Source organism: Aphelocoma coerulescens, chromosome 22 (genome assembly GCF_041296385.1).
Source record: "Aphelocoma coerulescens isolate FSJ_1873_10779 chromosome 22, UR_Acoe_1.0, whole genome shotgun sequence".
Classification (NCBI taxonomy): Eukaryota; Metazoa; Chordata; class Aves; order Passeriformes; family Corvidae; genus Aphelocoma; species Aphelocoma coerulescens.
In genome coordinates this window covers 4,896,430-5,032,043 of record NC_091035.1, presented here as the reverse complement: position 1 = coordinate 5,032,043, position 135,614 = coordinate 4,896,430, and the positions used below count along the sequence as shown (strand labels likewise).

General features: G+C 49.8%; 2 protein-coding genes and 2 long non-coding RNA genes across 14 annotated transcripts; 3 read left to right on the top strand and 1 right to left on the bottom strand.

Annotated features, from left to right (window-relative positions):
- Positions 1-13,356: 13,356 nt before the first annotated feature.
- SFRP1 (secreted frizzled related protein 1) lies at positions 13,357-29,194 on the top strand. Its single transcript, XM_069035497.1, has 3 exons — positions 13,357-14,031; positions 19,133-19,210; positions 25,370-29,194. The coding sequence occupies exons 1-3, from the start codon at positions 13,497-13,499 to the stop codon at positions 25,690-25,692; spliced, it is 936 nt and encodes a 311-aa protein (XP_068891598.1). The 5' UTR covers positions 13,357-13,496; the 3' UTR covers positions 25,693-29,194.
- A 12,605-nt stretch (positions 29,195-41,799) lies between these two features.
- On the top strand, positions 41,800-101,072 carry ZMAT4 (zinc finger matrin-type 4). Of its 4 annotated transcripts, XM_069035499.1 has the most exons (8): positions 52,961-53,110; positions 54,243-54,288; positions 68,949-69,050; positions 79,983-80,072; positions 84,674-84,830; positions 90,187-90,414; positions 95,816-95,912; positions 100,618-101,072. In XM_069035499.1, exons 3-8 carry the CDS (start codon positions 68,949-68,951, stop codon positions 100,631-100,633), a joined length of 690 nt encoding a protein of 229 aa, XP_068891600.1. In that variant the 5' UTR covers positions 52,961-53,110; positions 54,243-54,288; the 3' UTR covers positions 100,634-101,072. The 4 variants fall into 4 exon arrangements, with proteins under 4 accessions (XP_068891602.1, XP_068891601.1, XP_068891600.1 ...); XM_069035501.1 differs by lacking the exons at positions 52,961-53,110; positions 54,243-54,288 and adding an exon at positions 41,800-41,808; XM_069035500.1 differs by lacking the exons at positions 52,961-53,110; positions 54,243-54,288 and adding an exon at positions 47,948-48,010.
- LOC138121721 (uncharacterized) lies at positions 100,866-108,411 on the bottom strand. Its single transcript, XR_011156236.1, has 4 exons — positions 108,347-108,411; positions 108,042-108,215; positions 101,423-101,539; positions 100,866-101,159 (listed from the first exon to the last, which is right to left on the bottom strand). It is a non-coding gene; the product is annotated as an uncharacterized lncRNA (long non-coding RNA).
- An 8,922-nt stretch (positions 108,412-117,333) lies between these two features.
- On the top strand, positions 117,334-132,739 carry LOC138121720 (uncharacterized). Of its 8 annotated transcripts, XR_011156234.1 has the most exons (6): positions 117,334-117,438; positions 120,418-121,505; positions 121,691-121,804; positions 125,206-125,433; positions 125,738-125,901; positions 126,008-132,739. It is a non-coding gene; the product is annotated as an uncharacterized lncRNA (long non-coding RNA). The 8 variants fall into 8 exon arrangements; XR_011156233.1 differs by having other exon boundaries at positions 125,738-132,739; XR_011156231.1 differs by lacking the exons at positions 125,738-125,901; positions 126,008-132,739 and having other exon boundaries at positions 120,418-121,313; positions 121,425-121,505; positions 125,206-125,723.
- Positions 132,740-135,614: the final 2,875 nt, after the last annotated feature.

The following is a 135,614-nucleotide window of genomic DNA, read 5'->3' as shown; positions in this document are numbered from 1 at the left end:
TCCCATTAACCTTTGCCCGGGAGCTCCAAGCTGCCGAGCGTCGGCAAGGGCACAGGTCACTCCGGTTAAGGAAAACCTGGAAACTGCAGTGCGGGCAAGCAGCAGAGAGCTCAGGGGCAGTCTCACACCAGAACAATGTGTCCTGGGGCCGCAGTGCGGGATGGCAGAGGTGCGGCCCTGCTGTGCCCCGCGGCCGCCGTGCTGGTCCGTGCCGGCAGAGCAGCCTCTGCTGGGGTGCCAGTCAGAGGCCTGGTTGTTTAAACGGTTGACAAAACCCATCACTTGGTAAACAAAAAACAAAGGGATGAAAGCGTTTGGGACTTCAGTTTCATTATTTGCTGCTGCAGCTGCTGCTCCTCAATCCGCTGGAGCTTCCGCTCAGGAGATGATAAACATGAAAAAACTTCCCACGCATCCCAAGGGGGAATGAACTCCAGTACAGATCTGCTGGCTTGGGTCACGCTCAGTCTCGGCTGGGTCAGTGTCCAGGCAATGATGCAGGGCTGCATGTGCGTCCTATGAAGCTGGGCTCCGGGGCTGCGCTGGCACTGGCGGCATCCCCCGGGCCCTGCTGAGGCTTATGAAGGAGGGTGTGCTGCCGGGCTACGGCTGTGGGACCCACGGGGAAGGGAGGGAGCTCCTGGGGGGGAGTCCCAGGCTGCTTGGACATCGCCCTGCCACGTCTGGACACAGACCCCTGCCCCTGTGGTAGTTTGGTTTCAGGGCAGACTTCCTACCGACAAGACTTCCCCGTGTAGTAACTGGAAAATGCAAATGTCTGGTGCCCTCCCTCCGGGGAATCCCTCAGTGGGGCTGCAGCACTGACGCCCCTGGGGAAGCTGCAGCTCCACAGGGGAATCATCCTCCTACTAAAGACAGCCAGGGTATCTTTTAAGTGGAAATGACTGTTTTTTCACAATTAGGTGAAGCAGAAATAATCAAACAGGGCCACAGCCATAGTTACCTTGTATCTGATTGCAAGGGTTCAGTCCTGCAGGGATTACTTCATTGCGCTCTTCTGCTAGTAGCTCCTTTTCTTCTGCTCAAGTGCTGATAATGTTCGCACCTCCTACCACAGGGGATATAAAAATCTGTTTTCAAGAGGAGCCGCTCTTGCACCCCGAGTCAGTCTGTGGACTTTGTGGGCAAACAAATCCCAGGAGTGGCTGCTAGACTGAACAGCGAATATGCAGAGGTGACAGACTGTGTGTGGAGAGGAAGCAGCACACCACCGGTTTAAAGACACCTTTTCCCATTTGCTTTTAGTCTTTCTACTCTTAAAGTGGAAACTGCATTTACTTGTCTGGAAGGCTCAGCAGGTGTTGGGAGGGGACCGTGTTGTCTTCCCACTTGTTCATATGTTGGGCACAGCTTGAGGGAACCAGCGGACCCTGCCCAGAGTTCCTGAGACTTCCTGTGAACCCTCGCATTTGCAATTTCCACTTCATTCCCATCATACCAGAGTCTGGTGCAGTGTTGTCCTTGCTATGCAAGAGGATTTTTGATGGCCAAGAGGAATTCAGTGACAGTGGAGCAGCAAGAAACATTAACCCTTAATTCTCAGCTGGGGGGGCCACCAAGCAGTGAGAGACCCTGGTTGGAGTGGCAGGACCCCCTGCTGCCAGCGAGGGGTCTGCAGCTTCCCCCTTGGCTATCCAGGTGTGAGGACAGGAACAACCCAGGCTGTCTGATCCCTGGCTCAGGGACAGAGGCTAAGTGCTGGGCTGCCCCAGGAACCTGGATATTTGGCAGCGGGATCTTGCCTCACCCTCCTGCTCCCCATCCCTCCTACAGGAGCAGCCTGAATTAATTAACCCTCTAGCACTCCATAATGAAGGCTAATAAACTCCTAATGGGTAACACAGGGCTGGGGCTGCTCCCAGCTCTTCCCTCCTGCACCCCTGAGCTGAGACCCCCAGGCCAGTACCTGTATGCATCTTGATGCCATCAGGTATTGTTCCTTCTTTGGGGACCTGGGACATGAGTGTGTCAAAGCAAGGTGGGCTCATTCTTCCTGTGGACACCACGATTGGTGTCGTGACCTGTGTGTGCCAGGCGTCCACAGTCTGTCATTGCTGGGCTCGTTTATGAGCCCCAGTGCGAAGGAAACGCGCTCAGAAATATTCTGCTTAGAATACTCTCCCAGATGGATTGTGTCTTCCTAACCTTTAACTGGTTCCAATGTGCAAAGAGTTAAGATCATAATGTTAACATTTTCTCAGATATTTTATGTGCATTTAAAATATTTTCGAAGAATCAGCTTTGGAATACAAGGTTTTATCAGATTAGAATTTTACTGGAGTTTATAAAAACATAAAAATATATTTTCAGGATGTCTGAGATGCTGCTGGCCTTTGTTGTAAACTTTAAAGCCCTTGCAGTGGAATATTATCATTATTACATGGAAGATGTCTCTGGAATTTGTGTGATTAGGTAAATGTGCTAATTTCACAGTCCCATATTGAATCACCTCTGCAGTCGCTTAACACAGGAAAAGTTAATAAGAAATGTGTTCCTTCTCTGCACCAGACCCTTCTTTTGCTTTCTGTTGGGGTCAAAGGTTTGGCTTCTGCAGACATAAATGGATTTGAAACATACACTAAAAGTACAACTTAAATGTTTGGGGCAACTCTTCAATGGACTCAGTTGCTTTGCTTATCTCTCAGCAAGTGTAAGAACAGATCTCTCTGCCCCTGCATGGCAACTGCAGCACCTTCCAGCCAGCTTCCAGAGGGGTTAAGTGAGAATGCACTTCTTCCCTGTCTTAACTGGAAACCTGAATCAAGAAAGGAGATAAGTAGAATTTAATAGATGTTCTTTTTAAGACATCTACTGTTGTGCTTTTGGAACAGAAGGCATGGCAAACACTATAATCCCTGGCAATCTTCAGGTTTGCCATGTGAACAGGAAGGCCAAGCATGGAAATGGTGATCCTCCAATCTGTCCATTTCTGACAGATCCATGTATTGTGCTGCAGTACTTTATGATTCCATGCCTAAGTTGTTCATAATTTTAACAGGTTTATTCTGGTTCAAACCAGTGAATTAGCATAAGCCTGTTAAAATTATACAGCGAGTGTCCCTGAAATCATAAAGCAAGGTAGTAAATTACTGTGTTCAAGAGAGAACGAGGCTCTGTCTCCAGGCTGCACACCCTCAGCTGACCTGGAGTGGCTCAGGCACTTCCCACAAAAACAGGGTGCTATCAAGGGCTGTGTCTTTGGGAGCTCATCTTTGGGATCCCATCCTTCAGGAGGGGCATTTGGGGTGCTTGTGCTGAAGGTGCCATGGGGCTGCACAGTCCCACTCTGCTCCTGCCAAGATCCACGGGCAAATCCAAGGTGTTGAACAGTCACGGACTCCTCGCTGTTCATGGGCACAGAGTTTTCCAGCCTGACCAAGCACAGACATTTGTGGCTCATGGAGGAGACAAACACACTTCAAAACAAGGAGTCTTTCAGGCCATTTAATGCAGTATAGATGCAAGAGGATAAATCAAATTTACAGGCATGGCTCAGATTGGGAGATATATTTGCAAAGCCAATTTGTTTCATTTTATGGGCTTGAAAAATTCTAAGTCAGAGGTCCCTGTATGGTTTGAATTAGGTTGGGATAGGGGTATTCTGGAAAGCCAGATCTGGAGAAGTTTTCATTCAGGGCATTTGTAATTGAGTAGAGGCCATCCAGTATTTCTGTAATGCTCTCAAATAAAATACTCCATGTCTGCCCAGAATTTAAGCTTCCACATGACAAAGAAAATTATAAATACCTGAAAATGGAGATACCTATCTTGTATTAAATACTCAGGAACAAGATTTCATATGTGTATCAACAGAGAAAGTGAGAATTTCAAAGGGTGCTGCTTTCAAATGAAAAAAATTTTAAAAAGCAGAAGGAAGCTCTAAATAGCACTAAAAATTGAAATGTTTTTTTTTCTACCAGTTCGTGCTGTCAACAGGGTTATCAGTTTTGTTGTCTGAACAGGAGCATGACTGCAGGGCTTGGAACTGGCAGGTCCATGTCCTGGGAGCTCTGGTGACCCCACTGGGATGTTCCCAGCACCCTGCCGTGCACACACTCCGGCTTGTGCTGGCCGGATGTGCGAATCGGGCAGCCAGCAGCTTCCTCCTGGGCTGACAGGAATCCTGACACCCTTTCTCCAACACAAGGAGCCACTGAGACTCCCAAGCCCGTGGGCTCTGCAATGCATTTTGTGCCCTGCAAGCCAAAATCAGCATGAAGACCTTGGCAGCACTGAGTTAGTTAATGGTTGGACTCAGTGATCCTAGAGGTCTTTTCCAACCTCAGTGATTGTGTGATTCTAAGACAATTTCGGCAGAGGGATAAGCCCCTGGCTCCCACTGCTGAGCTCAGCTGCCAGAAAAGTTCCCCGGGAAGCAGCACAATCTTTGTTTGGTCATTAAAGCAGAAAAAGAGAGAGGGAATCTTAGGAAATGCTTGAAACGATTAGGTGATCTTAACTCTAAGGAGCTAAACAAATGCAAAGCAATTCCCCCCTCAGCCCCTCGTGCTGCTGTAGAATGTAATCTCATTTCTAAACACACAATTACAGAAAATAAAAAGAAAAGAAAAGAATAATTAATTTCTGCTTCCTCATGCAAATCCTCTGACCAATCATTTAGGGATCAGGGGCAATTCAGCTTCTTGTGCAAATTCCAAACTGAAGGCCTGAAAAAAACAAGTGAATGGATTTACTTTTCTAAGAACCAGAATTAACAAAGGTTCCATTTTCCATGGTTATGTGCCTGGCCAGACAGCCCTTGCTGACAAGCTCTCAAAAAACATGTGTTGGCCTGTTGAAAAGGCCCCAGTGTTGACTGACAGACAATTGAAGTGACAAATTGTTTCATTGTACTTGGCAGGGAGAGCGCTGTATTAGATAATTATGGCGAGGAGGGAAGCGACAGGTCACAGGTCAGAAGACACGTCTGACCCTGTTTTCTGAAAGCCCTGAAAGGAGCCCATGCCCGGGAGAGCAGCGTGATGCTGCTAGCAGCTTCTCCTTCCACTGTGGTGATTAAGAGCTAACGAGGATGGAGTGGGGATGAGCTCGCCCCAGCCCTGGCTCCCTGGAGGTGGGTGTGTGGCCCCCCAGCAGCACCCACCACCCCCCGCTGGCTCCAGCGGGCCCGGAGCATCGTCAGCTGCCTTCAGCAGCACGTTGGGACACTACCACCTTTCGAGCAGCACCAGACTCCTCTGAGCTGCTCGTCAGGTCCATGTTCTGAACTGGCAGGAAAAAGCACCGTGTCCGGCCCTGAGTCCTGTCCCAGGCACTTGGGCACAGATACCTTCCTTTGCCAGCCTGCAAACACCAGCAGGAGCAACCCCTCCCCGCTGGGGCCTGGTTTTTTGCTGGCTACAACAGAGTACAACTAATAGTTATTGAAGCTTCTCTCCTGCCATAGAAATAAAATATGGCATGGAATCACAGCACAGCTACTCCATTGAGAGCAATGCTACACTGAGTAATACCAATAATTCAAAACAGATGAGCCAAAGGCTCAAGCACTATGGGCTCAGTATCCCAGTCTGCCCTGACCCCTGGAATTCGCTGAAAGTTACCTTGAGACTCGCCAGAACTCTTTTGTAACTTCTGTGAGGGTTATTTATTGCAAAGTCATAAATATTTGCTATGGATTTTCTCCATCAATCTACAAAATGAATTAGGTTAGAAAAAAATGTATGTACTTGGATTTTGGGCATGTGTTTCCCAGGCAGGGGAGAAGGGGTTGGATCTCCATTGTGCAGAAGACAGGCTGCTGCAGAGCTTTGGGCTCTGCTGCCTGTGCTAATTAATTCCCTTCCACAAACAGTTTAAAATGCACAGTACAGTTGAGGAAGGGGGAAGGGAGGGAAGAGATTCTTCTTTAAATCTATTTTAAAATCTTTCACAGAATTATTTATGGTGCAAGGAAAATTCTGTTTCCCTCTCCTTCCTCACAGATGCCCTGCCAGTCCCTTAAAACCCTGAAATTCAGAGGCAACCCAGGGAATCAGCCTTAAGTCAGCATCTCGCAGTCTACCTCAGAAGCCAGCTCTGGGACCAGCTGGATGTGGGGATGGAAGTAGAGTGCCCAGGCTCCTCTCTTTCCATCCCAAGGCAAAGCTGCCTTGGGGCAAAGCCACCCCATTTTCCCACTGTTGAAAAGAGGAGGGAGAGCAGAACTGGCCTTGCCTTGCAGGCATTTCTCTTAAGTTTTTATTCAGGAAAATGCTTAAGCAAGACCTTAACTTTGAGGCTACTACAGTAGGATTTGAGCACAGCTAGATGCTGTACCTGGTGGCGAGGGGGTGACAATGAGAAGTGGGGCAAGTTCTTCCCCCAGTGGGTGGCCAGGCACTGAACAGGCTCCCCAGAGCAGTGGTCACGGCCCCAAGCTTCCCAGAGCTCAAGAAATGTTTAGACAATGATGTCAGGCACAGGGTGTGATTCTCAAGCACATGGGCAGGACTTCGATGATCTTCGTGGGTCCCTTCTAATTAAGCCTCCAGGATCCTGTACCTTTGCAACCACTGCCAAGTGACTGCATGGGAGCTGGCAGTCTGTGTGTCCCAATGGCAATTCACACACAGACAGTGAGTCCTGCACTCCCATGACTGGTTGTCCTGCCACCAAAAGCTCCTGAAAAGGTTTGCATGAATGAGCTGATCTAGCTTTGTTTCTGCTCCCATGGTTTGTCCTTTACCCTTTGGCCTTTGCCCAGCTCTGTGGCCGCAAGAGCGAGGGTCTGGCCACAGATGACTGCCCAGCTGGCCAGATGCTTATTGTGCATGGCACAATGAGCCATGGTGGGGGCCCGTAGCTCCCGCTGCTCCTCAGCCCCAGCCACTGGTATGCTTGGTAAAACACCAAACCCAGCATTTTCCTCCTGCTGCAAGGAAGGCTCCAGTGCAGTCCGGCGTGTGGGCTGTGTGCAATGCTTCCTGGTGCCAGAGAAAAGGGATGCTGTTTCCTGTGTACTTGGAGCTGCACCCTGTTTCCATCCTGCTTTTCTTCCACTGTACCGCTGCAGCAAACCCAAGCCCTGCCAGCCCTGGCTTTCCCTCCTTGGTGAGAGCCCTTGGTGCCAGGGCGACCCAGCCTGCAGCCAGCCAGGGCTCTGGCCAGCGCTGAGGAGCAGCGTGTGGCCCATGCCAGCCAGCTGGCCCACTGGAAGGCAGATGACAGGTTGGCAAAGGCTCCCAATTTCCTTCTCTTGTCTCATGAGTATCCCAGGAAGGAACAGCTGCCTCTCTTGTCCATTGCATACCCACCTGGGACTCTGCCCTGTGCAGGTGATTGGTCTGGCCAGGTTCAAAAGCAACGTGGCCAAGAGCACTAAGGGATTTGAACACGTGCTAGCAAGAATACCTTTCACTGCATGTAGGTAAGGTCAGATCAGGTGACCTTCATGCTGAGGATCTGCATGGCCCTTTTGGTGTAGCTGCATGTCCAACAGCATCTAGATGTCAGTGACAACCCAGGCTACATGTGCAGCTGTGGGTACATGTGTCTGTCTGCTTGGGCACCGCATGCACACCTGCCTGCAGCTGGACACTGCCACTGGCCACGGGCTCTGGGCTGGGTACCAGAGTAGTAGGAAAAGTTGAGAGAGGAAGCATGACAGGAGGAGCTATTTGTGCAATCAATGATTTACCAGATGTGTACACTGTACTAAAGACTTGTAAACATACTTTAATGGCCAGCTGTAAATCCAGGCAGTAGCAGTGCCAGCTTCATCTCCATCAGATGTGTCTTAAGAACAGCAGAGGAAGGGCTCTGAATCACTTTGTTATAGGCTCTGTCAGCTCTGCAATTATGCATGTAAATCAAAGAACCAGTGTCCTCAGGTCAAAATTATTTGAGTGTCAGGAAAGGTTTTATGACCAGCAGCTTCTCCTTTGCTGGGTTCCCTGCAGTTCCTTGTCTTCCACAGATGGCATCTCCAGAACGTTGGGTTTCCATCCCAGTGCCCCAAGTGCGTGGCTGTGTTTTCACTGACTATGCTGGAAGTCTCTTTTGTTAATCACTGAAGCACAGCGTCATTAGTGAGAAGTGCAGAGTGTACACAAAGAGGAACTTGCCAAATTACTAATAAGCAGAAACTCCATCCATCTTAATGAAACAGGGTTAAGAAAATAGCAACCTAGAATATACACAATGGAGCCTTTCCAATCTGCTTATTTACTCCTGTTAGAAAGTAGTTCTGAATTCCATCTCTGGTCCTGCTTGGAGATTATCACATGGTTTCCAAACCACAGGCATCTTATGCTCTTGCAAATCATTTAGCACGAGAAGAATAAATAAATAAGTGGACAGATGGCTCAAAAATTTTTAGAGGGGAGAGGGCAGATAGGATTGCCGCAAAGCAAGAAGCATGAGGAGATGTTTCCTCATGGTGGGCTAGTCTCCTGCTCCCTTCCTTTGGGGTCCTCACAAAAGCAGACGAGGGTCCCCATGTCCTCAGGCAGCATGGGGTCACTCTTGGGCCAAGACTCCTATCACACCAGCCCAGCAGTGTGATTTTATAGCTCCCCAGTGACTTGCAGCATTTCCCCAGGTTAGTCTGGCAACCCTGTAGGGGTTTGCACCCACACCAGAGTGCCTGCACACCTGTGCTCCCCAGCCACATTTTTCTTCTGTTGGGTAAGGAATGACTTGCAGTGCCTTTCACGCATGCAGCTTGGCTGCTGCTGTTTTATTGAATGCCAGCGCTTGCTGTGTGTTATTCAGGCAAACTTTATATATGCCACAGACCCTCTCAGCAGCCTGCACCTGGCCCAGGGCAAAGCTGAGCCTTGTGAAGAAGAATATGCTGTAATGCAGCAAATTATTACAGGATAAATATTTATAAGCCCCTGTAAACATTTGCCATCGGTTCTCTCCTGGGACTAGGGGCAGACGGTCAAGAGTTTCAGCAGTGCTGAAGGCATTAGCTCTCCTAGTCCTTTATATGTTAGCTAGTAAACCCGTTGTTGATCGCGTATAGTTATAGCATTTATTGGCGCTAATTTCACACAAACAGAAGACATTGGCTGGAATTGTTGCATGCCTTGATCCTGGCCCTGCTGCCGGCCAGCTTTTGGTGAAGGTGTCTCCTGCAGCCCCGGGGCACTGGGCACCTGGCTGAGGCATCAGAGCGGGTCCCCACAGCTGCAGAACCTCCCTGTGCAGATTCCCTTATCATGGGATGAGGGAGTGTTCCTGGCTGCATCAGTGTTATTGGAGTCTTGGAGCAATCTGCTGAGAAAAACAGAAAACAAACATGGCAAAACCAACATCCTCCCTGGGGACTGATCCTGGCAGGGGCTATCAGCACTCAGTGGGCTGAGGGGGGTCTAATCTAAAGGAAACATTCCCTGGGGGTGTCCAGGAGCTGTCCTGCTGCAGGGGTGGCATGGTGGGCTCTCCATGTAGGGACATGGCAGGTGGGCTGCCTCTGCTGGTGCATCCCATCTGCCCCCCAAAGAGGGGGCATGGGCACCAAGGGACAGTGTGAGCCCTGGGACAGGGACTGCAGGGACCCGTGGCCAGCTTGTCTCATCTCCCCCATCACTGCTGCCTCTGCTGGGGCTGAGACGGGGCTAATGCAGGGGTGGGAAACTGGAGAAGAAATGCCAGGGCAGGCAAGGCCGTGACTCCTCCATGCCCTCAAGTGCAGGAGTAAAACAATGAGCCCTGGGCAATAGGACTTGTTGCATGGGAGTACTTGGGGGCTCCACTTTGCTGCTCATGCACGAAAGCCAGTCATTTGGCAAAAATCAGCTCAGTTAGCAGGCTTTGTTCATAAAGAGCCAGGGCCTGAATGGAGTCAGGGCTAATATATTCTATTATCCCATGCCTGCCTGTTTCCCCAGGGCAGCATGCAGGGAAAGGCACATTCCAGCACCAGGTGGCCAGGGCAGAGTGTGCCCAGTGTGGGCAGGGAGGACGGGACAGGCGGGAGAACACCACTGCCAGCAGCACGGGGACATGTCCCCTGCCACCTGCCCTGTCACCACTGAGCACCCACCACAGGTGAACATGGAGCAGAGGGGGATGCCGAGCTGCAGATGAGGGCAGAGCGCCTGGTCCTGCAGCCTCCCGGGATGAACAATGGAGCCAGGAATAGGCACGGTTAATTGGACTGGGCTTTTCACAGGGCAGGAGAGGTCTCAGGACAGCCAGAATGATGTGTGATGCAAAGCTTCTCGTTATTCAATAAGAAAATATTAGTCCCTGTGGGAAAGGCAGCAATAAATGGCTATGACATTAGAGACAAGGCAGATATTTAAGAAGCAGTGGGCTACATAATTATGAAGGGAAATGGCTGCGCAGGCTTCGCGCAGAAAAGTTCACGCCCAGTCTGGAAGAGGTTTGTTGGAAGAGCAGCCCTTCTTGGGCAGCTGCTTTCTAAGAGGTCTTATATTGTGTATTAAAGAATTTAGTGGCCTAGGCCAGAGTTGTTGGCGTTTTCATTTGGTTTGGGTTCTTTCCTCCTTCTCCCTAGTTTCTTATATTTTTTAAATGAAAAATGGTTTGCCAGCAATTGTATTTGCTGGTCAATTGTATTTCAGTTTACAATTTACTCTTAGATTCCCATTCAGGCGCTGTTGTCATGAATGTGGATATCTGCCACAGAGGAGAGAAGGGAGCCAGAAAAGACCTTCCCTGAGCCAAGCTGAGGAACTGTCCAGGCCATGCATGTGGTCAGATTTAGCAGCCAAGGCATGCTGAACTGTAGCTTTTCTGTTTGGATCAAGAGCCTTGAACTGTGGCAGGCTCAGCAGCTACTGTTCAGTGTGTCAGGACTGCAGCAAAACCCACTAATCAGTGTGGGATGCTCCAGGGCACATATCCCTGGAGTGACCATGACAGGACATTTACCTGCTGGCACGTGGTATTTGCTGACCCGCAGATAACCGGAACCCTGACTGTAGTTTTATTGTGGTGTTACTGCTGTTGCCTTTGGAGAGCTCTCCAACTTTTGAACAAGAGTTTCCCAAGTCCCCACCTTGCCTGCCTACCTATAATATTCCTATTGCATGCCTCAGCCTGGAACAGAAGGATCGTAGCACTGCCAAAGTCAAACACACCCATTTGCTGCTCTGCAAATAGAAAGGCTCTGAGACTTTCCTGTGATCTTGCCATGGAAAATGGAGAGGCACTGGCACAGTTTAGTTCCCAGCCAGAGACTTGTACCCATGGATGTAACACCTGGGTGCAAATAAAGATGCTTGAGTAAATCTTGATTGAGCAGATCAGTGCCCTGTTCCACATTACCCCTATTTCCTGGGACACAGCTCTATCTTCTAAATTCTCAAAAGATGTTTCAGTGTTTCTTAACTGGTTTTGGTAAAAGCAAATTCTATACTGTCAGAATTTTTCAAGGAATGAGAAGTCCATTTTGCAGCTGTTTCTTGGTAGAAACAGTGATCAGTGCTTTGCCACCATTTCCTGAGCCCAAGTAGCAGGAGAGGGCCTGCTCCATCCAACTGCCTCTTTCATTCTGCGGGTCCCTTGTTTACTGCTAAATTCTTCACTTCATTTGTGGTGCTAACTGGCTGCTCTCTTCTGCTGGCCCTCACGTGAAAGTAGCTCTTTCAGGCTTCCAACTGCAGAGCTTCTTCCATTTACCTCTCACTGAGGTGTAGTTCCTGTTTTAAATAGTACAAGTTGTTTGAGCCAAAGGCAGCAGCAGGAAGGGGAGCTTTGGAGGATTGCAGAGGAGGGAGCTCAGGAGAGCTCAGGAGAGCTCCCTGGGACAGGGACCTGTGGGCACACAGGAGGCAGAGCTGCTTGATGGCCAGAGCTTGCGCACAAGGACGGAGCCAGCTTCTCCTGTCAGGCTTGCACCAAGGGCCTGTGCTGACACACCTGGTTAGCCTCACAGCCTGTCCTCCATGTACCCAGCTCCTGGCTTTGGAGGGCAGCGAGCTGTTATAAACATGTATTATAATATTGGCTTCTCGCAAAGTATAAAGGTAGATGTTATATAATGTTAGAAATGCTTTTTGCTGTGTGGATGTAGTTTTCTCTCTTTTTAGCAAGAATGTTAGCAAGTGTGACAAGGAAGATAACCTCCAAGCGAACAGAGGATGAGGCCCGAGGAGCTGCTAATCAACACTTTGTCCAGGGAACAAAAGGGCCCAAAGGCTGCTCCGCCTGGAGAACGGGCGGCCAGGAGAGTCCAGAGCCGCTCTCACCACTCTGCCCGGAGAGACGAAGAGGCCCAAAGCTGCAATCAGCCCTGACTGGAGATATTAAGAGATCCACCCTACCATCGACTCTTGCCTAGCGGGCCCAACCCCAAGAATCAAGAGAAATAAAACCACAAGGCAGAAGACTATGCATGCCCTAAAAAGGCGGAACCAAGGAGTGGCCATGCAGAACAGCTCCAGGAAAAGTTTTAATATGAATAAAGAACAGACAGTAAAAATGGTATAAAAAGGACTCACCTCTAGCATCAGGTGTGCTCTTGGCAGAGCGCCAAGGCACCCGGCCGTTACCCCTTTGCTTTATTTGATGTGTCTCTTATTGTCTTTATATTAAACCCTTTAAATTCTCACAGGAGAGTGAACCTCGTTTTTCACAGAGCCTTTGCAAGCCCTGAGAAGTACAGCAAGGTAAGGGTGACAAGGGGCTGGTGCTGCTGTGGAGGAACAGGGAGTGCAGCTCCTGCTCCTCCTCCGGCACATCTGGAGCCCCGTACCCAGATGCGATACCACTTTACAGAACAGACCCCCTTTCTCTCTCCTGTTTTTTGTTTGGTTTTGTTTTGTTGTTGGTGTTTTTTTTTTTCTTTTTTTAAAAAATTTTCTTTCCAATACCATAGTTCCTGTTAGAATTTGTCTACTGGGAAACGAGTTCTACACGGTCCAGTCCAGGTTCACAGAAATACCTGCAACCTTGGAACAGCCGCTCAGGAGCGCCGGGACCTCCCAGAGCCGCCCCGGCTTCAGAGACCGGGAACGGCTCCGGGGGGTTCGGGCCGCCCACCGGCACACCGGGGATGCAGCCGAGCGGTGCTACGGGGTGAGCGCACGCGCCCCGGTCTCTCGGTGCTCCGAGCCGCCGCCGGCCGGGCCGGGCCCCGGGCCCGCTGCCGCTGCAGGTGGCGCCGGGCCGGGCCGGGCCGGGCTGCGGGGCCGTCGGGGCCGCCCCGGGCAGGGCGGGGCGGGGCGGGGCGGGATTGGCTCCCGCGGCCGCTGATTGACAGCGGCGGGCGAGCGCGCGGCGGGCGGCGCGGCGCTGATTGGCTGCCGCGGGCTCACAAACCCGCGGCGCGGCCGGCGCGCGGCCAGAGCGGGGCCGGGGCCGGGGCGGCGGGAGGGCGGCGGGAGGGCGGCGTCCGGCGGGGTCCGGCGGGCAGCGAGCGGGGGGCGCCGGTAGGGCCAGCGGAGGGGCCGCCGGCGGGGGTGCGAGGAGAGTCCCCGGGGGCGGCCGCCGGCAGCGGGCGCCCGGCGGGGAGCGGCGTCCGGTGCTGTCGGGGCCACCGTCGGCGGGTCGCGGCGATGGGCAGCGTGGGGGGGCCCGGTCGGGCCGCCCTGCGGGCGCTGGTGTCGGTGGCCGCCGGGCTGCTGGCGTGTGGCGTGGCCAGCGAGTACGACTATGTCAGCTACCAGTCAGACCTGGGCCCTTACCCTGGCGGGCGCTTCTACGCCAAACCCCACCAGTGTGTGGCCATCCCTGCCGACCTGCGGCTTTGCCACAGCGTGGGCTACGACAAGATGGTGCTGCCCAACCTGCTGGACCACGAGACCATGGCCGAGGTGAAGCACCAGGCGAGCAGCTGGGTGCCACTGCTCAACAAGAATTGCCATGTGGGCACCCAGGTCTTCCTCTGCTCCCTCTTTGCCCCCGTCTGCCTGGACCGGCCGGTCTACCCCTGCCGCTGGCTCTGCGAGGCCGTGCGTGACTCCTGTGAGCCTGTCATGCAGTTCTTTGGCTTCTTCTGGCCAGAGATGCTCAAGTGTGACCAGTTTCCCCAGGATGACGTCTGCATTGCTATGACAGCTCCCAATGCCACCGAGGTCTCCAGGCCCAAAGGTAAGGCATGGCTTGTGCAGCAGCCTTGCTCCTGGCACTCCTTTCTGAGCTGACGGGGCAAGTGTTAGCCCAGGAGGGGCCACATGGGACTGAAGGGGCTCTTGTGGCTGGAGGAAGCGCGTCTGAACTCTTCTTTGCAGCAGCCCTCCTCTAGTCTCTGAGCACTCTGTGCTCTCCTGTCCCAAGGAAGGTGGGATTCCCTGCCAGCTCCTCATCCCTATCCTGGAGCCTTGGGACAGGCTGTTTGGGACATGGTGGGGTTGTGCCTGTTCTGATCCCTGCACAGGCACTGGGGCTGGGCTCCAGCCCTGATGGACCAGGGTGTGACCTTCCATCCTCAGTTACCGCACTGCCCTGGTTCTGCTCCCGAGCCTGACTCCTGCAGGGCAGCTCTGGGCAGCAGGAGAATGCATGGTCCTCATGACACAGAAAGTGCTGGCTGACTGGAGTCAACAGTGACAGTAGTCCTGGCAAGATCCCCCACGTCCAGTGCAGTTCTAGGGCAAGAGGCTGGACGGCTTGGTGGCTGGGCGTGCAGTGGAGATCCAACCCTGCCCTCGGGTGGGCTGTGGGCTGGAGAGGGAGGAAGAGTCTGCCCAAAAACGACTAGGGAAAGTGAACGTGGTTCATGTTTGTTTCCATTGCATGCAGCACGTTTCTGTGGTGCCAGACTGGCTTGTTCAAGTTGCAGTGAGTCTGGCTTGTTCCTGGAAACTTGAAAATAAATAAATATCCTGGTGTCACTTCGGCGTTTGCTATTGGAGCACTGTGAGAGGCTGGCAGGAGGGATGTTTGTAGAGGGAGATGGCAGAGGGCTCTAAGAGAGTACAGTGCTTTTTGGCGAGCAGAGCCTCATTGAAAGGAATTGTCACTCCTGATTCCACAGGGGGAAAAGTGCCGGCACTGGGGAGGAGCTCGGGGACAGGCGAGGAGTGGGGCTGAGTGGTTTCCGTGGCTTCTGCGCTGTGTCTGGAGGGTCGTCTGCCCTTTGCAGTTACCTGTATGGACAAAGGCTGTATGGGGTGCTCGACTGGGAGGACTAACCCAGCCGGCAGGGTCTGTGCAATGTCGTCCTGCCCATCCTGAAAGGACTCATACTTGAGGGAGCCCTTCTGATACAGGACAGGAACAGAGTGCATCCTGCAGCAGAGGGGTGGCACCCTGAGGTGTCTCTGGGAGCTGTGCAGGGGCATGCGGAGGGCAGTGAAGCAGTGGCATAGTGGCTGTGGGTGGCAGGCACGGGGGGGACACCCAAGCTCAGTACCCAGAGGAGCTGTACACAGGAGCCCATGTCACATCTCGGCAATGACATCCAGAGGCAGGTGGAATGTGAAGCTTGTGCCAGTGCCGGGGGAGGGGCGGGGGGGCAGGAGACTGAGCTCATTGCCGGGGACCCAGCCTCTCCTCACAGTGATGGCAGCACAGCCATACTGGCTTCCTTGGCATGGCTTGTCCTTACTGATGCGATTGCTGGAGAAACCTCGTTGTTTTCCAGGAATACTCTAAATTAATATGTCCTATGTGAACCTGGACCCTTGGTCAAGACTGCAGCTATGTCCTGTGTTGTAGGTACAAAGGTTGCTTTTATTTCCCCAGGGACTTGCAGCCAAGCGTGCTCCTGGGGCAGCTGGGTCTGAGCTGCCCCTTCCAGGGTCTGAAATAGAGTCTGAGCTGTGTGCAGCTCATTCATTTTACAGACATTAATGAGCCAAGACCTGGGAACAGTTTTCTAAATGAGCAGCATCTGCCAGGTTTTCTGTTGTGTAGTTTAACAACTTTCTCTTAACCTTTTGGACCTGTCTTGAAGGCAGCACTGGGGTGGGACACTGCTGCTTTCTTTTGGTGCCTCAAACAGTTTGGAGTGAAAAAAGAAAACTCCAAGTCAATTGCAAGCACTGCTGTGATGTGAACCAGCACTGCCGGATCTCCTGCATGCCACAGAGGATCTGCTGATGGCCCATAAGGTACCCGTTACTTTGGCTCTGGTACTGCCACCTCCTGCAGACGCAGAGTTATTCTGGGTGACCTGCAGCTCAGTCCTTGTCCCTGGGCTGGCTGGGTACTTTCTTCCACCTGGGTTCTGCTGTGTGTACCCTGTCCATGGTTTGCCCACATTTTCTGTCAGCACCAAGTCCTGGAGCCCCTTTGCTCTTGGGCACAGGGTGTTTCCTGTTGATTCAAAGAGGGTCAGAACTAAGCAGTGTCTCCCCCTTTTCTCTTGGTACTAATAAGAACAAACCCTTTCAGTATTTTTCCCCATTAACACCTTGAAATTGGAATTTGTTTCTGCCTCTCAAAGAGCTGACCTGCTGAATTCCTTTCTCCTTAAGCACAGGCGGTAAAGCCTGCAGGCCCGCAGGATGCATCAGGGGAGTTGCAGATTAATACAGCATTACACATTCCTTCTCTTGCCCCTGGAGTAAGCTGGCTCTACAGCCAGGCATTGGAAAATGGTCAGCAGGGAACAAGTGAGCTGGAGGCAGGCTGAGGTTGTGCTTGGAGTTGAGCCGTCAGCTGCAGCAGATGGGCCCCAGCCAACCTGCAGTGGGCCCCGAGGATGGGCTGGAGATGTCTGCTGTAGTGCCTCAGGAGGGATGGGAGGGCTTGCAGTTTTCAGGTAGCTGTGGCTCCACAGAACAGCAGTTTCCTTGGGGCACAGAGCTGTGCAGGAGCTGGCTGGCCCCCAGCATTTGTGTTCCTGACTGTAGTGTGATGTGGTTACCCAGAGCGGAGGACAATTTCTCATCCCACTGACAGGGGACAGTGCTTCCTGCAGTCCTGTTGTGCTGTGAAAGGGCTGGCAGGAGGCAGGACTGAAGGATGGGTTGATTTAGATTGGATATAAGGAAGAAGTTTTTTGCAGTGAGAGTTGTAAAACACTGGCACAGATTACCTAGAAATGTGGTGGATGCCCTGTCCTTGGAAACATTCATGGTCAGGTTTGGTGAGACTCTGAGCAACCTGATCAAGTTAGGGCAGGGGGATTGTGCATGGGCAAAGCTGCTGCCTGTGGAAGGGGCTCCCAGGTCCAGCCCACAGGATGGCTGCTGGCTCTGGGCCCTGGCACAGCAAGGCAGGGGTCCCTGCCACCTTGGGTGTGTTACAGCCTGTTCAGGGGCTGCTGGAGCATAGCTAGAACAAAGCCTGTATTTGCACCAGGGAACAATGAGTATTATTTTCCATTTTTGTTTGCTTTTTTTTTATTTTTTAATTGGCTGCCTGGAAAGCTCATAGAATGGATGCAGCGGTGGCTTTTGTGTTTGTCTGGCTGGTGCAGGCCTGGTCAGCCTCCTCATGTGCACTCCAGCTGTTGAGGCAGATTGAAGTGCTTGGCACGGCAGGTACCCCCCGCTTGTTCCTGATGGTGGTCCCCAGCACAGTGATGAACTGCTGGCTCTGCAACAGATGGAAGGCTGGGTCTGTGTCACCTTCCTATGAGCACCCTCTCTCCCTTGTCATGAGCTCATTAAATGGGCAGCCTGGAAAGAAATATTCTGACTGCTGATTTTAAAAATAAAGTGTTAGGGATGTCATCATATCTCCAGAGGCTGGCTTCTCCCTGTGTCACTCTGAATTAGATGGTGATAGTGGCAGTTGCATGTTAGGGTTCTGGAAGAAGAGGTTATCCAGATGATAGGCAGCTCTCAGAGGTACAGAGTGGGACTGTGGAGGTGGATGTTGGTGCTGTGAAGGCTGACTTGTGACTTGCACAAAGGAGCGAGTGGAAGGCCAGTTGCACTGCATGTGTGATTAATAAAGTCATGGTGCATGTCCCTGGGAATTAGCATTTGGCACAGAACAGATTTGGGGGTGGCGAAAGGGGAAGAACAAGCCACAGAAAACAAATGTCTCGCCTGAATCCCGATGGGGCATCTGTGGCTGAGGAGACATGATGCTATGGTCGTGGCTGTGCCTCCCTCGCCAGCCTTGCTGGCTCTGCACCCCTCTTTCTGGGACACCTCTCTGCCTTTTTGGTCCAGCAATGCTGTGGGTTTGCTGGCCTGGCTGAGGGCTGGAAGGCCATGAGTGCTCAGTTTACATGCAGGGACTGGCAGATGTTTTGCTGTAGTGTTGTCCCTGAGAATAACTCCCTTGTGTGGGAAGAACCCTCCGTCTTGCTGGACCAGGAACAAGCAGCATCTCCCAGCTCAATAAATTAATCTGCCAGTAGCTCAAGTCTATGTCTGTGCTGCTGGGTGGTCTCTGCTCCAGCTGCAGATGGGAACCTGGAAACAGATTCTTACTCTCTGGGTGAAGTGAGCTTTCCTCCCAGGACAGATCCCAGTGAAATCCCCTGGGCTGGCGTTTCCTGAGAGACAGAGGTTGGCCACTGCCAGCGACTGGCAAGCAGAGATGGCTCTGCTCTGCTGGAGCCATGAGGCTGCCCTGGGCTCAAAACAAAAGAGAGGATGACCAGTCCTGGTGGTGGTGGCATCCGCAAGAGCTGTGCGGGTCCGTCCCCAGCCAGTGCTGCTCTGGGGCAAAGCAGGAGAGAGGGTGGTGAGGGGCTTCCTGAGCACTGCCTGGGCAGTCTGTGGGATGATCTCTAGTACCGAGGGGAACACTGCACTGAACTGGGCTGTCCCAGTCCTGAACCCCCTTGCCTGGCACCAGGGTAGTCCCTTGGCACTTGAGCCATCTCTGGACAGCATCCTCCTGCTGTGCCAGGGTTTGGGCATTGTGTGCCTGCCTTGGCATGACATGGGGAGGGAACGTCAGCAGGCTATGGGCCATGCCCCTTGGCAAGCGGCTCCCCTCAGCTGAGTGCCTGGCCCTGAAAACTCCTCTCTTTGCCAGTGCTGTCCTTTTGCTCTTAGCAGCTGCCTACCCCTGCCTGTGGCTGGCCTTGGGGTCACTGACGGCATTGGAGTGGGGCTGGCAAAAGGCTACCTGTGGCCAGTGCTGCCATGTAAGCCAGTGGATGATTCCTTACACCCAGTAGGGCGTTGTCCCACAGAGCTGGGAGCCTGTGGGAGGGTGCATGGGCACGTGTCCCCCTTGAGGGTGGCAGTCTGACAGCATGGGCAGTCTGGCTCTGTGGTACTACTTGTGCTGGCTTCTCGCCACCTCTCAATTGTCTTAATTTCTTTCCTCTTGCCAGGAACAACTGTGTGTCCACCTTGTGACAACGAGATGAAGTCAGAGGCCATTGTGGAGCACCTCTGTGCCAGTGAGTTTGGTAAGAAGGAGCACTCTAGGCACGCGAAGGCTTCCCAGGTGGGCACGGGGCAGCGTGGCTCCTGTGTGGGCTGGATTGGGACTGCCACGTTTCCCTGCCTGTGGCACTGCTGGTGTGGCCTGCGATCTGTCCCCAAGGCCAGGCACGTGTCCTCTAGATGTCAGTGTGGGTATGCAGAGGTGGGCATTGGGAGGGGTCTGGACTGGATGGGTCTGGGATGTGTCCAGCTCCTGCAGCTGTGCACACCCAGGAACAGAGATGGCAAGTTCTGGTGGCAGTGCCCACACCCTCCATGGCCCGAGTGGCAGTGCAGGGCATCTCTCCTGCCCCTCCTGGGCACATTGGGCTGGGGATGGGGCAAAAGTTGTAGTGTTGGTTCTTTAGTGATCTTGGGGTGGGGAGAGGTTTTTAACTCAACCCTGGTGTTCCAGCTCTTGTGTGCTTGCAGAAATGATGCATAGCATGGACCAGTATTCTGCTTGCAAGCATGAAGAAGCAAACCAGCCTCCTTCTTCCCCAGATTGCTTAAACTGTTGTGTTTCTTTTGAGCAAAGTGATGCTGCTCTTGTCAAATCTAGGTGTAAAAATCCAAAGCCAATCCTTATCTAGCTAGGGCCAAGCAGCGAGTTAAAAAATGCAAAGCTGCTTGAAAGCTTTGTCCTAAATATGAGTGAGTGAGTCAGACAATCAGAGGTAAACTGAACTTCATTTTAAAAAAAAAGATTATCACAAGGAAATATATTAGCTTTCTCAGATCAAACCCAGAATTAACTGGTTTTGACATCCTTGCTGGTGTATGTAACTTTCCCGGAAGATTATTAAAGGCATATTGAACAAGGTGTGCATTCCTGGGGGATTAGCACTTGAATGTGCCCTGTACCGGAGCGTGCTTATGCAAACCCAAACCTGCTCTGCATGCTGGTGTGTTACCCTTTCTGCTGGAAATGAATTCTCAACTCTCCTGCAGGTTTGGTATGCCAGAAGTTCTAAGTTCAGCTCAGGCTTTTTCTAACAGGGAAAAGCATCAACAGGAACACCCATGTAATAGTTTCCCAGGAATGTGCATACTTCTGGCTTGGCTGGGGAATGGAAGCAGACATTCAGTGCGTGGCCTGGTTGGGGAGTGGGAGGTGCTGAGCGCTCAGAGTTGGGGTGCTCAGAGCTCTGTTCTGGGCGGGCATGTGATGGGAGCTGAATCAGAGCTGCCCCTTCCCCACTGCACACACAGGGAGGGACTGCAGGGAGTTTCCCAGCTGGTGGGGAGGGAGAAACAGCCTCTGGGATCATACCTGGTTTGGATAGGAGCTGCCTGCCTGGGCTTGCAGTGATGCAGAGGCATTGCCCCGGTCCAGGGGCTGTAGCCTGGGGACCTCCATCCCAGAGAAGGAGCAAGGGGCACTGGCTGGTGGCAGCAGTGGATCTGGTGCTGGTGGGCCATTGCAATACCTGTCCCCTTGCCAGAGGCGTGCAAGGAGTGAGCCAAGGTGATGTCCTGCTGGTAGGCAAGTGCTGGGAAGGGAAATACAAACTTAACCGCATGGTTGTCATCATCTTCTGCTGCTAAATATCCTCCCGTGCTCTGGGACAGTTAAACAACGGGGAGCAGAGGCCAAAGCAGAAGAATTCCCTACCTTGGCAGAGCAGCTTGGGACAGTGACTTGCCCACAGTGTAAGTTGTTATTGGGAAGGAAGGTGGTGACAGTGTCCAAAGGATGGAAATATTTCTTGGCAGATGTGGCCCATCTGTAGCCAGCTGGAGAGCAGGAGCACGGGATAGGATGCAATGCAGGTCCTACCTGTGCCCTGTAAGGGAAGGCAGTGTGGGGGTGAGAAGGACATCTCAGCAGAGGGTATGGCTAGTGGAGAAGGCATTGGCTTCAGGAAGTTTTTGCCAAACCACAGTGCATGGCCCTTGGATCTTTGTTTAGTCTTGGGGGGTTACTGTCATGGGGTGATTTCTCAAGGAAAGCTGTTTATCTGGCACTATTATAAACTCCCAGACCTTCAGACTGAGGTTTCTCATGCACGTCCACCAAGGTAAACACTGGCAGCTGACAGGTTACAGATCCTCATCAAAGCCAGACATGTACAATAAATGTTTAAACTAACATGTGCTGCATGGGGCAGCTGTTGGTAGGTCTTGCACTGATTCCTGCTGTGTTGTTACTGCAGGTTTCTCTTGCATGCCAGCAGCTTATTACAGACAAGAGCTGAGGAGCACTCTGCCCACTGTGGATATGTGGCTGTGCCAGTGTTGGAGGTGGCTGTGTAGCAGCCCTGGTGTCCATCTAGAGTACAGTGCAGGAAGAGAGCTGTGGTGAGCTGTGAACACAAACAAGGCAGGAGAGGATCTTGGACAAGATGCTGGGGGTTGGAGGGGTGCTAGGAGACTGCCAGCCTCATGGTCCAACAGAACTCTGAGTTTGCCTTTGTTTGAACAAGGATGAACATGGGCTCTAGGGTGCTGGTTTGAGGCAGCTTGGCCACTTCTCTGAGAGTAAGACAACTTTGGGGTGGATGTCAGCAAGGGGTGCCAGAACCCTGGCCTGAGCACAGAGCAGCACGGGGGCTGTAGGTAGGTATGTAGGGGTAACTGTGGTGTAAATTTTAGTGTAGTGCTGGTGTGCTGGGGCAGCGATGGATGTGAGAGGAAGCATGAGATTGGTCTCCAGTGCCCCCAGAGCCGCCTCCCCCAGCTGCCCTGGGCTGCAGCCAGCGCTCGTTTCTTATTCCAGGAGTTCATTCCACGCTCTGTTTCTCTTAGTGATTTTATTTATTGTTTCTGCCCTTTCTCTGGGGTCTGAGGGGATCCTGCTGAACGGGCTCTGTGGCACTGGGGACTGCAGAACAATCAATACATGCTGTTTATTTTTTCTCTGTGACTGACAGGTCCTTGCCTGCAGCCTTCTCCTGTTACAGCCCTAATGTGTCTTCTGGCAGGTTTCTTCCTTCTCAGCGATTTCTAAAGGAAGGAAAAATGAGGCTGAAGGAACAGTGGAGCTTTCCCTTCTCTCACGTTCCCTTTCCTGCACATGAGGTGCTGCAGTGGGGCCCCTGCCCGTGCAGGCAGGAGAACAGCAGAGATAGCATTCTGGTCCCAGGCTGTCCTGTGCTGAAAAAGAGGGGTGGAGGTGCCGGTGGGGAACAGGAAGGGTGCGTGGTAGTGGGTTGTGAACAGAGCACAGGGGCTCCTGCTTTCAGCTGGCGACTACCCCAGTACAGTGCCATCCTTGGAGAAGGTTGTGCTGGAACATGTGTGTGTCCCATGAAAGTAAATGGTAAGAAGGCTTGTGGGTGGCATGTTGATCCTGCAGCCCTCTTGAGCCGTTGTGGCATGCAGAGTGGCAGGGGCTGGTGCTGCCGCCAGTGCCACAGCTGATGCCGAAGCAGCCTGTGGTTGCAGTGCAGCTGCTGGACTGGAAAGGTGGCACATGCTCCTGCTGAGGATAACTCCCCTGGGGTCAGCTCCTGCCTGGCAGCCACAGCTGAAGATTTAGTCTGTCTGAGCAAGCGTGTCCTGGGATCTCAGAGGCGATTCTGGCCCTTCTCCCACTTGGTGCTGAGACAGATTTGGTGTGGCATGAGGGGAGTGGAAAGGCCAAGGTTCCCAGTGAGGAAGCTGTTTGCTCTGGCAGCTCAGCTGGGTCTTGGAGCCAAGACTCAAAGCATCCTGCTCAAGCCTTTTGCCTGCTGCAGCGGCATTCCCAGGGTTGGGGAGATGCCAGGCAAGCTGCTGCAGCACCATGGTCTCCCCTGCCCAATGCCGTGTTCTAGGAAAGCCATAAGTTGGAGGCTGCCTCCCACTGCGTGGTGGTGAGCTCTCAGAGTGGGATGTGCATCAGAACGAACGTACCCTCAGGCACCGCTTTCCTGGTGTGCATGGGATGTGCCAAAGCTGTGTGTCCAGCCTGCCACCATGGAACACAGCTTTCATACCTGGGAATCTCACCTGGAATGTGGGTTGGAGCTTAGGGAATATGGCCCAAGTAAAGTGAACAAAGGAAATTTGGGGAGCCAGGTCACAGCAGAGGAATGAGGGCTGAGCAAAGATCATCATGCTTGTGTGGCTGCTCAGCCTGCAACACCAAAGGCAGATGAAGCTTGGTGTCCCTGAGCCAGGCTGTGTTTACCTGGGCAGCACCACAGGCTCTTGCTGGTGACAAGGACATTGCTGCTGGGAGGAACAGAGCCTGACACAAACTGTTTGCACTCTGGTCAGCCTCCTCCTTCATCCCCCTTGGTGTTGTCCCATCTTGGCTCTGTGTGCTGCTCTGCACGAGCAAGGTTTGGATGAGGTTTTGGTTTACATCTGGATTTATGGTTCCCCTGGGCAGCTCCCATGAACCTGCATTGCTGGCTCACAAACTGCTGTGTGCAGGGAAGGGAGGAGCTGCGAGCTCCCACAGCACAGGATTACCAGGCCTTCTTTGTCTTCCATGGTGTATGATACTTGGAGTAGATCAGCACCTCCACCAGCTGGCTGATCCTTCTCTTCCTCGAGCTATGAGGATAAAGCTTTGCAGTGATCTCAGCAAAGCAGTTTGCAAACAAGCCATTTTGCAAGTCTTTTATTGTGCCATTGTAATGGTTGTGTCACCATCCCTCCTGCCCCAGCCACCTGTGTGCTTAGTGCAAGGGCTCTAAGTCAGCATGGATAAAGGAAGTGGGGCTCGCATTGAGGGGCTGCCCAGTTGATGTCATGGAGCTTAGAGCTGCTTGAAAACTACTTACCTCATTTTCCAGATTTGTTGCAAACTGATCTGTTTCAGCATCTTTAGCTCCTTAAAGCTGGAGTCTCTTTAGCTCCTGAATTTGGAAAACAGATGGAATGAAAATTTCACTTAGGTTTCCAGTCCTAGATTACTTTCCTGTACAATGACAGTGTAACATGACAGGGCTCTTGGCAAACCCAAGCGATGTTTTTGGCACAGGGACAGACAAACACCATTGCTCCTGTTGCCAAGGTAGTGGCTGGGAGCTCGAGGGTGATACTGAGTCTCTGCTGCCTGCTTGGGATTGTCATCGTGCTGTCCTGCTGCCATCTGCATCTGGAGCAGTGAGCAGTGCTCCCATCCAGGAAGCAACATGTGTTTGCTGCTACGTGTTCCAGCAGAGCAGGACTTCAAGGAATGATGCTGTGGGGACCCTTCTCCCTGCCAGAGCCAGAGGTTCTTGTGGACTGCCTGCAACCACCCTGAGACTCTAATGAGAAGGGACAGCAGCCAACAAATCACCTCTCTGAGCACTAGTTATCTGCAGCTCTGAAGTTAAACTCCCAAACGATGAAAATATGTTAGCAATTTTTGGCCGTATGTGCTTTTCCCCAAAAACAAGGCAGAGCCAAATGGCACAGAAATGATGTTTTAATGTACAACACATTTTCATCATTTTTCCCATGTATGCAAAATTCCTCTTCATGGTCATGGCAAAAAACCTTTTTATTTTGGGGGGGGAGGAGGGAGGGCGGGGAGGAGGGTACTGCAATTAGCTCAGGAAACTGCTGAACCCAAAGAGGGAGAGTATTTCCCATGGAAGTTGCATCAGACCAACTCCCCTTCTCCCAGGGAAGGTGCAGGCACATGACTGCATGCTGGGGTCTCCACAGGTCTGATGCAGAGACATCCAGTGCTTGGAAAGTTGTTTCACAGGCACCTGAGGGCTGTCGTGACTGCAAACAAATGCTTGAGAAGCCAAATTGACCTTTTAAATGATCCTTTCAAGAGTCTCTCCATGCCTCTAGAGCAGGGGAGTCACCTAATTTACTCAGCTAACATTTGTGCTTGGCAGCTGAACAAGTCCCCTCTCAAATGGAAAGTACTGGGTGCTTTGCTGGAGGAAGGGGAACAAAGATGTCAGTGTTCTACCTTGGTGCTCTCCTGGGTATGGGGCAGCTCCACCTCGGGTGCAAGGGTATGAGTGTCATAGTGGGCCAAATCATGGCCAGGGTGATGCCATAGAGCAGGAGGATTCAGGAGCAGAACAGGGAGAAGGGGAATGCAGGAGTGGAGTGGGGCACTGTGTGTCTGCAGTGGGACAGGGCCTTGCTGCTGTCCTGGGGCCATGGCACTGCTGCCCTCTCAGCCTCACTCAGCAGAGGCTTTTTGCCAGTGGAGGCTGCTTAGAAGTTTTGTTTTTCCCCTCTCCTGTCTTGTTTTGCAGCTCTTAAGATGACCATAAAGGAAGTGAAAAAGGAGAATGGGGACAAGATGATCATTCCACGGAAGAGGAAGGCACTGAAGCTGGGGCCCATTCGGAAGAAGAACCTGAAGAAGCTGGTGCTGTTCCTAAAAAATGGGGCAGACTGTCCCTGCCATCAGCTGGACAACCTCAGCCACTACTTCCTCATCATGGGCCGCCAGGTGAAGACCCAGTACCTGTTGACAGCCATCTACAAGTGGGACAAGAAGAACAAAGAGTTCAAGAAGTTCATGAAGAAGATGAAATCACCCGACTGCCCGACGTTTCCATCCGTTTTCAAGTGAGGTGCTGGGTGGCGGGAGAGCCGCTGTCTGGACCTGGCAGTCGGGTACAGCGGCTCGGTCTCGCTACTCTGCAGCAGGGATGCTGGAGCCAACCCTCCTGCTCCTCCATCCTGCTCCTCAGAGCTCCCTCACTGATCTCAGCCCTCCCACATCCCCGCTGCCGGCGTTTGCCTGATCGCCTGAGCATGTGATGCATATGCACCAAACAGTGGCTGAGGTCACACACGATTTATGTCTGCAATGTCTAAAGACCTGTTATTGTACAGATATGCACAACCATTGAAATAGCAGCTAAAATAGCAGGTAAAGAGGGCAAGCAGAGGGGTGTGAGGTGATGTTAAGAGCTTGCATGCTTGCAGAAAAGACCCTTGTGACCATGTCACTCCTATCTTCATGGCTGCAGGATTGCCCTGAATTCCTGTATGAACCAGAGCTGGCTGATTAGACAGAGATCCCATCCTCATGATCAAAGTTAATAAATGAGTAGTGGAGAACCCGTTACAAACTCTGATAAGAATTCCTAGTAGCTAATTGCCCTCACTCTAAAAAAACCCCATTATAGTCTTAACCTGCTTAGTTTAAGCCTTAACCCTGTTTCCTTGTGGTGCCTTGATGGGCTGGAGCCCTCCCTCATCAGCATCTCTTGTAATGTCACACTGGGTGCCTGCCTTGGCATTGCTGTGCCAACTGAGCCCTTTTTGCCCAGTGCTGTGCTGCACCCAGGTAGCCTTTGAGTCTCTGCACTGTGCCCGGTGTGTTGCTGCACTGGGCATGGGGACCAGGGGCAGAGGGGGCTCTCTGCCCACACCTGTGCCTTTGGCCTTGTGCAGGCCCCTGTCCACAGCAGCGTCCAGCTGAGATCCCCTATCCTCAGCCTGCTGTGGCAGTTCCCATGCACAGCTGGCCTGAGCTGCTGCTGCCCAGACCTATCATTCCATTTTAAGCCCGTGCAAAGCTTCAGTTGCTGGCCTGCCCAGGGCTTTGGCTGGGGGGAGCTCATGGCCAGCTCCTCCAGCTTGTGTTACTCCCTCACTTTACCAGTGATGTTTTTATAGCTCCTTTAGGCTGCTGGCAAAGAGTGCAGAAGTGCAGAAGGCCAAGGACTTGTCCCTCCGGAGCGCCGCAGGGAATGTATCGTCTCTGTCTTTCCCTCTTTGCCCTTGCTGTGGGACCCGTCAGTCTGGGGTTTTGTCTCTTTGATCTATGACAACTTGGCTCCCTATCATTATATGTCTTTTTTGCCCTAATCGAAATGTCATGTTTGTATGATTTCAAATAGTTTATGAAAGACAAATAATATCTCACCCAAATGATTGCATTTATTGACCAAGCTGAAATTCATTATTCTGTTAATTGAACTAGTTCTCTTTTTCATAGACCTATACCACTCTGCATTCATTATCTTTCCTCCTTCCATTTTTAGTATTCTCATCCATCACCAATACTCTAAGAGAATGAATATCTGAGGTCTGAGATAATCCTGTTATATCACAGTTACGTGAAATAACAAATCCTCATTTTTGAGGTTTGAACCAAGCCCACTCAAAACTGGTAAATTAATTATTCCTTAGCTTGGGAGTGGTGCTTGCTCCCCACATGGGGACAGAGCCACAGACTTAGTTGTAGAATTCCATGAACAAGCCAAGTACTCTGAGGAATGATGTTTCACAGCTAACAGAGAGGTGGATTTAGGATGTGAACTTTGTAGAGTCCCCCTAGGTTGTCTTAGACCACCATTTGTAGTAGTGTTGTTTCTTTATTGCAAAATTAATCATTGTAGATAATGTGCTTTATTAGTGAAGTAAAGAAATAAATAAACCATGGGCTTTAACATCACAGATTGATGAGGTGAAATGATGGAGAGGGCTGACGTATCCAGCCGTGTGGGGAATGGAGTCAGGACATGATGAGCTGAAAGGCTGGTTATCTGTGAGTGCCCACAGTGCCCCTAAAAGCCCCGCTGGGATAGGGCAGGGAGCCTCTGTCCCTGCTGCCTCACCTTTCTGGGTGCAGCACAGCAGAGGATTGGCTCTAGCAGAGAGAACACTGCTGCTAAAATTGCCAAATTAATCCATTAAATATGATTCCCCTAACCTCCCTTTTTATAAAGAGATGCTGTTTCCTAACCCACACTGGTGCTTTTGGGGCTGCTGCAGCATGACGGGCTGTGGGTGTGCTGGGGGAGCCTGCCCTGGAGGCTGTCGATGGTCCCAGGGCATTGCAATAGGCTGTCCAGGGAAGTGGTGGAGTCACAGTCCCTGGAATGCTTCAAGGAATGATAGATGTGGCACTTTGGTTTAGTTGACATGGTGGTGTTCAGCCAAGGGTTAGACTCAATGTTCTTGGAGGTCTTTTCCAACCTTACTGATTCCATGATTGCATGCCCACCCGCATGCAGCAGCTGTAGCAGGTTGCAGGGAGAGCAGGTGCCCTTCCTGGGAAGCTCCTGCTGCTTCAGCCAGCCCTGGCTGCAGCTCCCAGGTGGTTTTAATCAAAGTGATTTTCTACCCACCTGTTGGGTGAGGAACTGCTGAGAGCTGAGAAGGTGCTGCAGCCCCAGCTGTGTCCTGAGTGCAGGGGAAGGTGTAAGAGCTCGGGGCAAGCAACAAGTTCTGCAATGCCCTTGGCCTGAGACATTGGCTGCAGCAGTGTTGTCACTACGAGATCAGGTAAGGTCAGTGCTGTGGAGCTGCTGCTTGGGGTCTCCTTTTCCCAACTCAGAGCTGGTGCCTGGGGCAGTTTGAGAGCTGACCTGGGGCAGTTCAGGACCTGGGCTGAATTTAGCTCTGCTTTATGTGTCCCTGCATTTCACTGCTGGTTCATCTGTGATCATTCAACAAAGTGAGAGCATCAGGTTAGTTTGAAGAGATGCAGGAAGCCAGGCAATGTGTTTGCTGAAAATTTACAAACTCAGGTCCCTTACTGGCTTCTTGTAACTGGCAATTCCTGAAGTATTTTTTGGTCATGTAAAAAGTGAGACTCGCAGTCAAACTGCTGCATGTGGGTGCCTTTGCTGTCTTTAGATTTCCTGTACTGCTCCCCAACAAAAAAAGTCTACTAAAACCTGAAATGGGTTAAGTATAAACTATGGAGAAAGCACCCAAGATCCTGGATTGTGCTTGTGTGGAGTCATGTGGAGCAAAGAGATGTTTAGAAATGAGAGAGCACAAAAGTCTCCTTAAATCAGGCACCGTGTGTCTGCTAGCGTAGTGTTCCCAGAACAGAGAGATGGGTGCTTGTGCAGTTCATGGATACACTTTACATTTTAAAATGTCAGATGCTGATTGTTACAATGAGTTCCAGTTTAAGTTACAAGCATGTGTATAAGTGCTCAGTCTAAGACGTACTTTGTCCTGGGAGAGAACCTGAGTTTTGCCCTGCTGTGGGGTGTCTGTGGGACAGGGATGTGCCACCTCTGGGACACTCAGGCTTGCTACAGCCTGGGCTTGTCTGAAGTATGAATCTTAAATCCTAAAATAAAATATCATCCTTTTGTGACTCAGTTTATCTTCCCAATAATGTTTATCCTCTTTGCTCCAGCATTTCTTCTGTTGAGTTCTGCCTGTCTGGCCTCCAGTTTGTAGTTCAGTTACAAACTAAATCGTTAAAACTAAAACGGAAGAAAGTTTTCTTTCATGCTATACAAAAATTCATCTTCCATCCCTCAGTTAATTTTTTACATTGCTGGCAGTCTGTGTTCTGCTTTGACCGCTGCTGGGAAATGTAAGGCTGGGAAGAGCAGTTGAGCAAGTGGGGAGGATTAGTTCTGGACAAGAGAGGAGGCCAGCCTGGTGTGCCTGGTGTGGAGCTCTGTGAATGCTGTGCAGGATGAGGGGGTGATGCACTGGAGCTGTGCCAGGCTGAAGCTGGCTCGTCACCGACTCACAGGCAGCGGTTGGTCTGGCGTCATCAGCCAAACACCTGCCATCCAGAGCTGGGTCCTGCTTTAATCAGCTGTTCCATAAGCAGGTAACCCAGGTGTGCAGTGAGAATAGCACAAATAACTGAAAAGTGACAGAGTAAAAATGGAAATAACGGGCTCCTTCCCTTTGCGGGCAGATGGAGCTGCACTGACTGCGATCACTGCTCTGTGCAGTGCCAGGGAAGCAGTGGATGGATCCCTGAGCTCCCTGTGGCTATAGATGGGCCCAGCAGTGAGGGATTGCTGGGTGAACATGCAAGGTCTCAGCTCAAATGTTCTCTAAAGCCACAGTGAAACTCTTCTTCCCCCGCCCCAACACCAGAAACCTTGCAGAGAAAATGCTCCACTGTGTTTCAGAGGCTGCTCCTCCTTTCTCACTGCATCATGCTGGATGACCCTTAAAAAGGACACACATACACACGTAATTAAAGCCACCCTCCACCCCAAGGCCAGAGTTGTGTTTGCAAACCGCTGTTCCCTGGCGCAGAGGCTCTTTTTTCCATCCCAGCCAAGCTCCGCACGCTGCAGTGGCACTGCCAAGGAGAAAGAGTTCCCTCAGACCCAGTGAGGAAAAACGTCTTCCAGTGCCTTTAGCAAGTGCTTTTAAAATCCCTGTTTTGCAAAGGAACAGACATTTTTTTATTACTGTTTCTTCCCCAGTAATCCCATCTGAGCCTCTGAGCGTGCAGCCTGTCGGATAAGCTGCTCCCTTTGGGCAGTCTGTAGGTGTCCAAACCATGCTTGAATCTCTTCCTTGGAAGGGAAGTGGGGCAAGCTGGCAGCTCCTCTGCTCTTGAGAGCTTCTCACTGCAGACAGACCCACGTGCAGGGTCCAGGAGCTCTCCAGCACGTGGCTTCCGAAGTAAAGCCCCATCCCGGAGAGCCTCACAGCCTGTGGAAAATGAGGGCTTTGTTTCAAGAACTTCCCATCAGAGGCTGAAATCTCCTTTGGGGCGGCAGTCTGCCACAAGAATGTTGCCTGCATGGTGGGAGCAGGGTCTGCTGTGCCCCTGCCATTGGCAGAGAGTCTGCCAGTGCCCGCCAGCACCAGGGGAGCCCTGGCTCTCCCTCCTCCTGGCACATCGGAGTGATGAATCTGTCTCCACTTGCCAGTGTGAGGGCATGGGCATGCTGCAGCATAGCAGGCTCCTCTCACAGCCTGCCAAGATCCCAAGAGCCACGAGCAGTCAGCAAACAGTCCCTCTTTTCTGAGAAGTGTGCTAGGATTCACTCCTGTCTGAAACATTTTTCCTTTAGAGACAACCAGGAGATATTTGCCAAGCCATTCTGTGGAGAGGAGGAGGGAAGCCAGGACATGGCTGGAAGGAGCCATACCTGATCCAGTCCGTACAGCATTCTTTGGGATCCAGCTCTCTGCTCTTGTTCCTGAGGTGCAAGAACAGCTCCCTGGGGCTGTTACCAAAACTGTTCTGCTTTTTCTTTAGCTCAGGCTGGGGCCCATTGTACTATTGGCAACCTATGCTGTTGGCACTTCACTGCCTCAATCCGACTTTCTCCAAACTCTTGAGTGACTAATGTGACTAATTTATTGGGAGGGATGGTATTGTATATGAATAAATTATGGCCTCGAAAGGATGGTGGAGTGTATCTCTGCTGTTACTTGGCAAGAAATGAGGAAATCAGGGCATTTGCCTTGAGCAGGCTGACGAGCATGTGTGCAGCCTCTCCTGTATGGTATTCAGAACTACATTAAACCCTGAAAAATAACAAACTGCCATCCCTTGAGACAAATGTGACACCTTTAAATCGGTCATCCTCAAGTGGGGGTGAGCACACCCAGCCCAGACAGCCTCCCCAGTTACTGTACAGCAAGAGAAAATACGGATTTGGAGAAGGTTGAGCTATTTGTGGAAGCTCTGAGGTAATTTAACACGTGTGAGGCTATGTGCCTTCTTGCAGGGCTTGTGGAACAGTGATGGCAGCGTTGGCCTGGCCAAACTGATGGTGCTGGCTGGCATGTTCAAATTTGCATGTTAAATGGTGGTTAATAAAATGTTAATATCAGGCTAAATTTTTATCAAAGTCCCGCTCCTGGAATAACACTTGCCAAGAGTTGAGGCACGACTATGGATGACACTGTGTAAATGATTGAACACTGTCCTGCACAGCTGGATCTGTGCAGCCCCGGCTGCCTGCTCCAGAGTCTTTGCAATTTCTTCACCATTTCATAGTCTTTCATTCGTCCTAAATGTTTATTTAGTAATCCTGGAAGATCTTTTAAGCTTCCTGGGTTTAATGTTCGCTAAACACCCTGTCACTTCCACTTTAATAGTTCCAGCCCCTGTCCTCTGTGGGACAGGACAACTCTCTGCTAACACGGATCTCAAAAGCCAGGGCTGCCCAGGCAGTGTCCGTGGGAGCTGAGGTGGGTGCTTGTCAGCGGGATCATCTCGCCTCCGCATTACCTCAGCCCCTGTGCTCCCCATGGGCCCTGGCAGTATTAGTTTCACAAATTCATTTTCCTGCACAAAAGCTTTTGGTTACTTTGGGATTAGGGACTGTTTAGAGTTCATTGTTTTCCCGAGCTGCCTTGTTTTGCTGTAATGCTGAGATGCCTGGGCTGCAGGAACCTAATCCCCTTCCTCCTCCAGCAGCCCCGCTCTGTGAAAATCTGTTCTCTGCTTAAGTGCAAATTGTTGATGGGAGATAGCAGCGGGTCTTTCTGCTTCCATTTAACGTGTCAGCAGAGAAAGACATCTGCTTGCAATTATGGGCATGGCCTTGCTGAAGGATTGGCCGGGTAGATTTTATAAGGTAATAGGAAATCTTTATCAATTCATAGTTCCTGGTGCCAAAGAAAGGAATATGTTTCATTAAAAATTTTCATCTTTTATTTTACAAAATTACAGGATAAAACATGAGATTGAAATCAAGGGAAGAATCCACGTGCTCTCTGTGAAGAGTGAGTTCTGGGTTTCCCATGCAAAAGACTTTGAGCAGGCGAGGGCCAGTCTGGTGAGTGAGTGGGCTCTGCTGCTGGTCCTTCGCTGCCCTCTGCGTCCTGCTCCCACCCTGCCTGTGTGTGCCCAGGGACCGCAGCTTGGGGGCCTGGGGAAACACTGGGACAGGCTTGTGGTCACAGTGGGCTGGAGAAGGCTCCCCGTGCACTCTGCTCCTTCCAGCTGGGTGGGAGCCTCCTGCCTGGAGCATGGAGAGGGGGCTGCTCCCTGCCCCAATCCCTCCGTTTGCCCTTGAAGCTGCTCCTGGCAGGACACACTGTCAGCATGGCTATTCTTGGCCATGCTCAGCCCCATTTGTCAGCCCACTGAGAGTCTGCTGTAATTTCCTCTGTGATTAAGGGTCTTAGACCATGTTCAATATCATTAAAGAAACAAGAAAATAATAACAATAATGATCTGTGCTCAGGAATGCTCCCAAGAGGAGGTGGAATTGCATTCAGTGCCTTTCAGCTAAGAAAGCTCCTTATGCTTCAGCCTTGGCAGATTCACAGGGACAGCATCCCTGGCTCTGGGAACTTTGTGTGCTCTTTTGTCCATCAGCACCAATTCCTGCTCCCTGCTGTATGCTCCCGTGCTTGGATATGGAGCTTCATCTCTGAGGAGAGGTTGAGAAGTGTGTCAGACTGCAGAGACAGACATTTCCCCAATGAAGGGCAGACAGATGCAGATGCCTGTTGTCCGGAGAGGCCATGAGGTCGGGGTTCTGGCAGCTGGTCTGCTTGCTGATACGGAGATGCTCTCCCTTGTCACAAGTTCACTAAGGTTTGGCATTGTTCTGCCACCACATCTGGTCTGCCTGGGGATAGGAAACATATCCTGGACTCCTGGGCTAATGGCACTGCCTGTACCCATGTCTGTGAAGCGTGCACATGCTGCTACCAGCCCCTGACCATTCCCCAGCCCAGGGAAATCCAGAGAAGCAGCATGGGATTCAGACAGACTTGAGAACAAAACAAAGAAATAAGAAGGGTGGAGAAAATTCTGGGCCAATTTCTAAAATGCCATGAATTTCTGGGAGCAGCTTGAATAGCCAAATCTTTGCTAAGGCAAGGAGAAAACATATGGCCAGGGATGCAATCTGAATCCAAGGCCGTGTCCCATAACAGGACAGCAGCTCTTCTGCTGGGGCTCCCGTTGTCTGCGCAGCCCTGGGCCCAGTTGTGTGTGCCAGGGGCTGCTGGGTACCCAGCCGGAGGATGGACGTGCTTGTTCCTTGCAGAGGAGAAGCAGTCTGGTTTAATTTTAAACTCCCAGATGTTTGTTGTGTTACCGGAATTTCTTTTAACTGAAGCAAATTCAAACTATTCATCTTTAAGTTGTCAGACATGAGACATGGGGAGGTTTGTTTCTCTACAGCTCCCAGCTAAGCCCTGGCCTGATGGGATGGACTGTGGATGGGCTGTGGCATCCCACTGAGGGCAGACCACCTGCCCTGGTGCATCTGCAGGGTCTCCACATCCAGGCACCCCTGGTGTGGGATGGGTGTCTCATGATGCCTGCAGCCATCTCCATGTGAGCAGCACATTCTGATGGGTGGGCTGGCTCTTCCCTCTGCAGCCCCTCAGTGCAGAAGAGAGAGACAGACAGCCATGTCCCCACTGCTGCCCTGGCATGCAGCTCCCCAGATACCCACATGGCTGGGGACCAGGTTGCCAGTGTGGCCCTGCAGCTTGGAGCTTGGCTTGCAAGTGGATTCTGGATGTATCTGGAGGCGTTCCCAGACTGCAGGGTCTCCCCATTGTCTCTGTCCACCAGCTGCCCTCCAGCAGCACCAGGAGTGGGAGGAGATGCCCTGTGGGATGGCACTGGTGTGTCATTGATGGTTCCCTGTCACCTGCAGCACTGCTCTGGTGGGAGTTCACTGGTCTCGGTCATACAGTGGGAAAACGTCCCAAGAGCTCTGGACTTTGCATCGTGTTGCAGTTGTGGGGATGCTGCTGGTGACAGGCACAGGAGAATCTTCCCCCAGGGTGCTCTGGATTCCCTGTACCCTGGGCTGGCAGCCTCCATCTGAGGTCTGCAGGTGATGAACCCAGGGAAGATGCAGGCTGGTGGGCTTGCTAGTTGTCTCCTGTTGATTTGGAGCATTAGACTATGCAGGATTGAGTTTGACTTCTTCCCCTCTCCCCAGTTTTTTAGTAGCTGACAGTTGTTACCAGCGTGAGGTACTAACTTCTTATTTTGAACGCATGAGTTCAGGCTCGTTAATCACTTCCAAATGTCCCCGTCTAAGGGCGATATTGTTTCAGCTTTCAGCCACTAATTTTTTGAAATCTCTGAAATAAGACTCTGCTCTTGAACATGTGCTGGAGAGTTGTTCCTTTCCGCTGTATTTTAAAAATATACATGTGGTTTAATTCAACAAGAGGGCTAGAGGGGACATTTTTCCTCCGTTTTTTTCCCCGTCTTTTTCTTTAGAGCTGTATCTGCCAAACCATCCAGCTCTGTGCCAGCAGCAGCCCCTGGATGATCCCAAATGCATCTGGGGGTTAAGAAGTGTGTTTCTGGGCAAGCTCAGTGCTGCTGCCCTGCAGTACAGACTGAGATGTACCTGGGATCAAGGACAACTGCCACAACTTGGACCTCATGTACCAGACACAAAGAGAAGGGTTGGGCTGACGGCAGCTCCAGAGCATGGGCCACTGGAGCAACCCTGGAGTCGTGCTCTCTCACTCCTGCAGCAAGGAGGGCTTTGCTTGCTTTGCCAGTCTGCTGGACAAGACAGAGCCCAGCAGTGATGGGGATTCAGGCTGCTGGGCTTGGAAAGTCAGTGAGTGCTGCAAAGCCATAGGAGAAATGTCAATGCCTTTCTGTGAACACTCACGGCTCCAGCAGGCACTGAAAATCTGTGGATATATCAAAGCAATGGGATATGATTATTAGAGAATGTGAGCTGCAGGAAGGAGTCCTGCCAGGCCTAAAGCCCTCAAGGGACTTGGTTGTGTCTGGGCTCAGGGATCCCAAGGAAAAATTTATTTCTGTGACTAAACTGGCTTTCATGTGTCCTCCAGTGAGGATGCTCCATGTCCAGCAGCAGAGTCCGGGGCAGAGATGTGCTGCAGGGGAAGACGTAGAGAGAGATGGATGGATGGATGGATGGATGGATGGATGGATGGATGGATGGATGGATGGATGGATGGATGGATGGATGGATGGATGGACGGACGGACGTCCATCCGGACCCTTGACTGGGCAGCTGGTGCCACTCTGGCAGCCTTTCCCTGAGCACATATGTGTCTGTCCTGTTGTCACCTTCTCCATTTGGGTCAGGAAACTCCCAGTGCCTCAGCTGCCGCAGGTATTTGGTGCAAAAAGTCCTTGATTTCCCTGTCTCCTAGAGGAGGAAGCTTCAGCAGGAGGGCTAGGAAAGCTGACCAGAGTCACTCAAAGGTTAAAAGGCAAAAGATTAATTTAAAATAGGATTCAGGATTTAAAATTTTTTGGGGGGCTCTGGGTATCCTGGTTTATGTCCTACAAGCACCTGGATTTAACATATGTGGCTAAGCAGGAGCAGAGATGCTCCCATTTCCCCAAGGTGTTCCGTGACTCCCAGTAATTCAGTTTAAGGCATGGGGTGTCAGTGGAGACTCCAGCAGAGCAGAGAGGAGCTTTGTGCGGTTCCTCTCCTGAAGAGCAGATCCAGGAGCCAGAACACGCAGCTTCCCGCTGGCTGTAACCAGAGGAACAATGAACAAAGGGACTGGGGGTGCTCCGCGTGGGACAGCGTGTCAGGCTCGGAGTTCCGGGGGGCCTGCCAGAGGCGGCAGCCAAGGTTCGGCTCCGAGAGCACCGGGGAGCTGTGGAGCAGCAGCTCGGGCTGTGTGGGGAGCGGGGGGCGATGCCCGAGGGGCGATGCCCGAGGGGCCATCCCGAGGCGGGGGCGGGGCTCGGAGCAGCGGCGGGCGGCGGGTGCCACCTCCCGGTGACGGGGGGAGCGGGCCGGGGGCGGGGGGGGACCCCGAGCGCACCCACAGCTCCTTCGGTGCTCCCATCGCCCGAGGGGCTGTCCTGCGCCACCTCTGCAGCCGCCTCCGGCTCTCTCTCCCGACCCCGAACTCTCCGTGGCTTCTCAACAGAAGCAAATGGTCGCAGAATCCCAGAACAGTCTGGGTTGAAAGGGACTGTAAAGACCATCCAGTTCCAGCAACCTGCCATGGCCAGGGACACCTGCCGCTAGGCCAGGCTGCTCATAATCCCGTCTGGTCTGACCTGGAACACTTCCAGCGATGTGGCATCCTCAATTGTCCCTCAAGGGTAGAGATGTGCCCTGCAGCATACCGAGGGATGTCTGTGGATGTAATCCCCGGGATCTTTGAGTGAGGGGAGGGCTTGGCTGACAGCGTTGTTTAGCAGCTGAACTTCTAGATGGCGTGGCAACAGCAACAGTTAGGACTTTAACTGCAATGTCAAGTCAAGCAAAGGGTTAATAGAAAAATTTCCTCCGTATCCATTCCTTGGAAATTACCTCGGCAGGGCCCTCCCAGAGATACAGCTATCTTGTGTCCGTGCTGCAGGAGACAGTACTTACCCTGAGCCTGACAGTCTGCTGCTCTCTCCAGACATTTCCTTGGCAGTTGGTTTTAATTATCATCACTATGTGGTACGTCACCTGCCCCTGCAGACTTGGCACCACGAGCTGCTGAGAGACTGAAGGAGTATCACATGGTGTCCCCATTGGGTTGGACAGGAGTTACTGCTCAGGGTGCCATCATGGGAGGCTTGCTCCTCTCGGCATTGCTTTGCCTTGTGCCAGGTCTAGGTTTGGCCCAGGGAATGAGAAACACTTGCAGGAAATGCTCTCTTTCCCTCCTGCAGCACTAGAAGTGCATAGGGTTCTGCAGTTCACTCTCATGGATTTTGGAGCTGTTTGTGCTGTCAGCTGGGCAAGACTCTGCTTCATATGAAGCAGGGAGAAGGGCCAATGGACACACACAGCTCCTTCCCTCTGCCTTGTAGCTCGGCTTCTGCATGGCAGCGAGCAGGAAGCAAAACTGCCTGGGCATCTTTTGCAGGCCTGGAGGCCGCTTGTTTCCCAGGTGAGCCCATATGAGATGTGCAGTCTGGAGCTCTGCTTTTTCCTCCCACCCGGATGCTGGAGCTGTTGATGGGGACACGTGAGGAATCACGGCTGTGATCACTGTGGAGATGTGCAAGCGCTGCGTGTGCAGGACACAGGCACCACCATCTGTTTGCACCTTTCAAAATGTGTGTTTACACCAACCTGTCAGTAAAAAACAGCCTTTTGACATAAAGCAAAAGCATCCCAAGGAGAGAAGGGAAGAACCCATTCAGTGAACGAGTTGGTTCTACTCCCTGGAAAAGAAACAAGCCCCAAGCCACAACCAGTGCACTCAGAGGCTCTTGGTGACAGAGTCCAGATCACTTTTTTTTTGGAGGAGAAAACTTACTGAGAGGTTAAAAAAAATATTACCAGAATGAAACTACTCATCACAGACTCTCAGACTGCTGAGGGTTTGTTTACACTGCTGAAAGCACCCTTCTCTCTTGGAGTCCTACACTGGAAAAAGGACGTTTTTGGTGTGCTGCAGGGTCTGGTCAGCTGAGTGTTTCCAAACTGCATGGGATCTACCTTGCTGGATCTAGCATGAGCAGCCCCAATGGCACCCTCTGAGCTCTGTCCCAGGGCTACTGCTCTGGCTGTCCTCACCAGCAAGTCCTGCCAGTCTTACCTCTACCTGTAAGAAAAGGGTCATTGGTGTGTGTCTCCAAGCAAATTATTTTTTTCTGGCCACAGAGAGCAGCCAGTGAAGCAGCCAGTGAAGCAGCCTTCCCACCCCCATGCCCTGGGGCTGTAGCTGAAAAGGGCTCTGCTGTCCAAGTGAAAGCTGAATGCAAGCTGAGGGAAAACAGATGGTTTCAAGATCAAGCCCATCATATGAATGAGAAGCCAAACTGCTGATGGATGGCAGTGTTTAGCTCAGGCGTGGAGCCAAATGCACTGCTGTCCTTCCCAAACTGTAGGTCTGCTGATGACCAAGAACACAGACCCTTGGAAGGGTCCAGAAGAGCCTGGCTCTGAACAGAGAGTTGACCCAGCTGGAGCCTGTGCTGCATCCCAGCATTTCAGCTCTGCTGCAGTAGCATTCCACAGCACAGACTTGGGGCTTACCCATTTGAGGCGGGTTTTAGCTGCCCAGCTGTGGCACCATGGCTCTCTGTAGGCTGCTACACTCAGTGGGCCCCCTCCCCAAAACCACTGTTATTGGCCCATGGTGAGCTCTTGGTAGCAGTCCAATATCACACAGTGCCCCGTGTGCACTGGGAAAACACGACCTTTGCTAGATCCTGGACTGGTGGTGGGGCTGGGATTTGGAATGGCAGCAGAAGTGCCACTCATGCTTGTGTGTGGCTGTCTGATGTGGTGACTGAAACTTGCAATAGGCAGCAAGGCTGCAGTAGGGAGCTAGGACTTGTGCTGTCTCAACAGTGTGCTTCACTCCCAGCCTCAGAAAATCTCTAAGAGGAAATTGGATTTAAAATGGTTCTTCCTGACTCCCAGAAGGCCCAGGAGTGAAGAAGGGCTGAGCAAGGGTCACTCATCACCAGCTCATTAAAGGCAGAAACCCAAAACCCCAGGGAATGCTGCGCTCTGAGGCAGCCTCTGACACGGGTCATTGGCATGGGCTGCTCCATGCTGTGATTTGGCAGTTGGGAATGCACACTGCTCTGCACCCCGAAGCCATGTCCAAATGTGGATGTTTTTGTTATTTTTAACATTACATACAAAGTGTTCCCTGTTTTCATCCCATAGGACCAAATCTGAGGTGGTGTTTATTTTTGGAGATGTAGATGCATTGTTTCTGTAAGATCTTTGGGTAGAGTTGTGCTGTATATTCATTTGCATTTTTCATATATAACTCGATATAGAATTTTGTGTTTGAGAGTGTGCATGGCCGGGGGGAGGAACATCCCTCACCACTGTTCCTGTGGCCTCAATGGGATCACAGCGGGACTGACAGCTCAGTGGACAACTGGGAAGGCAGGGGGAGACAGAGGGATTGCTGATGCAATGGCACCTGTCCTGCTGCCCACTCGGGCAGGAGGGACACTCCAGGGAAGAGCAGAGCGTACGCTGGCAGTTTTCCATGAGCTTCCTCTCCCGACAGTGTCAGCATCCTGCACCTGTGGGCTGCCGGAGGAGGCCTTCAGCTGCGAAGTTGCCTCTGAAGGAGGATTTCCCCTTTTCACCAGGAGCATCATCCCCTTGCTCTGCCACATGGCGCAACTGCAGTTTTTGAGAAGGAAGATGGAAGGAGCCACCAGCATCCCTTCTCCACCATCGCCATTTGCACATCAATGTGCTCTCCCTTAGGGGTGAATTCAGAAAAAAACACATTTGCACTTGAATACCCAGCTAACATCTGGGCCAGCGGTTGATGTCTCAATCTATCTCCAAGGCTCACTGCTACAAGCGCTTAACTTTACCCTTGCCCAGATGTGCCTGTTCTCTGCGCTGTGCAGAAAGGCAAAAATTGCACAGGGTGGAATGTGTTGGAACTGGCACTCTGGAAAATGCACACTCTGCTGGAATGTGCTAACATCCAGCTCACACAGAAGGGCAATTAACTCTATTTATGTTCATGTGCCTGAATCTAAAACTGGCTTCAGAAAGCAGCTCACTCACATCAAAGGGCTTTATAATCATTATGCTAAAGTATTTCTTTTGAAAACATTTTCCGTTTCTTAAACAGTTAGGATATTTATAAAATATGGCATCAATTACTACATATTTCTTTATTCACACTGATTAAACAACCTATAATTATATTTAAGCCTCTTATTTGTATATCATGGCAGCATTAAGAAAAGCTCTGTGATTTGTCTGTGTGGTTTTTTTCCAAATAGCAGAGGGCTGCGGTCTCTCTCCTCCTTTGGAGCATTAATGTGGTGGTGTTGCCCAAACAGCAGCAGCCAGGTGCCTGCTGCCCCAGCCAGCTCCTGGCAAACGGGTGGGCTGAGGCCGGCAATGTATTGTGACAGGTAATATTCGGTTCTCTGTTTCTTGGACGCTGAGTGCAGTGTTTACAGCAGCTTCTCTCAGTCATTTACTCACAGGAAAACATTTTCTTGGATCCCTTTTGCTTGCTGTGAAACAGTCAGTGTTGGAATACCCAAACCCTCTCTGGCAGTCCGTTGTTCACAAAGGCAGTGTGGGCTCAGCCCTGCTGCAGGCGCGGTGCAGGGACAGGGTACAGGGACACGGTACAGGGACCCGGGACAGGGACCCGGGACAGGGACACGGTACAGGGACACGGTGCAGGGACAGGGTACACGGACCCGGTACCGGGACACGGTACAGGGACCCGGTACAGGGACAGGGTACAGGGACAGGGTACAGGGACCCGGTGCAGGGACACGGTACAGGGACAGGGTACAGGGACACGGTACAGGGACCCGGGACAGGGACACGGTACAGGGACACGGTGCAGGGACAGGGTACAGGGACCTGGTACAGGGACCCGGGACAGGGACACGGTACAGGGACACGGTGCAGGGACAGGGTACAGGGACATGGTACAGGGACCCGGGACAGGGACACGGTACAGGGACACGGTACAGGGACAGGGTACAGGGACCCGGGACAGGGACACGGTACAGGGACACGGTGCAGGGACACGGTGCAGGGACAGGGTACAGGGACACGGTGCAGGGACACGGTACAGGGACAGGGTACACGGACCCGGTACCGGGACACGGTACAGGGACCCGGGACAGGGTACAGGGACAGGGTACAGGGACCCGGTGCAGGGACACGGTGCAGGGACACGGTGCAGGGACCCGGTGCAGGGACACGGTGCAGGGACACGGTGCAGTGACACGGTACAGGGACACGGTGCAGTGACACGGTGCAGGGACCCGGTGCAGGGACCCGGTACAGGGAGCCGGTGCAGTGACACGGTGCAGGGACCCTGCGCGCTCCCCGGGGCTGCGCTTGGCTGGCACCGGTGCAGGGCTGTGGGGAGCAGCCGGGACAGGGCTGGCAGAATGGCCTGGCTGCTGCAGCATTGCTGCTGATCTCTTTGAACTTCCTTGTTGGAAGTTTCTGAAAGCAAAGCTCCTGCTTGAATAAGGAGCACTGTGGTTTGTCCACACCCTTTGGTTTGTCCAGACAACATGCAGGTCTCAGGACAGGGTACTTCTGTGCTCAGCCAGGACTCTGAAACTGTGTGCTTGGATGGGGTGTCTGCCGAGGTAAGGCTGGTGGAGATCAGTACACCAGGTGCTATCCCAATGCGAAACACTCCCTCCTTGCTTTAGCTGAGGAGGAATTCCCAGTTTATCCCAGTACAGTTACTGGAACACGTGACTGAAGATGACCGAATACCAACCCAGACGGGACCAGACGCACAGCACAGCTCCTTTGCCTCCCCGCAGTCAGGAACTGAGTGTTTCGCTCGTTCTCCTGCAGGGAGATCCCAGCGGATCAGCCTGGCTCCGTGATTGGCAGTTGGCAGCACAGGGAATGGCAGTCTGGAATTCCCAGATGGCAGTCTGCAATTTGTGCTGTGCTGGCGAGGTACAAGCCATTGTTTCCCTCTTGGCAGAATGGCTGAGAGAGTCCCAGCACAGCAGGGCCGGGGACTCTCTTGCTCTGTTTATGGCTCTAACGTTTTGCATTGTTTCTGCTGACCTTTGTGCCCCAAACACTTCCCCTCTCTTGTGAAACTAGGGCTTTCTGCCTTAGAAAATCTTCGAGATGGAGAAGTCTGTACAGTGGGAGAACTGAAACAGTTTCATTTTTCCACCCTGTTTTTCTTCAGTGTCCCTTCTGTTCAGTTAGCAATGGAAGTGATACAGATATCTAGCAGGAGCAAACAGATTGGTCCAACTGAAAACTTGAGTCACTTTCAAAATCCCTATACAATATTTCACAAGCCACATCTGATCCTTGAAGCTCCTTGTTTTCTGTGATTACACCTTCTCTATTGCCTATAGTCATCCTGTCTTACCTGGGGCTTCTCAAGTGCCTTGTACTGGTCACTCAGCTCCTGCTGCACCTATGTGGTACAGGTTGAGATACTTCTGGGAAGGAGAAGGGCATCCTTGGCTTATCCAGATGGGCATACATGCTTTTCCCCAACGAGGTCCTTCTCCTTGAGGCAGGATACCTTAGCTCCAGCTGGGAACACAGAGCTCCTGCTCTTTGATAAGCATCTCTCAATACCTGAACTGTTTCTTCTGAGTAAAAAGGATTCAGTGGTGAGACACTTGTATCACTTTTGTGCAAATATCAGATTACAGCCTAGAAACCAGATTGTCTGCAATTAGATGACTGAATTAATGGGAAGACAGACAGAATCCTGTACAATATGAAAGAGGTTCATTGTTTGCCTGCAGATACTGAAATTTCTTCAGTTCACTCTCAGAAAAGCACTGTTGTGTCTTCCAGAGTGGGACAGAATTTGATCTGCTCTTTCTTTCAGCTTTGGGATGGGGTCCAAAGTTAATTCCCTGCAGATCATCTTACTTTATGAATAAGAGGAGCTCCTCCTGCAGTACCTGTGCTGGGAAAAGCCAGCTGTGAATGCTGCTGGAGCTGCACACTGGGAACAGGAGCAATCCCGGGGCTCAGAGATACTTCTCCCGGCCTGGTGGAGGGCTGGTCTGTGTAGGTGCTGGGTGTAGGTGCTGGGCTGTGAGTGAGCTGCCAGGGGAAGGGGCAGCATGCAGCTGGTACTGCTCCAAAACAGAATGCCCCAAACCCGCTGGTTTACACTTGACCCTCCAAAACACAGTTTTCCCTGTTTAAGGCATGTGGAGGAGGAGGATTTGTCTAACAGCAGGGAAACCTATGAGCTGTCAGATGTGGTTTGCCTGGGATTACACTTCAGCTTCTGACTTGGATCCTTTTAGGGCTGGGACATTGGTGCTCACCAGCACCCCGACTCTCAAATCCCTGGGAGCTTTGTGGAGAGGGATCACAGAGACTGGAAACTTGGTTTGTCACTTGTGGTGCCTGTGGACAGGGTTCAGTGGTGGGCTCAGCAGTGCTGGGGTAATGCTTGGACTTGCTGGTCTTAAGGGTCTTTTACAGCCTAAATACTTCTCTGATTCCATGATGCTGTGATCCTGTTTCTGTGATTCCACGTCTTGCAAGAACATAGGGCTCACTGTTCCCGGGAGTCATGAAGCCCCAGAGCTAGTGCCAGAGGCTTTCTCTGTTCCCGAAGCTGCTTCTGAGGGGAGGGTGGGGTGAGCCGGGCGGCGAAGCCTCCCCGTTCCCCACTCCGGAGGCTGCGGCTCCGAGGAGAGCGGGGATTTTCCAGGTTCTGCTGCGGGGCGGCCCCGGGGCAGGGGTCTCAGTGCCCCCGCAGCCCCCCCCGCCCCGCCGGGCTGCGGGATCCCGGGATTTGTCCCCAGAGCCGCGCGGTGGCGCGTTTGTCCCGGGAACGGCGGCGCGGGGGGGGCGGAGCGCTGGGACCACCCCCGTGCGCCCCGGTCCGGGTGAGGGGCTCCTCCGGTCCTGCGCACCTCAGCTCCCTCTCTTTGCCAAGCTTCATTATTTTCATTATTTATAATGCATTTATATATATTACCTGTGTACATATATAATATATTTATAATATATTTTGTTGTTTTTAATTGCCACTCTGGAGTGAATCTTTGCAAGATCCATTTGCCCTAAATATCGTATTTTTTAAAGGCTAAGCCTAAACAGCAGCAGCAGTGCTTTGCTTTTCCCCTGGCCAGGTAACAACTGATATCACAACTGGTGCCAGTGAGAAATCGCTGCTGAATTCTGCACCTGTCCTGGTTTCTGGGATTGAGCACAGCTGTCAGAGTTCCCAGTCTGGCCTAATGAGGTCGGTGCCTCTCTGTGGCATAACTAATCTGGACATACGAGCTGCAGCTTTATTCCTTTCACTAATTGCTTGTGGCTGTTAAAGCTTTTCATACTTTAAAAAAGTGAAAGTCAATCCCCAGAAAATTCAGGAACTGATAACAGTCTCTGCGCTGGAAGGAGTGGAGATGAGAAGACTTTTGATTTGTAATTTGTGGTCTAACAAACTAATTAAGAAAGAACAAAAAATAATGGAAGCTTTGTTGGTTTTATTTAACAGAAAATCCAAGCTGGTTAATTTTTGCTACATGACTTTAAACACAGAATGTGGGGTGCTTGAGACCTCCCCAGCCTCACTAGGGAGAGGGTGAGGAGCTCCCCTAAATGCTATAATTAGGAAGGCAGCGATTTCCCCATGAGTTTTTATTTTTGAAGTGTTTTAAATGGCCTGATCTCGTCCACAGAGCTCCCTCCCTCCCTCCTTCCCTGCCTTCTTCCCTCCCAAGTTTCTCTAATGTGGGTCATGCCTCCATATTTGCAGGTGGCACAGTACAGAATCTGCATTTTTCTTTTTCAAAGTTAAAGCGTCTTTGAAATATGGTTTTGCATCTAATGCAGAATGTAATAAAAAGACTTTAAAGAGCTGCTGACGCCTCGTGGAAAAGTGAAAAACATTCTGTTGAGAAACAATCCTGCTGGGTTGTCTTATCTGCTGTTCCCTTTGCTCATTTTTGATAGCAAGGGGCACTATAAATATATGTAACTATACATAAAAATGAGAAACCTTGGCAACCAAAGAGAAGGTTGGCTGTTTTCTCATGTTCCTTCACTGTGGGCAGGTGGGTGAGGGTAGACAGAGTTCATCAGTCTCATTTCATCTTTACAACTACTGTACTGATGCTGTGGCCGTTTGTTGAATGTTGGACTGAAAGGGAGTCACGTACCAGTGGATTATTTTTTTCCTAGAGGTATTTGTTAACCCTCTAAAAATAGCGACAGTGGTTTCTGGAGCACTCTGACAAGGTTGGCGGTGGAACAGAAATGAAGTGACGCTTCAAAGCCAGAGGACAAGGAGCTGCCATATGGTGATGGGGGCCAGGGCTGTGCACTGCAGCTTCCTGGGGAAAGGGGCAGGGAAGGCAGCAGTGCAAGGCAGGTGATGGCTCCCTGCACCTGCGTGGCTCCAAGACAGAGCAACGCCGCCGTCCTGGTGCCACACTGGGCTGCTGGGTCACTCTGAGGGTGCTGGTGGCCAATGCCCAGCGGGAGCCAGGCACACAGACCTCGGGGACCACATCCCTGTGACCATGTCTGAAACCCACCACAGTTCCTTTAACCTGCTCTGCAGAACACAGGTGTTGCCTTGTGGAACTAATAGAATTGTTATCATCATAAATGGGACCCCACACAGATGTCTGCTGCAAGGAGCAACTTTGATTGTTTCCAAATGACTGGGCAAAAGAACCTGCTTGATCTCTTCCCTTCTTCTGGCTCTTGCAAAGAACAGCTCTGTCAGAAGCCCAGTAGAGTCTGCTGAGAGGTGCCCAGCCTCTGCACAGTGGATGGAAAATCCAGATCTTGGAGCCTGGGCTACAGAGAGGAGCTGGGGTCCCCTGCCACATTGCTGGGGTCCTGCAGATGGAACCTGCAGTGCTGCATTGCTGAGCTAACTGCTCCTTGGCTGTTAAGTTTTCCAGTAATTTTCCCAGGCAAACAATGCACCTGCCATGGCCTCAGGAGAAAATGTTTATTGCCACATCCATCCACTGTTCAGAAAAAGAAAGTTATTTTGGCACTGAAATACTGTACTGCCCTCCAAAACTGCACCTTGTTGATGCTGTCATAAATGGGAAAACTTAAACCACAGAAGGTGGGCTGAAACCTCCATCAGGTGTTGCAAGATGTGCTTTCCGGAAATGTCATTAGGATTTTCTGAAGTAAGAGCCCTTCTACAGAAATTCTTGAGTGCATTATTAGCAAGTCATATGGAAAAGAACTGTTTGGACAAAGGACAGCTGGTTTCCAGCTTGGGTCTGCCAGGACTGCCAGGACGAGTGGCTGAGTGATGTGTGACAGTGTGACCGTGCAGGCATCCTGGCAGGGCAGGCCATGTGAAAAATAACCCTTTTCAGTAGGACAAAGCAAGCAGTTGCCTAGTAAATAAGGCAGTCCACTTTAAAATCAAGGGTAATCAGGAAGCCAATATGAAACAGGTCTGTGCACTCCAGAACGGTACTGTGAGATGGTACAAATCACAGGTAATGTTTACATGGAATTGCAGCTCTGTGAGATGCCACCCAAGGCTGATGGGGTTTTTTAGGAAACTTGGAGTACGTATGGTTTCCAGGCATCTCTTATTTAATATTAAGAAAGACCCTTTTTGTTTTGTTTTGTTTTGGTTTTTGTTTTTTGTTTTCCTGCACTTGTGACTTGATATTCTTTGAAATTATGAGGTAACATACAGATACGTTCTGCACAGAGCAATCCAGCCGTGCTGGGTGAGTGGGCTCAGACATCTGCACAGTATCATTCCCCTGTCACCAACTAATGGTGGCATAATTAGAAAAGTCATTAATCCTTGCTCAGCAGTGCTAGAAACTATTTATAGCAAGGTAGAAAGCCCTGCACATGGGGCTAGGATGGGTGTGGAAATTGCTCCTGATGCCATGTGTGTCATGGGGCCCAAATCAAGAAGGTAATTTGCTTCCAGGAGGGAACTTCCCCTTCTGACCATGTGGAGACAGTGAAAACTGCCTCCTCTAACTGAGATATCCCACTCTGGGCTGGCTGTGGGGAATCCATTTTGACATCCCCCGCAGGCTGTCACCATCACAGGCTTGGGGGTCCTGGGGAGAGCCCTGTCCTCCCAGCTGGTCTGCATCTCCCACTGCTGTGGACTGTCCTGGCAGACCACTGAGAGCCACTGGCCTGATTACCCGAAGCCCTGGCCACTTTCTGTGCCGGCAGCACTGCAGCAACAGAGGGCAGGTAGAGCAAACTGGGAGCATCCCTCCATGTCTGCACTGCTGCTCAGGGCTGGCAGATTGCACCCAGATCCCACCTCCCACTCCTCACACCTGGACTCAGCCATCAGGGAGTTTTTGAGATGCTTTGGCTGGTAAGAGCCTTTTACTCAACTCTCTTCCCACCTGCGGACTCCAGTGGCAGCTGTACCGTTCATGTGGTGTGATACTGCTCTCTGCCTCCAGATTGATGCTGGTGGCATGGACTGAGGTTGGTCCCCGGGTCTCTGAGCCAGAGGAGAAACTGGGGCATTGGCGATGCTCAGTGAATCACAGGCAAAAGAAGCTGCTATTTACAGGCTTCCAGCATGCAGCTCAGCTTGAGCTAAAGTCCATGTTTTTCCTGTACAGGAGTCAGTATTTCCGCTTGAGGGGTTCAATCATCTCCCAGTGCCTGAGCTTCACCTTGGTGCCCGCCCAGCTGCTGTAAGAGGGGTGGGAGGAACTCCGAACTTTCTGAAGCAGCAAAAGAGGCTGCAGTGGACAACTGCTGGATGTTGAACACCGCTCAAGGAGCCTGCGGAGCTGGTGCAGAGGCAACCACTGCTTGTAAATGGAGCGCTGCAGGCAGCTGCAGTAGTGGGTGCTGGTGAGGTGCTGGGGGAGCCGCGGAGCTGTGCTGGGGTCAGCTGAGGTGGCATCGTTCAGAGAAACGCTCCTGTTGTCAAGTTAAACACTTCACTGGGTTTTGCCTAGTGAGGCACAAATAGCCTGTCTGTGTGCTGGCAGTCAGGCAGCAGCATAACCACAAGGGAAATATGTTTCTGTCTGGGCTCGCTGCATCTTCCAGGCTTTGCTGGAACGATTTCTCAAAGAAAGCACAAAATTATTTTAGCCTCTGAGATTAGCAGACCAAGCCTTGCCCTCCTCGGGAATGGGACTGAAATCCCTCTCAGAGAGGCCTGGTGGGCAGCTGCTCCCTTCTGCTGCTGCTGAGGTGGGCAACGGGGAGGAGGGAGAGGACCTGTTGGAAATGGGGCACCCGCTGTTTCGGCATTGCAGCAAGTCCCAGTGCTGGCTTTGGCTGTCAGAAGGAGTGCTCAGGCTCTGTGGTGTGCCCATGGTGTGTCTGGATCATAAAAGGTGACCTCGGAAATTGCATTTCCAAACATCTTCCCCTCTCTGGGAACGATGGCATTGTTCCCAGTGTTTCAGGCTGGGACTGCCTGGAGCTCTTTGTTCAAGCTCCCTGGGTGCTGCAATTTTAGCACAGAGCTAACGATGCTTTGCCAGAGCCTGAGATCCTGGGAGGAGGCTGCAGATCAGCCTTTTGTTATCCTGAGGATTAAAAACTGCAGTTGGGGATGAGCTGATGAAATCAAAGTAACTTATCTAGGGACATCCCGAGGGCATATTTAGCAGTGTGATGGAGCCAGGGTCAGCCATTCCTTCAGGTTGTTTCAAGCAGCACGAGATGGCAGGAGGACCCCAGGACAGGGACGCACAAACCTCAGTGAAGAGGCACAGAATATTTTAAACACCCTCAGCAAACTTTGTTTTGCAAAGAACCTGCTGCTGCCTGCTCTGATTTCACTGCTGAATGTCAGGAAAGGAGAAGTCCAAAGTTCATCGTGCCGCAGAAGAGAATCTGAGAAGTGGCTGTCACAAAGGCATGGGGACTGCCCAGGCCCAGTGAGGGCTGCTGACAGCAGCTTTCTGGGCACGGGGGTGCGTGGGCTCCTCGCTGTATCACACCTGGGCAGCCCCTGGGCAGCCCCACGTGTGCTCTCAGCTGCAGGGTTTGGGAACTCCGATGCTAAGTTTTCTCAAGCCTCCGTCTCCTTCCTCCGGATAAGCCCAGGAGCTGCTGTGCCCAGCGCCAGTGCTGCTTTGTGATCAATCTGCCATCTCTGCTCTTAATGGAAACAGGAATTGGATTTGGGAAAGGAGCGGCACAGAACTGGAGGTAGCTTTCATCTGCTCACAGCCAGTGGCACCAGTGGCGCTTTGTCCCACTGTTTGTCCCACATTGCATTGGAAATGAGGTCCCAATTCAGGCGGGGTTTGCTGCAAGGATGTTTGTCTGATAAACAATGGGCAAGCAACTGTGCCCTTGCCTATGGTTTCCTCTCCTCTTCATTCCCCCATGCCTGAGAGTGCAGGAAATGGAGCCTGGAGAGCACTGCATAGGCCAAGGGAGGGAGGGGAAATAGAAAATGGCATCAGGAACACCAGATGTTGCACAGTGAAGCATCATTTCTCCTCTCCTCAGAATCCACTCTGAATCCACAGGCTGACATCAGATTGTTCCAGGGGAAGGCCTGGAATGATGTCCCCTGGAGTATGTGGCATTCACCATGTGTCAGTTGTTTTACTGGAATGAGATAGAAAGTAGATTTTTAAAGTGTAAGATGCAGCTCCTTGCAGCAATCCCCCTCTGTCTGACAAGGTGACCTACTCCCAGTCCTGGTGCTGATGTGCTTGGGCACATCAGCAGTGTCCTTTGGTGGCTCTGATGTGCAGGCACTGGGCTGTGAATGCACACAGGAGCTGGGCCTGCCCGTGCCTCCTGAAAAACCCAAGTATTAATTTCCCTTTGCTTATTTCCCTTCCGGTGGTGCCTTTGCCATGCCCAACCTGTGCCATGGCTGCTGATTAAGAAAATGGCTTTAAAGAAGTTGATTTCTCTTTTTCTTCCCCGGGGAAAGGGGGGTTAAGAGCTTTTACACAAAGGCAGATGGATAGTCCTGCACAGCCTGGTTCTCTGTTGTGCTCTGGGCTCCTTGCTGCCCCAAGGCTGGGGGTCCCATGTGGGGAACCCCCACAAGGCTGCTGTGCTGGGTATGGGCTGTGCTTTTGGGCCTGCTGTGGGGGCTTACCTCACTGCATACCCTGATGTTTAATTAATGTCAATTAATTTCTGACCAGATAACAGGTGCATATATAATCTGTGATTGAAAATTTTTTTGCTGAGCAGCCCTGTGGGGTGATGGTTACTGGACCATATTCTTGCCAGGGGCAGTGCTTAGCTTGGCTTTTGGGAGGAAACGGAGCTGGTGGAGGAGTCAAGTTAATCAATGTGACTTCCCACCAGGGTAAAACTAGAGAGAAATGATTTTTTTCTTATGGAAGGAAAAAATGTGGTCTTCCTCTAAAAATACAAGGAATCTGAAATAATTCCTAGCCGTAATCTGTATGAGAGGAAGGCTGAGATTCCTCTGGATGAGGAGGTTTGATGGGAAATTCAATTCCTCCCTCAGCTGAAAGGCTGTGGACGTCTGCTGTGAGGGAGAGAGATCAGTGCCTCCTTCTCTAGGCAGAGTAACCCAGGCCCAGGGAGAGTTGGAGATTATCCAGCTGTGTGTCCTGCCGGGTCCTGGCAGCGAGGGCACGCAGCAAGGAGCTGTGAGAGCAGAGCAGTCACGCAGGCAGTGCCTGCTGCTGGGCATGGGCTGCACCTGGCCTGACCAGGCTGCTCCAAGGTGCAGGACAGCCTGGCTGGCTCAGGGTGCTGCATCCATCGGGCTTGGGGTGTGTGCAGAGCCAGGCTGTGAGTGATGCGAGCAGAATGCCCGTGCAGGTGGCACTGGAATGTCTGGAAAACCGGCCCGAGATGTTATCAGAGCATTTCTTTCCCAGACAGCCTGGCAAGCTCACTCATCTGTCCTGATCTCCTGCATCCAGAGGCATTGTCAGAGGCAACACAGTACGTCCAGAGCCTTTCCAGGAAGGAATCAGCTCCAGTTTGTTATTTGCTTTGTTCCATGTCTGTGGTAACCTCTCCTCCTTTGGAGAATAAGATTTTAAAGAGCTTATGAAAATGATCAAACCCTTCAGCTTCACTACTGTGATTAATCAATCACAGCTGCTGCTTTACAGCTCCTTGTTTTGATGTGTTTTGGGTTGTTCCAAAGTTAGCCCAGCTCAGGGCCAGGAAATGTATTCCTCAGCCCTGCAGGGTGCTGGGATAGAGCAAAAGCAGAGTTTTCAACATTATTTCCAACATTTCTTGTGCTGATGCTGCCATTTATTGCCAGTGAGCATGGGATGCTCCTGGGAATTATATAATCCCAAAAAATGTGAGCAAAAGATTTCAGAACCAGCTCTTCCCTGAATGGCAGCTGCATCATTGCAAATATTGTCTGATCTGCCCTTCTTAGCACTGAAGTATCTGAGACTCCAGGTGGCATCTCTAAAGAGTTCGTGTCAATTTTGGAGGCTTAGTTGCATGGCTTAAATGCTCCTTAGCACTCATTTTTTTACAGCTAAAGAGCCAAGCAGGATCATGAAGCTCAGATAGTTTGTAAAACTGCTGTCAAGCAGATTAAGCTGGAAATGGAAAATTTGCTGGTGAAGTCTTTTCTTTCTAATGTTTGTATGATAGAGGGTGATTTAAAGTCCATTTCACCACTGAGGTGAGGCCCCAGGTATCTGGTAGCAAAAACAGGACTGTGGTCACCTACAACCTGGGCTTCCAGGGCTGTCAGTCTGCATTCTGAAGTGGCTTTGCCTGGGGATAGTGCACACAAAGATAAGGGAAATCCACCTTAGTGGATTCAGAGTGGGGAGACAGTTTGGGTGTGAGCCTGAGTTTGCATCCCAGACTCCCAGGCATGTGTGCCTGGTGCTGTTCTAGGGATCATCTTCCCATCCTGTAGTTTGCAGGGGTCTGTGTCCCCGATCGCTCCTTCCCCTGTTTATTGCCGTGCTCTGATCCTTGCTTTGCTCCTCTGCTCTGACCCTGGCCTGGGGCACTTGTTCATTGCCTGCTGCCTCCCCTGAGGCCGTGAACAACCTTTGACTGAAGACGAACCCATCCAGTTCCCTTTGGTATTCGCTCTCCTCCAGCCGCTGCTTTGAGGAAGCCGTTCCTGCCCGTGCAGGAATTTGCCTCCCACCGTCCCCGCGTGCTGTGTGTGGTGGGCGCCTGCAGTGCCAGGCATGCTCGCTCCATAAATCCAGGGTATTAAAATGAGTGTGTCTCATCTGCAAAAGTAAGAGTCTGGAAGTATGTTCTCCCTGGCGACTGTGATACCCTTCACAGCCACTGCCCTGCAAATCAGATATGCACATCCTTCTATTTTCACAGTGGAGGAAACTACCGACTCACAGAAGGGCTTGGGTTGGAAGGGATAGTAGAGATCATCCAGTTCCAACCCCCTGCCATGGGCAGGGACACCTTCCTCTAGACCAGGTTGTTCCAAGTCCCGGCTAACCTATCCTTAAGCACCTCCGGGGATGGGGCAGCCACAGGTTCTCTGGGCAACCTGTGCCAGGGCCTCACCACCCTCACAGGGAGGAATCTCTTCACGCATCTGATTCAAATCTTCCTTCTTTCTGTTCAAAGACGTTTCCTCGAGTCCCGTCGTTCTCTGCCCGTGTCAGACCTGTCCCCCGGGTAGCGACCAGACCGGACGGCTCCGCTGTGCCGCTGGGTCCGGCGGGGGCTGCGGGGCCGGGGGCTGCGGGGCCGGGGGCTGCGGGGCCGGGGGCGGGCGGGCCTGCGGAGCGCGGCGGAGCCAATGGCGCTGCCGGGGAGGAGCCGCGGCCCCGGCCCGGCCCCGCCCGCCGCCCCCCGCCGCACTCGGCCTGGGTTCGCCGGAGCGGCGGGAGCTGGAGCTGCGGCTGCGGCGGCCCCGGACCCCGGGGGAGCGGTCCCGGCGCCCGGCTGGAGCGGCCTCTCCGCGCCCGAGGCACCGGCCCTGGAGTCGCTGGCCATCGCCCCCGGAGGCACCTGCCGGACCCGAAGGTACCGGCACCGACCCGCCGGCTCGCGCGGGGGTTGTTGCGGGGAGCTGTTGATGGGAGTTGGAGGAAAGTTTGCAGAGAAATCAGAGCCTGTTAATAGCGGTGTCAGTGCGGGCCGTGGGAGGCGATCCGGTACCGGCTGGGAGCGGCGGCCGGGGCGGTTCGGGCGATGCCAGCGCTGTTGCGGATGGAGCCGGGATGCGGGTCCGACCCGTCAGGGAGCGGGCGGCTCTGCCCCCGTGCCACCCCCAGACCCACGGCGTTGGTCGGTGGGGACCGGCGCACGCCCTGAGAGGGGTCCAGACCCGAGCCAAGCCTAGGAGTGTTTTCCCGGTGGAGTTTTTTACGGAATGCTGCATTCACCTGTGAGGCGGCGGCCGGAGGCAGCCAGGCCTCTGGGTGCAGGACTCTTGGGAAGCAGCCCCTGTGCTGGTGGTTGGTGCAGCTCGGGGTTCTTTGCCGAAATGAACTGTGCACAGGCATCCCCGTGGTCCGGCGTGGGAACGGGAGCTTCCGGGGCTGTTGGGATACGAGCGTGGATATCTGTAGATGCAGGAAAACAAGCCCGTTCTCTGTGTTGTTTGGGAAGTTTGGAGAACTTCCTAAGCCAGCAGGGCTTGGAGACCAAAAGCTCGGTTGCAGAGAGGCAGCTGAGCTGCGGGCGGGGGCCGCCGTCCCTGGGGACAGCCCTGAGCGACTGCAGCGGCTGTTCCGGCCGACCAAAGGATGGGTCCGTGCAGCGCCGTGGGGCTGCCTGGCCCCACGTGTTGCACTGGGGGTGTCCGTAGGTCAGAGCCCAGCCAGAGCTGTCCCTGACACAGCGTGAGCGAACTTACACCTGCTTTGGGCTGTGTGAAGGATCTCTGGCAACTGACCCTTGAGCTGTCTGGATTGCTAGCGGTTTGTGTACCTCAGTTAGTGATACCGGACTTGGGCAGTGCCCCCCTGGTTCCTGATACTAGTCATGCTTGGGTGGCTGCCCCTGGGGCAGCCGCACACTCCTTTTAACCTCCCGCGATGGTAAAGTGACCTGAGTGGGTGGTATTTGGTGAAGAACAAGATTTGCGGAGTGTTGAGTTAAAAAGTCATCAGTTTGCATTTTCTGCATGAGGTCGTGCTGTTTGCTCTTGCAGGAGCACGTGCAATCCCTCTGCAAAACACAACCACCGGCCCCGGAAGGTGAGAGGTGAACGGTGAGCAGGGGGATGCTGCTGGGGAGGAGCAGCTTGGAAAGGGGGACACTGGGCAGAGGGGCTTCAGCTTTGGGGCTCTCGTCATTCTACAGGAAGGGGATGGTGACCTGGAGCATTGCCTCACACTTACTGCACTGTGCTGTGGGGCAGGGAATAGCAGGGACCTGATAAACAATAAGAGATGTTTTGCTAAAGGTTCTAGACAGTGACTCATCTACTGTAGGAAGGGACAAGAAGGAGAGGCAGCACAGGAGCTTTCTAGAGTACAAATGGGTCTTCCCCCCCTTTTTTTATCAGAAGCAGGAGGTCAGGAATCCTTTATTACTCCCAGAACAGTGTAGATGTGTAGGTTATAAGCCTCTTGATGCAAGTGTCCCTGTACCAGCACCTCCTGCATCCCTGTCCCTGGGGAGGATCCTGCCTTCAGGCCACATCCTGGGGTGGGACTGTTTAAAAATTTGGGGTGATTTCCAGCCCTCACAATCGATATTATCTGATCATTCTTAGTCACTTCTGAGTCACTCCAAATAATTGATCCTTGTCCCTACATTGCACCATGGTTCTACGTGTGCCTGGCTGGGGTGTTCAGCAGTCGTTTCCCTTGGCGCTGAGTCGCTCAGTCTTAACTTTTCTTCTGCATCCAGCCTTCCTTCCTCGGGCTTTTCTGCCTCCTCCTGCCCTGGACGGCACAGAGGAGGTGCAGTGCTGCTGCCTTTCACTTTTCCAGGTGTACTGCATCCTGAGAGGCCTCCCCAGGTATTTGCAGCATTGCTGACTGCCCCCACTTGAAAAGGTGTCTATGTAAGGAGTTGTTTTGCTGATATTTGCCTGGATTTGTTTTATTTGCTGCTTCCAGTTTGCAGAGGAATTGGTGCAGCCAGTTGGTCCTTGCTGACTGAGCACCTTGCTCACAAGGAGCAGCTGGCTTCCTCTGTCTGGGGATTTATGGCTTCTGCACCACCTCTCCCCCTTTTCATGCTGGGGATTTACCTGGGAATGCTGATGGCTGAGCTGATCTGGTGGTGGATTTATAATCCCTCCCTGCAGGGAGGGAGGAAAGATTCCCAAGCCCCCCAACAGACAGCCCTCATGCCTCATGTCAGTGGTTAAGTGCAGATGACAATAGCGAGGGTTTGCTGAGAATTATTCCTTTGCAAGAAGCAACTTTTGATCAAGAGTTGGTGTCTTTTTGAGTCTCTAATCATACCCTTTTCCATTGCAAGGTGTTCTTTCACAACTGGGAGGGCTCTTCAAACCTTCTAGGAAATGGCTGTGGGGTCTGAGAGGGGTCCTGGGGCTAGTCCTGGCTGGTCCTTGCCCTGTTGCCCCGGGCACTTTAGAATCTGGGGTTCTCACTTTATCTGGGTTAAGCTTCCAAGGAAGGAGGTGTGACTTGAGATCCAGAACTGGTTTGAAAGATCAGAACTGGGCCAATTTCTAGGCCAGAACGGGGCTCTGGGTGTCCCAAGGGCAGATTTGGGCACAGAAACAGTTGAAGATTAAGGTTCTCACCTCCCTTCATTGCACAGGTGCCTTCCTCTGCTGAACGTGGAGGGGGTTATCTCCCTGGCATCTGCTGGGCAGGTAGCAGCACATATGGCAGGACATAGCTTTATTATTCCTTTCAAAGCATGAAAAACACCCCTTGCTGAGAAGTACTGGAGCTGTGAAATGCAGACGGGGCTGCCCCCAGGAATAGCAGCAGCCTCAGGGAATGGAGAGAAAGCTTTTCTTCTTGCCGTACCACCTCACCCTCTGAAGAGAGCGTTCACTGTGTCTGCATCCCCCAGAGGAAGGTTTAACAGCGCCAGGCTTTGCTGTAACCCTCAGGCACCGTGTGGATGAGCCTGGATGGAGAAATGGCTGAATGGGACAGTGCATCTTTGCCTCTTCGTTTCAGTTCTCGGGCCATTTCCTGGATGCTTTGTTGGTACCACACTCCATGTCCCTTGCCCTCTGGGGAAGGCCATGCCAAACGCTCCTTTGCAAATCTGCTGGGGTGCAGGGAGGCAGCCCAGGCAGTGTGCAGGTTGTGGGGCACCTGTGGGTGCTGAGGGCTCCCTGTGCCCTGCCCAGGGCACTGCAGGGACTGATGTCCAAAGGCTGCCCTGCTCTGTCCTGCAGCAAGCTTGAGATGTTTAGTTAAGGCATATATAGGAGTACATTTGTGAGTACATTTAAAAAGTCAAGAGGTATTAAATACATATTTTTCTGGGTTGTGGCTTGTATCAGAGCTGTGCACAGGAAAACAAAGGGTTTTCTGGGGTGGCTCATGCTCTGCTGTCGGCTTGTGCCTCCTTAGCCTGGCTTGTGCACAAGAGCATTTGGGTCTTTGTGTTTCTGATCACCTTGCAGCAGACGCAGGCAGTGGTTTCTGTTCTCCCTTTGCACCCTGTTCTGCTGACACCTGCATTTTCCTCAGCCCGGAGGTGTGAATGCTTTACCTGCCACCACCTCCTGCTCCTGCAGAGCAGAAGATGGCATTTTGCAGGGAACTAGGGGGAGCCATGCCACTCACTTCTTCCTTAGAAAGGAATAAAGTTGCAGAGGGATCAGATTTTGAGAAAGACCCAGAGTTCCAAAATGCTCCCGGAGGATAGATCCCTAATTACTCTCTAATTGCATTAGAGTTTAATTTGTTGTTGTTTTTACTGTAGTGTTCCCATTTTCCTCGACAGTTTGCTTTGTTTCATTAACTAGAAATGGCTGGAGATGGATATTTGCAGTATCCAGACTTGCCTGTTGTTGCAATGCTTGACAGGTTTTAGGCCTTTACTGTGCTGTCAGGGGCATGGGTGACTTCACCAGCCCTGGATGTCTGGGACTCAAGCCTGGGGTGCAGTGCTCGCCCAATGGCAGCATTTTGCCTATACATGGAGGTTTGGCCCTGGGAGTTTTGGTGGCTGTCCTGCTTCCAGGAGACACGGAAAAAGCTGAGCTGAGCTGTCCCCAGAGCAGCTTATGGGCAGCTGCTCTTCAAAAGACTTGTTTAATCCATTTCTCCTGAGCACAGCAGGGAGCAGGTCTGGAAATGAATCTGGGAAGCTTCAAAAATAGTTTTCAGGAGCTTCATTTAGAAAGCGATAGGGGAGAAGAATATTGCTGCTCTTAATTCTGAAGCAGAAATATATTTACTTTGCCTTGTTTAAGGGGAGATGGGGTAGAAGGTATAGTTAAGCTTAGACCTGTTTTTTGCCAATACATCTTTGTTGGTTAAACAAATCCTGAAGGTGGGAGAGTATAAATAAACCTTTCCAGTCTATCAGCATCAGCAGTTGAGGCCTTAGAGGTGTCGCTTGTCTCCTGCTTTGATCTGCTTGCTTATATATCACATACATGTTACTTGTGTGTGTCACAAAGGACACCTGAGCAAGGTCCCCACTGCCTGTGAGCTGGCTGTGATGGAGCTGCATGCACAGCTCTCAGAAAGTGACATGAACATGAGGAGACATGGGGAGCCGCTCTGTGAACTCAAAACTGCTCCTAAATTTGATCCAGCCGCTTAAAAACAGTGGGTGGACCTGGTGGTGAAGTGAGACATTGGTATTTAAAGCTGACTTGAGGATGCAGCCAGAGACATGACACCCAGCAGCGAGCTGTGAAGGTGAGACATGCTCTGGTTTCAAAATTCACCGAGAAAATGGGAAAAGCTTGGAGTGCTGGATCTGCAGCACCTAGAGTGGCTTGTCAGAAACCCCCAGGAACGGGATGGAATTGAACACCCACTGCATTTGAAACCATAAATTAGTCGGTTAAACCCTCTGTTGTACAGAATGCTGTGCAAGCCCCTCTATTATTTGATACATAATAAGCACATGTGAGCTGATTGTATTAGAGGCAGAAACTGTTGTGGCCTTGGTGTGTGACGAGGGTGCTCAGGCTGGCAGTTCCCCTGCTCTCAGCTGTAACCCTGTATCTCAGGACGCTGGTGGTGTCTTCCACGTCTGTGCTTGCCACCTCCGAGCTTCAGTCTTGGCTGCAGTGACAGCACGTGGCAGAGGGAAGCCAGAGTTTAGTTTGACTTAAAATGAAAACTAATTAATCTATTCTGTGTTTTCCATCCTACAGTGTCACTAGTGAAAGCATCAAGATGATAACTGCGGATTCAACTGCTCATTTGAAAATACTGAGCAATTAGACAAGTTTATGACAATATTATTTCCTGCCACCAGAGATGATTCACGATACTACTAATTGTAGCAATAATTAATCTGTCTAATTTTCAAGCACACAGCTGTAGTTCATGGTAGTCTGGCGGGGACAGGAGCCACACAGAGTGTGGGGTCCTGTTATTGTCTCTATTTAATTATCAGAGGGTTTTACTGCACTTTCAGCTTGCTGTGCCTTTGTGAGGAGGTGTGGGGCTGCTCTCCTTGCCTGCTCCTGGAGGCACAGGCTGGGAGGTCCCAGCAGATCCCCATATCTGGGGACAGGGTAGTGAAGACAGAGGGATGTGAGGAGCTCATTCGTAGTGCTCTGCTCTGACAGTGGGTAAGAAAGGACATTACAAAGCAGCTGGGATGTTTTTGCTTTTGCAGAACATACGAGAAGCATTTTTGAGCCTTTTTTCCTCCTAGCCAGACCGTAAGGCTGACAGCCATGGTTGCAGGATAACCTGCAAACTCCACTTGGAAAACTGATGGATGAAACACATTAACTTGTTTTAATGCCTTTCTGTTGCTTCTGAGTACCATGGGGATGCCTAATAAATACTGTAGGAATTGGAGTCCCCAGACTGTGCAGGGAAAGGGAGACCTTTCCAAACCTATGAGTCAGAGCTGGTCTCTGAAAGGAGCAGCCAGTGCCCACCCCAGAGCATGCCCAGCTCCAGCCTTTCTGCAATGGCAGTTTAATTTCTCACAAAAATAGAACAATTTGCATTTCTGGAGACCCTTTGGCTCATGGGGCTGGAGCACTGCGGTGGGCATTGATGAACCATTTCTCATTGCTCATCTATTGGTAAGGGATGGAATGGTGTTTTTTTCCAGAGGAGAAAATGAAACATGAATTATCCAAGTGTCTTGCTGAGATGCTCCCAAGCACAAGGAAGGCAGGTCTGACATAAAACTTAAAAGTCCAACATGCTTCTGCTTAGCGTGGCCGAGAGTGGGAGATGCTCCTGCTTCTTAGAAGAGAGCAAATGCAAACAAAAGGAGGGGTTTGTTTTTTCTTTTTTAAACCAAGGATGGGCAAAGATAAAGAAAATGCTGTAGGAAGGATGTAAATGTTCTATGTTTTACTAAGATAAAGCTCCTTGTTGTTTGCTGGTGCTCACAAAACTAATTGGCAGATTACATGATAATAAGAAGGAGTTTAATGAAATCTGCTGATACCCTTTAGAGGATGTGGAATTTGCATGTGCAGTTAAATGAGGCTAGAGGTTTAGCTGCTCTGTGCTAACTGGGACTCTGGAAACATTTGCATTCCTGGTGTCTTGTTTCTACATCATTTCATCGATGACAAGAAGCTCTGCTGTAGCAGGGAGCTGTGGCTGAAGGGAGCAGAGTCCATCAGTCATCACAAGCAGAGAGGGTTCCTGGCCAGAGTTGCTCAGCTGCCTTGGTGGCACCTGAGCTCCTGTAAATCCTCAGCAGGTGGCACTCGGTGAGTCATCTCTGGCTGGCAAATACAGGATGGGAGAGGAACCATCCTAGGGAGGGGAGAGGAGCTCAGCCCACCTGCTTCACCTTGGCTGAAAACTCGTGGATAACAAGGAGCATCTCTGCCTCTGCTATCTCTAACTTGGTTAGCTGCTGCTGGGCAGGGAGCATTTAGTGCTGTTAGCAGGGACAGTAACCTGATCTGGGGTTAGTGCTGCTGAGGCTGATTGTGGTTTTGGGAAGAGGTGCTTTAGCTTAGCCAGCTAGGCCAGCATGCAGGCTTTTATCAGGGATCCAGAATTAAAATAATCCCCCATCAGCGATGGACAGATTTTTTCTCTGGAGGCTTCTTCTAAGTCCATTGCCACCTTACATGGCTTTTCCTCTTGGGTTTCTGAGCTGAAGCTGATGGGGACTGACAAGCCCTGATTATGCAAAGTACCAGAGGCAATGGGCTGCCGGCTTGGGATTCAGTTTGCCTTGCTTCCTGCCATTTTGTGTGTTATTAGGGAGCCACTGGAAAAAGTAGGTCCTGCTTATCCAAAAATAAACGTGTTGTCCTGATGATATCTGCAGAGGAGGGCTGTGCGAGAGCCACTCGCTGTCTGCTCCACCTGTGCTGTGGGGCCTGGACCGGGCAGCAGTGACCCCTGGTACCGGGGTGCCCACAGCCTGGCTGCGCCCACACTCAAGGAGTGCAGAGACTATTTATGCATCTTTTTGTGAGAAACCGCCGTTTCCATAGCAACCATGAGCATCACATGGTAACCCTGGCTCTGCAGCGTGTGAGCCCGCAAGATGCCTCGCTGCACCCCGTGCTCCGGCCCCGCGACGCCCTGACACCTGGCAGGGTCCCTGGGGAGCCTGGGTCCCTGAGGGGCTGCAGCAGCCAGTGCTCGTGACCGGGGCCACTGAGAGCTGCCAAAAACATGCCCTGGGTGGTGGGATGGAAGGAGGTGTGGAGGGAGAGCAGTGGGATGTGGAGGCGAGCTGGAGCAGGTGCCAGGCTTTCAGACCAGGCTGTGCTGGACTAGGCATCCTCCCCAGGCTGGGGTTTGGCCAGGGCTTAGTCAAGGGAAATCTGATCCTACAGGGAGGTGCCTGCAGCAGCTGGGTCCTGGATCAGGGTCCCTCCTTGGCTAGCCATCCTAATGCAGGTGAGTCCCTCCCCTCTGCATCTGACTCCAGCAGCCCCTCTGTCTCGAGTGTAGTCTCTGGGAAACCTGCACAGGTCTGCTTTAATCCTTATTTCAGGAGGTTTCTAGGCTGTGCCCACTGCTAAGGGTTGAGCTGTGCCACCTGGTCATGCTGGAGTGAGTGACAGAGCCCCGTCCTTGAAGTGTGCAGGATGCAGAATCAATACCCTGAGGTGTGAAATGTGATTGCTCTCCCTTGAGTTTCTACAAACTGTATTAAAACAATCACAATATATCAAATGTTTTTAAAATGCGTTTTTATTCAAATCAGCACATGTTTGCAATTAAACCCTGCTACATGGTGTAGTATGAATAATTAGAAAACTTCATGTGCTTAACTTCTGTGCTTGCATTTGTAGGGAAGGAATGATGCTACTCCCAGAATTGCAGTGTGGCTCCCTCTAAACTTGGCAGTGTCCTTCCCTCATCTCCCCTGAGGCAGTTTGGGGCATGGAGGGCTTGTCTCTGCTGCACGCCCAGATCTGTCCTTTGCTCTCTGAATCTATGTGCCTGTAATTTCTGTTGCTTGCCTTTTGTTCCCACTTCAAACAGGCAGTAGGTCAAAAAGTCACTGTCTGGATTTTAGTGCCATGCTTGAGTCTCTTGCTTTTGCTCCCCCATCAGGTGGGTGCTGTGCTGCCTGGTGTGGTGCAGGTACAGCCTGCAGAGGCACACCTGGAGACTTGGCCCTACTGTTGTTCTGCCTGGAGGACATTGCCTGTCTCTCCTGGCTTCCCTCTGCCAGAGAGCACTGCTTTTCCTGATGTGTTCATCAGGCTGTTTTCTTTCTTGGTTCTATTTATATAAATGGTACCTTGATGATCAGGTGAGGAGATGGGAACATCTGGCAGCTTTCCCCCTAGCCCAGAGCTTGTGAGTCTTGGGAATTCAGTGAGACATCTCTGGCAATTTTCTCCCCACAGTGGCATGAAAGCTGAGAGGCTCTTTTCAAAAACACCATCTCCATCCATTGAGAGGGCACTGTTGATGTGTGACTGTACCTTTCTTAGTCCTGGCAAACACAGAATCCCAGAATGGTTTGGGTTAGAAAAGACCTTAAAGATCACCTTGTTCCAGTCCCCTGCCATGGGCAGGGACACCTTTCACTAGCCCAGGTTTCTCCAAGTCCTGTCCAACCTGGCGCCTTGGGCACTTCTATGAAGAAGTCAACCCCGGTAAATGAGCAACTTGCCTGCTTACACTGGGGGAAATTGTGTGAAGTTAGGCATTTGGGGTGCTGAGGTTGAGCCTCATCTGCACTGAGGCTCTGTCTCCCCCTTGTTCTCCACAACCTCTCTTCTCTGTGCTGACACATGCAGCAGCCACGTGCAGGATCTCTCCTGCTCCCCTGCTCATGCCACACACAATCTTGTTCTGATTTTCAAGGCTCCAATAAAGCGTGTCAAAATGCATCAAAGGCTCAGTGCAGAAGTGAAGCAAATTGACTCTGTAGAGGATTTAGGGAATGGAGGGAGTTGGAATAAACCCCAAACCAAACAAGAACTGCAGGGAAGGTGAAGCATGGTAGAGATGGCAGATGTGCAGCACAGCTGGAGGGACACAGAGCATCTTTGATTTGGCAGGAGAATGGGAAAAACTGAAAATAGCACCCACATCCTCTGGAGATGTGGCTCGTAGGGAGCTCTTTGTGGGTAGGGACACGGGATTATCCATTACGGGCCCTTGCTCCACCTCTCTGGGACTATGGAGGGACAGCAAGGAAATTCAGGAGCTGGTACAGACTGAGTCTGCAGATCCCATGGTTGTGAATTTGGGCTCTTGCATCAGCTCAGGGTGGGCTGCAGAGAGTCCTGTCACCATGGGATGGGTTGTTCTGTCCTCTCTGTGGCTGCCAGGGAGAGCCAGCAGCACAGAATTGCCCTGGTCTGCCTCATCCCAGCCCGGGTCCTGGCTGCCATGGCCTCCAGCACCCAGACTGTCTCAAGGCAATAAAAGCAGGAGGAGAATTGCACTCATGGAACAGGCTCAGCCATTGTCTCGTTGTGCTGGGAAATCAGGCACTTCAAAAGGCAGTTTTGCATTTCTTCAGATGCCTCGATGTAAGTGCAGTGACAGAGTTGCTCAAAGCACATTAATTATTAGTAAAGGCTTTTTTTCTTTTTATTGCAAGACAAATTAAACAACAGACGAAAACAGGAGGTGTTACACGAGATGTTAATCCACAGGAGAGTGACAGCAGCAAAAGCCACAAATAATTCATAACATGAAAATCAGGACATTTAATTTTTGGCTTGTTGTTTGCATTTGGCGCTCGTGCATGTGCTCAGTTGCCACTTCTCTTGTGCTCCAATATGGAGATTTCAGAAGCTGTTAATTTTGGAAAAGGTGATTATAGGCCTTCAAGAGTAAATCAGATAAGGGACCACAATTTTTTTCTTTCCTCTTGACTGGAAAAAACCAAGTTGCTGAATCTGGTGTTTCCTATGGCACTCCTTGTCCTTGATTGGGCAATAGAAAAAAGGAAAGTGTACAGGAATTTCTGGTGCCCTGCAACCAACAGGTGATGGACCGAACACCTTGGGGAACAGACTTCAGGAAAGGCACTTCAACTATTCTGTGTTTCCACGAGCCCTCCCCAGGGCAGCCCTAGTGCAGGGCAAGGAAGAGGTTGGGTGCGTGGCTCTGCGGCTGCAGCAGCCAAGTCAGCAACTCCCAGGATGTCTGCTGGTACCTTCTACCTGTGTCATGTGTTGTACCTGAGGCATGTGTTGTAGAGTTCAGACAGCAGTTAACCCGGGTCTTGGCTCCAGTCTCAGATTTAGGCCCTTCCTGTGTTGTCCCCATTGAACGCTTCCCCTCCTGAGCGGGTGCTCTGAGCTGACAGGGTTTGTGAGCAGCACAGGAGGAACCTTTGGAAGAGCTATGGGTTTGCTGCTGCTGACATCCGGCTGGTCAGGTGAGGGCTGGTGCTGGATGTTCAAACTCCTGCCCTGCAGTGACATGAGGCCATCTGAAGCTTTCCAGGATTTTCATGAGTTTCTGCTTATTGTTGAAATATAGAAATAATTGACAGGGAGCACCACCAAGGGTGGTCTGTGAAGTCATGCAAAAGGTGAAACTTGGAATTAAAAAGACTCTATCTTGTTCGTGTTTGTCATGTACTCTGGAACTGTTGCTACCAGTTTTGAATTTCCCATTAATAAAAAATTCTTTCACTATTCACTGAGCTCATTGCTTGAAAAATGGGCAATGAACTTGAGAATAGGGTATGCAACAGTAAAAATAGAAGTGTCTTGCTAAGGGAGGATTGCTGGAAAGGAGATTACAGCAGCATTTATCAGAAACATGATGGGAAATGTTTGCTGGCATTGCTAGGAGCTCCTGCTGCTGCTGAGAGCAGGGCCCGAGTGCTGTGGCAGTAGCACATGGCAGCAGCAGCAATCTGCACCTGCTGCTGGAGCTCCAGCCCTGACTGAGGTCCTGGAGCCATTTTACTGGGTCAGGATCCCAAAAGCACTTACTGCAGGGGCACTTCCACCACTCTCCTGTGTGGCAGGGACACATTCAGCACGTCACCCCATTTGGTGGGATTCAGGTGATGCAAAGCATTTCCTTAGAAAGGAATTTGACTTTGAATATGTTTCTGATGTCAATTATGGGTTGCTATCCTCTAAAATTTAGTGCAGCTTAGCACCTTTCTGGACATTTCCAAAAACTGGAGTCACTCTGATCAAATTGATTTTCATTGAGCTGTTACAGTCTCTGAAACTGCTGAGAAGAATCGCAACCATATGGCACAAGGTATTGCAAATGAGGTCTCCTATGACACAATGAGCCTGGAGATGCTGAGCTGACATGTGCAGAGGCCATGGATCTGGAGCAGGGAGGGGACTTGGCACTGGAGTGTGGCAGAGGAGGCCATAATAAACCCCACTGAAAAAGACAAAGCAATTGGCATTTTTGGTAGAGGCCCTGTCATGTCCCCACCTGAGGAGGAGGAGGACACTAGGAGTTTCAGATATTTATACCTCGGTGTGCAGACCAAGTGCTTCTGCTCAGCATGACAGTTTGTGTCCAGGTGACAAAGTTATGAACCTCATGTTAATTCTTTAGTTCTTGGTAAGAAAAGTCTCTCAGAGTGTTCAGGGACATGTCCCACCCTGCTCAGCACCTGCAGTTGTCCTTGAGTGTCCCTCACAGCCAAGGACATGCCGATGGCTGGTGGCAGGGAAACCCCTCCCTTCCGTGCTGCATTTTGACAGATGGGCTGTGTGGTGAGGGCAGCTGAGGGCTGGTCAGTCCTGCAGTAGTTAGGCATGTGTCGGCAGGGAGAGTCACAGTGGTATTAAGTGATTAGAAATACATGAATATTAATTGCTTATGAACTCCCTTTATCACACTTGCAGGCAGAAGAAGTTAATAAATCACTGCTCGGATTAACCCACAGAAGAGTACTGCAAAGGGTATCTGAGATGAGACAGAAACAGGGAAGGGAGCTTTTCTGGAGAGGAAGAAGTGCTGGTTTTAGGCCGGGCACTCACATCACAAAGCTGTGTTCTTTTTCCCAGGGTTTCATGTCTAGAGTCTGCCTCTTGCTACAGAGGGGAGCCCTTGCAGCTCTGAGAGAGAACCCATCATCCAGCTTTGCTGTGGCCATGGCATCTCTGTACCAGTCCCTTTGTAGGAAGCAGACATTTGGTTCTTGCATGCAAAGGGCTCCTGCGCAGATCCCCAAATACCAGCCCTGGGCCTTCCCTGTGGTCTTTGTGCAAGACCAGCCGGTGCCATCCTGGGGACTGTGGCAGCTTTAAAACGTGGGTGGTGGAGAGGGGCATGTTCATGCATTCATTTCACTGCGTGTTATCTGGACATCCTTTGGCGGCTGCTGAGGAGGGGAGGTGACTTTTGCTCCTCTGTTGCATTTCTGTGGGACAGGTAATTGTCTGTTTTCTCAAGTCAGTGACTCGTGCTTGAGTTTAAACTTGTTCTGTCTTGGTTTCAGTGGCAATTATGCAAGGGTGATTTCTATAAATGGGTGCTGGTAGTGTATTGCTTGTGTGGAAATCTTCCTTGCTAAGGTGAATCTTATTTTTTGTCAAAATTTAATTTTGCCCAGAGCAATTATTGTTACCAGAGCTTTCTAATGATTTTAAGTAGCCAAGGTTACATATGCTTGAATCCTCATAGCAGTTTAGCCTAATATATTCATGCAAAAGCGTGAAGGAGGCATTGCTTCCATTTGTTCTTTTGTTCTTCCTAATCCCCATTCCTTTCTGCTCTGCCTTGCTGTCCTTTTCATCACCGTGAAAAAGCAATGACTGAAAAAAGCAACAGTGAAACCCTCTGCCAGGATCCCAGGCATGAGGACACCCAGTTACGTTTCTGCACCTGGACAAGGGGACCCTGCCATGCTGCAGGCTCCATCAATCCCGGGCTTGCTGTGCCTCCCAGTGGGACAGGGAGATTTCAGGTAACCAGGATCTGCTGCTGCTCACCTGTGCATCCAGTGCTTGAAGCCAAGCGAAGAGAGCTGGTCCCTGAACTGCCCTGGGAGAGAAGGGTCACCCCATCCTTCTGCCAGCTGTTCCACGGGAGTGTGGCAGTTTGGAGGCAGCACTGGGATCCGAGGAGCTGCTTGGGGGAGTCAGAGCAACTCAGTGCCAGGCTGTCCTCCACAGAGTGGGATGGAGGCAGCTAGGAGCTGTGCCTCACTGAGATGCTCAAGTGATGCCAGGCAGAGCAGCGGGGAAGATGCACCAGGATTTGGGAGCAAGGCAGGAGAGAGGGAGCTTCTGTCATGTGTAACTGTGCTCTGGGTGCATTATGTGAGGGTCTCCTATTCCAGAGAGACTTACATTAGGTAACTCGAATATTTACACATGAATCGTGGTACACAACGGTCCCATCATCAGCAGAACCACCATGTTCTCCTGGTGCTCAACCTGTGATATCGAGGGGAACACATCCCACACCTGTATCAGAACTTACTGCTTAGAGAAAATGCCTGAGATCCAGTTCCTGGATAAGCCTATTCAGCCCCTGCTGCTATAAAGGGGGACAGATGATTCCATTTAAGGACAATAGACAGACTCTGTTACCAGAGCACAGAATGCTGAACTAATACTGAGAAGCTTTTGATTTACTCTGATTTTTGCAATGAGGGTTTGTACTAGCATTGCAGGCTGCATGCAAATGAAGGTGATGTTACCTGTCTCTGGCTTGGTTGCTGGATTGAGGTTTAATGAGATTCTTTGGTTTGCTTTGTGTCAATCTGTTGGAGTTAAGTGAGATTTCTTCCTCCCACTTTGTTTTGCCTCTGATGCAATTTTGCAACACTTCTTGTATTCCTGAAAGGGTCTTTTGGTGTCTTTGAAAGTTTCTCAATGCAATATCTCTCTGGACAGAGTAAATGAAGATTAAAACTAGGCAGATAGCAGGAGAAAACAAGCAAATGTCTTTGCAGAATCAAACAAAGAGCAAGCGTAGCAGCAGAGGAGCTCTGAGATTTGTCTTTTGTCTGGTAAACCAGAGCACCTGAGCAAAGCTTTCCTGAAGCTTGGGCCGGCTGGTCTCCCCAGGCTGGCAGTTTCTGGTGTCAGCTCAGCTGCTTGTTTTCATAAAATATGCAGGGACCACAGTAACCGTGGGATGGCAGGACACTGGGGATTTGGCACAACCACCTCCAGCTCCGCTGCACAGCCCAGCACTGACCAGCCTTCCTCCACCCGACTTTGTCTGCTAATGAGATCTCATAGCCTGTTCATTTCCATGTTATTTTTCTTCCCAATCAGTGGAATGAACTCTATAAAACCTATGTTATCAGTCTTCATTATTGTTCAGGTTTGCTTTGATTGTGAATGAATAGATTTTATCTTGGCATTAGAAGGCACCAGCCTCTCTTTTCCCTCTTACTTTGCATAGGGATTGGTTTTAAATATTCTCTCTATGTAGCTGCTTCTGTTGTTTTCTGGCTCTGCTTGGATTCAGTCTGTTTTAAGCCTCAACCTTCCTGACATACCCCTTGATTTTGAGTTCAGAGCTGTATACCTGCAGTGGCACAAGGAGGAGGCTACGAACAGAGGAGCAACGTGTTCCTGTGAATCAGGGCACTCAGAAAGTTGGTTTTAAAGGTGCAAGTGTCCTCGTAGAAAGTTCTGGGGAGCAGATAAATATTTAACCAGCTTCTGGAGAACAGCACAGCCCAGTAAATCATCCAAACAATTTTCTTCCACATCTAAATTGAGAAATACAGAAGAGTGCTCTTCCAGCTTAAGACCACCTTCCTCTAGGTTGTGATGCTGTTTGCCTTCACTATAAAAGTCTTTATAAGCTCTTTTATGTTGTATAACATAAGAGCATGTTTTGAGCCATGAATGATCTCTGCTACAGCTGGTTCTGTGCATGATGTTTCTAGATAGGAAAGGTAATGAAGAACAGCCATTCCCAAGTAGCTCACAGATGGATGTCATGGCAGGACAGCCATGCCATGGAACCTGTGCTGCATCTGTGGCCGAAGGCATTCAGAGGACGGGTTTTGCTTGGGCACACCTGGCCTCTTGTGTCCGACTGCTTCCCCTGCAGCGGAGAAGGGAGCACACTCTGCTCCCCAGCAGTGCCCAGGAACTGCCCAGGGCGAGGAGTGAACACTTGACATGGGCTCTTGGTACATTAACCTGGGGACTCTGAATGGGAGGTATTGGGGATGTGGTGGGGACTGTCTGTGTGTCACATTTGCACCTGTATAACATTGGTTTCATTCCCTCATGGTGACAAGAACTACTCGGCTCAAGTGTTGCCTTGCCCTTGGCTCTGTAGGAGCCTTGTCAGACACATCTGCCTGCTTTCTGTAACTGATTCTGCTTCTTGTCTCTTCTCTCTGCCATGAACAGATGAAATCCTCTGACATCGACCAGGAATTGTTCACTGAAAGTTACTGCAAGGTGTGCAGTGCTCAGCTGATCTCTGAGTCCCAGCGCGTGGCCCATTATGAGGTAGGATGTTCTTGGTCTGTCCCTCCACCATTGCAGTTCTGCTCTGAAGACTCAGGATTCGAAGAACTGTTTTTACTGGTGGCATCTTGCTCTGTCAGTGATGTCACTGCAGCGGTGTCTGCTGTGTGTCTGGCTTTTTCTTCTGTTTTTGCCAAGTCAGCCTGCAATTTGATCAGGACTGAAAGAAACACAGTTAGCAAGGGCAGCAATTAAGAGTGCAGCAAAACAAGCTCAGGTTGTATTAAATGTGCTGCACTGTGGTTTGCTGAGTAGGAATCACTGATTGTGCAGAGAATAGATTAGAATTTGTGGATGTATTTAAGCACTTAAGAGGTAGCAAGCAATGAATAATTAGAAAGGATGGATTATTAGAGACATGTTAGAACAGCAATTAACAGCACTGCATATCTTCAAAACAAACTTACATACATTTCTATTAAACAAGGAGGAAATTATGGAGGGGTATGATGCTGTAAAATCCTTCAGGAAAGGAAACTCACTGCCTGGGTGTAGATCCTGCCACAGTGAGGGACTCTTGGTGTTCACCCGATGGGAGAATGGAGATTTTCAGGTTCAACTGCAGAATCATTGTGTGGTGGCTGTGCATGAGGGACTGTCCTCCCCTGGGGACATGTGAGATGGTCCAGCCTCCAGCACTCCAGAAGTGATGCATGTCTGGATTATCTATATTATGTAGTGTGTATGTAGAGAATATATTAATTCTGTATAGTCATCATATATAATGTAGAGATAATATGGAATAATTGGTTTGATTTGATGGTCTTGGAGATCTTCTCCAACCTAAATGGTTCTGTGATTCTGTGTGATGAGCCGGGGGGTGAGGGACTTCTGCACTCATGTGAGGTGTGTTTTGCTCCTGGTTTTGGTTGCACGGAGACTACCAGTGTCTGCAAAGTTCCAACAGGTGCAGAGTTTGTGCACAGGGACCTGGAAGACGAAGTTACCCCAAGCATTTGCTTGACTCGAGTGTTTTGCAATTGATACACGAGGGAGACGTGTGTGGCCAGTGGAGAATGTACGGGAAGCTTAATGTACATGATCTGAGGATACTGTGCTGCATTAATTAACAATGGGAACAAGAGTGCACGTTTGCTTGTAGGGCACTTTACATGTCTGTTTTGGTGAATTTCTCAGGAGCTCTTCTGTAGCTGCTCCTCTGGCTGCCCTCTGTGTGCAGCAGAGAACCCCGGCAACTCTGTGAAGCTGAAGGCTGCAGTTTTAGGGACACCCTCTGGATCTTGATACTGGGCACTGCAGATGCCAAATTTTGTCTACAGGAGGCAGGAGCATTGCTGCAGAAAGAGGAGCAGCGCCTGATGAGCCACAGGGTGCTCAGCCAATCTTGCCTCCTCTGCGCCTGTCATTGTAGGTATGAGCTGAATCATTAATTCATAGCAGATGTTTTTGAAATGTGGAAAACAACACTGTTTTCTGTTGTATATTTTAGTACGAGGTGTTGTGCTCGTTTGTCATCCGCTGTGAAATCCCAGCAGATGCTGTAGACGTTCGGCACAATAATGTCATTTCCAAACCTTGCTGGTGGGTTGCATAACACAGAGCAGAGGCACGGAGTGAGTGAGCTGTAAAGGCTAGTTAGGATCCCCTCTGGTGGCCCATAGGCTGGGAGTGCCCCTGCCCCGTGGCTGTGCCACACTTTGCTGCTCTTGACAGGGAGCAGTGTCCCTTTAGGGCATCTGTTTTGGTCACCACTCCCGAGCATGATGCTCATTCTCCTGGTAACCTTCTGGGACCCTGGTCCCAAGAGCCCCCAGGCACGGTGAGAGGCTAAAAACATGCCCTGAGGTTTTCTGGGGAGGTGAAGCTGGGGGCTCCATCCTGCCTGAGGCTGCCAGCCCTTGCTGCAGGCCATTAATTAATAGTAAGAGTGTAAAATTCACTGTTTTCTTTCTATTTATCAAAGTAGCTGGTCACCATTTTCACACCTTTCTTTTTTTTCCTTATTACTTTTAAAAAGTGTTCTATAGTTAAAAACTGATTCTTTTCATAAAGGAAATAGCAACTTCAGAAGACTAAATTTTCTGCAAATCAGTTTTCAGGAGTCCTGGGGGTGGTCGCCCCAGCTTCCCATGGGCGCTGAGGACCCTTGGTGATGGTGCAGCCAGGGATGGTGGGTGCCAGGGCTCTGTCTGGGTTTGTTTTGGTCAGCAGCATCCTTATCCTTCCTGAGCGAGCCTGGAGAGAAAGGGAATTGATCCACTGCCTTGCTAGTGCAGTCAAGTGAGCTCTACAGCCCTTGTGCCAGGGACTGGAATCTTGGCTCTCTGTGCATGCAAAATAAGACATTTCTCTGTAAGAAAATAGAGGGAAACAGCCTATGAAAGGGGGACGTTTTTATCTTGCCAAACAGGAATAGTCAGTTCCAATCGCTGTCTCATCTCCTTCTCCAAATCACCAACCAATAACTTTCCTTCTGTGCTACTTTGCCAGGAATAAAAAATGATTTTATGTCAGTCACGCAGTATTAAGCGATATTATTTCCAAGGGCAAGTGTAGTGGAAAAATGGCAAAAGGATCAGAGTGTTTGCAGCATTTTTTGCTTCCGACTTGACATACAGCAAATACTGCCTTTTTTACATGTGCTTTGTGCAACTGTGTTTCTGGCTTTGTCTGATGTGTCTGATGCGCCCTGGCTCTCCTTCCCATCCTGGTGAAACTGCCAGGTCCTGCCCTCCTCTCCAGGGTTCACCCCAGGACAGAGCTGAGCCCAGTAGCTGCCTTGGGATATTGACTTGTAATGACGTTCCTGAATGAGGAAATGCCTTAACGAGCTCAGTGCACACTGCAGTGTCGAGTCTCTCAAGGGGGTGATGCTGGGCAGCTTTTGTGCAGCTGTGAGTAGGAGATGAAACAAATCTTACTGGTTGGTGTTGATGCCCAAAAGACTGTGCATTTGCATATTTTAATTCTTAAAGCAAATTAATATCTTAATTTTTCCCCTGAAGTATCAGAAAACTCTCTTCCCATTTCTGCTTCTGGAATAAAGCAGCGAAGTACGGATGCCTGAGACAGTCCCTGGGTGACACTCACGGTGCTGCTGTGACATGCTGAGTATCCCTGAGGTACCCTGGCTGCCCACCCTTTCCTCCTTGGAAGGAACAAAGGGGAGCAGGGTGGCTGTTTGGATGAAGAATCCGCACGCTGCAGGTGGTGGCTGGGTGCCAGGGGGGTGGTGGCCAGACATGGGGTGGTGGCCAGTGCAGGGAGGGTATTTCACACCTCGTGCTCCACTGTCAGTTGCAAGGGGCGACAGTGTGCAGTACTTGCTGCAGTGCCACTGGAAGTCTGTGCCCCAGAAATTGATTTTTTCTTTTCTGTATCTCTGCATCTTTCCTCCCTCTGGAGCTGGAAGCCTCTTTGCTGCTGGATTCTCTCTGGATCACCTATAATTGAACACTTCCTTCCAGCTCTGTCTTTGAGAGAGGTTGTATTAATCACTTTGGTGACCTGCTCTGTAAATTAAAAAGCTAAAACAAAGAGAGCTAAGGTTTCTTAGTTAGCTCTGAGTCCTCATCTCTATGTAGAAGTGTTCACAGTCATTAGGAAGATGTTACCATTTATTTTCATGTTTCCCCTTGAAAATCCTGCAGGAAAATTACCTCATATACAAGTTGCTCTCAGATTTCACCCTGAGCTGCACATTCATCACCACATTTGCTCCTCAAGCTGCTGCAATGCTTTTCTCCATTTTCTCCATAATCTTTATTGCTTCAGGTGTTCAGATAGTGCTTTGCTTTTCCATTTAAAATGAAGGAAGATGCCAGGTCTGGAGGAAGAGCAGCCCAGGAGGGGGCCCTGCAAGTGTCGACTCACCTTACGGGATGAGGGAATGCTGTTTGAATGCTTGTGGGGGAGCAGCAGGGGAGGGCAGCGGCAAAGTGTATTAAAATTCTAACGCAGAAGAAACCGGGGAGAACAAATCAAGTGCCATGCCCTTTGACTCCTCTCTGGAGCTGAGTGCGCTTTGGAATTTCTCACTCTGTCTCCGGAGCGAAGCAGGCAAGCGATATCGACAGCCTCATCAATACTCCTTGTCTGCACGGGCTGGAGTGGTGCTGGGGTTAATCTGCTTCCAGTTGGGCTGTCCTTGGCTGCAAACGGCATGAAGCGATGGCTTGTCTGAAGGAATAATAAACATTGTTTACTATTGGCACATCAGTGCCTTAAGGATCAAGATGTGTGTGCTCAGAAAGGCAATCCTGTGTCTGAAATATTAATGTGCTGCAAGAGCACATACTCTATTTAACAAAATAAATGCTATGCTAGAAAGCAAGGAGCTGGAATGTTATGTTTCTACTCCCAGCTCCCTGTGTGAGATGCTGCAGGCATTTCCAGGATGGAGGAGTGGAAAGGATGTGCTTTAGCTGAAAATAAAGGCTGCACAGGGCTGTTGTGTGTCAGGTTCTTCTGATGTCAGTGATCATGGGAGGGAAAGTGATGTTTGCTGGCCATGATCTCTCTCGTATGTTTTGCTGCTGTTGCTGCTCACCTGCCATGTTGTGTCTTGCTTTGGTGGCAGTAGCATGTAAATCCTTCAGAGGATGAAGGAGGAGGGGACATCCTACCCATTGTTCCCATGTCCCCACCACTGCTGGAATCTGCTCTGCTGTAGTACTCACGGTTTTTGGTGGCTGCTCAAACATTACTGTTATCCTGCAGATCGTGCTGCTGTTCGATAGAAGAACCTTGGCTTGAGGAGAAAAAGCTAAAGAGAGCGTATTTGTGTTGCAGAGATGATGAATGTGCTGCTTTGTTCTCTTGTGTGCACATGCAGGCCTGCTGCGGATATTCCTGGGCAGTTTGTGTCATGGTAACAGCCCCAGTTAAAATATGTTGAGGTAAATGTGGCCACCCATTGCAGATGAGGGAGATAGGTGGGTGCCAGTGTTTTAGGGCACAAGGCTCGAGCTTTCTTCCTGCACACAGGGCAGCAGCAGCTGCTGCATCATGGTGGGCTGTGGGAACCAGTGGAGATGGGATGAGACTTTACAAGGCTCTATGTTACTGCTCTGTTGTCAACATTAATGGCTGAACATTATTTTTAATGCACTCTCAGTGTCAAAATCTATTGCTAAACGGCAGCAACAGCAGAGCAGATGAAGCCCTGTGCACAGCTCCCTTCCCAGGTACCTCTGCACAGAGGCCTATTGCTGTCTAAAAATAGCTGAAGTTAAAAGGCCTTTCCAGAGCAGCCGTAAAACACACTGGGAAAATGGGACCCCGGGGTTAGCAGTAATGGAGAGGTGTAAGGGATGTCACGTTAAAGCTACATGGAATGGAAACAAAGAAAGGTTGCACTGGCTCACCCTGGCCAGTGTCCCCGGGAGACAAGTTCCTGCGGCAGCATTCCCTTCCTGATCCTGCTGCGCAGGAGGGCACCTCTTTGTTCAGGGTATTCACTCTTGCTTGTCTTTAATATTTTAAACTTGCAACCCATGTTTGGATTGGGGTTCTTGGTGTTTGAAAGCAGAGTCTTTAGTTCTTATCGTGTGTTGTGACAGACCCGCCCCCGTGCGCTCGGGGCTGACGGGCTCTCAGGAGTGACTGGCACTGACGCGCTGTAACAGGGATTTGTCTCAGACAGCGAAGATGGAATGGGAGCAACAGCATTGCTGCTGGTGCTGCCATGCTGCGGAGCTGGTGCTGGGCAGCTCACATGCACAGCAGACATTAACTCTTCTGTTGCCTACCTGGTACTGGGATGGTGGGGCTGTACCAGCAGTGAAGTCCACCCACACCTCGAACATTGGTATCCAACAGCAGTGTGGTCTGAGATGAGGGACCTGAGCTGCAGCTGCAGGTGAGCAGCGAGAGTTTAGCTTGCTGTGTGGAGCACGTTTCAGGAGTTCCCAGCCTGCTCGCTCTGTCCCTGCATCCCGTTTCCCTTGACATGTTTACAGAATCGTAGGATGGGTTGGGTTGGAAGAGACCTTTAAAGGTCTAGTCCAACCCCTGCCAAGAGCAGGAGCACCTTCGGCTCAATCAGGTTGCTCGGGGAGGTACATTGCCTGGAAAAATCCCTTAATACCAACGGAGAAGTAAATGCATTGTTGCATTAGTGTAGATGTAAGATCCACCTGCAGAAGGAATGTGAGGGAGTGATGTTAGAAGGGACTGCCAGTGGGTTTGGGGAGGAGCAGGTGTCTGTGGTAGCCCCGGGTGTGGGGTGCAGGTCTGTGGGCAGCAGCACCACGCGAGCCAGGTGCTGAGCCCGGCTGCTCCTGCCATGCTGCTCTGGAAACAGCCTCTGAGAAGAGTTGCTTCCTCTCCACAGGGCACCCAGCAGTGTGTTGGACAAGAGATACTTTGACTACAGTCAAAACCAATATAGGAAGCAGTAAAGCTAAAGATCACAGCTGAAATGGTGATTCCTGAGACAGAAAATTCATGCTCAGGATCTCCACTTGGAGTCAGCCTGGCAAGCCAGGTGGAATGATCACAGATGTAAGGAAGTGGAGCTAGTGGTTGCTTGGCTGAACAGATCCTCAGTAGTTGCCTTGATGTGTAAACAAATCAATGTCCAAACCAATATCGTGCCTCCCTGTTGCTTTGTAGCAGCTGGTTTAATGGGGGTGAGAATTCAGCTGAGCACTCGGGAATTGCAGACACATATCTGTGTGCCCAGGAAGGCAAAAGCATGAGTAGACACTTTTTAAAAAATTAACTCATGGAGGAAAAAGGGGAAGTTGATAGAGACGACCATTAATTATAAATGAGGCTTTTCAAAAATTACAAAAGGAGAAAAAGGACATTGGCATCCAGCAGTGTCTGGAATAACAGCCGGGAGTTCAGCTCTGCAGCGAGCCACGGGGATCTTGACAGTGTTTGCTGTGTGGGTAGTAGAGGCAGAAAAGGGAAGGCATTTGCTGAAAATACTTCTCTTGTCTATTTAAAAAATGCAGAGGATGTTGTTATATCATAGAGGAAGGAATAGATTGGTTCTATTCCAGTAGAAATTTGGAAGGTTGTTAGGCAGCGATTACAAATTCCAGAATGATGTCGTTTAGGTCAGCAGGTCCAGTAATTCACAAGTGGGTGCTTGAAGGGCACTGGCCACATGCTGTGCACTGTCACTGCTCACTCTCTGTGGGTGTGGGAAAGTGGAGGAAGTTTCCAGGAGGAAGCAAGCACAGAGCCAGGCACGGCAGTGCCGGGGGTCCCGTGCGGGGAGCCGGAGCCGTCCAGCTTGGCACAACTCCTGGGCACAGCATGCTCAGGAAAGGGGCTGGAGAACGATGTAACTGGGTTTCTGCTCAAGGTTTGGAGAACTGGGCCAGCCAAAATGACTTTCTCTCTTTTGATGAGATTACAAGTAGGGCCAATACAGATAATAAAATTGATATAATCATGTGACTGCACGTTGCATGGCAATGTAATTAAGAAACTGCCAGCACACAAAAAAATCAACACAGTGTGCACTAAAAGGATTAAAACCCAACCAATGGCCTTCTGAAGAATAATTCATTACAGACTAAGAGAAGCTGCAGCCATTTGGGCTGCTGTGGTGGTTCCTTCCTTCATCTTGCACCTGTGCCTCTGCTGGTCCTTGGTGCAGCCACATGCTCTCCAGTGTGGGGGTCCCTGGCCTTTGGCTGGAGAAGAGGTCACAGAAAAGGAGGAGCAGGAGAGGAAAGGTAAACTGCCCAAAACCATAAAGCTGCCAGCACAGGAGGGAGCAAGGATTGATGAAGGGATATATGGGGAATTGGGAAATGAGATTATATGCTAGCACAGCCTGAGGGAAGCTGCAGAGATAGTTGATTCGAACCTGATGATGGGAGATGGGAAGAAGGCCCTCTACAAGCAAAGTGCTTTAGACTGCCAGGTCAGCTTGAATCAGTGATGTAAAGTGGGAGCAGTTCTGGGGCCGTGGTGGGGTGCCTGAGCTCATGCAGCTGGTGAGAGGACTCCTCTCCCAGAGCCCCGGACAAACGCAGGGAAGGGAAGATCTGTGTGTCTGTGTGACCTGGCAAGCCCCCGGCTATAATGCCTCAGCTGGCAACTTCTGGCCGTGTGACGGGAGATGGGTCAGTCCTCCCCAGAGCTGTTGGTAAATCCACAGAGAAGGGATGAGAAGTCCCTCCATCAAACAGGGCGAACAGGGCTGCATGTCCCAAACCAGCCCCATCCACAGCTCCCGGGGCCCTGCCAGCTGCCACTGCTCCCGCAGAGACTTCACTGCCTGCTCTCGCCGCTTGCTTCAGGCAGAGTGTGCTGCAAAACCTGATTTATGCAATATCAAATTGCATTTCATAGCACAATTTAGCTCTGCTTTGCCCTTCTATGTTTTGGGGTTGAATTGCCAGAACTTTGCTGTCTCTGCCACGATCTTCTGTATTAGAGTAGATTTGATAGAGATAGAAATGATCCATTTATTTACTTTTATTGATGAGCCTTACAGTAGCAAATGAGCTTGCAATGCAGAGCTCTGCAGCAGCTGTGTGAAAACAGACTCTGTCTGAGCTCCCTGCATGGTCAGGGCTGGTTTTCAAGCCTGCAGTATTAAACCAGACTTAGTGCCTTTGAAAGGTGCTGTTCCCACTAGACAGTAAAGTAAAAATGCCTTTGGCATAACACTTTGTACAGCTACAAAAGAAATACTCTTGGGCACAGAAATACCCTTATTGCACCCAAAATGAGGTTGTGGTGGCTGTTGGAGGTGCCTCCAACAAGGCAGTGTGCTCGTTCCGGACTGAGGATTTACAGATGTGGTTTTGTCTTTCCTAAGGCTTGCGCATGTGGTGAGATGGATCAAAATGGGAGCTGGAGGTGGCCTAATCCCAGTTTATCCCAGTTTTCTGGCTCCTGTTTGTGGTTCTTCCTTTGGCCCCCCATGTGTCTGGCAGTTGCCCTCTTTGTGCCTTGAAGCTGCAGATTTTCAGTAGGGAGAGGATAACCCGCAGTGCTGTTTGTGAGCAGCACGCTAAGAATAATCACTGTGCTCCTGCCGTGCTCCTGCTGGGGTGTTGGGATGATAAATACACATGTAAATGTAGAAAATGCCAGAGATAAAATGGATGACAAATGGGCTGTGCTTCCTCTGCTCCTCAGAGGGAAGGAGATGCTCACCACATGCATGCGGAGGCCAGGGATGATTTTAAGCTCCGCTTTTATGACCGTAAGATAATAAGGTTGCGTAAGGAGCTGTGTAGTTTTAAATTACGCCAAACATAAGTTATTTCTTTGCCTTGGCTTTCACAAATCCAAACAAATGTGTCAAGAAAGGTGAGAGGTGTTTTACAGAAGGCTGAAGCTTCGCTGTCTTTTAACGCTGACAGTTGGGCGTCATTTATGGTCCAGCTGAGCTCCACGGAGCAGAATCGTAAAAATTATTCCTCTTAACATCTTTGCAGCTTACACACACCCAGCAACCCCTCCCAAATTTTTTACCCTCTAAACTGAGCAGGCTGTGGCTGTGTGCGCGTGGGCATCGTGACGTGCTGGATGAACTCAACCGAGGGAAGAGCCTCGTGACTATGGGGAGGATGACTCGAGGGAGGCTGACTGCTCTGCGGGGTGTCAATGCTCAGGGAAGAAATTCAGCTGAAAAACTCTGGCCACATTGCCTTTACAGTATGTTTGACTGGCCTTGTGTGGTGCGAGGGACCCACCAAGCATCACTTCAGGCAGGAAGTTGGGACTGCAGCCAAGCACCAGGAGTGGCGTTGCACCTCTGTCCTGTGCATTTCAAACATCTATTTTGTCATTTCCTAATTATGCAGTTGCTGTCTGGGTTGCTCATGTGGTAGCTGGAGCTTTGGGGTTTCCTGCACTTCACCCTGACCATGGCAGGTCACATTTGCTAAATGCAGCAGGAAGACAAGCTGGGGACAGATATTTGACATTATTTGTCTTGACTGATTTGCTCTGTGGAAAAAATTATTGCACAGTCACATTTCTGCATGTGAATACAAATATAGCTTCCTGCAAATTTAGCTCCAAGTTTATACCACAGGAAAAAGAATGTTCCAGAACATGCTAATGATAATTTAATATTTTTAAATTGCAGCTCTGTGATCTGAAATTATAACATTACGGTACTGTTGTTCTGTGGGGCAGTTGGAAAGGGTGATTCAAAGGAAACATTTGCATGGTAGCAGCTCCCCATGTGTCTGCTGCCCATGTGCTGGGTGCAGGTACTTTGTGGCTGCAGGCTTTTCCCCCCTGCATCTGCTGGAAGACAAGACCTGATGTAAGTCAGGGTTTTGAAGGTTTATGTCTGTACTCCTGCTGTAGAAGCTTTAAAATCTTCCTTTAAGTCTTGCAAGTCCCAAGGATTTGCTTTGGCTGCTGCTGCTGGGGTCACCAGGGGATCTCCTGTCTCTTCTAACCCCACCTGCCAGCGAACTCCAGCTGTGCCCAAAGGCAGCGTGAAACCTGCTCGTGTCTCCCTCACGGGAGATTTTTTAACCCTCTTACATTTTATCATTCTAGAAGCATAGGAGCTGTGAATTTGGTTTGTGTGTGTGCCTCTGACACCTCAGGATGCTGTTGTGTCTCTGGCTGAAGCTCAGTAACCCCCATCTTTCAATCTGCCCCACCACGGAAATGGTCTGATAACAAATGCTGTCCTTCCCTCGCCGTCTGATCCTTGCTGTGTCTTGGAGGGCCTGCAGGCAGCGGGACTTGGAGAGGGGCCAGGGTGGACCACTTCTTCTGCTAATGGCAGGTTTCATCCCACAGCTCATTTCAGCAGGGTGCAGAGCTCTGTGAAAACTCTGAGAAGTGCAAATGCTCCTCGCCCGGATCCTTCCCCCTTTTCTGCCCTGGTGTTGGATATATACGTCAAGGGGATATGAAATCTGACTGTGGGTTGGTGTAGTGAGCACAGCAACAGAGCCTCTTGCTCCTTGTAACTTCAGTTCTCCTTTTTCTTTTCTTTTTGCATTCCAGAGTCGGAAGCATGCCAGCAAAGTCCGCCTCTATTACATGCTTCACCCCATCGATGGAGGCTGCCCGGCAAAAAAGCTCCGGTCAGAAAATGTGGGTATAATCCAAGTCCCTGTTTATTCAGCTGCTTTGTGAATCTTTGACTCTGGGCTACAACATTCTCTTTATTACAGCCACAGATGATCAGGTGCCCGGAGGTAACATTTAGATTAGCCGAAATGCAAAGTAACTGGAAATAATTTTCAATAAGCTACACAAGAATTATTATGTACGTCAGCAACAGTAATTGTGTTTTTAGTTATTCGAATGTTCTTTCATAGGAAAAGATATGCTGATAGCAAATACTCAGGGCTTTCTCCATTTCAGTGCGATGGCTGGGTTTGCTGGTGAGCAACTGGGGCAGGTGATAGGGGTGATGCCTGCGGGAAGCTCGTGCCTCCAGGTGAGGGGTGACGGCCACTCCAGGGTGCTGCTGGCAGGGCCTTTGTGGTTGCTCTGTGTGGAGCAGCACTGGGGTCACTTCCAGACCCCTTCACCCAACTTCCAACACCACTCTCAAGGGTGCATGTGCACCTCAGCATGGGATGTGGAGGACAGAGAACCAATCAGACCTCAAATAAGTCAAAGTTGAACTACTTCCCACTGCTTTTGTGAAGGGCAGTATGGAGAAGGAATGTAATTCTGTGCTTGCTGATGCTTTTGCCAAGGGCAGCCCTAGTGGGGGTGGATTAACGTGTCCTCATGTTCTAGGTGAATGCTAGGCTAGGCCAGACCTAAATTCTAAAATTATTTGTGTTATAAAAATATAGCAGGGAAAATCTGCCAGCATTTACAGCTCAAAGTAGGCCTGTTGCTGATCTGATATTATACAAGCCTTTGCATTTAGAGAGAGCAGAACATCTCTAAGGACACCTCCAGTGCTGCACAGTAACACCCCTACCATGTGCATGTGCAGTGCCCAATCCCGGCAGTGTCACAGCGACTTTAATGAGCATTATAAACAATCTGTGAAAACCAATTAAATTCCTGTAGAAGTATCTGCAACTAAAAAGGGAATATTAGCCTTTTTTCATCAAAACTGTTACATGGCTGTATGCCATTGGGTTGGTGTTCTGCTGACCACAGAACTAACACCCTGTCCTTCTGCCAGGTGGCAGCAGGAGGGAGAGGTGGCTGCAGTTGTGGATGCTCTGTGCAATGGGATTGGAAACAGCATCTGCTTCCTGACCTTTCTGGGAGGCGAAGGGAGGGGTTGGCTGTTGTTTGAGGATTGCAAAAACACTGCATTCCCAAAACACCCACTAGCCCTTTGGAGTGAGAAGTAGAAGGCTTATACAAGTAGTTTTCCAATGGATAACAACTCGATTGTTGTGCTCTTCATTATTGTTTTAATTTGGTATGGAGGAGGGGAAAAACCTCATGTCTTGACCTTTGATTTTAAATTTCTGCTTAACATTTCAACTGAAAGTAATCTGAGAAGGCATCAGGGCCCTCCTGAAATCAGGAGTTATTTCTTTAAGTCCCAGTATTGGTAAATCGGGTTTTAATCCTGATTCTCACTGCTTTTAACCCTGTTTATGATCAGAGCAGACATGGTGAAAATGTCTGATGTGGTATGCAGCACTTTTTTTGGGATGGGAGGAAAGCCTTCAAATCCCTTCTAGTCCTACTTGTACTGTAAGATAGTAAATTGCTTTAACCAGCTTCATCTTCCTTAAAGAGGAAAGGGCTTATAACAGCGAGGATGAATGGTTTGGGGGAAGGTAGCATGATATTAGGTTCTATTGTTGAGGCAACGTGTGTCCTGCAAAGTGGTGCTGGGGGTGGTGGAGCCAAGGGCTTGTGCCTCTCTGCAGCTGCCTCAGGAGGCTTGGCCTCAAGCAATGAGGAAATCAGAGCATTTAATGCTTCCGGGGCAGATTTTGCCATGTGCTGTAACTGAAATCTTCAGCACCTACCCTGAGACTGAGAGGTAGCGAGTGGTTTTAGGGCCAGCATTCTTACTGTCTTTCGTACCCAACCAGAGGTTTCTAACCAAAGCATTAGGTATTGGTTTAGTGAAAGAAATTAGCAATGGAAGACTTCATTCTCCGACAGGTTTAAATGCTCACTGAACCACATCTGGGCAGTGGCAGGTGGGGGGTATCCTGGCTCACCCCATCCTCTCCAGGCTGCCAGCAGCTCTGTTTCTGCTGGAGAGGATGCTGTGGGACACATGCTGACCTTGTCACACCTCTTGCACTTCATTTAGGGCTGGTTGTTCCTCAGAATGTTCAGGCCTAAGGGGCTCCAGACTTAGTGTTTCAGCTTTAGAGAGCTATGAACTGGTACTTGCTCTTTGTCAGTACCATGAGAAAAACAGGCTTCAGAATGGAAATGTCCTGAATTTCCTATGGAGCAGTACAGAAAGCAGCTCTTTAACAGCAGCACTTTCATGAACTGAAAATTAATTCAAATTTTAAAGTTACTTTGCAGCACTTTAATGCTGTGGTTTATACTGCTGTGTTCTAGGGTTTGTATCATCTTTTCTTCTTAGTAAAACCTAGGAAATGAAGACAGCAGATTTGTATCTGTGGAATAAAAATCCTTACTTTTCCTGTGGGTTGCTTAAGGAACATCTAGCAAAGGACTGCAAGTGCCTGGCCCTGAGTGAGAATTATGCCTTTTAGCAGCTTGCTAACAGGCAGCCAAATAACTGAGGTTAATTCTGTTGAATATACAAGACTAGTTTTGAAGTTTCTAATATTACAAAAAGAAGCCCTATAGATTAGGCTGGCTCGGTACAGCTACGGAGCGGGGGAAGAGAAGGGATGTTAGTGCTGGGAGATGGATGCTTTAACTCCAAGCCAGTGATGTGTTCTGTTGTGCTTCAGTTTGTATGAGGCCAGTGGCTTTTGTGCTGCATTGTAGTGAAGACTGGCAAGACAGGATCGGCTGGAGAAAGCTGCAGAAACAAAATGTAGAAATATCCCTTGGCTGGGTCTGGCAGCACAGGGTTAAGGAGCTGCCGTGTAGATTTACAGAAGCTCAGTGGAGCTGTTAGTGCCTGTTCACTGTTTCAGCCCCGGGAGCTGGATAGTGGTGAGAAGGGATGGGTGGGTGCACATGGGTGCAGAACATCCCCAGGGAGCAGCCACCTGCCCTGTGTAGAGCCCTGTGCCCCAGTTCAGGCATCCTGGGTGAGCAGCCGTGTGATTTCACCACCTGCACAATCCTGTCAGCGCGGTGTCATTCAGCGGGTGACAAAAGACACCCGGATTGACTTCCCCCAGCCTCTTTGGTTTCAGGTAAAACAGCCTCTGACAAATGAGAAGGCATAATTACCCTTCAGGGCTGGATCAACCTAGAGCACCTCTGGCTCTGTGCAGGGGTTTGGTTGGTGGAGGAGGGAAGGGAGGTGATGCTGCTAAGGGATGATACAGACCTTGGTAAATGCTTAATTATGGCAGAGCCCAAATACCTTGTGCATCCCACTTACAACAAATGGCACTTGGTGTATAAAACTGGCTGTTAGGGAGCAGAGGTCTGTCACACGTGTGCAGAGGGGCTTGCAGACCCACCAAGGGTTTGGGGACACTCTTCTGCTGCTGGTGGCTGAACTCCTACCCACACATTGAGAGACACACTCACCCAGAGACTTGGGTGAACCCAGATGAGCTGCACAGTGAACTGTGGGTCAGTGTAAATGGGACCCTGAACTCTACATGAGGTATTGGAGGGCTCTTTGAGGGGGTTTTAATTTTTTATTTTTAATTGCAGTCTAGCTGAGAAAGTAGGTTGAAAAGGAAAAAATTGTCACTGAAGAGCAGCCCTGGCAGAGGAAGAGACCCTGGTGCATTAACAACGAAGTGTATCAGCTTTTCAAACGAGCTCTGTTGGAGGCTCTTTATGTGTTGCCACTGATGATCAATAGATACTGGAAATTTTCTACTCTGCTCTTAACTTTCAAGTGATTTCCCTTTGAAGACATAAAATATCTTGAGAGAAAGCTATTTAAAAGAAGTGCAAATTACACTCAGAATAGTACTAATCACCTCTTGAGATTTCTCCCTAAGGTTTGATTTACAGTTATCAACAAGAAAAAAGTGATGAAAATCAGTCGTTTTTCCAATAGTCCTTTTTTGGGGGGAGAAAATGACCTTCAGTGGTGGGTCAGGTGTCCAGTCTGTGTTAGGTTTGCCCAGGGCTGGTGCTGGATCCTGCTGGAGGGACCTGTGTGATTTCGGATGGTTCATTTGTTTCTCCCACTTGCAGAGAGGGTTGTGACCCCCAGTCCTCTCCCCCCAGTCCTGTCCCCCCAGATGTTTTGGGGTCTCTTAAAAAAGTGCATCAGGAGGAAGGGTTGGTGTTGGATGGCTGGTGTTGGGTCTGTGTGACTCCCTCAGCCAGAGAGCAGGAATAAAGGCTCGGGGATGTGCCGGGAGCTCCATGGCTGTACGGGACACAGTGACAGGCTGAGCTCCCAGTGCAGACGAGAGCGAAGGTGCTGGAGCGTTGGAGGTGTCCCCAAGCTGGACAGGACTGGGATAAGACAGGAGCAAGGCTGGGGGAGACGAGGAGGGGAAACACTTGGCAGCCATGGCCTTGGCTAACAACCTAGATTCCTCTCTTCTATTCTTCTCTTCTTTCTCTGTGATTGTGCTTAGTGGGCTTATGCACCTCTTTTTTTTGTCTGTGTTTTTGTCTCCACCCAGGGCAGTGATGGTGACTCAGTGGATAAGAACAAATGCTGCACACTATGTAACATGTCCTTTACCTCAGCAGTGGTGGCGGAATCGCATTACCAAGGGAAAATCCATGCCAAAAGGTTAAAACTGTTGCTAGGGGAACAACCAGCATTAAAGGCCACAGGTAGGTCCAGAGGCAGCGAGCGGAGCAGGAGGGGCCGGTGCAGAGTGGGGTGGGCTCACTGTGCCAAGGGGGCTTGGCCAAGGTGCTGGCTCCGTGTGTGCGGGCAGAAAATGGATACGACACAGGCAGCTGAGCGGTGGCGGCTGACAGAAGTGGCTATTCATTTGTGTTGCTGTCATAACAACCTTTAAAAATTCCTGATGCTCATTATTGTCTGCTTTGTTTATGTAGATTAGGAGTTTATCAGCTGGGACTGGCCCTGGTGCGAGAGCCCTATCTCCAGTTCCACAGTTCCAAAGTGTTTTCTCGGTGGAAGACAATGTCTCCAGTGGGTGCAGATAGCCAAGCCTGACTTTAATTATTAGCAGTTTAATTATCAGCTCAGCTAATATGTTTAATAAACCTTTGGTGTTACAGTAAAGTGCAGAGCATCATCTGCTCTTACCACAGAAGGAAGTCCAGGCTTTAAAACCCCTTGGATTGATTGTTTCTTGATTTTTGCCCAGATGGGTTTCGTGCTTTCCTCTGCAGTGATTCTAGTAATGCAGCCTATTAACTTCCACATTTAAGAAGTCAAATGTTGGAATTGGACAATTTAACCATCTTATTGTTTGCTTAACCATAAAGTCCCTGAAAACCACTACTAATCTGTGAAAAAAAATTCCTCTTTGGTTGTGGAAGCAGAGAATGTTCAAACAAAGCACTCCTCATTCTCTGGGAAGGATTGCTGGGCTGAGGTCCTGCAGACAGATGTGACCCAGAATTGCTGCCAGTGGCACTTCCTTCAGCACAAAATACAAATGGAGCTGTGTGTACTGGACCCTGCCTAGCACGTAAATCCTAGATGTGATTAGATAACAGGGGTTGGCACTCTGTGTATGTGGTTTTGTTGCCTTTTTAACTTCACAGACTGTAAATGCTGATACAGAGAATATAATTTGTCCTTTGCCAGGGTGGGCTTGGGAACTGTTGGCCTCTTTGCTTGTGGGAATGTGGGGATTTGTGTTACGTGGTGGCTTGCTCAGTTTAACTGGCCACACTCCGGCACCAGTGTGTCCTGTGGGAGGTGAGGCTACAGCCATGGCAACCTGGGGGACCACGCCTGGGTCAGCCAAGAGGAAGGCTCTCACATGAACTATCCTGGTTTTTCACTCATGTCGGGCTCTTCAGGCTGTTCTCTGCAGCTGGCACATAGCTGCAAGGGCACAGAGAGCAGCAGGGACTCAGGTTTGGTGTTTATTTGTCCGGGGCTTGAACCCTGTCCCTCATGTGCAACCTGCCAGCTCCTCCTGGAGCACTGAAGGACCTGCCACAAACCCTGGTATTCCTGGTTAAGTCCAGGTGAGCTGATGTTCTCAGGAGTGCTGGGTCTCAGAATAGTACATGGACTGATTCCCATGTAAGTTGACAGTTTGGATTCACCCTTCAGCTGTGGGGCCTGGCCAAGGCAGGGCTTGCTAAGTGCTACAGCCTTGCACTGTGTTTTTTATCTCACTTTTTAATCATCTAGATCAGCCTCACAAGGCTCTAAGTGAGCCATGCTGTGTGCTCTGGAGTAATGGGCTCTTCAGCCATCCTAATCACTAGGAAGGAGTAACTCAAGGACTCATCAGCTCTTACAGCCACTTGATCTGGAAGATGAAGCCGAGCTCAGGAATACAGTAATAAGCACCTCCTTGCTCTCCAGGAGTTCTCAGAAATATGTGCTTTGGACACAGCATTTCTGGGCTTCCTGCAGTCACCCAGCAATTTTTACTGGATTTTTGTCCCAGTCGTCTGTGGCTGGCACCAGGGAGCTTTAAGTCTCTCAGAGAGAGCTTCAGAGACTCCATTGCTCATGAGTCCCGAGAGCCAACCAAGCACAGCCCTGAGCGTGCTGGATGCTCCTGGGGAGGATATTCTATTGCTTGATATTCTGGGGTTTTTCTCTCATCAGTCCTGAAGAAAATCATGTCTATTCTTAGTCCCCTTGCAGAGATCTACGTTCTTCTTCACTGTTACCATACAGATGGAACACAAATGTCTCATTCTGTGCCAGTGCTTTCAGGAGAAGAAGTGGCCCAGCAGTCAGGTTTCTCACAAAAACGATATCTCATCATGACAGTGAAGTAGTTGTGATCTTTCCTGTTGCTCTGCTGTACAAGGTTGTAGCCCTCAGAGGCTTTATGCCATCACTATTGCTGACGAATTCCTCTAGTCATTTCCAACATCCTCTGTCAGCTTGCATCCCATCATCACCATGAGTTACAAACCAAAGAATTGTGGGGGAAATAGCTGCTGTCTTCATCAATCCAAGTGCGAGGACCTGCAGGCATCATTCCAGGAAAGTGGCAATGGCCCTGGCTTTGGGACATCAAAAGGGACTGAGTAGATGGCTTTTTGGTTTGGGTGCAAGGATTTGTCCAGCAGCAATTGGAGTCTGTCTTAGTCCTAGATTTCTGGGATTTCTTCTGAAGAAAACTGAGTTTCTCAGTGCTCCCTTGTTGAGGCTCACTTTCTTGTCCTCATGCTGAGTTCCTGGAGTGTGCCAATGGAAAAAATCGGGTGCCATTTAAATCCAGCTTGGAATAAAAAGCTTTGGATGTGAGAAAGAAGTCAAACATTAGTTCATTGCCGGAGTGCTGAAGTGTTTCTAACTTTGTATTTTGCCTCTTGCAGCAAAGTAAGACTTTCTCACTTCCCTCCCACAGCGAAAGGGAACGTAAGGCAGACTGTCATGAGCTATTTAGCATTTTGAAATACTTGAAATAGTCAAACTCGCAGCTTTTATGTTTGTGTTTTAGATGGAGAAACATTTTTAACATTTGACGTTTCATGAGTGTTTATTATTAATTTTCGTGTCGCTGCTCAGGGAATGATGGCATTTGCTGTTCTGTAGCAGTTATGTAGTGCATATCAAAATGATAAATTCACATTTGCAGAGAAGTCAACTTTCATCTATTTCTCTTTGGGAGAATTTGGTAGATGTGGGATGTTTTCATTAATTGCCAGGCTGGGATCAGCACACCTTAGGACTGATGGGGGTTGTCAGTGGGCCCTGAGGAATGTGACTTTACAAGAAGATATTTTGTACTGTGAGTGCTAAGAGGAAATCCTTGCCCATGGCAGCTCCCATGTGATGCAGGCAGGAGATCTCTGCTGTGGATCTGTAGCCCACGGTCTCATGGCAGCCAGGTGTGGATGTGGGCTTGGAGCAGGGCTGGGGTGGGCATGGGGGGCTCTGGTGCCATCCCCTGAAGCAGGAGTGACAGTCCCCCTGACAACCTCCCTCCTGCATGGCATTTGGGGCAGCACAAGCCACCAGCCTCATGGAGAGGGGCTCAGAGGCACAGCCATGGGGCTGCTGGGCCAGTGGCTGAGAGTGGAGATGCTTCTGTCAGGTTTCCTTACTGAGCAGGAGATGTAACTCCTGTGGACATCACCAGCTCCGTGAGCTTCAGCCTCCCTGGTTCCCCTCCGGCAGCAGCATACATAGAAACAAAGAGAAAGCTGACCAAAAGATTGGATAGATTTAACTTTATAGCCTGGGGCTTGTGGAACAGCAAGTCAGATCTGTCGCAGAGCTCCTGGGCTGCCAAAATTGCTGGTTGTTTATAATGGTCCAAATACCTCTGCAGCTCAGTCTGGATCCCTGGACTCAGCCCTGTTCTGGGGTGCTGCAGAGGGCTGGGTTCCCCTGGCATCACCAGGGCTGTTCCAAGTCCCTGTGGCATCACTGGGTTCTGGGCCTGGACCGCTTCCTGCAGGGAGGCTCCTTGGTGAGTGCAGAAACACATTTGCAATAAGCAAGCTGTGCTTGCTTTTCATGAGTCAAGCACATGCAAAGTCTGTGTAATCCCAGTTTGAACAGGTAATATTGCAATTCCCTAATTTTCTTCCTAATGACTGTGCTGGCCCCTGGCTTTGCTCTTTTCCTGCACTGGCAGTTCTGCTGCGTACACCTTGGAGGGGCTGGGCTGTGTCTCTCTTGCTGGAACCATAGAAAAGACTTTTTTTAGGAGCAAAATCCAGCCAGACCCTGCCTGGCCCTGCCCAGAGCAGCTCTTCAGAGGCAGTGTCATCACTGCTGGAACTCTGATACCTTGGCAGTCATCATCAAAAACAATAGAAGGTTATAAACCCCTGGAAATTGATAAGGTTGTAAGTAATGTTATATGTAAGATAGAATTTCCTTGAAGGGTGTCCCTTACTGAGCAGGTCAGCAGAAGATTTATAACAATATTAACTTTCTCAAGCTGTGGAGTCAATCTCAGTGGGCTCCAGGCATAATTATATGTCTAAATATATCCCTGTGTTGCTGTTCCTGGTGTCAGACACTGAGGTGGGTATGGCATTTGCTGCCCTGTGTGCTCATCAGGGCTTGGCTAGATCATCTCCTGATCAAAGACAGCCACCACATGCCTCTTGCCACCTCCAAATGTGCCTATTCTGGTACCATGGAGAGAGCAGGTTGTTAATTATTTAAAGAGCAGACATTTCATCTGGAAAAGAAAAGAAAAGGAAAGCCACATAAAAGGGAATTTTTGAATGAGGTGTGATAATTAAGTGCTAGTCATTGTATATTTTTATATCCCAATGTTACCTGAACTTTATTTTGCTTTACACTGTTTTTTCATGGGTTTGTGACTTGTATTGTACAAAGTTGGGAAACTCAGTCGAACAAAGTGCACTCTATTATATAAAGACTAATCACTCACTCTTCTTTGGAATGGTTTGGGGGTCCTGTTTGTGTTCCTGGATGCGCTTTCGATGAATCTGAAGGAAAATGGAATTAAATTAAGGTCGTGTGTTGCTGGTACCTGACAATTCACAATGTGAAGATCTTTGAAGGATGGGACTGAGTATTGAGTATTTTTTTTCATCTGTGACAGTTTGCAATGACTATGGCTTCCCCCATTCTTTCTGAGACCAAATAAATTGAAAAATAAGAATCCTATATAATGATAATGATTATGAGATAACGATAAATATGTCTCTCTATCTTGAGAAGGAGATGGCTCTGCATGGTGTATTTATTCTCCACTGATGATTTTTCCTTGGAGGAGCAATTCAAGCAGGATAAGTTTAGCAGATTTAGTCAGAACAGCGATAAGATGTATAACTGCACTGGGAGCATCCTCCTTCCCCAGTTAGTGAAATGCAGAAAGCTGAGGAACAGTTCTGGGCTGTCCTTTCATGATGCTTTTTTTAATGGGAAATGGTAGCTTTCCAAGCAGCACCATCCAAAATATCCACCGGGACCGTGTAACTGCAGCTAATTATTCCCCGTGTCTAATGTGGGATCTGCCTCAGGGTCTGGCGTTCCTCAGGCAGCACGAACCTGGGAAAGCTCATGTCTGAACAATCCCTTTTACAGAAGCCGCTCTGGGCTCGCTGAAGCCGGCGCACACGGACAGTTCCCCGGTGGTTCCGTCCCCGCCCCAGCGGAGGGACTCGGACAGGTACTGCCAGCTCTGCGCAGCCTGGTTCAACAACCCCATGATGGCACAGCAGCACTACGACGGCAAAAAGCACAAGAAGAACGCAGCCAGAGCCGACCTCCTGGAGCAGCTGGGGAAGACCCTAGACCTGGGGGAGCTGAGAGGTGAGAGACCTGCACATGGAGAGGAGGGACCTGCTCCCTGTGGGATCCCGTGACCCTTGCCCATTACAGTAACTGGTGGTGCAGGGAGCCTGAGATGCTGTTACTGCTTCCTGAGGTTCCCAGTTCTGTAAAAGAATCCCCTGCTCTGGAATGCCAGCCTGCAGTTTCAGCAGCATTCTTTCACAGATGTTTCCTAGGTGTCTCTCTAGCCTCCTCCTAAAACAGTCCTTTCCATTAGTGCACACACCTGTCCTCAAGCAAGTGTGGCCTGTCCCTGGGAGAGAAGAGCCCATTACAGCTCTGCCCCACATGGAAGTGCAGATGGGAGGCTGTTGCTGGAGGCAGAGCACTCCCTACATCTCCATGATGGAGAGCAGGATAACTGTCTTCCATGATTTAATTAGGCTTTGATGGCCCTGGGTCAGCAGCAGCAAGAGGAGCTGAGCATTTGCTGCAGGGATGTTAAACACAAATTTTTTGTGTTCCTGCTGAAGGGAGAGCAGCCTTTCTTCATCTGTCTGTCAGTCCATCCATGCTGGCCCCACAGGGAGAGACTCTGGCATCTGCGGGGTCCCTGTGGGAACTGCACCCTGGGGTTGCACAGATTTGGGCCTTGCACCCCTTTGGGAGCCACCCTCAAGCAGAGCAGAGCCACAGCCAGGCAGTCTCAGCAGCTGGAGCCCCCCAGCATCCCCGGGCCCTCCTTGTGATGGAGAGGTGCAATTTGTGTCAGCTGAGGATGTGCCCAGGACTGAATCTTGACAAGTACCTGTTTATTCTGAGGCATAAGTGCAGGAGAGGCACGAGCCTTTTGACTTCACAGTCTGGGTTAGGATCCCACATGTGCGTAGGGACCTGACTGGGGCAGCTGAGGAAGGAGGACAAGTTTGATTCAGAACTACATGGGAGAGCTCTGGTTTGCCAGTGAGGCTTTGCAATACCATTTTGATATTCCTAGGGCTTTTTCCTTGCTAAATGAAATAATTTTTCCTGAGATACTAATGACTATACAGTATATTGGGCATTTCTTGATCTCCCGTAAAACCTCGTAATGGTTATCTAGATCCTCCTGTGCTACCTAGTGTGACTCAGTGCCATCAATGATTCATGTTGGCTGAGTCACTGCTTGCTACTGGAAATATGTGGGAATAAAACCTGGGACAATAGCATGGAAATACTCAGTACTTTGAACTGTGCCAAGCTCAAGAGTGGCTGAAGATGTCATTAACTGTAAATAAATCAATTGGGAAGTGTTTTATTCATTTAGCTCATGGGAAGAGTTGAAATTGGAGGCCTTCACAGCCTCATCAGCTGTTGGGTTTTACCGTCACGGTGGTGCTGTGCATGGTTGGGGTTTGCACTGGATCCAGTGTGGTCCTGCCAGTGTCTGTGGATGGCAGGAGAGGGGACAGCAGAGCTGTATCCTGGCTATGTGTGTGCCTGGTACAGAGGAACAGGTATGGTCCTCTGGTTGGACACTTCAGGCTGCTGTTTTGGGGGTTCAGTCCGCACTGCCCAGTGCTCCACAACACCAGCAAGGTGCAGTCAGGCCCAGGGAGCCAAGGAGGCTGAGCCTGCCAAGCTGGGAAAACTTCTTTTTCAGTTTTTCTAACTAGGTCATGACCATCTGTCCATCTGTGTCCATCTAGAGATGCTTTCCTGGATGCATTTAGCTGCAAGATTAGAGCAGATCTTTACAGGTGTTGAAAGCAGTCTCTGCAATGGCCAGCATGGAATGATATCCACCTTGTGCCCGAGCAAACAGCCTCACCTTGGCAGGTAACATCATGTCTGACTACAAGGTAACAGTGGCAGCAGGACATGGCCATGGTGGGGGCAACATCCCCATACACTCCCTGCTCCTCACTGTCTTTGCTGCCTCAGTTTCCCCTGGATTGCAAAGTCATCTCCTTCCTCTTCATCCCTGGTGGCTTCTCCCATCACAGCTTAAATATTAATTCTATTTTGACTAGTGTGGGAGATGAACATTTGATGCATTGTGTGAGCCTGGAACAAGCAGTGTCAGTTGAAGTACAACATTTCAGAAGCCTTTGATGTTTTGATAATGGCTGTAATAAAATATTTATTGATAAATATGAATGTGTATTTGGAGAAATAAGAATAGAGATACATTTTTGGACAATTTATATTTATAGGAAACAAAAACATTCATTCTTATCACCAAGTGCTCATCCTGCAATTTTGAAGTCTTATTTTCTTCTCAGAAATAAGAATGAGGAGAGGGAAAAAAAAAAAAAAGGAGAAATGAGCATTGTTTCTGCAGTCTGTGTTGAGTTAAAGCTGCAGCACAGGGGAGTGCATGGGCACACACACATCCCTTTCCCTTGGCCGAATGGAGTGCAGGGTCCAGCCCACTCTCTCGGAGCAGTTCTGTGTGGCTTTCCAGCCTTGGCACAGAACTGCTTTGGGACCCACCCTGCTCTGTGGCTGACCTGGAATCCCTGCTGCTCCTGCTAGACAGGGAAGCATGTGAACATACCCTGAAAGAGGAAGAAATTGGGAGTTTTCTTCCTGCAGAGCTGCCTCCCCTGGCTGCCCCTGCACCCTGGCACAGATCATAGGAAGATAAAACCTGGTGGATACCAGCCCCCAAATTCCAACTCTGCTATGACAACTTGTGCCTGTTCAGCAGAGTGGCCATAGCTCGGTTGGAGGCAGCGATGTGGCTCAGTCTGGTCGCTCTCCCTCTCCAGCCTGTGCCAGGCACAGGGAGGAGGAATGTCAAGTTTGCTCCATCAAGGCACATCTCACCAGTTTTAGTTCACGTCTCGTGTCCCCTATGGCAGAGCTCTCCAGCTCCCTCTCCGAGGCAGGTGGGCTCTGCCTGGTGCTGGGGCCAAGACGAACCCTGCAACAGGTGCTCTGAATCCCTAAAATAAAGCACAGCAGCCTCTGCAGTACAGAGGGACAAGGGAATGGAGATGTCACCTGGAGCCTTTGTGTTCTCAGGTAAATTGGTGGTGTTGGAGATGCATTCTTCCAGAATCAGGCAAAGAGCTGAGTTTCATTTTTCATCTCAGCTCATAATTTCTTGGTATGCCTTATAAATACTTCTCATTCTGTGCTGTCACTTGTGGTTAGTAAGAATCAGTTTAACAAGAACTCCCCTGGAATGGGTTTTAATGCATTTTATGCAGAATGACATTAATAACTTGACTTGTTAATATTTTATTTAATGGGGATAGGAGGACATTCAATTTTACATGAATGCATGTCACGCTGCAGGGGAGGCAATGCTGATGTGTCTTGAGGATGCAAAAGGAGATGAGAATACAGCCAGAGCCCAGCAGCTGCCAGTATGGTCTGCTCAGGCTGGGACCACCTTCCAATCACGGATGGCCCGTAGGGCTGAGCTCAGCCCCAGCACACTGGTTGGGGAGTTTTACAAAACCAGTTTCAGCCGAGTAGCAGCTTTGATGAGCTCCAGTGGGGTCAAATTCTGGTAATTTTGATATCCTGGAAGTGATTATTGCCTGTGGTCTGATCCTGCTGTTCATTTGAGGCTGGTTTCCTTTCTCCATCCCAGTTCATGGAATCAGCCCAGTCTGCGGCTGCATGTTCCAGCCTGTGGGAAGAGCTGCACCAGGGAGCAGCACTGAGTTCCCCTGCGCAGAACACAGGGAGGGGGAACAGGGTTCCCCCTGGTTCATCACTGTGAGTAGCCTTGACATGCTGAGGGAGAAAATCATCATCCCCAGTTAGGAGCTGTATTTGCTGAAGGCGTTTCCACCTACACCAGTAATTAAGATTCACTGAGGCTGCTGTTAATGTGCTGCTAAATTGGCTGAGCAGCAGACCCTTATTACCTTAAGTTAAAGTATCACTGGTTTCTTAGTTCCCCAGCCCTGCTCTGCCATGTGGAGATCCTGATGTGGTCCAAGTTCTCAGTCTGCTGCACTGTGCTGACGCACCATGCCAGCTGTGCACTGCCCTTCCCACCCATTCCTTCCCACCCCTTCCCCTGCATTGTGGTACATTCATGTGGCTTCTGATGCCTCTTGGTTTAATGAAGGAAACAGGAGCTGCCAGCAATGGGCAAAGGGTGTGACTGTAAAGCCATCACTGCTCTATCAGGAATAAATTCTGTAAGGACAAAATCCATATGCACATCTGTAAATTGATTTTTGTTCTGTGCCACATCATGACATAGAAATACAGAAACTACTTAAATACCTCTGCAGTGTTGCTGGCTTGTTTGCAAGCACTCATCTGAGTGATTTTGAAATATTATTTAAGGATGATTTTCATGTTGTGCCAAATTCCTGGGTGGGAGATATTATGAAGTATTGGAGAGAAGTGGGGCTCTTGGTGTAGGTGGTGTCTGGAGTTCAAAACAAGACAAAGGATTTTTTGAGAGCCTGTAGGTCCAGCTGGGGAGGGGTCAGTGTGTTTATTACCTGTGCAGTTAATTAGGGTGAGCATGGACTGATCAAATTTGTGAATGCCACACGTTATTTGTTCTAAATGAGTTGTTTTAACAATTTTGGCAAAGAAGTAATTCTGTAGAAAGCCAGAAGAGACCATTACAAGGAACATTAGAACGGTTCCTAAGGAGCACAGCAGTCCCTGCAAGGAATCCCATGGCTCTGGTGTTTTTAAGCAGAGCCCTTAGTTCAGCTGGGGATGGTCTGTACTGCAGCCAAGAGACAACCAAGAGGTGAGAGACCTCCTGCTTTGGCTTTGGGTGGCTGCCTGGTGCCCCTCCAGTCTGCCAGCCTTGGCCTTCAGCCAGGGGCTGCCAAATGTGGGCTGTTGGAGACCAGCAGCTGTGCTTGGCTGGTTCACTTTGGTGGATAAATCAGTGTGGATCCCTTTGGGGAAAAGAGAGTTCCTAAGTGATCTGGCTGCTGAATGTGCTAATGGGGAATTGCCCTGAATTGTGATCACTACCAAAAACTAGAGGCATAAATGGCACCTCGAGTGCTTGTTAGTGTGAACACAGTGATGATGCTCTGAGGAGGGCACAGGAGAGAGATGCACCACACTCTCAGGGGGGATTAGCCTTTGAACCTGGCTTTCTTCTGCTCAGTTCTAAAAATACTTCTTTAGGTTCCTCTGATGCTTGAATACCCTGGCCTGGAAAAGTAAATAGTCACTGTAAAGAGAAATGTCTGTGAAACTGGAAATGAAATGTGGGATCCAAGTGCTGTCTAATTAACTTGAAGTTTGCTTGGGGCATAGGTGCTTTTTTTTTCTGTTTCTCCCCCTTTCTTCAGTCATTTTCACTTATTTGTACTTTATAGCTGCCATTTTGACTCAGAATAGTCTGTAGCCCAGGCACAGGAGTGTTTCCCTCCTGGTGGAGCCCTGTGCTTCCCTCGGTCTCACCGTGTGGCATAGGCGGAGCCAAGGGTTAATCAACACTGGGTTTTCTTCACAGGCCTGAAGCGCAGCTACACCTGCAACATCTGCAATGTCACCCTGAACTCCATAGAGCAGTACCATGCACACCTGAAGGGCTCCAAACACCAGACCAAGTGAGTATCATTGTGCTTCTGCCAGTGTCTGTGTCTGCCGAGATGGAATTGTCTGTAACAGTGCTTTGCATCCAACTCCCTGTCAGCAGAGGAGCACTGGGGGGCTGTGCTCTGGTTGCTGTGAAAACACAGATACCAGAGGCACCTCCAGGTTGAGGAATGCAGGGCCAAACCCACGTGGGCTTCCTGGAGTCCCACTGATGTGTGGTTAGTGATACTGAGTTTGCAGCTTCTTTCATGTGTGAAACCTCAGAAGAGACACCATGAGCCTAAGGGGATTAGGTGTTTCCCAGTGAACCAGTTTTTTCTGTGATTTAGAGTAATTATGCATTACCCAGCTCTGAGAACTGGGGGGAGTCTGCTCTGTCAATTACTACAAATTATTAAAATGAAGTGATGGAGATACATGATATCAGAGACTAGTTTAATGAACTAATTGCTCTTAATGCACTTATATGTGAGCTTTGGGAACCATTTCAGGCTGAATCACTCAGAACTGCCCAGATTAGGAGAGGAATATAAAGGGATATACCTGAAGTGCTTCAGGTAGCTTTGAGGGCAGTCTGAAAAGTGAGCAGGATGAGCAGAACTAGCAATGACTGCTAATGGTGTTCTGCTCTATTGTGCAGTCTCCTACAATTAGCAGAGATTAAGAAATCTTAATTTCTAGTGCTGTGAATGAACATGCTGGGAAGTTGTTCATGCTTTGACTGTTGTAGGAGTGACCGATGACACACGTGCCCTGGGCTCAGCCCATTCCCAGTGCAAAAGAATGTGTTGGGCAGCACAAAAACCAGATTTTGGCAGGGCTGCATCTATGTTTCTCTAGTTTTTCCAAGCAATTACCTCTTCTATACAAAGAAAAGGACTTTGGGAATCCAGACCTGGTCCTTTGCCGGGTTTCAACAGCGGTGATGTCCCACTGGGTCATCGCAGCACCGTGGCTCCATGCAGGGGGGCAGGTGAGGATCGTCCCCTGCTTGTTCCAGTCAGTGTTCTCCCACTGGTTTCTGCTGTTCTCATTATTGTTGGTTAATGTCAAGACTGTCCTCTGCCTCATAACTCAGGCTGAAGCCACTGGACTGCAGTTGCCAAGGCAACAAAACATTTTATGTAGCTGTCATACTTCATATAGTTAAAGACTAAACAAACGCGAAGAAGGGGGCAGCAGTTTGTGAAGGACAGGGATGAAGGGTTACAGGGATTTTGTTCTGGGACATGTGAACAGGGAACAGCGATTGCAGGATGGAAGCTGATACCACCCAAAAAATACTAGGCAGATGAGTTTCCTGGAAAGCTGCTTCAGGAGAGAAGAACTTTTATGAGGAATGAGCTGCACTGTGGTTATTTATTACTGTTCCTGAGAGCTCTGCAGAGAGCAGCACGCTGAGAGCCCCAGTTAGAGCTGCCTTAAATAACCCACCATACACACCATGAGCCTGGCAGCTGTGTTAACCAGGACCCTGGCACTGCCCCGTGGAGGGCTGGGGGTCCTGGGACTCCATGGGCAGCACACAATTTGAGGCTTGTACCCTGCAGCTGAGCAGCTCTTCCTTGAGTAGTCTGGCCAGGAGAGATGAATCATTCAAAGGAACTCCAGGGGCTACCCCAAATGCTGCTGCCTGCATTTGTTTGGACCAAAAGAGGGGGAAAATAGGGCTTAGGGAGGAAGCTGGAAGTGTCTTGGCTGGTATTTTGGTGTTGAGTAAAAGATGCAGGAAGAGGAAGCTAATACTGAGCCAGTCCTTATCCCTCCAGCCTGCGCGTACACGAAGCAGATGTACCTGCCAGCTCCCGTTTTTTTCTCCAGGGTGCAGGTACTTGAGCTTAATTTGAAAATTAAGGTTAAATGCTGCATTGGATGCATGGGGAGTGCAGGGCTCAACTCAGGCTCTGATGGGTGATGCCGCTGGCTGTGGGCACATGCTGGCACGGAGCAAGTTTTGGAATGTGGATGGACTCTGGAACATCTGCAGCGGGGAGGAGCATTAAACCTTTGATTAGGGATTTATGAACTGTGTAGAGATGATTGAGTCATTGTTTGACTTGCTTTCCAGAAATAGATGAGGGCTTTTTTAATCTCCTCTCTCCTTCCCTTCTCCCCCCATGAAGCACAGAGAAGCAGTGCTGGGCAGGGTGCCAGGGAGGGGCCAGTGCCCACTTTGGCTGAACCATGGTGGGCACCAACAGCTCCTTCCTATGGGGACCAGCAGCAGCCAAAATCCCAGTTGTGAATGTTACTTCCAAGAGACTGGTAGGGAGGCACATGCCAGCCTTGCTCCTCACTGTTCGCCATGGGCTGGCAGAAGCAAAACCTCCCTTCTCCTGCTTTATGCAAGCTGCGAAGATGAAAAGTCACTGCTCAAAGTGGTTTGCAACCAACAACGGGGATTAAAGCCACAGATAGTTGTAAAGGGAGACAGGATATTCAGTTTCTGTGGTCAAAGCAATGCTTGTGCAGAATGTTACCCTGGGGCTTTGCAAAAAGCGCTTCCTGGGGAGGGGTTGGGGACAGGCTGGGAATGGGTGCTGGGTCATCACTGCAGCCTGGAGAAAATAGCTGCCTTTAGGGAAGATACTCCGGAGGGCCTGGATCTGGGTCTGAAGTACCTCCTCTGGGCATGTGGGTAGAAAGAGCAGAGGTGCTTTTCACAGAGCAGAGAGCCCAGACCCACATTTGGGGTGAGTATCATCCCTGGGCAGCTGTGGGTCTGTCAGATGCTGCAATAATGTGCTGGAGAGCGAGGGCTGAGAGCTGTGAGCTGTCCTCCACTGCTCAGGCTGGCAACGATGGAAGGCTGAGATCCAGCCCTAGTAATTAAGAGTCTGACTGTGTGGGGATAACGATTCCCACTTCCATAAAGAAGAATTTTATCTTCTTGCCTTCATTTTGTCTCTTTGATCAGCCAGACCTCTCTGCCACATCTAGAGCTCAGAAATGTATTCCAGGGTTTCATAACTACTCATTTACACTTTCATAGATGCTAATATACATAAGGGTTTCCCTTTCAGACTCAGGCTTCCTGGTTAATTTCAGGATTTTTGCAGTGAGGGGACCCAATCCTGCAGCCATCATTGGGATAAAACCAATTCAATGGTCAAAATTAATTCTGAGGGCTTAAGAATGGTCACATCCAGTAGGGAAGGTGGCTCTGCAGCCTTTCCTGCACAACTCTTAGCCTTGACTTTGGGCTGTGCCCTGTGGAAGCCCAGATAGTTGATGTCCTGCTGAGGAGCAGAGACAGCAAGCTTGGGCCTGAGCAGGCCCTTTTCCTTTTCCTTTTCCTTTTCCTTTTCCTTTTCCTTTTCCTTTTCCTTTTCCTTTTCCTTTTCCTTTTCCTTTTTCCTTTCCCTTTCCCTTTCCCTTTCCCTTTCCCTTTCCCTTTCCTTTCCTTTTTTATTTTCAGGCTGAGAACACAGATGTCTAATTGGAACAATTTATCAACATAAGCTGCATGGCTATTCAGGAATGAGCTAATCAAAATATTGTAAATATCATGCCTGGAGAAATGTCACCCTTTCCCCTGGTTGCGTTTACATCGCTTTTCCCATCTATTTAAGAAAGTGTGAACAAATATTGACAGCCTGTTGTGGCTGAAGCATGTCCCGGGATCTGTGTGTCTGGCACAGCCAGCACATGGGTGGCAGCAGGGGAGGCTCTGGGGCTGTCTGGCCCCGCTCCACTTGGGTCAGATTTAGTGCCAAATGTTATTTCTGTTTCTCCTGGATGTTTCCAGCCCTGTCCCCGCTGCCAGAAGGTTGAGCTCCTCCTGCACATCCTCACTGAGAAGGAAGGCGTTCTCTGATATAAGATTTCTACTAAATTTCTGGAAATTAGAGTAAATGAGTTGTATCCTGCACTTTACACCCAAGCCAAATGATTTTGTTCTTACCTTGGTGGCTGCAGTAACAGTAACACTTGGTAATGGTAACATTTCTATGTGCTTTTTGTCATATATAGTGGCTTATGCCTAAAGAAGCCTTTAGAGCACTAACAACTCCAGAAGATGAATAGTTACAAAAGGTAGATGGAATTGACAGGCATTTTAATTTGTCATAGTTTCAGTTCCAGAGAGCAGCTGAATAATTACACTGCCTGTGAAGAGAGAGAATGTAATACTTCCCCTCATTATAGATCTAAATTGTCTCCCTTCCCTTTTAATGTAAGTGAAAATAAAGATATCTCTGATATCTTCTGTTTTGATCATAATTTGAAAGCCCCAGAACAGCCCATACAGCATTGTGTTGTGGTGGTGGATGTATGGATTATTTTAATGTAGAACCTAAATATTGAGCTAATTGCTCAAAGCATAAACCTGAGCTTGCCAACACCAATTCCAGTGAGGAATTCCTCATCAGCTGAGCTGCACTGGGCCATGGAGGAGGCAAGTTGGGCAGGATTTGTGAGGCTCTTAAATTCAAATTGAGGACCTAAAGAAATGAGACTTTTTCCAAATTGCTATGGTGGTTTTCTTTCATAAAATGCAAGACTGTCCTTAAAATTGTAAATATGCTTTAGGTAGAGAGAGTTTATTGATATATTTTTTTAGAATGGCAGTCTCCTGGTGGCTCACATGGAACATTCCTGTAGTCATTCTGTGGAGAGCTGCAGATTTTCCCAGTGCCGGGTCCCCAGGCAGAGCTCTGGAGCGGAATGGGAGCCACCAGGATGGAGCCTGACTTGGGCATCATTTTTGTCTTGCAGCCTGAAGAACCAATAGTAGCTCGTCAGCGGAGAAGAGGACAAGCACTAACGCTGCTTCTGTGGAGGGGGAGCGGGTCAGCAGGAGAGGAGGCTTTCTTGGACAGTGATCCTGTGTGGATTCAATAATTAACATGTAACTAACCTTCGCTTTGGACACATACATGGATTTTTTTTTTTTTTTTTAATTTTGTGGTGAGTTAAAATATTTCGATGGATTTTTTTACCCTTTCAAGACAATATTTATTCAGCACAGAGTCTAGAGTATGATAACTATCCTGTAAATACAGCACTTGCTCATCAGTCATCTTCAGGGACAGTGGAAACAAACTATTTTACTTTTTCATATTTATTCTTAGATTTCTCCCAAGAGTATAAGATTATTCTACTACATTATCCATGATAGTGATGTAATCAGTCTTCAATCAGAAATAAACACACTTTCTTCACCTTCTCCAGCATGGTTTGTGTCAACACATAAAGAGCAACAGCAGTGAATCGTGGGGATTGTGTAATGGATGAGTTTCTTCCTTCCCTCTTTGTCTCTAGAGAAACAAATGGTTCCGTGAGTAAAGAACACTGAAAAGAAAGTGTGAATTCTTTTTCCTGCTGGTAGGATTCCTGCAGGCTCAACAGAAGCTGTTTGCTTTATTGACTTTGCTGCAAGCCTGAGGTCGGACACTGCTCTGTGCACCAACCATTTCTGGGAGACACAGCCCTCCTGGAGAGCTGCAGGAAGCACGGTGGGACCAGAGCCATGGCAGAGGCTGAGCTGGCCAGGCCATCCCGTGCAGGTAAGCTTGGTTACCTGTGCACCTGCAGAGAGGCAGCGGAGACACGGAGTTATCCCTGCACTCTGAGTCCAGCTCTGACTCTGCCGTGCACCAGCCAGCAGCAGCTCGCTCCCTCTGCCTGGTTTGGGGATCTGAGCAGAGAGAAGGAGCCGAGTCAGAGGAGAGGCCTTCACTGTTCTGCATCCCAGGGGCTGCCCAGAGCTCCCCTGGTCAGCAGCCTCAGCCCCCTGGGCTGTCCTTGAGCCTCCAGTCCTGTGAAGGGACAGCTCGGGCAAGCTGCAGCATCACCTCTTTCACTCTGTGGGGACGGTTAGAGCCACTGCAGAAGCTCTGTGTGATTAATTTGTGCTCTTGCATCGATGCCTTTCATGTGTGGAGGAGAATGGGTTTTTCACAGATGAGTAAACATCTCCTTGGGTTTCATAGCTGTGGGGCGGTTTCATTTATTGTGTTTTGGGTAATAACACAAGCCGCCAGTGTTCCTGAAGCTAAACTGCCTCTTTACAGAGAGAATGATTTACAGAAATAGGGCACATCACTCATGTGGGTTCAAGCCTGACTTCTCTGAGCCTTCTTTCCCCAAAAGAACCCTCCGCCAAGCAGCATCCAGGGTGCTGCAGAGGCATTTTTGTCAGGAGACAAACCCAAAAATCTTCTATGTGCTCTAGTAATCACTACAAGCTAATTGCAGCAAATTAATTACAGCACAAACACAATTTATTTCCCCAGGCAGGTGTGAAGACAGTTCTGCAGTGAGCTGGGCTGGACCCAGACTCTGCTCCCAGCCCGTGCTAGGCTGGCTGTTCTCCCCTGGGTCTCCAGCCTGGCCTAGAGTTGGTGGCACTCTGGCAGCTCTCAGGTAGATGGTGTTTCTTGTGGCACTGCAGAGCAGGAGGGGCAGCACTGCCGACGGGATTCCCACATCCCACCCCACACCGCCCAGCCCTGGCGAGCAAGAGGCAGCTGAGGTGCCCCATCACATCCCCCTGTCTCTCCAACTTCTGCCAGGAGTGACAGAGCAGTGCAATATTTCCATTTGTTGCTGATATTGTCCTGGTCCAGTCAATCATGCTTTGGTCCCTAAATCCTTCTAATCTCTTGCTTTTCCTAAGTTCATTAGGCCTTCAAAGCAAGACATAAAAAGACAAATCTCCTCATGGTAAGTCAGTGATCCCTGTAGAAGTGCCGCCAGATCTCTGATGTCAAGCCTGGTCCAATGACCCCAGGCTGAAACGTGTGAGCAGCTGTAGTAGAGAGCCTTGAAAATGGCTCAGTGCAACCATTGCATCCCCCATGGTTACTTTAAACTGAAGGGTGAAAACATTTATGTATATTTTCTTAAGTAAAAAAAAAAAAACAGAAACACTCTCAGCATTTTTTATGCAGAACATCTATACGTAACAATTTGATTTTGTCTGTTCTGGCCAAATGTTTTTCTGGCTTAAAATTCTGTGCAAGATAGTCTGTAAAGAAAGTAAATCTCAATAATTTATCATCAGTCTGGTTGGGTCTCTCCCCAGACTCACTTTACAGACAGGGCTGACTGGAATACTGGTGGCACTGGGAGACAGCTGCAAATGTGACTGCCAACACTGAAACTGTAATGTTTTAGATGTGTTTCATTAGAGTTTGTAGCCCATACTAATGCAGGTTCTAGTGCGAGTGTGTCAGGTTGTGTTTCAGGGGCAGGACACTGACTTTCAGTGGTGTTTTATGCTCAGACACAGCTCAACACAAACAATACGTGGTTTTATCTGGCTCCTTGTGTGGAGGCAATGGAGCTCTATGGCAACAGGGTGTAACATGAGGCTGCCCTGAGACATGCAGCTTCATGCAGAGATTAATCATGGGAGAAGAATGCTCCTGGTACGTAAGTGGTGCTTCCTTTGTTAAGTTCCTATTGCATCAACTTAATTAGCAAGTCCTGGCCTTTAAAACCACCTTCCGTAATCTTCAAATTAAGTATGTGGAAGTCTGGTTCTTCCTCTGGGCTGTGCTGGCAGCTTCCTGCACCTGTCTGAGGTCATCGACCTGACCAGCTGCCAGCCCTCTCCCAAAGCAAGAGACTGTGGGGAATCCCCAGGGCTGGAGCAAGTCTGGAGACAAGCAGGACCCAGTTTAGGGGTTGCACGTTCGAGATCGCAAGAGAGAGAGAGCAGATGTTCATTACAGTGTGATCCCTGCTGAAGTTACTGCACTGGGCTCAAGTGTGAGACTTCATGAAACATTTTGTAGTGGGCCACTGCTCCCTAATTGAGCCCTGTCGCCCACTTGCAGGTCTCTGACAAAAGCCTTTGTCTAACATGTTTTTAATCAGTGTGTGCATTTCAATTTGCATGTTAATAGCAAGGAGCTGTTATTACAGCTGCTGTTGATGAGATGGTGTCAAGCCCATCTTCCCATCTGAGGAAAGAAAGAAACTGCATCTATTATGTAAAGAATGACATTGGCAGAAAACATGTCTGAGGATCGTCCATTCTTTGTCTCTATCTTCCTTTATCTCTGCCTTTATTTTGCTCTTAATGGCTCATATGGATGCATTCATTAAACTCCTTTTATTCCCTTAGAACAAGGATCATTTAACAGGAGACTGGGACAGGATTTTGTGCCTGTTGTGACAGCTCCAAGCTAAATACAGCAGTTTTGCTCAGTGTTTTTGACTTGTAAAATGGCAAAAGGTGGCCCTGCTCTGGGAGCCATTTTTTGCAGCTGACCCAGAAGAATAATTAACATGCTGTAATGAACCATGGCGCTGCTGTCTCTCCAGGTTCCAGCCTTTCACATCTCCACAGGTGTTGGGTTCACCATCCATCTCAGTGCCAGAGGCTGGGCCATGGAGGTACCAATGGCACAGGAGGCTGATGGAGCACGGCTGCTGTTCCACAGAGGATGCACAGGAGAAATGGGATGAGAGAGAGCTCGTGGAATGGCTCAAAGCAAACCCTGAGTAACGGAGAGCTACAGAAACAGAAAATGCAAAGAAAAAACCCCAAGGAAAAAGCACTGCCTCAGCCCAGCTCCACGAGAGGAGCTGGAGGAAGAGCAAGCCCTGCTGCAGCGAGGGGAGTGCTGCACTCACACATTTATTAACAGTGTTGGTCTTAACAGACAAACAACCTCAATTCACCCACTGCTCGATGCTACCAATTCAATAGCTTCTCCTAATGAGGAAATTATTGCTGTGTTAGGGAATGTGGAACTCAGCAGGAGCACAGGATTAAGTAATGGAAAAGCATCTTTGCTAGTGCCAAAACCACGATGGTGCAGTGCCAGGGATGGGTGGGACCCTCAAATGGATGCTGCGAGGATGCTGCCTGATGTTTGGCCTCGAAGAGCACAAAGATGGAGAGGTTTGTGCCTCCGGGTGTTTTGGTTGGAGCTGCCAGGAGCAGCGCTCTGGTTGTAACAGGAACCACTGTGGATTCTTCCCTCAGAAGTGGCATGAGGCACAGGCTGCTCAGGTGCTGCCTTTGGCGTTTCTGCAGGTTTAGGCAGCTGCAGATTTGGAAAGGTCTGTCCAGAGTCCAGCTGACATCATGCACCTCTGAACCATGGGAGTGGTATCTCAATTGCTGCCACCGTGGTTCACTTTCTAATGCAGATTTCTAGTTCAGTAATGCAGTGATGCATTAAAATGGACCTCAGCAAAAAGGCAAAGCTAATTATAAAAACCCCAAACAATTCTCCTCACTCTCTTGTCCTGAGCATTTATGGCCACTGACCAGTAAGTACCTACAGGCTCTGGAAACAGGAAGGTGAAATCAGTCTCTGCTCTTGTGCCCAAAGGTTGTTTTCCTCTCCAAGTATCCTGTCTGCAGCTTCTCCCTGGCACAGTTGAGGTGGTTATTTCAACCTTCTAATTAGTTCTATGTAATTTACTATTAGTGTTGTAGTAGTGAGGATCTAAGACTATAGGATAATTAGGTTTATAGTGAAATTAGAGTATCCAATAGATTTAGAGAGCAGACAGGCATTAGGACAACAGATTCTTCTTTGGATCTGGAATAGGAACAACAAGCTTCCAGCTAGATCTAGACTAGAAAAAAATTCAGCTTCAATTTAATGTAATTATGGCAACAAATTGGACAGTTTGGGGGAAAAGGTAGTAAGTTCCTGTAAAATTAAGTAGTATAAACCTAATTTATTATTTCAAATTTGAGAAGTTTAAATGGTGTCACAATCATCACCTAATTTCACAGGGTTTGAAATAAATTTGTTGTTTTGCACTGGACAGAAAGTTGGAACTGCCAGTTGCCAGCTGTGATTGCACATGTTGTGGGTTGTGTTTGGGGGTTTGTTCAAGCCTCTGTTGCCATTCAGCATCGTGCATTTGTACATGAAAATGCCCAGCGTGGTGATTTCTGTTCTGAGAACAGGATATTTTTGTCTGTGCCAGTTCTAAAGCGAGCACAAACATAGACATGCATTGCAATAGGAGTGTTAAAAATAAATTATTTTAAACTGTGCTATATAGTTGGATTAATTTTGGGTTTTCGAGGACTTATTTCAGTTGCGTCTCTTTTCCCCCAGCCAAACCCTGTTCACCTCAGAGAGGCTCTGGCACAGTGGGATGCCTGTTTGGGTCACACCAGTCCTTCCCTCTCCCACCTGCTTCTCTCTGAGGTTTCCTCTTAACACAGGAGCCCATATCCCTGCATCTACCCCAGCTCTGTGGGGAGTGGGAGCGGTGGCTCCTGCAGCAGCCGGACCCGCACAGGGCTGGCAGCCACTGCGAGGGGAGAGGGAAAGCAGTGCTGGGAATAGCAAATGGAGCTCAGGAAATAATCCATCACCCTCTCAGCACTGAGAGCACCGTGGCAAACGTGCTGACAGCCTGCCTGGCCCTGCCTCCCCTCTTTGCCAGTTGCCTCAGTATATTCATGGTGAGAAATAAAGTAATATTTAAAATTCATACACAATGGTTCAGATCCATTTCTCTGCATAGCAACACCAGGCTCCTGTCCCAGGAGGGGCATTTAGAAAGGCCTCAGAGACATTTAGGAGCATTTTCTCTTGGAAGTCAATCTAGAGAACGGCTTTGGAGCCATTCCCTTTTGGCGGGCTTCAATATATGTGTTTTAAATAGTCAGCCGCTGTGTGAGTTTAATATAAAACACGAGTATTCTATTTAATTAAACACACAGTTAAAGAATATATCCAGTTTGCAGAGGGATGCTCTGTGGCTCCTCTGCCCCTCAGTGTGTCACCAGGATACTGCTGTCTCCCTCCTGCTGAGCAGTGCCCTTGGGGATGACGCTGGTCCCCAGAGCAAGTCCCTCCCATTTGCTGCTGAGAAGGACCCAAGGCTTATTAAGTCATTTGGCCCCTTGGGAAGATTTATTCCTGTGAGAGAGCGTGGATGGCATGGCTCTGCCTGTGCCACTGCTGAGCCTCACACCCTAGCAGGCCACCCCTGGGGGCTGGAGGTGCTGTTATCTCTGGTACTGTATCAGACTGTCAGTCTGGGTCATTAAATATCTCCCGGGTGTTCTCCCCTCAAACTTTTCCTCAGTTTTCTTGGCCAGGCAATTCCCCCCACGGTTGCATTTGTACTTTGCACGTTTTTTCACTTGCTGACTTCCAGAGAGCAGCAAATGCCACACCTGGCTGTCCGCAGGGCGGTTGGCTTAGTCGTGAAAGACACTGTGGCAATTCGATGTATTGTTGCTAGTGCTCTCATGTAGGCAACACAGATGCTGGAGGACACAGTCCCTGAAACTTTGACCCAGATTGGCACCAGGCAGGGTGATACTGACCCAGCGGGGCTGACAGGGGTGGCTCTTTGCCTGATCTGCTGCAGAACTGTTGAACTCATTTGTTTCCTGCAGGATGCAGATTCACTGCTCTGGCTTCTCCACCTCAACGTGTACCCAGAGTGTCCCTGGCCTCTCCAATTCCATTTGATAACCAGCAAAGAAGAAACAGTGCTTTTATGCCTCCTGCATACTAGCTTGGGTGACTTGTGTAAAGAAAACATTAGCCAGAGAATGAATCCAGAGTGCAAAATGTGCTGGTTTTTATGTGCTGTCTGTGCTGGTGTTTAACCATGCCTCAACCAAAAATAGCAGGCTTTGGGGATGCTTAGTAGTTCCCTGCTCATGAGGTCGTAACCTTCCTGTTCCTATTGTCTAGCAGAGGCTGTCTGAGCTGCAGAGCAGTTTCTGCCACCTGCAGTAGATGTACAGGCAGAGCAGGGGTCCTCTCCCTGCCTCTTGGGGGGGTTTCCTTGCTCTGCACACAGCTGTGCTGGGTGGGAGTGCACCATTTGTGTGAGTGCCCCTAACACAGCGTACCCCAGGCTGGACCAGTGAGATCACAAAGCCCAAATGACTTAGGCATGCAGGCACCATGCACAAACCACTCATACGAGCCACCTCAGCAGCTTTTGCTTTAAAACTGTGAAAATTGTTTTGCATGTTTAACACTGCTGTAATAGCTGCAATGGTATTTACAATCCCAATCAGCCAAAATCTCTGCCAGAACTGTTGTGAGTGCTGGCCTTGTAAAGTCAGTCTCTGCTTTCACTCACTAGTGAGAACACAGCACTCTCGGGGGTTGCCACCTTGGTCACGGCTGTACATTAAGCCATTAACTGGCTTATCCCCCTGAACAGAATGTCTGCCAGGCACTTACTTGGAGGTTCCAGTTGGCACAGGCAATTCTGCTGGGCTTTTGCTGGAAAGACACTGGATCAGCCCTCTGGAAACTCCTGTACGGAGTATTTCTTGTCTGTCCTCACCGTAAGTCACTGCCACAGAACTGCAGCCAGGCACTCTGGCTCAGGCAGGAGAGCACCGGTGACAACACCTGGAGTTAATTAAGGCAGAGTTAGGGAATGGCTAGGGAAATCCTACTGCAGCAGAAGCAGAAGATCAGGTCCCCTCTCATCTCTCCAGCTCCTGCAGGTCGGTCTGTTCTGTGGGTGACTCGTGTGTAACCTGTGGAGCGAGCTGGCCTCCTGCTCTGTCTCCAGACTGTAAGATGGGGGACTGGTGAGCTGGAGCAATCCACGCTACCTTGCAGCCCGGTTCCCTGTTGTTAATCACTTGCAGTAAATTGACCTACTTGTGTGACAAGTCAGGTGAGAGTGATGCAGCAGATTTATCGAGGTTGCAGTGGCAGTAACTCTCACAGGTATTGCTGTGCTCCCTGGTGCGACAGGCAGGTGACATGATGAGCTGAAAAGGTCCATGTATGTCTGCACATGCATTTTGCAGGAGAAGTACCTTAAACGCCAAACCTGCAGGTTTCAGACTGTCCTTGCAGCTGGTTCTCTGTGTCTGTCTCTTTCTGGTGGAAGTGCTTTGCTGAGATGTCTTTAATGTTTAGTAAATTATCTTGTTTGTTTTCCATCTGACCGTATCTGTTTGCCAACACATACTGCTTACTGCTCCACAGCAGCAGGGTCCTGCTTTTGGCATGTTTATTTCAGTGATGTTTTGGTTTTTACTCAAGTGGATTCCCAGCAATATTCCCTGCCCATGGGTCATGTCTCTGCTGTGTGTGGACTTGGGATAATGCTTGAGTAGAGGCAGGAAAGCCTCTACTCAAAAAAAAGTAGCTGCTGCTTTTTCACTGAGGTGAGCTGGGGTGTGAGAAAGCAACATTAATTCTTACTAGTTTTTAGGCATCAAAGTTTGTAAATCTACAGTCTAAAACTTGTCCACGCAGGAAAATGAGTTTCTGCAGCCTGGTTTGCTCTGTGCCTCTTCAATCCATTAAAACTCATGCTCCCTGTTTCCCCTTGCTTCCAAATGCCTCTATCCTGCTGTGTGGAAAGCTGCTGTGATTTGTTCCTCTTGCCAAGCCTGGTGCCTCCTTAACAGACGAGTGGGCTGAGGCGAAGCCCATCTGGGCAGGAGCTGGGAGTGAGGGGAAGTGTGGGAGGAACAAATGCTTCACATCATGAGATAAACTTGGTGAGTTTGCCTTAAAAGCTCCCCATGACTTCAGGACATATTAATGGCAGCACGAAAATCCAACCCAAAACCAAACCAGCCTGGAGATCTGTTACCAGAGTGCAAAACCTGGTGACACATGTCAGTCTGTCCTTGCTGTGGTGCTCGTTGAGCCCCCCAGCACCCAGGGAACTCCCTCACTGCTGAGCCACACAGCCTGGTCCTCCACAGAAGCCCCAGCCCTGTCCCCTGCCCTCTGTAGGGCTGTGTCAGCACCAGACACCGTCGTGCAGGAAGATGGCTTTTGGAGAAGGAGCTGAGGCTGAGCAGGAGAGTGGGAGCGGAGATCTCTGCATTAGAGAGATGTCACAGCAAGGGGAGGGGAGAGCAGCATGGAGAGCTGATGGTGGTGAACCTCTGCTGGTGAAGTACAAGAACATTTTTCAGTTATCTGGAGTCTTTCACCTCAGGCTCTCAGAGCTCCTTAGAAATATCAGCTAATTAAACCTCCTCTGTTAATTAACCACACTTTGCTGATGAGAATCCAGTTTGGGGAGCAGCTGTCTGTTCTCCAGGCACTGCCAATGCCCTTGTCATCACGCAGCAGCGAGGAAGGCCTGGTAGGAGGATATTGCTATGTCCCACTGTGGTGGGACCTGGAGGTTTGGGAGCCTTCCCTTTGCTTTGGAGACCTTCTCCCAGGGGAGCTGGGGGGTCCTGTGTGGATCAGCCAAACTGGAGCGTGGGAAAAGCCCTGTGGTGGGATGGGACGTCCCTCTGGGTGATTGCCACAGCAGTGCAGAGAAGTCCCAAGTTAATGAGAGAACAGCTGGATATAGAGCAAGAGACAGAGAGTGATGAGAAGGTCATTTGTATGAGACTATTCTGAGTCTGTGCAGGGTGACTTATTTCTCTCTGCCAAGGTCTGGGTTTGGGGTGATACATATTATTCATATAGCAAGAATGGGTGTCTTCCCTCCTGGTTTTCTTATGAAAATATCTTCTATTCATAGCACTGCAGAAAGTGTGATATAATTTTCTGAAGGTACAATCAGAATTTTTAAAATATTCCAGTCAGCAGGGAATGTAGTGGTTAATATTCAGGGCCACAATCCTCCAAGATTTTGAGTCACAACTATTTCTTAGTGTATGAGGCAAGAGAACTAGCCCTGAGTGAAGAGTGGCAGGACAGCTCCTGGCTGCCCCAAGGCACCCCAGCTGGGCTGGGAAGTGTCCCTCCTGCCCTGGGCTTCCTGATGGAGAGGTGATGGGGCTTGGCCATTTGAGCTGGAAAACCTCTGGGCAGGTCTGAGCTTCCTTGTTCCTCCTCCTTCTGGAGCCTGGGGAGGGTGCTGGGATGAAAGTTTCTCTGCTGTGTCCTCCTGAAGTCCCCCTGTGGCTCTTGCCTTGGGGTCCAGCTTTCCCTGAGTGTTCCTGATGACTGCCTTTGTTTAGTGTCAGTGATGTCATGGAACAGAATTTCAGGGGAAGTTCCCTAAAATCATGAATTGAATTCTTTCCAGCTCAGGGCTTTTATCATTGCATCTCAGAATTTCAGGTAAAACAGATCAATCTGTGAGCTCTGCCATAAGCTGCAGTTCTCATTTTGCCTCCAGCGACAGTGTGACCTCGTTTTGAAAGGTCTGAATAACTTGGATTTGGCCCCTGGACATGACACAGACTCCTTCCCTCTTTATTATACCTGTGGCAATAATAATTCTTCCTCTCCAAACACAGCATTTCCCTCTCTAAAAGGGCTTTTTCTCATTCTCATTTCCATCCTGGAAGTGCTGGTTTCTGTTTTATTTTTAATGGGAAGGCTGGAGGGCAAATGCAATTAAACCACAGTGCATGAACTGTAACTTGAAATAGATTTTAAAAAAAAACCAACCACCACCTTCTATCTCACAAAGGACTGGCTTTCTAATCTGGGCTCCATCACAAGTCCAGGTTTCAGTTCATGTGGTCAGACCAAGTGAGAGCAGATCACAGAGGATTTGGGGTGAAATGAATTGAGTGTGTTCATGAAGGAGCTCCAGGCTCCAGTTATCCAATTGAATTCCAGAGTTGGAATTGGACGACAAGGCAGCACTCAGGATCACTCCTGGTGTCGTGGGGTGTTTTGGCAGGAAGCCCAGCTCTGTGTGCATGTGGAGCTGCTCCCCTTGCACCTGGGGTTATAAAGGTAAATGTGTTATCACCACCTCAAATGTCCCTTGTGGCCAAAAGCGTGTGGCTGTAGGATGCACCTCCCTGAGGCTGCTGATCCCCTCCTGTGCAGACCCTGGGAGCCCATGCCATGAGCGAGGTGGCAGCTGGGGAGGATGGAGTGACCTGCAGCTATTGCTGATAGATAGGATCAATGACAAGAGAGGTGTCATCCTTCTTCATTTTCTCATTGTGTTGGAGTCGATGCCCTGCCTCACACAGGGGCCGCTGCTGAAGGCTGCACTCGTCTGTTATCGCTCACCTCCTCCTGGTTCACACCAAACGTTACATTTCTGCCATGTGAAAAATGGGCCACATGTCAGTGTTGCTGATCACATCTTGGGCTTGGTAACCTCAGAGTGCCTGCTCCAAAATTATTCCATAAGATCATCTACTGCATTAGTGATTTATCCCATGAACTACATCGTGATGACTCAGGCTGGTTGTTGCAGACAGTTAGGAAGGTATGGCTGCTTCACTGAAATGGTGCATTTTCCATGGAGAAGTGTGAAATTATTATTAAAAAATAGTTATTGAGGAATAAAATCTCAGCAAGTGCTGGGAAAAGAGCATCCATTTAAGTTACTGCATTGAGCCCTTCCTCGGCAGAATATCCAGGATCTCATGGGAAACTTCCTTGTGGTAGTCAGGACTCTGGATGGGCCTGACAGGACTAAAACCAGAGACCCAGCTTGCTCCATATTTCATTTGGCATTCAGGGGCTCAGCAGGAGGGAGCAAGCCCTCAAACTTGACAAAAACTGGACACATACAGAATGGAAAATGGAGTTCAGCTGTGCCCTCCAGCCTGATGTGATTGCTCTGCTGGTGTCCTGCTGCTGCCTGAGCCCTCCTCACCTTCTACTTCACTGATTTTAACGCCCCTGTAGTTACTAAAAAGAAAAGTGTTTTTGTAAAGTCAATATACTTTAAGGCAGGAAAACAAATTTGTCTGTGGTTCTCCTAAATAGGATGAACACTGCCTGTCACTCAGCTGTATGGTTGTGGGATTTTGACACTGGGAGCTTCAGCTCTTTTATTAGCTGCAACTTTTCCCCTGCTTTAATTTCCTTCAGCTGCAAAACCTCTTCAGGGACAGACTCCTGCAGCCCTGTATGTCTCCCCATTGCTCTCATCTGCTTGCAAGTGAGTTTGTTCCCTGGGGAGATGTCTCTGGACTGTGGAGAAGCACAAAACAGGGAGTCAAAGAGCTATTTTGTCCATCATTTGTCTTTCCTGCTCATACCTTATGGGTGAGGAGAGCAGGATGTGCATGTCCAGTGGGGATTGCTCCTGATAATTTCCAGAGGTGTAGTGCTGGCTGGTCAAATTCTGACATGTTTAGACAAAGTCAATTACCAATTCTAGAAAACGGTCCACATCAAAGGTTAAGAACTGTACTAATTTAATAAGGAGTCACTTGTGATACCTTGTTACTTCCCCAGTTCTAATGATGCTTATCAGTCCATGCTGATAATTAATGCCACATGCAAGGCAAGAGCTGGTGCAGTGCCCAAGGAACAGATGGAAATCTCTCACTGTTGGGGCTGGAGAGACATGCCAGGGACAGCGTGGTGGCAGCCAGGTGATGCAGTCCAGGCTGGGGATGCTTTCTGGGGTGGGTCACACTTGCACCTGCAGCCCCAAGGCAGCACAGAGGAGCCTCACCAACACATGGCCCCTGCTCCGTGCCCGAGATCCCTGCCAGTCACTGTGGAGCAACTTGCTCTAGTGGAAGGTGTCCCTGCCCATGGCTGGGGGTGGAATTAGATGGGCTTTAAGGTCCCTTCCAACCCAAATAATTTTGGGACTCTGTGATAACTCAGCCACCTTCTAATGCCATTAAGTTGTGAAAGGATTTAGGGCAGCTACCGAGAGCTTTTACGGTCATGAAAGCTTTTATAGCTGTAAGACCTTGAGACCATTCAAGCCACCACCCAGTGTAGCTGTTTCTGAAGGTGTCCAGGGTGGCTCCTCACCTGCCCCATTCTCCTGGGAATTGCTCCAGGAGGGGTCTGTAAGTTCAGGTGCAGAGGGTCTGTGCTACAGCAGTGATGCTGCTTTGCTGCAGTGCAGGTGAAAGGTAGAATTGCAGGAAGGTAATAAAGTGCCCCATTTACCAACCGATTAAACACCTATTTAAAGCCTGACTTGGCTGCTCAGGCTGCAGAAAACAAGGTACAAGGCAGCACAGCCTGGAACAACTGCTCGATGGCCATTCTGACTGCAGCTTTTCAAAAGTTCAGGTGCTGTTAATATCCAGAATATGGCTTCATCTGCCTGCTGCAGCTGCCTTTTGCATGTTTTTCTAATGTTTATAAGATGTTCATGTTTTACTTAAAGTTCACAGCATTTAAATAATGTGTTTGAGCAGATTAAAAATAACACAAGATGCCGCCTCTTTCCACGCTGTGGGAAGGATTCCAGTTAACAGGAAAATCTCCCTGTCCACCCTGCTGATGCCAGACTCCCCTCCTGCTGTACTTCATGCCACTTCATTTTTTAAATTGGCAGCTTATTGAAATTAAAATCTTGTGTTTGTGTGTGTTGTCAGTAGCATTTAAGCCATTCACTTTTGGAAATCTGCTAGTTCTCCATGGGGCAGCGCAGGGATAAGTTCCAAATAATAGGTGGCTGAAACAGTCTTTCATCCACATAGTGAAATCCTTCCAAGAAACCTGCTTTAGAGGTAAAATACCCTTAAAAGTAATCCAGGGCAGCTTTCTGGGATAGTTTATATTTTTGTGTAGTAAACAAAATTATCCCAAAAGAAATGCATTTAAGTTGGAAGTGTGCTGCCTTCTGTGGGGGATTCTTTAAGACCTAAATGAAAACCTTCAGGGACCCACACTTACCCTGCAAGGTGGTGGTATTTTCTTGTCTGGAGTAAATGCCAATAACCTTCCTAATGCCACAGGTCCTGATTACAAATCTCTCTTGCAACCCCTTTTGGCTGAACTGTGCTTTTCTGTCCCAAAATCTGGAATTTGCTGCTTGCTTTTTCAAATCTCTTGCTGCCATGATTGTGCAGTATCAATTGGAGGCCACAGAGAGCAGGTTTAAGTATCACTGCCAAAGATTTTAACACCTGCTGCTGCTGGTGGCACAGACATGGTCGGTCAACTTTTTCATGGCCAAACTTTGATGCCAAAATTCATTTATTCCTGAATAAAGGCCATTTCTAATGGAGCCAGTGGTTTAGAGAGGGAAGTGCTGCTGACCCAGTGCAGGGGGCTCATCTTTCAGCCAGTTCAGACTTGTTAATGTATTTCTTCCCTCATAATTAGCCTTTCCTGTCATGACTCAGGGCACTTGTATTATCCCCTACAGGGCCTGTGGGCTGGAATTGGTGTTTTCCTGCTGGTGGTGTAGCTTTGCTGGAGGGGGGATATGGGGGTTGTCTCCTCAGGTTCAGAAGCTGCCAGAGCTCAGCTGCAGACCTCTGGGAAAAGGGCTTGGAGGAAAGGATATGCTGGAAAGCAACTCACACTGTCAGGTTTGGAGTCAAACAGAATAAAACTGATAGCTTTTAAAAATTCATGGTTGTGTTAATGCACTCAGTCAAGTGTAATTAAATGTAGAGACTCAATGGATTCATACAAACACTCTGTGGGAGCCTGTCAGTCTTCCAGGGAAATGAACCCCCAAACAAATGAACAAACCTTTAATATCTTCAGCTCTGCCTCTTTCAAGAGCAGAGCTAGGGGCTCTGGAGAAGCATCCAAGGGTCTCTCTGTGCCTGCATATTTCCAGGGGAGGTGCTGTACCTGTTAGTCTGGAGGGCTGAGGGAGAACTCCTCACACCTTCTGCTGAGCACACCTTCGTGCTGCAGCACAGACCCACCAATTTACTGATCAGAACATGTCCTGGGCTTTGAATGCCAGCAGATGGAGATGCTGGGCTTGGCACTCAGCTGCACCCACCAGGAATTCCTCATGCCCCTGCTTTGTCCTTCAGCAGCTGATGGAGGTACAGGACCAAGAACTGCTGGCCAGTGCTTTGCTGTACCTGGGTCTCTCTGCTCTGGTCCTTTACTTGTCAAAACACAGACTGCCTGATGCAAAATAGTTGTCCCAGCTTCAGAATCTGAAAAAAAAGAAGAACCAAAAAGGGGTGGGGGGAGATGCTGCATGCACGACTGAGCAATGGATGGCTGTCCCAAAGGTGAGCATCTCCTCCACAGGAGAGGTTTTCTCCTACAAATAGCACCTGACTACCCAGAAGTGTTGGAAGCCAGGTATGTGCAAACGGCACTGAGACGTGGAGGAACCCACCTGGGCCCTGGTCAGCTCCTGCACCACAGCAGGGGCTGGGCAGTGGTGGGTTTCTGGCAGCCTGTGGGAGCAGGACAGTGCCCTGTGCCCCCGTGTCTCCAAGTCATGTGTGCCAAGGGCTGCAGTGCCTCTTCTGGTTCCTACACATGGACCAGGGCACTTCTGGAGGTATTGCTCCTAAATTTCTTCTCAGGAATTCCTCTGGGGTCATGAACAGAATTGGGAAAATCATCTACAGCAGAGTGAGAAAGGGAGGATAAGACAGTGCTGAGCTCATTTTTTCCTACTTGTGGGGGATTTTTCTTTCTTTTTCTCAGTTGAATCCTCACCTTCTCTCAACAGTTGTTGCATATCACTGTAAACTTCATTTAATCCTTTTGTGAAGTTAAAGTAAATGCGACTGAAAGACAAAATACATGCTGTACTTCATGTAAGACTGATGACATGTCCCCCAATTATCTGCAGTGGTGATATAGCTATAATCAAATTTAGAGAGCAGCTGTGTTACTCAGCACTGCTGACAGGGATGCAGTGAATTGGAATTGATGCTGCCTCTCGTTAATCCAGCAGCAGCCCGATGGCCCCAGTGGGGATGTGCTCACCCAGCTTCGGCCCAGCTCCACACACCAGCAGCAGCACTGGGCCATCCCCAGGGTCTGCTCTGCCCCTCACCCTGGCACTGGCCCACTGTTAATCCTCTGCCCCAGAGCTGCTGCTCCCAGCTGGGTCCTGCACAACCCTAAATGTGGTGGGAAGTGGGACAGAGCTTTTAGGCATCTTGTCCCTGCTGGGCTGCCATGCCCTTCTGAGCCATCACCTTGCATTGCCCATTCCTGACAGCTCCAGGAAAGCAGGGAATTTCTTCTGTTGGGCTTCAAAGTCAGCCAAGAACCTGAGCTACTTTTCTTTTTGTTTTTTAGCTGTAGCACAAATAGTTGTTTTAGTAGAGGACTCATTTCAGCTGTCTGTTTTCTCAAGAAAAAAAAAAAAAAAATCTCTCCAGCTCCCTGCTGTCCCAGCTGCAGCAGGACGCCGGCCGGAGCGCGGCACCGCAGCGGGACGTGTCCATCAGCAGCAGGGAACCTGGTGGTTTAATATCCCCAGAACCCTCTGTGGTGCTCTTGGGTTTTCACAGTCAGTCTAATAGTGGTGTTCAAAATAATTGCTATAGAGGGAAAATGTGCCTTATCACAGGGAGCAGCACACGGACAATGGAAGCATTTCAGAGCATATTTTTAGGACAGAAAAAAAACCCAATCTAAATCTTCTGCTTTTTCATCATATGCCTTGAGCAGTGAAAAGCGGGGAAAAGGGATCAGCATTTTTGCTGGTTGGATGGGGCTGTGAGAGACGTGGTCTGGCAGAAGGTGTCCCTGGGGTCAGCAGGGGCCAGGGCAGCAGATGCACCCAGCAGGAGCCGCAGTGGTTTTGCCTCTCCTTGGTGCCCGTTTGGGAAAGTCAAACGTTTATGTGTAACCTAAAAGAAAAGCTGTTCTGCTGGTGTGAGCTATTGGGTAATAAAACGAGGAAAGGCACTGCAGTCAATAAAAGTAAATTAATAACTAGAGACAACAAACCCTGTTTCTCTGACTGGCATAAAGCAACCCTGTGCTGAAGGAAGAAAAAATGTCACCGTTTATGAGGAGGCAGGTAAGTCCAAGAGGAATGGACCATAGCATTTTGTTGGATATTTGTGATCAGAACTTTTTCTTCCTAAACCTGGGGGGTTTATTCGCAGCACAAGCCAAGGAGCTCCACAGAGCAGAGGAGATCCAGAGCCCCTCGGCATGGTGGGTGCTGCCCACAGTCAGTGCAGGGCTGCCCACACCTGCCCTTGCAGTTGTACTGCTCATGCAGCACAAATTAGGAGGCTTAATTATTTCAATAGAGGTTAATTACATTAGTCACTACAACAAATCTCCTGTTCATGCCATGCTTTCCACTTCATTTAATTCATTAGCCCCTGTGACAGTAGATTTCTGCATAGAACTGCTCCTTTATGTCCCCATGTCCCTTCCTAGAGCCATCCTCCATGTTGGCCCTTCACTTGCTTTTGCTCTTATTCCTCTCAGTGTTCCTGGTGACAGTGACAAAGTGGTTTGGTGGGAGCAGATGGGAGCAGCCTGGGCCATGCTCTGCCCCAGGTGAGGGGGGTGGGTAGAGCAGCGCTGTGCCCATCTCAGCATCGGGTCCTCGCCCTGCGGGGACAGGCTGTGAACCCCACACTGCGTGTGCCCTGTGCTGGAGCTGAGCAGATGGTGACTCTGGATCGTGCACGTCATCCCCTTCCCTCGCTGTGTACATCACCCCCTTTCTCTGCTGTGTTTATCATCCCCTTCCCTCGCTGCATCTTTGCTCAAAACCAGCACTTGCAGATACGTGTCGTCTCCCACCTGCCAAGCAGGGTACCGTGCTGTGCTGGTCTTTGCCCGTGAGCCTGCTCCCTGCTGACTGCCCTGGTACCAGACTGCCCATCATGGGAAAATTCAGCCGGTTGTGCACCCCTTGCAATGATTCTGAAGGAGCCGTTCCTCATAGTTTAATGTGTTTCTGTAAATGGCAGAGTGAAGTTCTTGGATAGCATTTAATTAGTTTTACTGTGCCTTCCCTACTCGGCAGAGATGTATCATAATAGCTGAAGGATTCATAAAAAAAACATGTTTTAATCAGAAATTCAAATGCAAACCAAGACAGAACAACAAAGATCTGAAAATAAAACCAGAATTTTAAAAACTGCCCCTATGAAACTCAGTGCCACAGGCACATGGTGCTGCTGTTAGAAGCAAACCTGTGAGCTGCTCTCGTGAGCCAGAAGCCCCAGGTCTGACCCAGCTAATGCTGGATTGCACAGTTAATCCTCTGGAGACATGGTGACGTTGGGAAGGGCATTGGCCAGCCTTCTCCAAAGGCTCAGTGACTGTGTAAAGCTGGTCCCAAATTATGGTGATCTTGGTGCACACTGTCATTCATTGAAGCATGTTTGTCATACCCTGGGCTGAGCCCAGAGTTTAATATGTGACCGCTGTCAAGGTGCCCAGAGCAAACCTGTGTGGGCTGTACAGGAAGGGTGTTTGCCTTTCCAAGGCTTTCCAGGGCTGCCAAAGCCCGAGGAACAGGAGCTCTGTGCTACCACCTGGCTCCATCTCTCCTTGTTCTATTTTGTTTTTAAACTTAGTTCATTCCTCTATCACTGCACCTGGGAATTCATCATTCATGTGTCTCCAGCTTCTCCAGCCCCCTGCACACAGCGTAGGGGGAGATTTCTACAGTCGTGTAGCCCCAGTGCCCAAATTGTGGCTGCTGACATGTGCAAGGGGGAAGTGAGACATTTCCCACCTGTTCAGCTAGTTTGTGGCTTGGTGGGATATTTCCTATTTTTAACTGTAGCTGCAGTTTAAGGAATAAATTTGTGAAGTCAAACATAAGGTAACAACCAAAGGAAGTAGTTTTTTAGCTGCAGATCTGTCTGATTTAGTACCTGGTGAACATTTTCTTTAGCATAATGATACTTCTCAGGGTGCATGAAAAAACCTGCCATAATGAACAGACACTGTTCCCAGTTTTCAGTCTCATCAGCAGCATTTTGCTATCATTAACCTGAGCATGATAAATTGCTTATAAAACAGATATTTGTTTGTCGGGCATTAGCAGGTCTAGTTGTGAGAAGGGATGTGGAATTTGGTCTACAGAGTTTTGCATCATGAGTAAGAATTGTGTGTGGTTCTGACACTGGAGGTCAGGCCAGTGTAAATCAAGGAAATATTTCCAGATTTTAGTCTGAATCGAGACTTAGGGATTTGAAGATATTTAAACTCCCAGCCAGGTGTTTACTTGGGCTAGGAAACAATCAGCCTTGTTGTCTGCAGGTGGAGGGACCTTCCACAGAGGTGGAAGCTGCTCTGGCTGTTGCAGGTAAAACTCTACCCTCTCTCCTCTCCTTTCTGATATTTTAGCACTTTTCTTCTGGCCAGGCTTTTGGCAATGCTGCCTGGCATTTTTGTCCACGTGTGCCAGCCCCCATGGCTGCTGGCATCCTGCTCGGAGTGCTGCAGAACCAGAGCCCAGCCGGGATGCTCACTGGGATGCCAGCCTTGGCTGGGAGCACTGGAGGGGCACACTGAGCGCTTCAGCTGCCAGAAAATTAGATTCATTTATTTGGAAATCTGTGGTACACAAAGCACTTTAATAACCACATTCATCTAAAGGCCACATCAGGAGAAACAGTACTGCCTGTTCCCTCTTGGATGCCAGTTTGTGGGGAATGCTGTTGCTAACGTTTAGCAGGAGCTCCAGGTCACCTTGATACAATCAAGCTAAGACATATTTTAATGGCTGTTTAATTAGATTTACCATAGGGAAGGTGCCACAGAAGAAGGCTGCATTTCTGCTTCCAGTGCTTGAGATGGTGGCTGGTTTGAATAAAAATGCAGATAAAAGGCTGCAAGTGATAGACAAAGATGAGGGGTTTTTTTACCCCTGTTCAATATAATTTTTTACCTTCATTTGAGGGATGTGTCTGCTCTTTCCTTGCACTTGCAGGGCTGGAAAATCTCACACCCCCGCAGAGTGATGCTGTTTTCTGCCTGCCACAAAAATGCAGGTTCTCCTCAATGTGTGATTTTCTTTTAGGTGACCTGAGCTTTGAGCACCTCACTGGAAGGCTCCCACACTCCTCAGAAGCTGCCCGTGTCGTAAAGCAGAAGAGAAGGAATCCATCTGATTTCCAGCAGCAATATCCAAATGTTATGGCAAACTGGTCCCTGTATTAGAGAACAAACAGCTCATGTTCATCTCACACCAATTTTGATTCCTTGATGAGGCTGTGGGACACTCCAAGGAGCATTTTGTAAAGTGGCCAGTTGCTCCTCCATAGGAAATAAAACACTGAAACATATTGCTATAAAGGATATGACATCTCTCCCAATGGATTTATTAAGAAGACCACAAGAGTAAAGAGTTATAAAACCTGATCCAGTAGGCAGTTCAAGCTGTGTAATTGATATCTATTATTTCCCATTGACTGCTCTGCACGACTTTGCTTTCTGTAGCATCAACAGATTCTGCCTCTCAGCTGCTGGGGCTCGGCAGAGAGCAAAGCCAATAGCAAACCTGGAGTATGAATCCCAGGAGAGAGCTGAGATGGTTTTCCTCAATTTCTTCCCATAAATACACACCTTTATCCTAATTTACACAGTTTCTCAAGTCACTACATTCACACAGGGCAATACAAATCCACTGTGGCTTTGCTGAAGCAGAGATTGGGCATCAGTTTGGTTTCCCCAATGATACAATTTCTCCTCATCTGCTTCATTTCATGGCAATTTTATATTCTTTACAGAAATAGGGTTGTTATAGTAATGAATTTACTGAAACAAAACAGGCAGAAAAGGGCCATCCCCACAAATGAAGATTTATCCTGTGCCAGAGTAACCCCAGCTTGTTCCAGGCCCATCAGTGTCTGTCTGTCCTGAGCGTTTGTCTGTCAGCTGGCAGGAACAGCACATTGCTCCTCAGTGCTTCCTCAGGTGATTTCAATATTACATTTATTTTTGGTGGATGTTAGAGCAGTCAAGAATAACTGAGAGACTGATAGTACCTGGGAGCTGGCTGTCCCAAGGGCTGGTGTCTGCTCCCAGGTGCTGCAGGATCCCTGAGGAGGCTGAACCCAAGGAAGGGCCACGTGCCTGTGCCAGCCTCCTGCCCGTGCCCCCGCACAGGTCAGCATTAGGCAAACTCGTAACTTTCCCCTTATTTCTCAAAGCTGTTCTATGCTACTGACCTCCTGCCTCTGCCTCCTGCAAATCATTTGCTTTGCCAGATGCTTCACTATTAACTTGTACTATTTCTGGTTTTTTTTGTTGTTTTTTTTTTTTTTTCTTTCTCCTTATCCCACCTCAAGAAGGAGAGGGATTACCTCATTTCCACTGCCTCGGAAATAAATCCTCATTATGGATTTGTACCTGGGGAGGAAGAAGCTGATTTCCACTCCCAGCCAGTTCTGGGCAGATATTTGAAGGTAATTGTTCATTTCAGTGACATCTCACTTGTCTCGTAACCATAAAGAGCACTTTTATTAGAGCTGGGCTTGGGGCTGGGACTATTGAGAAGATATTTATGGGGAAGATGTCATTTCAGAAAACTAGAATATGGACATCAAATTCATGTTTTTATTTTAAGGTGGAGCAAAGGGAAGGACCTAACATGGAATAAATGTCTGAGTGCTGGTGGGGGGGCTCATTCCCAGCCCGGGTGGCTGCACTGCTGAGAGTGCAGCTGCCTCCTCACAGTGCTCACTGGGTTGCTTCAGGTTTGTTCAAAATCGTCCTCTGAGGTGGTTAAACCCAGCAGTAGCTTTTCCCTCACACTGTAGTTGTGAAAATTGATGTGAACTAGCAGACATCAACGGTGTTTTTACTCAGGATCCAGAAGGTACGTCTAGGTTCTGCCTACCTAAACCTGCTGCAACACAAGGCTGAAATGACAGTGTCATGAGGCCCTTTTTTCCTGGCTAATTGCTGCAGGATGAAATAAGGGTCAGAATAAAATGTGGTTATCTGCTAAATGGTTATTGCACCCAGCTGTCGGGATGTTTGCTGCAGCCCAGATTATATTACTGTGGCAGCTTTCGGATGCTCCAGCTCAGGGCAGAATTGCACAGTGATTTCTCTGGACTTTGACAGAGCTGGGGCTGAGCTTCTGCCACAGAGCCATCAGTGATGGACTAGACAAAAATAAACAAACAGCCCATGAGAACTTTCTGGAGGAGAAATCGCTTGGTTCAGTGTTGCAGATTCACCCCAAGATACACCCAGATGAGCAGAGGTGTGCGACAGACATCCCCAGTTCTGAGGCTCTGGAGCTCTGGCACTCACAGAGTCTTTGGGAATGTGCCCTGCACTGCTCTGCTGCAGCTTTGGAGGTGCAGGGACCCCTCAGCCACCCACTCAGCATCCAGCTGGTGGTGAAACTTTGATGAAAGTTCCTTAATGATTGATGAAGAATGGCATCAAATTAACACAACTCATTGCACTGTGAGAGCACAGTTGTTTAGCACTTGATGCTTCAGGGCAGTGAGTTCTCACATCACGAGCTTCTCCCCAGCCTCTGATCCCACCTGTGGAAGAAGACACAAGGATTTGTTTGTACAGGTCCTGATCCCAGTGAACTGGAGAGAATGTAAATCAGACTGAAGTGCCAAAACCAAACGTTGTAGAGGAGTCTTGGCCATGCTGGAAGCATGCAGCAGCCTGTTGCCCCAAGGGGCTCAAGCCACTGAAAAAACCCTTCCCATGTCTGTAAAACCACGGGGCCATGGGAGCAGGGATTGGGAAGGCATGATGTCTGGTAATTAGCTGCTGTCTTACATGATTGATTTCAGGAGCTCTTTTCTCATGCTGCCAGTCTTGTTGAACATTTTCTGCTTCTGCCTGGTACCACTGCCCCGAGCAGGGCGGGTGATGAACCACTGGCTGTGGCTGTCGGGGAGGTGCCTTCCTGCTGTGCTCAGGGGGGGATCTCAGGTGCTGCACATGTCCTGGGGCTGATCATTACAGGTGAACATTGTCCAGTACAGAACCAGCAAAGGAGATGGAGCCACAGGGAGTGCAGGGAGGAACATTCCCTGTTCAGTGTCCTCACTCCAGAGCTCCTTGACTCTGTCCAACCTACAGCTGCCTGGGACTGTGCTTCAGCCCTGAGCCATAGCCTCTGGCAAATCCGTGGACTGTCTGACAGCAGGCAGGAATGGTAACAAAAAGAAGCAATTATCTTCAGTGTCTTTGATTCCCTTCACTTTTTTTAGAGGTCCAGAAATGGAAAAACAATAGAAAAACATCAGAGCTGCATCTCAGTGCCTGTGCCACGGTGATGGCACCGGGGATGTGGCCTTGGGCCCTTCAAAGCCTCTGCAATCACCTCTTTACTTAAACTGTTGCAACTTTGTGTTGTCCAAGGCCTGTATAACTTTGCCTTTTTCTAACAGCCTGTACATAAGAGGAGCGAGCATTAGAAAGGTGTAAAGCTGGGTATTTTAAAGTTAAACTGAATCCCAGTCATGGTTTCCTTCCTATGGAGCAGTTTTTTATATAAAGAAGATTATAGATTAAGTTATGTTTGACTGACAGATTTAAATTGAGGCTTCTTTCTGCAGCCTCCACATCCATGCTCTAAATAGGAGGCTTGGGATTAGGGCCATTAAATTACTTAGTTTATTGGAAAAATAAAATATCAGGAACAGATGAAAATGAAAAGAGAGAGAAATGCAAACTGAATGAGTGCTAAAAAATTATTAAGGTAAGGTAGCAAATGAAATAGAATAGCACTAAAACTAGATGACATGTAAGAAATTCTCCAAGTGGCAGTGTTGTGGATTTGGGCTTTCAAACTGTGGACTTAAAGACAGGTGAGCTTGATATTGCCAAGAGCTGCTCCGTGTGCCCAGGCTGCCCAGTGCTCAGCTGTCTGCCTGTGGGGATGGGAGAGGGCTGGAGAAAACTAAAAGCAGGTCATGGACGGAGCTGATCCTCCAGCTGTGCTCCAGCAGTGGGTGGTGGGTGAGTGGCCTCAATCCTGCTCCAAGAGTGGCAGTTCCCATGTCTCCCCCAAATCCAGGCAGAGATGGGTTTCTGTCTGCTGGCTTTGCATAACTTCTTGTAACCTCTCTGAGTCTTTGTACCTGTATTGCCTCCTTCCCTCCTGCAAGCAATTATTTACAAGGCCATGGAGAGAGATCAAACCCTGACCTCTCCTTTGGATCCTTGAAATGGCCTCTTACTGCACCCTCGAGTCTCCTTAAGGGAAACAAAACAAAGTGCTGCAGATGATTGCAGGTAAAGCTATACTCCTGAGGAGCTGCCTTTTCTAGATAGCCCTGTATATGAAGAGTGAAACATTTCCTGGAGATTTGATTTCATCTCAGGTCTGGGGAAATTCTGCTGTTCCACACACAATCCATCAACACCTGCCCAGAGAGGAGCAGTAAATTAATCTTCTTCTGGAGCAGCAGTGCAAACTGCCTTTCCTGCACATGGAAAAGAGCCAGAATTGGGTCAAAGGAGCGGCTTTCAGCTACTCTTTCCCCTCCTACCGTGATCCATTTGAGCCCAGCTGCTCTCCCAGCAGCTCTGCTCCCTCATGCCCGTACAGCTGTGCTGGTTGGCAGGAATTGTTGCTGGCTTTTCCACAGCCTTTGCTTTAGACTCATTATGACAATGGTTGTTAAATCTCTAGAGCAGCAATGAGTGTCCACTCGGGTGATATCAGCGTGCCCGTGCTGACATGTGCAGCCTGACTCAGTGAATGTCACTGTCCTCAAATGCAAAATGCCTTCAGGTGAGCATAGGACTTGTGCTCTGTCGCAGGGCAATGCTTCCCGGGGAGACGACCTCCTCCTCCTCATCCTCCTCCTCCTCTTCGCAGGGCCAGCTCCTGGGATCACTCACAGCCACATGCCCAGGAGGGATTGGATCTCAGTGAGGTGCCAGGTGGTAGAGAAGAGGCAGATGCTGCTGAAGGACAGCATTGGTCTGTGACAGAAGGACAACTCCACGGCCACCAGCAGAGGGAGAGGATGGAGATGCAGCATCTGCACCTGGTTTTAAGTGGTTTCATGACATCACAGCACAAAGGGAAGAGTGTGAGAAAATGGTGTAAGAGAACATATTCTCTCATGTTAAATCACCACTCTAGGTCCTGTTGCCATTGGCAGCCTGAGGGATATTTTGCAGAGATGCTAAAACACATTGTAAATTAGGAAAACAAGAGGGAAACCAAACCAAAACACCATACTGTGTAAGATCATATCTCTTGATACCAGAAAAGCTTCTCAGAATGAACCACCTCATTCATGTTTACTCTTGTTTGTTTGGGGTTTTTCATTTGAAGAAATGAAAAAGATCTCATTTCTGTTTTTCTATAAAAATAGCTGTTGTCATTGATGTCACCTTTGTAGCCTTGCCTCACTGCCTGCAGAGGTCAGCAGAGCCGGAGCCCTGGAGGAACGTGAGCAGCCCTGCTCCTTCCAAGGCCAGGAAAATAAGAGAAAAGTTTCATGATCCTTAAACCTGTTAAATGTAAAACTTGAAAAGTCTCACACTGAAATCTCAGCAGCCCCAGGTAAGTTTTCTTCAGCCAGCTTTGTTATTTCTCTGCAGAGAAAGCTAGTTAAGGAGGGATGAATCCAGGCCCATAATTACTGAATTCCAGTCCATAATTCCTTCAGGAAACAGCAGAAGTTCACTGGAGAGCACTCAGGCTCACATTGAAAGGAAAGAATTGCAGGTGTTTGCCCTTTTGGAGCTGTTCTAGGGGAATATGCAAAGAAGGCCTGAAAAAGAGGAGGTGAGTGTTGGCAGCACCATCACCCAGCTGTGGTGACACGCTGCTGTAGGTTGCTGCAGGAGCCAAGTGCTGCACAGAGCTCAAGCTCCCAAACAGCTCCAACTTCAAAGCCTGAGGCTTCGGGAAGACGGGGCCCCAGGTGACTGCTCAGCACCATCATACTTTCAATCATTTTTGCTGCTTCTAATGCAACCGGTCTAAGCTTCCCCAGAAAACCTGTAGGAAAATGACAGAAGACCAGATGTGACATTCCGGACTTTGCATGTGAAAAGCAATCAGGGAAAAAAATAGAATAAAGCAAAGCACAGAGGGACTTGTGGATGTATTTTATATGCTGAAAGGAGACTAGAAAGACACAAAATCATGTGCAGGTCAGTTTTATACAAAACATCAAAGACAGGTGGGAGTGACTGCTCCTGGGCATGGCTGGCACTGGAGAGCAGCAACCAGGAGAGAGTTCAGAGCACAGCCACCCAGGGAACCCAGCAAAAGCAGCAAGAACATTCACATGCCCTCAGTGTGAGTGCGGAACATGAGCAGTGCCAGGCAGCAGAGCTGTTCATGAGGTGGGAACCCCCAGGCTGAAGGGTTGGTGGGAGCCCTTGGTGCTGGATCTGTGTGGGTTCAGCGGTGGTGATGGGAGCCACAGGCTCCAGGGAAGGGAAAGGCTACACAAAACACAGACAGATATTGTGACCCATGTGCAGGTCCCCGACCTCCACTCTGTGGTTGAGCTGCTCTGCCATTAAAGGCCACCTCCTGCTGAGACCTCATTAATGGGGAATGGCTGAGGCAAACTATAAAATCTTAAAAAATAGTGTGAGGATAAAATTAAAAGCAGCATCTCTTAACTGGAACTGCTTTGCCATGAATTGAATGTGCCTAAACCTAGTCATGGTTGAGCAGAGCTATTCCACTCAGCACTGGATAAACTCACCAACAGAGTGCCCAGAATCTGATTTAATTTGAAAGACTACAAAATTATATTTCTCTGCTGATTTTCCAGGTGGCAGGATTAGATGAAGAGCTTTTAGTTTTTCACTACTTCCTTTTAACCTAATTTGTCAGAAATGGCTTTTGGTACAAGGCAGAATTTGCTGGGTGCTGCAGCGGCGATAATGGAAATATCAGAGAAATGGCAAAGCACAGTTGGGGGACATCATCCCTCTGTCTGGAATGCACCAGCTTTGATAAACCATGAAGGCCAAGTTTTCTGGAAAAGCATAAGTCAAGGAAATTTGCGTCTCTAGTGGGATGTTTGCTGGTCCACCAAAGCAGCCCCTCTTTCTGGGGAGACCAAGAGCTGCAGCAGGACCTGGCAGATTTGGTGTGTGCTGGTCTTCATGAGGACATGGGAAGGGATTTTTGCATGGTTGGCACGAGCATGGCCACAAGCCTGACAGCTGCAGGGGAAGGAAGGGTGGTGGCCAGAGATAGTACAGCCACAGGGACACCCTGCCACGGCATGCAGGAACGGGAGCTGCCCTTCCTCTCGGCTTTGCTGATTAAGGAGCTCCTTTTCTTGGCAGTTTGAGCTGGAATTAAAATATTGCTGGGAGAGAGGCACTCAGGGGCAGGCGAACAGCTTGTTCCCAGCCGGCTCAGCACTTTCCTGTTTGCAATTCCACCTACCAGAGCTCAGAAAATGCTCCCTGAAGGCAACTGGGTGCTAGACTGGCAACCTGCTACAGCCCTCGATACCCAGCAGCCCCTGACACCTGGCAGCCCCTCAACTGGAGTGTGCAGGGGCATCTCTCCTCCACCTTTTGGGAAGGCAGCAGGGCTCCCAATGTGCATCCCGCTGGAGCAGCCTTGGAACAGAGGTGAAGGCACCAGAAGGGTGTGCTGGCTTAGAAGTTCATTTTGGCTGCTGGTGTTGCTGGGTGCTTGTGGGGGTCCTGGATGCTTTGTCGCCTCTCTAGGGAAGAAAGGGGATTTTCAACCTGACCTCCAAACTGGAGGAGCTGGGGACCTGTCTGCCCCAGAGGGACACCAACTGGATGGTTTAAAGGCCAAGTTAATTGACTGCTCCTTTTGGCCCCCTCCCAAATCCCACACCCCTCTGACTGCTGAAGTGATGAGCTCCTCTGCACTGTGGGAGAAAGGACAGACTTGGGTTAATGATGCCGTGCATGACTCCCACTGCTCTCCTCCCGGTCATTCTGCCAGGCTCTAAAGAAATGGTTTGCCTGGGAAATGGTCTGTGACTTAGCAGGCAGCGTGCTTGTGAGAGGCAGGTTTCTAATGACTCCTCAAACTGAGATTTTATCCCTGTAAATGCAACTAGGTCTCAGTGTCCCTGATTAGTTTCTTGTGACAAATTCCATCTGTCTGCCTGGGAACAACAAAGACCTAAAAAACCTGAGCACCAGCCATGCAGCCAACTGCTCCCATGCTGGGCTTTGTCATCACAGGAAATCACTTACAAAACAGGAAACTCTTCCTTGTTCCACTCAATTTCTTGGGACTAGCCATGAAATGTCACCTTCTCAGATGAAGGAATGGGATTTATCACAATTAAGGGAGGCTTTGACATATCCCTTTAAGTGAATTAAGGGTGCTTTAATTCTGAATTCACCCAGGGCTTTGTTGGTGCAGCCGGAGTCCCTTGCAGTTCATAACACTTGGAAGCATGCACATTTTTGAGCAGTTGTTGGTGTGATTTTGCTGCTCCCAGCAGTGTGGGCTGCCGAGGTTGATGCAGCATGTTGACAAACGAACGGTTCCTTGTCAGAATGCTGGCTCTGGACATTCCTCAGGAATGCAGAGAGAGAACTCTTGTGCTGGGTTGTTGATTGATTGAGCAGTTTCCTATATATTTTGGATTTTTAGAGTCACAATACACCTGCGTCACTGCCCTCGTCAGTCACTGCTTTCCTGCGGTGCAATTTTTGGCTGAGACACTGAATCTGTGACACACAGGTTCTGAGGCACATGGGTTTTGCTCCACAGATGCTGGTGCAGTGATTGCAGGGCCCTGGCCCGGTGAGGGGGCAGGTGCTGGGGGGGCTCGCAGCACACTCCCCATCGTGGTCTCACAGCCTCCTCCTGCCCTGGCACTGATGTCACTTGTTCTTCCCTCTGGCCTGCACCTGCCCTTCCCCTCCTGCAGCTGAGAGCTGCGTCACCAGCGCCGCGGCCTTGGCCCCACGTCCAGGGTGTGGCAGCAGCACTTGCACCTTGCTGGCGTCCTTGCACAGTGTCTGATGTGGCCATGCATCACTCTGAGCCCGGTGCCGGAGCTGGGTGCTGGGCTCGGGTGCTGATGCTCTTTCCTGGTCTCCTCAGTGTTGCTTCAGCAAAGGGGGATTAGCATAGGAAACACCCCACAAAATGCGTTGCATTTACTGTTGCTATAGCACAAATAGGAAACCTGGAACGTGGGGAGGAAGCTGGTGAGTCACTGGGGTGAAGCATTTATCCCAAACCTCCTGTCTTGGAAAACTTTTGGCATGCATGAACTTTACAGAGCCAATAGCCCTCGGTGGGAGTTCCTGGGACCAGTTAGTGTGTCCAGGCTCTTCATGCCCACCTTACCCTGGTGTTACCCGGTGTTACTGCTTCGGTGGCTCAGTGATGTTCCATCAGATTCTGGTGTTGCTCCAGCTCGAGTGGTTCTCCAGCCACAGGAGGGCGGCGGCACCACAAGCTGCCGAAGCGCCTGGAGGCGCAGAGAAGCCACCGGGGCTGGGCTTAAAGCTGCTGCTCGATCTCCTGCTTTACTAAATAAAGGAAAAGTTATATAAATGATGTTGAAATGTGGAATTGCTGGCAATACTGTGCCATGCTCTGCAGCACGCGGCTGATGTTTAACCTGAAGTCCCTCTCCGGTGACTGGGATTTGCCTGTCGGAGGGGTGTGTGAGGCTGAGGCCAGGCCAGCCTCGGTGATGTTTGCTGAGGCTGAAGAGAATGTGGGTTTGCTTGGTCAGGGCTCAGCCTGCAGCAGGGTAAGGGTATTGCCTTCCAAAAAGGCTTCTTTCGTTGGTTGAAGAGAGATGTTTCTGAGAAAGATCCCTGCAACTGCTCGAGGTTAAACTAAGAATTGGCACAAAGTGACAAGGGGCAGCATTTGGGACTCAATACCTGAACTAGCCAAACCCTGAAAAGAGTCCAAAATGGAATTCTTTTATTAGCTTTTCCCTGGCACTGACACCTGCAGACTTTTATCTGCAGCTGTGTGGGAAGAGCTCACACTGCACATGTAGTTCGCACAGGGTGGGACTTTGAGGAATCAGACTGTGTTTCAACCCATCCTGGAGAAGGACCCAAACATGCTGACTAAACTACAGATTGCAGAGAACAGTGTTGCAACAGACAACATGATTAGAGAACTTTGAGGAGCACTTGATCTAAAACAGTACACAAAGGTATGATTGTTTTAATGTTATGGTAGGGAACACCTTCTCTACATAGCTGAAATTAAGAAGGGAGGTGAGCCCCAGCCTCCAACTTTTGCAAGTGTGTGATGCAATCTAGCAATTTAGCAGCTTCCATTGCTAAAATATACTGGGGCACTGCTTCAAGTTTGGGTTCTCACTGAGCTTTAATATCTTACAAAAATTAGGTTACATTATTCAAAATCAAAGGGTTTCAAAGTCACAGCAAAGCTGAATTTCACTTTGTAATAGCAGCCTCAGGTCAGTGATGGGTTTTGTGCCAAACCAAGCCGGGTTCTGTAAGGAGACTCTGAACTCTGCTCTGCCCCATGACGGAGTGGGTGTGTGTGGCTCCAGGCATCAACTACAGGCAAAGAGCAATAATTGCCCCTCTAAAACCAGGAGGAGCTTCCTCATCTTTCCCTGCAGGGAAAGAGGTGGTAGAAGGTTTCCCCACTGGTGCTGCCACAGCCCATCCCCACTGCGGGGAATTAATGGGGCTCTTCCTTTCGCTCAATTACTGGGTATCCACCTGTGAAGCTGTAAAGGGTAGAACAGTAAATCTTACAATCAAATATTAAATTATAGCTAATTTATTTGCTTATGGCAAACTGTAAGCTCTGCAATCAAGTGTGTAAGGGTTTCTGTCACAAGCTCTCCTGGGAGTCAGGGGATGTGCCTGGCAGTGCTTTGGGGAGGGAGTTTACTGAGCCTCGGTCCAAGTGGACACAGGCAGGGATTGGCCACCTTAAACCCAGAGTGTCCCGGTCACAGAGACCCTGGGACAGCCCCTCAGGCAGCCCCTTGGCGTGGGCTCGGGTCTGCCTGCTCCTTGACTTTGATGAATGTCTCTCCAACCTCATAACAGGTTTTTTGCATACTTTTACTGTAGCTAAAACATTCAATGTTTAGGAAGAAGTTTATTGTTTGAATCAGGATGAAACCAGCATGTGTTTGGCAGCACTTTCTGCATAATATATTAAAGGTTTTTTACTTCTGTATAAAATCCTTCAAGTCACCTGGAATTTTTCCATGGACTGTACTCTGCTCAAGGTTTCAATTTGCCTTAGAGTTGTATATTTGTCCTTGTCCTCTCTGGCAGCCCTGTGCTGCCATCCTGCAAACTGGCTCAGAAAATGGCACCAGGGTTAGGGTGCAAATCAGAGCCTCCCAGAAAGTCTGGTGGAGGGAAAGGGTCTGATGGCTCCCAAGCATATTTCTAAATGAAAAATTGTGTCTCGTACTTTACCATTCAGGAAGAGGGGGAGAAAAAAACGTGTCTGGATTGGAATATTTTCAGCATTTGGGATGGCAGGTGAATTTTAAACAGAACCCAGCTGGAATATGGCCAGTCTGGGAAGCACAATATGGCATTTTTCTCTTCCCTTTCCATTATGGTCCAAGCAGAAACAGTAGCAGGCAGAGAAAGTACTTTGAGTTGTGTCAGGTATTGTGTCAGATTTTGCCTCATTCCTTGAGGCATTAAAGCATCTCTACTTTGCAAAGACAGTGGAAATCCACTTTTTCATGTGCATGAGTGTTTTAAAAATGGAATTTTCCGACGATGTGGGAGAGCAGCAGCTTTCACACAGCTGCCTGCTGCCACTGGGAATCCCTTCCCCTGGAGTGATGGGTCCCGGCCCCCAGGGCCACCTCCAGCATGGTGCGGCAGTGGGATTCCGGGGGGACGGCAGGGAGCAAGCAGGGAGCAGCACAGCTGCCTGGTGTGCAGCGCCGAGGAACTGCTCCACGGCGTTTCCAGACGGGTGTTTTGGGAACTGATGTCTGTGGAATGAATCAGTGACCCGCCCCAGACCCGGGGCAGTGCTCAGTCATTGGAAGAAGCGGGTTTTCCACGGAGGAGGACGCTGGACGCGGTGCTGAGCCCCAGCAGCTGCCTGCGCTCGCTCGGATGATTCTCCCGATGATTCTCCTGATGATTGTCCCGATGATGCTCCCTTTGCGTGGGCGCACCGGGGAGCCGCGGTCCGGGAGGTGCCGGCTGGCTGAGCTCTGATTCACCGTCCAGCCCCCCCAGCTGGGAGCCATGGAGCAGAAAATGTCACTGCTTCCCACGGCAGAGCATGCTCGTGCCATGCCACAGGCACCAGTTCAGGGTGCAGCTCAGTGGGAATAAGGGTTTTTTTCAGGGTTGTGTATTAAGATTCTGGTCATGGCCCGAGTTTTGTTTTTTAGCAAAGATAAATGGTAACTGTGCTATCTCCCATTGCCTGCAGTATTTTAGAGGCTTTTCTTCTCATAAATAGCCTTGTCTATCCCTTCAAAGTGACACTGGAGCATCATTTTGCTGCGTGTGTGGCATTTGTGCTTTGAAACCCCAGACCAGCTCTTTTCTGTGAAACCCACACTAACACATCCACAAATCTCACGCTTTACAGCTTGTCACTCACATTTAACCTGCTTTAGAGCAGAGGTTTCCCTCGGCAGCTGCAGATGAAATACACTTCATCTGTGACTGTTTTCACAAGCACAAGGCACCCCCTATGCCAGCGTGAGCCGGGGCTGCCAGGGACACCCAGGCTGTTGCTCCACTGGTTTGCAAAGCAGAGTCTGTCCCTCTGGGCAAAGCAGAGCAGAAGCTCAGCTCAACAGTTAATTTTTAACTTGCCTGTTGCTCCATGGTGTGGAAGGGAAGCTTGCCAGGGAGGTGTTGCTGTTGACCAGGGCACCCTGTCTCCCCACACACAAACACGGCTGGGCGAGGGCTGGCGCAGCTCCTCTTTGGACTCTGCTCATGCCTTGTGTGCTGGATTTCACCAGAAACTGAAGGTCACAGTACTGGGTGTTCAGATACTGGGGAACATCCCCATCTCCTCCTGAACACTGTGGTCAGGCTGAGCTGGGCCACTGACTTGTTCTAACCCCATCTTTTCATGGACAGGAGGGTCACCGACACCCCCTTTGCTCTGGGCTCTCTCTTTCCAGCACTTTGTGAGTTGCTCCCCGTCTTCCCCAGTCTGTCAAGCCAGAGCTTCTGCCAAAAGTCTTGTCCTTAGTTTCTGTCTTGCCTTTCTGTGGCTTCTCCCCAGCCAGCAGTGGTAGTGGGGAACCACCAGCACACTCCCAGCACGGCTGCTAAGCAGGGCGTTAGACAAGCTGGATAAAATTAGCTGTCCTGATGCACATTCCTCAGGATGCTGGGACGGGGGACACCCAGTACAGCCAGTTTGACTCATGGAGAAGAATTAATGGAAACGCCCGGCTCCTGGAGGGAGGAAATTCCTTGAACGGCCTTTTCCTCTGTTTGTTGTGTGGGGAGGCTGACAATGGGCCCTGCGTCTGGCCGGAGCACGGCCAGGCTGGCTCGCAGCGCAGCGTGCGCTGGCCACAGACGCCGAGTCTGCGGCACCGGGCGCTCAGGAAGGGCCCGGCACCGCCCGTGACGGCACTGCCGGGTGCCAGCACAGCCGGGTGACCTGCCCTGCCCACACCTCTCTGCACACACCGCGGCGGGACCACAGAGCACAGCACAGCCTGGGGCACCCTTGTTGGCAGTGCTCGGTTTGGCCGTGCCCTCCCTGACACATGGGCTGCCACAAACACCGAATCGCCGGGGACGAGCCCGGGTGCTCTGAGCCCTCCTGGTGCAGCCCTGGAGATAAGCAGAGCAGCAGCACAATGTGGGCAAGGGCCCTGGGATGGTTGGACATTCATATGTCAAACTCTTGTTGGCCAATGGTCCATGAGAATTCATTGCAGTTTTTGCTGAGCCCACTGTAAGACACATTCCTGGAGCACAAACCTACCAAAGCAACAGACGGGCTGCAACCAAGGAAAATTTACTTTTCTCACTGTAAATATCTGATAATTACATAACTTCTTAGTAAGTAGCCTTTATTTATCAGGGATGCCACTTGGCCTAATAATTTCAATGTAATGAGACAAGAGGGACTATAAAATCCCCAAGTCAGAGGATCTTATCGATCATGTTATGCAAATGTTGTGAACAGGATTGTCTGGGCAATCCTAGGGCATGCCAGCAGCAACCACTTCAGTGGGTGTTGAGTTCAGTCTGCCATAATCATGGCTTCTGCCAGATTTGCTTCCTTTCAAGGAAAGGCTGTTGGCAAATGATACCCCAGGCTGCCCAGGTCATTGGTAGCACCGGGGAGCTGGGTTTGGTTTTGGGGACCCAGAGAGTGACAAGGCTCTGCCAAATCCAGCATTGGCCCTGGCACAGGGGGTGCATTGAGGACACCTCAATGGTCCAAAGCAGGGGAGCAGGGAGCAAAGCCCCAGCAGCAGAGCGAGGCCCCTGGGAAGCAGCAGGACAGTGAGGAGCTGATCTGGTCCCTGTGGGATGTTCTCAGAGCATCCTCAGCAGCAGGCTCGTTGGGTCCTGGCAGGTAACACACCCCAGAGGCAGGTGGGCCTGGGGGTCCTTGCCCTGCTGGCTTCTGTGGTGAGTGTTTGTCACACAAGAAGCTGCTCTGATGGGAACACCCACCAAAGGGAGGAACTGCGTCCCATCCCAGGGCTGGGTGGAGCAGAGCTGGGCTGTGGGCAGGCAGTGAACGGCCCTGTTTGGCCTTTTTTGGAAACAGCCCATTTGGAGCAGTTTTTGTCACTGTGGATGTGGGGTTTGTGGGGATGTGTCACCAGTGGGTGCAACAGCTCCAGCGAGTGTGGGACACCGCTCTGGAGGAGGTCGAATGCTGGAAAATTGGCAACTTCCTCTGGAGCAAACCTGCCCTGAGACAGATTTTTCTGAGCAAGGGCAGTTCTGAAAAGCCTTTGGAAGCTCTTTCAAACAGGCTCATCCCAAAACAGTTTACTCTCTGGTTTTCCTGGGAGGGGAAATCACCATGCATCCCACTCCAGCTATAAATAATTATAATTGCCCATTCTATTAGGTGACTTAAAAGATTATTTCCAGTCTCCCTGACTTATTGGCAATTTGGAATTCTTACTGTAGGCAAAAAAACTGTAGCTGGGCTATCACTCTTCCAAGCTGCTTTATCTTTGTTGCTCTAAGCAGAGTCATGGGAACGTTTTTATCTAAACCATCAGGTTATTAGAGGACAGACTTATAAATAACCAGTCTTTGCTATTTTTAAGTACTTTCAGCATTGTCTATCATGATACTACA

What these genes read in the sequence shown, in the direction of transcription:
- SFRP1 (XM_069035497.1), top strand. Translation starts at nt 13,497, where the DNA reads ATGGGCAGCGTGGGGGGGCCCGGTCGGGCCGCCCTGCGGGCGCTGGTG. An exon ending in CGAGGTCTCCAGGCCCAAAG is followed by an intron (nt 14,032 to 19,132) that starts GTAAGGCATGGC and finishes TCCTCTTGCCAG; the next exon opens with GAACAACTGTGTGTCCACCT. An exon ending in CCTCTGTGCCAGTGAGTTTG is followed by an intron (nt 19,211 to 25,369) that starts GTAAGAAGGAGC and finishes CTTGTTTTGCAG; the next exon opens with CTCTTAAGATGACCATAAAG.
- ZMAT4 (XM_069035501.1), top strand. Translation starts at nt 68,949, where the DNA reads ATGAAATCCTCTGACATCGACCAGGAATTGTTCACTGAAAGTTACTGC. An exon ending in ACCAGCATTAAAGGCCACAG is followed by an intron (nt 84,831 to 90,186) that starts GTAGGTCCAGAG and finishes TCCCTTTTACAG; the next exon opens with AAGCCGCTCTGGGCTCGCTG. An exon ending in AGACCTGGGGGAGCTGAGAG is followed by an intron (nt 90,415 to 95,815) that starts GTGAGAGACCTG and finishes TTTTCTTCACAG; the next exon opens with GCCTGAAGCGCAGCTACACC.